This window comes from Dasypus novemcinctus, chromosome 3 (assembly GCF_030445035.2).
Source record: "Dasypus novemcinctus isolate mDasNov1 chromosome 3, mDasNov1.1.hap2, whole genome shotgun sequence".
Classification (NCBI taxonomy): domain Eukaryota; kingdom Metazoa; phylum Chordata; class Mammalia; order Cingulata; family Dasypodidae; genus Dasypus; species Dasypus novemcinctus.
Genome location: NC_080675.1, coordinates 112682068 through 112823427, shown reverse-complemented (window position 1 = coordinate 112823427; position 141360 = coordinate 112682068). Strand labels below are relative to the sequence as shown.

The 141360-nt window shown below is 46.7% G+C and overlaps 5 protein-coding genes across 12 annotated transcripts in view; 2 read left to right on the top strand and 3 right to left on the bottom strand.

Moving 5' to 3' along the window:
• TYRO3 (TYRO3 protein tyrosine kinase) overlaps positions 1-8466 on the bottom strand; it is a 16730-nt gene extending 8264 nt beyond the window's left edge. Inside the window, exons 1-8 of the mRNA XM_004481502.5 lie at positions 8120-8466; positions 6171-6354; positions 5863-5963; positions 4930-5100; positions 3327-3413; positions 2457-2572; positions 711-888; positions 1-17 (exon numbers count right to left, since the gene is read on the bottom strand). The exon at positions 1-17 is cut by the window's left edge and continues 129 nt beyond it. Coding sequence (XP_004481559.2) covers positions 1-17; positions 711-888; positions 2457-2572; positions 3327-3413; positions 4930-5100; positions 5863-5963; positions 6171-6354; positions 8120-8222 — 957 coding nt within the window. The 5' untranslated portion in view covers positions 8223-8466. The remainder of the gene's footprint in view (positions 18-710; positions 889-2456; positions 2573-3326; positions 3414-4929; positions 5101-5862; positions 5964-6170; positions 6355-8119) is intronic.
• Positions 8467-16017: 7551 nt separating this feature from the next.
• Positions 16018-32334, top strand: RPAP1 (RNA polymerase II associated protein 1). Of its 7 annotated transcripts, none has more exons than XR_011648412.1 (25): positions 16018-16107; positions 16963-17216; positions 17873-18021; positions 18301-18390; positions 19396-19525; positions 20110-20337; positions 21159-21335; positions 22364-22479; positions 22762-22860; positions 23842-23943; positions 24168-24335; positions 24577-24759; positions 24876-25010; positions 25113-25283; positions 25714-25871; positions 26308-26445; positions 26596-26797; positions 27243-27352; positions 27726-27921; positions 28074-28226; positions 28461-28603; positions 29143-29899; positions 31331-31491; positions 31659-31718; positions 31826-32334. XR_011648412.1 is itself a non-coding variant. In XM_012520829.4 (25 exons), exons 2-25 carry the CDS (start codon positions 17039-17041, stop codon positions 31973-31975), a joined length of 4170 nt encoding a protein of 1389 aa, XP_012376283.2. In that variant the 5' UTR covers positions 16018-16107; positions 16963-17038; the 3' UTR covers positions 31976-32334. The 7 variants fall into 7 exon arrangements, 5 of the variants coding, with proteins under 5 accessions (XP_012376283.2, XP_071070218.1, XP_004481562.2 ...); XM_012520829.4 differs by having other exon boundaries at positions 31315-31491; XR_009185078.2 differs by having other exon boundaries at positions 16041-17216.
• A 3630-nt stretch (positions 32335-35964) lies between these two features.
• On the top strand, positions 35965-42901 carry LTK (leukocyte receptor tyrosine kinase). Its single transcript, XM_058290062.1, is given in 16 exon segments — positions 35965-35988; positions 36905-37307; positions 38187-38285; positions 39657-39732; positions 40064-40155; positions 40158-40233; positions 40235-40258; positions 40866-40944; positions 41090-41166; positions 41339-41504; positions 41582-41673; positions 41818-41910; positions 42009-42067; positions 42191-42345; positions 42390-42479; positions 42575-42901. Coding segments are annotated over 16 exon segments (1932 nt in total).
• Positions 42902-43285: 384 nt separating this feature from the next.
• Positions 43286-51681, bottom strand: ITPKA (inositol-trisphosphate 3-kinase A). The gene is made up of 7 exons (XM_004481506.4): positions 51135-51681; positions 45251-45347; positions 44946-45162; positions 44645-44849; positions 44340-44441; positions 43988-44059; positions 43286-43879 (listed from the first exon to the last, which is right to left on the bottom strand). The coding sequence occupies exons 1-7, from the start codon at positions 51621-51623 to the stop codon at positions 43676-43678; spliced, it is 1386 nt and encodes a 461-aa protein (XP_004481563.1). The 5' UTR covers positions 51624-51681; the 3' UTR covers positions 43286-43675.
• Positions 51682-58193: 6512 nt separating this feature from the next.
• RTF1 (RTF1 homolog, Paf1/RNA polymerase II complex component) lies at positions 58194-140017 on the bottom strand. Of its 2 annotated transcripts, XM_071214116.1 has the most exons (19): positions 139804-140006; positions 134173-134320; positions 125112-125222; positions 118491-118638; positions 116088-116292; positions 92628-92742; positions 91679-91790; positions 69408-69543; positions 68732-68909; positions 67715-67797; positions 65955-66042; positions 65752-65859; positions 65124-65201; positions 64429-64550; positions 63696-63753; positions 63171-63248; positions 62408-62503; positions 61573-61684; positions 58194-61295 (listed from the first exon to the last, which is right to left on the bottom strand). In XM_071214116.1, the coding sequence occupies exons 2-19, from the start codon at positions 134173-134175 to the stop codon at positions 61189-61191; spliced, it is 1938 nt and encodes a 645-aa protein (XP_071070217.1). In that variant the 5' UTR covers positions 134176-134320; positions 139804-140006; the 3' UTR covers positions 58194-61188. The 2 variants fall into 2 exon arrangements, with proteins under 2 accessions (XP_071070217.1, XP_058149938.1); XM_058293955.2 differs by lacking the exon at positions 134173-134320 and having other exon boundaries at positions 139804-140017.
• Between the last annotated feature and the right edge of the window lie 1343 nt (positions 140018-141360).

Here is a 141360-nt window from a genome sequence, read left to right as displayed (position 1 = left end):
GGGCGCGCTGGCTGGGGCTGCACTCAAAGAGAGAAGGTTGCTGAGACCCCTGCCCTTCCCACCATCACTATCCCAGTCAGGCCTTTGGAACCAACTCCCAAGAACTAAACAGCTCAGAGAACAACGGATGGGGGAAGGCTCACCTCCCAGTCCCCCACTGGCTGGGGGGGGGGCGGTGCGCCAAGGGCAAGAAGGCCGCCTCAGCTCAGCAGAGTTGCTCCTCATCGCCATGGTTACTGCCTCTTCACCTCAGACCTTCCCACCACGCCCACCCATCCCACCGGCTCACAGCAGAGCTCCAGCCACACCACCAGCCAGGCCGGTTAGCAGAGGACTCCAAGCAAGTTCTTGCCATAAGGTCTTGGCACTCACAGTGTCCTCTTCCCACAGTGATATCCCCCACAAAGGTTCCCAGGGCTCCTTCCTCATCTTTCTGACTCTTTGGGAGCTGTCCTTGACCACCCTTCATCACCACATTCTCTGATCTTTTCTGGTTTGTTTGTCCCCTCCACGCACTTGCACTTGCTAGAAACAAGCTGCCTGGGAGGGGGCCTGGATTTATTTAGGTCTTAGATATGCAGCAAGAGCTCAGTAAATGCTCAGTGATGCCTGAACTTCCCTCTCAGCCCCTCTCCCATTCACTCCATCCAGGACTCCACACAAACACCGCCCCCACCCCTCACCTCTGACCTGCCCTGTAAGTCCCTTACCTAGACCCTTTGTTTGAAAGGGCACCCAGTCAGCATAGGGAGAGGGCCCCAAGGCATTGGCACAGCGCACCCTGAGGCTGTAGTTGGTGGCAGGTGCCAGATCCCGGAGCAGGCAGGTAAAGGGTGGCACAGGGACCACGACAGCCAGGACCTCCCATCCTCCTGGGGCCTGCGTCACCTACAGAAAAGTAGAAAAGTGATGATGTAGGACAGGCGGCAGATGGGATGTCTGGGAATGGCGTGGGGAGGGCCCCTGAATTAATGCTTCCTCTAAGCCTATCAGCAAACACTTGCTCTCTCCCTTCCCTGACAATCACAGCGCAGGTCCCAGACCACCTGCCTTTGCAAATGCCTTCCCCTTTGCTTGAAGGGACCTGCTCTTCCTAGCAAGGCCCTGCTCATCCTGTAAGACTCATTTCAAATATCTCTTTCTCTGTGAAGGTCTTTCTCAGCTCCCTCAGAACCCTGCCCCTCTGTACTTGGAGCATATCTCGGCCAGAAAACTTACCTCTTATTGTAACTACTTCCATGCCAGCCCAGAACTTCTCAAGGGCAGAGAAACTTACTCATCTTCACATCCTGATTCCCAGAACCAGGCCCCTCCCTTATATTTTGGGGGCCCAAGGCAAAAGTACTATTGAGACCCATGTACCAGATGGCTAAATACTTAAACTTTATAAATCAGCGGCCAAACTGTTAAATAAAATATTTTCTACCCAAACACCTTAACAAAGAAACCTTCAAAACAACTGGAAGGCTAGGCTTGCATATATAACTGCTCGGAGGCCCAAGCCAGAATGTAGTGTCACAAGAAGAGCTAGCCCCCAGCTAAGGATCTGCCTCACGCACTCCGGTATGGACAAGGCCACCTGTATACCCAAGCTCAGTTCCCACCCACTCCCTACCCCCCACAACGGCTACCCTTAGGCTCAGAGGGTCCCATACCAGTGTGGTTCATCCTTGGGAGGGTGGACACAGAGAAGCAGCCCACATGGGCCCTGGAAGCAGACTCAAGTCCACAAAGGCAGGAGATGCTGTGTATGTGGAGTGTGGTGAGGCAGTGGGTGACCCGGATCTGGAGGAGCATGTCCCCTGGGCCTGCAAACTCCCAGCCCAGGGGGAAGTGATGCAGCCAAAGGTGTGCAGATTAGAGTGGGGCCTTCTAAACAGTAGAGCCCAGAGCTGGGGCCCCCCTGCCCAGGGTTAATGGCAGAACTGCCTAGAACAGTTCCCAGAGATGCTCATTAAGCACTTTTTGAGTAAAGAGATGAAAAAGAGCAAGCTTGTGTTACCTCTTATTTTTATAGCTTCACCCACCTTTCCACTCTCCAGGGCTTAGGACCCCTCTGGCTCTCATTCTCTTTGCCAAGAGTTGGGCAGGTATGTGTGTGTTTGCGTGTGTGAAAGTGTTGGTGAGAGAGAAATCAAAATCAAAGGTTTGGGTTTTCCTATACCTAAGGAAAACTCTTCCAGGTACCCCAAATCTGCTCTAGCAATCTGCTTTCCAGCCTGAAGAATGCATGGGATTGGACAAGTCTGAAAAGTCACTTGGTTGCCTGAGCACCTTAGGATAGGAGAGTGGCTTGGGCTGTTCCTGCTGGGGAGCAGCAACTCAAGAGAGCGGGGAGCAGCAACTGAAGAGAGCTGGAGGCCAAGCCCCTTGGGCGGGTCTAGGTAAGTGATCCCACTGTCAACAAGGGCAGCCAGAAGGAACATGGTCCAGCCAGAGGAGATATCTCAACTTACCTGGACTGTGCAGGATTGGAGCAGGGCTCGGCCGTCAGCACCCGGGATCCAGGCCACGCTAGCATTGCTGCTGGACAGCTTTGTCACTGTGATGTTGGAGGGGGCTGTGGGCAGTGCTGTGGACAGGGACCTAGAGTCAGGGCCCTGGAGACCTCAGTGCCCAGTAAGGATATAAGAAGAGCAGGAAGCATGGGATCAAGCCTTGAGACCCTCTCTAGAGTCTGGGGCACCCCCCAAACTAAAGGTGGCTACTCAAAGATCCCAGGATCACAGTGATACACAAGTCAAGCAGCCAGGAGGAAGTGGCTGCCCACACCTAGGAGAAAGACTGGACTGGGCAGAGGTTGTCTTTCAAGGGTACTGCCTGACCAAGGAAGAGGATAAGATGGGAGGAAAAGGGAGCAGGGTTCTTAGCCTTTGGAGACAGAGAGAGAGAAGCAGCTGCTCCTGCTGCCACAGCCCAGCTCCTCCACACACTGAGCTCTCTCCCGCCCTCCTGTGTGCACCAGCCCTTTGGTTCTCCTCTATCATCCTGCTGGACCCCATTTCCCCCACCCCCACTCCCTCCACAGGAAGTGGCAGAGGCAGGGCTGGGTATGAGCCTCGACAGCCCCTGCTGGCCTCCTCTCTCCCTCCCTCCCAAGGACTCTGCTTGGTGATGGGAAATCTGCTGTGACGTCAGGTTTCTATTCTCATCTCAGGCATGGCAGGGTCTCAGGTGCTCCCACTAAGAATGGGAGGCATGCCAATGAACCCCTCCTCCCTGAATGCCAGCAGGACAGAGGGAAGCCTGACAACAAGAGATTCTAACACTTCTCCACCCTCTGCTGAGCAGCTGGCTCCCCCAGACACCCCCCCCAATCCCCCTACCTTGCAGCTGAATGATGGCTGGGCGGGAGGAGGCCAGGCCTTTCCGGTTGTGAGCCTCGCAGGAGAACTCAGTACTCTGGGTCACCCCTGGGACCAGAAAACCTCAGTCAGCCCCCCTAAGCAGCTCCTCCCATCCAGGCTGGGTGTGGGGAAGGGGGTTACTCAGGTTCAAGATCTGAATGATCCTAGAAGCCCCTCCAGCCAAAAGAAGGGGCTGGAAAATGGGGCGTGGTGGAAAGAACGGGGACTTTGGAGTGGAATGGACCTGGATGTAAATCCCAGGGCTGGGGCTCTGTTTTCTCATCTCTGAAATGGGAGACGCGTGAGAATCAAATAATATAAGTGAAGTGCATGGCACACAGGCAGCACCTGAGAAATGTTATACCACCCCTCCCACTTCAATCCCATCTCCCTCCAAGGCACACAGCCGCCTCCCTTTTCTGGTCACTCCTTCATCGCACACACCAGAGCCCTCCTCAATTCACTCTGTACCATATCATTATTGCGTTGCAAAGTTTCTGCCCTGCAATAGTTCCCAGCTCCTGCTAGTCTTGTCTCCTTCATTATACTCAATTCCTTGGGGGGAGGGAACGATGGCTTCGATTTCCTTTGTTCCCACTCCCCCGTGGTGCCTAGCACAGTGCGGCTTTCCTTTGTTCCCGCTCCCCCGTGGTGCCTAGCACAGTGTGGCGTGGGGAGCAAGAGTTCAGTGAGTGCTTATTAACAGGCTGCCAGCCTGAGGGTCCCAACCACGCACACCTGGAGGGACCGGAACTGAGCCCAATCTCCTCCAACCTCCTCTCGCCTGAACAGGACCCACCCTGGCTTCCAACAGGTCCCATAGTCCCACTCTCCTCAAGCCTCCTACTTGCTGGGAGGCGTAACAAGCCAGAGCCTCTTCTCCCCCTACTTTCCAGCACAGGAGGCCAAGACTGGAGCTCCATCTTTCCTGCCCAGTTCAAGCCTCCACCAGAAAGAGTGAACTGTGTTTCACAGAGAGGCGAAAGAAGTATGTGCCCACGTATCCTGGGGGCTAGGTGGGTGTGCAGGTGTGACTGCTTGGGATCTGTGTAGAGGTATGGACAGATACAGTTGTTTGGGAAAAGCTTTGAAGGTGTCTGGGAAAGGGCCATTAGGGGAGGAGGGCCCTGTATCTTTGCGCTGGCCTCGCCCCCGCGCTCCCCTCTCAGCAGCCTGAGAGTCTTTTCTTCTTGGCGCCTGCCAGACACTCCTCCTAGCTCTGCGTGGGCTGGTTTCTGGCTCCTTCCCTTGGGAGGAGTGGGGGGATGGGTGCCCCTCGTCCCACCAGATTCTGCTCCAGGGCTAGCTGTGCCTGACCTGGACTGCAAATAAGGAAAGGAGGCCCCAGCACCCTCCTTAAAGGCACAGAGCAGGATCACCGCTAATCAGCCCACCCGGCCAGCCTGGCACACCTGACTAATGAGCTCAGTAATGGTGCAGTTCACGTACTCAGGCACCCAGTTTTGCTCTGGACACTCACAATAGCAAACTCAGTGATGTAAGCGGATTCGAACCCTGCCAGCTTTGGTGCCCAAGGACCCAGCTCGTTCTGTGCTCAGAGCCCCATCCTGAGACTGCTCACCTGTTACATTTAAAACAGAAGGAGAAGGAGCTGGTCCCCCAACCTTCGTGCCCCCTCTCCACCAGACAATGGTAACAGGTTCGGGGGGACCCACGGCTTCACAAGACAGTTGGAAAGGGGCATTGGGTGGCACAGCCAGGTCTTTTGGCTCCACGATGAAAAATGGCACACCTAGGGAGAGAAGGCTGCGGGTCAGGGAGTGAGCCCTGCCACCTCTTGGCTTTCTATGGCCCAGATGACAAGTTTGCTTCCTTGGGAAGCCCCCCATGCAGAAGGCCCCTACATGCCCCTTCCAACTGGGTCAACTACAGAATGGCCATGTAGCCACGAGGGGTGGGAGGGGCTTCTTTTATGCCGCCTCCTTTGGCAAGGCAGATTCTGCCAACAGCTCCCACACTCCCTCGCCAGACCTGCTCCGACAGTCCCCGGAGTCAGGGAAGAGGCTGGGGGGCGGGGAGCTGGGGCTGGGGGAGGGGAACACGGAAGGGGGAGTGGGCGGGAGCTTTAGCAGAGTTCTGCTGGCAGGCCCCAGCTCCCGTTCAGGGCCCTTTGTTACTTTCTTAGTCACTTTGTTTTCCTGGGCTGAACAGCTCTGAGCTCCCACAGCTGCAGAGCCTTCCTCCCCTCCCCCACCCCTTCCCCTCCTGGCCCGGCCACTTGGCAGCACAAGGCCCAGCCCCAGATGGGTGCTTGAGGTTTCCTGCTCAGACAACTAGAACAGACTGAATTCCATAGGTTGTGGGACCTAGTTGCCCCCTTGGCTACCAGACACCTGGACTCCGGAGGGATGAGCCTGGAGCCCGGTACAACTGCAGGCCAGCACCAGAGGGCCGCGGACAGCCCAGCTGCCACTGAGCTCTCCTTCCGACGTGTGGTCAAGAGCAGACAGCACCTGCTCCAAGCCAACATGCTCGTGTGGCTCTGCCTCCTCACCTTCTACTGTGAGCCACACTGGCTGGGAGATCTCCGTTTCTCCCCCATCCACCACCTGGCACCAGTACCGGCCTGCATCAGAGCGCTCCGCTGACTTCAAGCTGTGGAAACAGGACACCAGTTTTGCCTCCCTGGGTTAAGGGGCTCTACTGGGCAGTCTGCCCCCACTCCTGGAAGCTTTCACAGGTTGCCAAATTAAAAAACCACAGACCTCTGGGCATCAGCACAGCCCCCCGCTCCCAAGTCCCAGGAAAGAGGACAGCCTGCCCCAGGCTGGCATCCTACACCTTCCCCCCACACCCCTGCACCTGAGGAAGCCGATCCAGTGCTGCTCGCTGACCGGGATGTACACCTGGTCCGCATTCTGGACTAAAGCACCGTCCTTCACCCACTGTATCTCAGGGTCCTCCATCCCCTCCACGCTGCAGTTTAGCTTCACCGGCTGCCCCTGAGACACTGTCAGCTTCACTGGGGCTCCCATGAGCTTTAGGCCTGAGGGGTGCAAAAGAGAATCTATCAGCCTGCTCTGGGGAGACCCTGTCTCTGTAAATATCCTCCGTTCCCTCCCAGAACCTAGCTTCTGTGTGATAGGGCTCATTCCCAGCCAATTGCCAAGGAGACAGAGGCAGGACAGTGAGAGAGAAAAGGCAGCCTGGTCATGGGCTGGGGGAAGGGGCACGACAAGCTCTCCAGGCACTATTTCTGGCATGGCCTGGCTCCCTCCAGATCCGAGGAAGTGGTCCCTTCCCCACCTGCCACCTCTCCCACTGGGCAATCTAAGTTCAGGCCCAACCACCAAAAGGAAGGCAAGCCAGGTTGCAGGAGTCTGGGCTGGTCCAGGTCTTGAAGCCAGGCTGAGACAGCGGGGAGTTCTCACCCAGCTGGGGCAGGCACTGCCCTGGGAGTGACTGCTACATCCAACCAGTACAACAGGCTGCCAGCCTTCTGCCCAAGGTGTTATCCCAGACCCTGCACTGCTGCCAGCACCCCCCACCCCATACCCCACACCACCAAATGAAGAGAGGCTGAGGAAGGGAAGGGGGTGCTCCCCTGAAGTGGAGAACATATGGCTGCAAAACCACGTCAGATCAAACACATGGCAGCCTTCCTGGCAGCCGCCTGCTCTATTAATACCTGAGAGGGTGCAGGGGAGGGTGCTAAAAGGTAGGAGGCAGGAGGGAGGGCTGGAGCCCAGAACCTCCAAGCCACTGTCATACCAGCAGGGGCCATGGAGGTGGCCTGGGGCCCCTCTCTCTAAGCACACACATACATGCACCCACCTTTCCTGGTATCCCAATATATTTTTATGCAGAGAGATAGGTGAAGTGTCAGCACAGCTGGGATCTAATACTGCTTGTTCCTGCCCTTTGCTGTGTTTCTCTAGGCAAATCCCTGGGCTCTCTGAGTCTCAAGACACACACCTCTCAGTTTATAAATATTTGTCACGCTTTTTCTCTTCTCTTCTGGCAGGGAATGCTTGTCTCAAAAGCAAGTGCCAACTCTGGTGGCGGCTGCCCTGGCCTGTGTGTTGTTCCTCTTCCGTTCACTCTCTCAGAATGTCCCAGGACAAAGGGGGGATAGCCTTAGACCCCTTATAGGACCAGCAGTTTGGGGCATGTGTAGTGAGAAGTTGGAGATGCAGGGTGCTGCATGGAGCACTTGAGCAACTGCCAATGCCTCAGTGGCTATGTGGAAGCACAAGGCTAACCTCTACAGAAAACTAGCAGCCTTGTCCCAGCCCACCCTCTCCAACATTCCGGTTTCAGGAAGCTCTGGCTGGGCACAGGGGCTAGAGTATGACCAGATGTTCTTTGTACTGGGCACCCTCACAGCCCTTGTGCCTAAGTGGTGTTGGAGTGAGCAGCCCCAGCCCCTGTGGCTTCAGAGGGTATGGGGAGGGCAGAGACCAGGGAGAGGGGGAGCAAACAGACCCAGGAACAGCTGGGCGGGAAAATCCAGTCCCTAACCCCCCGCCGACCACACAGCCCACACCCCCACTCCCTTCCCTCCACCCCTCCAGAAGAGTCCGGGGCACGAGAAAGTTGGGGGTGGGGGCCCCAGCCCGAGATCTGGCAGAGAACCCACCGCTGCGCTCCTTCCCTCAGCCCCCAAGGCTCGGCCTTCCAGCTTCGATCCCCCCACCCAAATCTCTGGCCCTCCCAGGCCCGGGTCTCGTCCGGCAGCCGTCCCCAGACTCCCACCCCCGGCCGCGCCCCTCCGCAGCCCCCCCCGCTTGCCGCCCCGGGCCGGCCCCTACCTGCGGCCGCCGGCTCCAGGAGCAGCAGAGCGGCCAGACCCGCCAGCAGCAGGAGCGGCGGCGGCGGGAGCCCCGGCCGCCCCATGCTCCGCCTCAGCGCCATCGGCTGCGACGCCGCACCATGCCGGGCCCGGCCCGCGAGCGAGAAGGGAGGAGGGAGGAGGAAAGAGCGCGGGGAGGCGGGGGCCGGCCCGGGGGCGGCGCTGGGGCGGGGGCCGACGAGCCCCGCGCCCGCGCCGAGTCGCGGCCACGGCCGTCAGCAGCGCGGGGTCCCCGGGGCCACTCCTGGGCCACCGCGCTCCTTCCTCAGCCGTCGCCGCCGTCGCTGTCGCCGTCGCCGCTGATTCATGTTCTTCTCGGAGCTGCCGCCTCCTCCTCGGCCCGCCCGCCCGCAGCCCGAGCTCCTACCGCCCCCCGGCGGAGCCCGGGGCGGCTGGTTGCGAGCGCCCACGACCGCCGCGGCCAGCCCGACCTCCGACCCGCCCCCACCTCCAGACTGCCCCAACTACCCCAATCCCGAACCCCGGGACCTGGCTCGGTTCCCCGGATGGGGACCCCGGCCACGCCCCTCCCAACCTAAATACCCGCCAGCATCTTTTCGAACCCAACACTCCAGATCCTTCCCTCAAAACCTCGCTGGAAGCCTCCCATCACCTCCCAACTTTTGTCCAGACTCTTACCCCAGAGCCCAGCACCCTCGTCCCTCTCGGGAGTTAAATCTCCTCAACCCCTTAGGAATGCCCAACCACCAGACACCCTGAAATTGTGGTAACCGACAGCGCCCCCGACAGGTTCTGCTGTCATCCCAGACATGGCCCCTGTGCCTCTTTCCTGAACCTTTCACCCGAATTCCACACTTGGAGGCTCCATTTTCCATCCCTTTGTCTCCAAATATCTTCCTACCCCCAGATGACCAATTTCTGCAGCTTCTTCCTCAGCTTCTTGGGTCTTGGGTCTTGTTTTCCCATATCTTCTTGGTAATCTCCAGGTTTTAGCTGATAACCCCACTGCTACACCACCCAGGCCACAGCCCAATTACCCATATAACTTCAGGGACTGTCCTCATTCTTCTTGGTTGTTTCTCCTACTTCTACCACTCAACCCCTGGGCATGGTGTGAAGTCGGCTGTGTCCTCGCAATGTCAAAAAACTAGATATGTTATTAGCAGATCACTTTTCACATAGTAAGCACTTCATAAATAGGCAGATGTGTTAAATGAATTGCTTCAGAGGTTGGCCAGCCCACAACCAGTAATCACGGGGGTGGCCAAGCCCACCGACATCCTGTCAGGCAGATGCAGAGCTGGTTCCAAAGCCCTCCTACCAAGTATTTCCTTCCCCTTGCCCTTTCCTCTACCTGTTCCCTCAAGCCCACCCCAGTGGACCCTTCCCAGAGGTCCTTCATGGTGAGGAGCGACAAGCCACTCAACCCCCATTGCTCCAGCCTTACTGGATCTTTCCAGGGATTCTCCTGAGCATCAATGGGCTGCTTCTTCCTCCACTTGGCCCCATCAGCGCTTGTTTATTAATTATACTAATGATAACAACAACAGAAGAGCTAGTGGCAGCCTCAGACCCAGATAGGGGCGCCCCCAGGTGGCAGCACGGGGAAAAACTCAGAAAAGTCTGTCAGAGTTGCATAGCAGGAGGCTGAAGTCTCTCTTTAAGCTGAGCAGGCTACACTGTGGGTCCACTCCAGGACACTTTCCTAAGGAAAAGACTTGCTCTTTTCCAGAACGCACAGTTACTGACCTGGGCTGAGTCAGATCAGAGCAGCCTGGGGCTGAAGCCAATTTCACCTGGGCCAGCTACTATCACACTGAAGCTGCTGCAATCCTGCACTTGGGCACTTGTCACTTCTCAAGGCCTTCTCCCCTACCTCTTCTCTCTGGAGGAGATGCCAAGTTTCCAGTGAGGGTGAAGCCCCTCTCTTAGCTCTGGTTGATAATCCAGTCATGCTTTTATTACCTACCACTAGAATGACTTCCTAATAGATGTTGAACTTGGAGCCCAAACCCAACCTTTCACTTCTTTTTCTCCCCTCATTTCCTTCCCATCATTTCTTGCGCTCAGAGAGGAGTCCCAGCCTAAAACCTACCTTTGCCACCCGTCAAAATAGGTTTCTAGGACATGTTATGGATACCATTGCATTCTCCTCTCACAGTCTTGACAAGCTTCTCATGTCAGTTGCAAACTCAAGACACACTGTTACTCCCAGACAGCACACCCTCCAAGTGGAGTAGAGAGTTCTGAGTTCCTATTTTCTCTTGCTTCTGAATCCCTCTCCATTCTTAGGGCCCTGATCTTCACTGTAGAGCCCTGGTCTTCCTGCTTTCCAGCTCCTAAAGGGAGTGTTTGCCCTACTGACCTTTACAACTCACTCTTCTTGCCTACTCCCCCCATTATTCTCAATCTCCGGGCACAATATAAGGATGTGCTTCTTAAGGATATGTGTGCAGGTGCAATTTTGTGGAAGAGGTGTGTGGGCAGATGAGAGGGTGTGCATTGTGATGATGAGGGACAGTGTGCATTGGTACTAACTCTAAATGTGACTGAAGCTTTGTGGGTGGATGGGGACAAAGTGTGTGTGTGCACGACTGGGGGGTGTTGGCTGCCTGTGCAAATACATGCCTGCAAAATCTCTCTCCTTTCATAAATGCATTGCTTGGAAGGCAACTAATCAAATCAACAGGAAATATATTTGGCCAAATGCAGGAGCAACTATCCCATGACTTCCTGTCCTCAGGACAGAACCAGAGCCAACTCTGCTCTATTCCAGGGGCAAGAAGGGGCCACAGGGGTGGAGGAGAACAGGGTGAAAGCAAGGTCCAGCGGCAATCCTGTATTATGGATGAGGCTAGGTTGAGCCTTGGCATCTCCCTAAACATAAAATAGGTATCTTCCCACTCTCTGTCTTTTATGACCAAGAACTGCCCAAGGAGGCTGAGGATCCAGAGAAAACAAAGATGAACTTAGAAATAAAAACCACTTGCCAGCAGTAGCAGGACACGGTATTGCCAACTTCCAGCAGTCTCAGGAAGTAGCAGCTTCAGTTTTTGCAGAGTTAGGGTCTCCTGTACCCCTCTCAAAGACCAAAAGACAGAGAAGCAAGAGGCCTATTAGGAGGGTGAGCCGTGGGTTCATAGCAGTCTTACTGGCCCAGTGACCAATGATCTGTTCTTTCTCATCTCCTGGCTTAAGGTGTTTTGGAGCTGTAGGTACCCCAGAAAAACATGTTCTTTAATTTATTCTTGTGTAAGTAGGACATTTTGATGAGACTACTTCAGCGAAGGTGTGACCCACCTCAATCAGGACAGGCCTTAATCCTAGTACTGAAGTCCTTTAGAAACAAAATAAATACAGACAGAAAAAGCCACGGAAGCAAGAAGCTGAGAGCAACAGAACCAGAAAGAGAACCAGCAGATACTGCCATGTGCCTTGCCATTTGACTGAGGAGTCCAAGATAACCCACAGCCGGTCTTCAGGAAGAAAGCATTGCCTTAATGATGCCTTGATTTGGACATTGCCTTAAACTATAAGGTAATAAATTTCCATTGTTTAAGCCAACCTCTTTCATGGTATCTGCTTTGAGAAGCCTAGGAAACTAAAACATGGCTTAAAAGGTAAGAGCTAGCAAATTCTACTTAAGAAATGGGACAGGCTACAGACTCTTACCCTCCTCACCTTACAGAAGAGAGAGAATCTCTGCCTTGGGGGCTTGTGGGGACACTGGCTATAAGTACGATTCTGGGGACATTGAGGACTATTGCTGTACATGTCAAATACCCGCTGCCTGATTTTCCTAAGCCAGAAAGAATCCCATTCCTTATCCAGTTGTAGATGAAGCAGAATAATAAATTCTAGGAGAGATCACACTTTGATTTATGATCACAGGAGGACTTCTAAATGATCATGTTTTCCCCCAAAAGCAGATGTAGCAAGAGAGAAAGGAAGCTAAAGACTGAAAGGGCAGATGTATACAAATACATGAAAGAAAAACATTGGCCCGTTCAAAATTTCCCTGAGAGGAAGAGAGAGTTAATGCCCTATATGTGTGTTTCTCTATTTGGCCTTCTTTAATTGCAACCTGGTAGGTGAGGCTCTTCTGGCTCTAGTTATTCTTTAACTTTTTATTATGGAATATTTCACACATACAAACAAGTAGAGAGAATAGGATAATGAATGCCCAGTGTATCCATCACACTGCTTCCGTAATTACCTTAGGCATAGTGTCCCACTGTCCCCATTTTTGTTTCTATTGTTTTACTGGAATTTCTAAATACAAATGCTAGTCATGTCATTTTACATATCATTTCAGCTTTAGATAATACAATATATATCTGAAACAGAGAGACTTTAAAAAGAACTCATCCACATATACATACAGATGGCTAAATATAGAAATAGCTATAAATATGTGTGTACACTCAAATTAGTGTACACACATATATCTCCTTGCTTTGCCAGCGAGAGGACCTAGAAACAAGATATTCCAGTAACAATGAGCACACCTAGCACCCAGATCTTGGTCTAAATATTATTCTCCAATAAAAGGAACCAGAGGTACTTGGAGAAATAGCTGACTCTAGGACTGGGGCAGGAAATGTACAGGATGATCCTGGAGCATATTGTAATTTATGCCAGAAAGTAAAGAATTGATAAAATAAAAAATAAAAAATAAACCAGAATGATAAGGTTTGTTAAAGGGACATAGGAGCCAACTGAAAGTTTCCAATGGCCAAAGTTGGACCAATTTGAGCAACAAAATAAATTAGTATTGGATTATAACCCAAAGTATAAAAGCCTATACTGATACCTATCTATTTCTCCATACTCCACTAATCTACTTTCTGTCTCTATAGATTTCCCTATTTTGGACTTTCATATAAATGGAATCATATAATAGGGACTTTTGTGACTGGTTTCTTTCACTTAGCACAATTTTTTTAAAAATGTACATCCATCTGGTAGCATGTATCAGCACTGCATTCCTTTTTATGGCTGGTAGCATGTATCGGTACTTCATTTCTATTCATAAATAATGGATACCACATTTTGTTTGTCCATTCATTTGTTGATGGACATTTGGGTTGCTTCCACCTGTTTAGTTTGCCAAAGGGGTGGCAATGCGAAGTACCAGAAATCTGTTGGCTTTTATAATGGGGATTTATTTTGGGACAAAAGCTTACAGTTCCAAGGCCACGAAATGTCCAAATTGAGGCATCTGCAGAGATGCTTTCTCACCAAAGTCAGCTACTGTTGATTCTGGCGTGTTGCCACATGGTGAAGCAACATGGCCGGTGATCTCTGTGAGGCTTCAGCCTTCCCTCTAGGCTCACCATCTCCTCTTGAGTTGCTCCGTGAGCCCAGTCTTTTGGAAGCTTCATGCTTCAGCGATCCTGTTGTCCTCTCTCTCCTGGCATAGGGGTTGTCTCTTAGGGCTTCTGTCCTTGCAGCTCAGCTGTGGGCAAAACTGGAGTCTTTTCTCTCACATGGCAGTTCCCTTTTTCCTCTTCTGTCTGTCTGAGTGAGTCTGTTTATATCAGACCCAGCAAGGTGGGTGGGAACTCAACCTGAGTCATGCCTCACTGACATAGTCCAATAAAAAGCCCTACAGCAATCTTAACAGGTAATCTAATTAAGGGCCCCACAACTATATTTAATGCAATCAAAGGGTATCACACCAAGAGGAAGAGATCAGCTTACAAACATATTTCTCTTTTGGGAATTCACAAAGTCATCTCAAACTGCCACACTACCCTTTGGCTATTTTTGAATAATGCTACTATAAACATTTGTGTACATATTTTTATGGTTATTTCCATTCAAAAATGTCTTTTTATAGGTTCGTTTAAATCAGAATCCAAAGACCACATATTATATTTAATTGATACTCTCTTATGAATTTTTACCTATAATAGGTCCCCATTCTATGTTGGCCATGCAATTTAGAGAAGAAACTGGGTCATGTGTACAATTTCCCACACTCCGGATTAGTTAATTTTATGTTTGTGCTACCATTTAACATGTTTGTCTGTCACTCATATTTCCTGTTGTTAGATCTGGAGGCTTGATTAGGTTAGATTCAGGTTCAACATTTTTGGCAAGAAGACTTCTTAGCTGGTATTTTGTACTTCCAGTTATATCACATCAGGAAGCACATTATGTTGGATGTTCTACTTTTAGTAATGTTAAGATTCATCAAGAGCTTCATATATTGGCAACCAACTCTATCTACATAAAGATCTTCATTGACATTTTACCTAATAATTTTAGCAGTCATTGATGATCATTGTCTGGAGCCATTATCTCGTTAGTGTTTGCAAATGATGATTTTCTTCTACCGTTCTTCCGGCATCAGTTCTTCTTCTTTCAACATCCATAACTTCTCTCTTTAATTCAAACTGGGTCCATTAGAATTCTGGAATTCTAGGTTGGCTAAATTCTAATAGTTGAAATTTACTGGTGAGGTTGAGGCCAAGAGAACTTCAGAAAGGTAGCATAGATCTACCATAGCCCTGGTAGATACCAGCAGTATCACCAGGAAACTTGCAAATTCTTGGGACCCACTACAGAACCACTAAATCAGAAACTCTGTTGGTGGGGACAAGCAAGCTCTCCAGATGATTATTCTGATGCCTACTACAGTTTGAGGGGAAGCAGATGTGGCTCAAGCGATTGGGCTCCCATCTACCATATGGGAGGTCGAAGTGGATTTCTGGAGACTCCTGGTGAAGATAAGCTGGCCTGCACAGCAAGCTGCCCAGAGTGGAGTGCTGTTCCATGCAGGAGTGCTGGCCTGTGCAGGAACGCTGGCCTGAGGGGAGAACTGGTGCAGCAAGATAACACAACAAAAGAGACATAGAGGAGAGACAAGAAGAGACACAGCAGACCAGGGAGCTGAGGTGGCATGAGAGATTGAGCACCTCTCTCCCACTCTGGAAGGTCCCAGGATTGGTTCCCTGTGCCGCCTAAAGAGAAGACAAGCAGACACAGAAGAACACACAGCGAATAGACACAGAGAGGAGACAATGGTGGTGGTGGTGGTGGTGGGATAAGTAAATAAATCTTAAAAAAATAAAGTTTGAGAACCACTGTATTAACCTTGGCTGTCCTGAAGGCAGACAGGCCTTCAAGCAAGCGGTGATTTACAAAGGTCCTACTATATTTAAGGAAATATGCTGAGGTTTTTGGATGCAAAGAAGGCCCAGTGTAAACATCATGCTTGTGATGGTAGGCAGTGCATTCCAAATATGCCACACGTGCTGCAGGTGGTAAGAGTCCAGGCAAGGAAAGTTCTGTGGGCAAGCCCGTTGACAAAGGTTTGAGAGTTGGCTCCAGCTAGGCCTTGGCTTAAAGGAAGAGAAAGACTTTGGGGGTGGGGGTAGCACGGGAAAAGAGGAGGATTTCCAAGAAAGGAGACTGCATGAACAGGATGCTTGGGAAAGGGTAGTAACCGTGCTGGCAGCACCGCTGCCTTCTCTCTCCTCACCTCCGCTATTCCTGAAGCGCTCGCTGTAGTGTCCCTTTTCTTAGGCCTCGCCTCACCGTTTTTCTGGTTATCTTCTTGCACGTCCGTAAATATATTGGAGTGCTCACATCGTTGTGCGTGCACACCGGCTGCCAGTGGACGTGGGTACTGGGGTGCAGAAAGTAATTAACAGGAGGGTGGGTGCAGAGGGGCGTCTGAGGAACCCTTTGCCTCTGCCACGGCGGTAGTACGTGTCAAGGGGCCTGTGCTTCTGTACAAGAGAAGGATGTACGTTCTGGGTGTCGGTATGGAACCTACGCGGTGAGGACAGACCCAGCAAAGCACCGCCGGGGCTCAGCGTCGCGCGCAAGGTTGCGCGCCGCCAAGCACAAACCCCACAGAGGGCGGGGCCATCCTCGGAGAGGCGGGGCCAGGCTGCGGGGCGGAAGCTAAAATCTGGCGGCGGAAACACGATTCCTGCGGGGCAAGATGGCGGCGCCCAGACGAACCTAGAGCAGGTAGGTAGTGGGGCCGAACGGATGGGCTTCAGAGGACCCGGACGGAGGGCCCAGGTTTAAGTTGTTTGATTCCATTGTCGGAGCCTGTCCTAGGGTTTTTGGCCTGCCCAGAAATGGCCGCGATCTCTTTGGTACGGAGATCCTGGGCACCGCTGTCCATCCGAGAGCCGCATAGACTTAAACTCGGTAAATTCACTTTGGGTCTGGGGGATAACTAACATTTCGACTGCAGAACCCAAGAGGCAATCGCCGAACCCGATTCTGGGCGCCTCCCGGCGCTGAAGGATAGATAGGCTGTAACGTAAGAAAGAACTAGTGACTCCTCAGAGGCGATCCGAGAAAATCCAGTTGTCCGTTGTTAGTGCTACTCTGCTTACTTTTGCTTTGCTAGAGTTACTGTCTAGGCAGAAGACCCGCCTTATTGAAGCTCAAGATATTATCACTTCTCTCACGGATTGATTCTGGACAAATCAGCCCTGGAGTTTGTGGGAAAATACATTGGTGGCTTTACTTGTGACTAAAATAATTGCTATCTTTTACTGAGGCTTTATGTGAGTACAAGGCACTGTGGTAGGTGCTTTGCGTACATTGCAATTTTTTTCTTTTTCTCTTTTCTTTATTCTTTCTGCATTAACTTTTATCTCCCTCATATTGTAAACAACCTAAGTTGGAAGTAAATGTTGTTGCTAGCCTGATGACACCAGGGAAATGTGAATAGGGAGGGAGTGACACTAAGGTATGAATGAGGAGGAATGAGTTGATATGGACCCAAGGAAAAAGAAGGTAACTGATGCACAATAATGAGACTCGGAATTCAGTTGCAGAGGGTCTATCCATGATCTTTATTATTCTTAGGGTGAATGAGAAGGAATCCCCACACCAAAGCAGTGGCAAGAAACAGTGTCAGTAGGGAGACAACTGCAGTAACAAGATGCTGTCCAGACCAAAGCCAGGGGAGTCCGAGGTGGACCTGCTACGCTTCCAGAATCAGTTTCTTGCAGCTGGTACAGCCCCAGCAGTACGGTTGGTGAAGAGAGGAAGTAGAAGTGGTGATGTTAACCTGGACCAGCATTTGCTGCAGGACCACCGGGATGTGGTGACGCTGGACAGTGAGTACCTGTAGATGGAAGCTGAGAGGGAGAGAGGGTGCAGCCCCAAGGGCCTTTCCCACCCCTTTCTGGTATGGCTAGGTTCTGCCCATCAGTGACTGATTTCAGACACGCAGAACCTCTCTTGAGGCTCAGAAATTAAATATCTTGCCTAAGGTTAGGCACCTTGAGCCAGGGTCCTACGGCAGCTGCTGTTTCTTTCTTGCTTACTTTCTTTTTTTTTTCATTAGAGAAGTTGTAGGTTTACAGAAAAATCATGCATAAAATGTAGAGTTCTCATATACCACCCTATTGTCAACACCTTGCATTAGCGTGATGGATTTGTTAAAATTCATGACAGAATATTTTTACAATTGTACTGTTAACTATAGTCCATGGTTTACATTAGGGTTTGCTGTTTATGTTGTCTACTCCTGTTGTTGTTTTTAAATTTTTATTCTAGTACATAATGCAACCTAAAATTTCCCCTTTTAACCACATTCAAATATATAATTCAGTGCTGTTAATTACTCACAATACCTTTTCTTTCTTTGGCTCTCCTCTACTCCCCACTCTTACCCACTCCCACCCCACCCCACTCATACCCCCAAGTCTCTTCTTGGTAAGAGTGAGTATCCTTTTGTCTGTTTTGTTTTTGTTTTTGTTTTTTCCCCTAGATCTCCCAGATTTGCCTCCAGCTCTGGTCCCAGCTCCCCCAAAGAGAGCCAGGCCCAGCCCCAGCCACCCCCTGTCTGAGAATGAGGACCCTGAGGAGGGGCTGGACAGGCATGATCAGCACATCACTGCTGTCTTGACTAAGATTATTGTATGTCTCACCCTGGCTGAGTGGGACAGGGTGTCCTAGGGCATCAAGGCTATTGGATGGGAGTGGTGAGCTTCAGGAGTAGAGGGTGCTGTGGGAAAGTGGGACTCTCCCCCACTGCAGTCAGGTTGGTGGCTGGGTTAGAATTACCGTGCCCTGAGAAGTGAAGTTGATTCATGATCTGCCAGAGTGAGGTTCTAGCCATGTAGGACTGGGGCTTGGTGGGGCAGGGTCAACCTGGGATTCTCTCCATCTTTACTCCTTTGTGCTTTGTTGCCACAGGAACGGGATACAAGTTCAGTAGTGGTGAATCTGCCTGTGCCCAGTGGCTTTGCTTTCCCTCCTGTATTCCATCGCTCACAGGAGAGACAGGTAGGCAGGAGGGTCCCTAGGTGGTACTTAGTAGACAGGCAGGTGAGTGTCATGGTGCCTCTTCCCCCAGTAGACAGAAGGAACACCTAGCATTTTTTTTTTAAAGAGATACTTAGATTATACAAATGTCACATAAAAAATATTGGGGGTTCCCATATGCTCCACTCCCCACATCTCCCACATTTTCCCACGTCATCAACATCCTTCATTAATGAGGCACATTCATTGCAATTATGAACACATTTTGGAGCATTGCCACTGAGCATGAATTATAGTTTACATTGTAGTTTACACTCTCTCCCACACAATTCTGTAGGTTATGGCAAGATATATAATGGCCTGTATCTGTCATTGCAAGTCATTCAGGACAATTTCCAAGTCCTGAAAATGCTCCCACATTATGTCTGTTTTTCCCTCTTCCTGCCCTCAGAACCTCCAGTGGCCACTGCCTTGACATCAATGATATAAGTTTTTCCATTGCTAGAGTCACAGTAAGTCTATAGGAGAATACCAGTAAGTCTACTTTAGTCCATAGTTAATTCCCTAGTCCTGAGGATTCTGGGATGGTGATGCCCACTCCACCTCTAATTGAGAGGGGGCTATCTTCCCATAGGGTCTATAGATGGGACTTGCTTCCAGTTGTACCACCTGAGTCCTTTAAACACATTACCTCATTTAATCCTCCTAACAACCTTGTAAGGTAGGTATCATTATCCCCATCTTTCAGATGAGGAAACTGAGAGTCCTAAAGAGGGAAATAACTTCTTCAATACTACACATCTAATAGATCGACAATCCAGAAATTGAACCCAAGTCTCCCATACTTCAAGACCTCTACTCCCATTAAAACCCTGCTTTTTCTAAGGATTAGAGTTGTGACTCTTGGAAATCAGACAAAGCTTTTTGTTGTTGTTTCATTTTGTTCCAGAGACCTTGGCATAAAGAGGTTAAGAGGAGAGGTGGGTAATGAGCATCAGTAACCCGAGTTTTCCTTTTGCCCCATAGAGGAAGCCTGCAACATCTGGTAAGAGAAGCATCTTTGCCCAGGAGATTGCAGCAAGGAGGGAGTCTGAAGCCAGCAAGGAGGGTGTCCCACTAGTTGAGGAAGTTGTCCCTGCCCTGGATCCACCTAAGGGTGAGCTGGGGTTGAAGAGGCTTGGATTTGGCCATTTTAGAAGACATGACCATAAAATTGTTTTTAGATATATGCCTTCCCTGTCTCAAATGGGAAGTGCGTTTGAGCCATCTCAAGAGAAAATCATTTCATATCCTCACTTAGAATGCTGAGTATGAGAGGCTTGGGTCCATCTCTGAGTCTTACGTGCAGGGAGGGGGCAAGCCATTATGTGACCTTAAGAGACAGGAAAGCCGAGTGTCTGGCAGAGACTATAAAAGATACAGGCCAAGGGTCCTTTAATATTGCAAATTACTAGCTAAAGCGCTGGAAGACATCTAAGAGTCAGAAACTAGGATTTTTCTGAGGGAAACCTTCTCACATAAAGAATGTAAGGGGAAGAATGAGCGGAGATGTCACCCCCACTCCCACCCCACCCCAGAGAGCCTGGAGTCTGTGCTAATCCCTGAGGGTCTCCACTCTGCCCAGGACAGCTGTGAGGCCTACATCTGTCTCCAGATGTAATGGAATAGAGAAGAGGGCCCAAGGGCCCGGTTGTAGCCATGGAGGGCAGGGCAATGAGACTGACCATACACTTTTTCCAGGTGCTGTGACACGAAAGGCACCTGCTCCTGTGGACCAGGGCCAGGGCTACCAGCTTCCAGGGAGTAGCCACAGCTTCCAGGGACCCCATCTGGTCACAGGGAAGGGGCTCAGGGGCCAGGAGGCTGAGCAGGAAGCCCAGACCATACATGAGGAGAACATAGCGAGACTACAGGCCATGGCTCCTGAGGAGATCCTGCAGGAACAGCAGCGGTTGCTGGCTCAGCTTGGTATGGGCCCTGCGCGTTTCTGCTTATGCTGGGCTAGGAAGGGACTCTGCTTACTGAAGGAGGCTCACTGTGTGCCAGGCACTGTGCATAGTACTTTATGTGCATTATTTCATTCCGTCCTCAAACTAGTCCTGTGAGTTAGGTAGTATTAGCCTTTTACTTATGGAAAGAAAACAAAAAAAAAAAAACCTGAGATTCAAAACTTTAAGAAACTCTCCCCCCAGGTCATATAGCTGGTGAGGAACAAGGATGGAATTTAAACCCAGGTCTGTCTGGTCTCACAGGCCCTACTCGGACCACTACACTATATATACTGTACTACTGTAGCATACACTGTATTACATTCTACCTCCCTCCTAGTTTCTGCTCACCAAAAATGTGGGCACCAAGTCCATCTTGTTTCTCATGGTATATATAGCACCTATAGAGAACCTGGCACATAGTAGGTGTTTAGTAAATATTTGTGAAGAAATAAATCAGCTGAGAGAAAGGGAGATTGCTCCCCTAGATGCCTTCCTTTGGGCCCTAGTCAACATGCCTTCATTTATTCCATAGCTGCTGGCTTTAGATCTCTGATCTGGAGCCAAGTGCAGGGATGGGCCTTGGAGCCTGGGCCAAGGGATTACGAGGGATGGAGGGAAGGGTGGGCAAGCAGGCCCCCGTGACCCACAGGTGTGAGAAGGGCCGCAGGAGGGCGCATGAGGCTCAGGCCCGGGCTGGGGAGCAGCTTGTGCTGCCCTGGGCACCCATGGGTGAGCAATATTCAGCAGGTTTGGAGAGAATTTTCCCTCACTTACTCTCCCCTCCACCCTCACCTCTAGATCCCAGTTTGGTTGCCTTCTTGAGATCTCGCTGCTGCTCCCATGAGCAAGCAGGAGCGAAAGCCAGTGAGGAACAGAGACCAGGAAGGCCCTCTGCTGAGGTTAAAGAGGAGCCGATGGCATCAACTTCTGCCAGCGAGCCCAGGAATGAAGATGAGCTGGAGCCAGGAGCCCCAGGTTTGGGGGAGAGGGGAACATCTTTGGGGGAATGAAAATAGAGGAAAGTGTCCCTTTTCCTTTGCCTGGCAAGTGGCAGGAAAGAGAAGCTTCTGTGTCCTTGGACATCTAACATCGATCCTCATTACTGGCGTCTACTCGGTCTTCATTTGCTGCTGCATGTCTGCATGCACACACTTCCTGTCTGCCTGTCCTGTTAGTGCCCCTTCTCCCCTTCCTGGTAAAGGCATCAGGGTGTGATGGCTGCATTCCCGGCAGACCATCTCCGTGCCTTGTTGTAGCTGCCCTGGCTCTCTCCATCCCGGTCTTTTCTGCCTCTGCTCCCAGTGCGGGGGAAGATGGCAGGACCAGGGGGTGGCAGACGAAGAGCCTGATGTGGGCCTATACAAACATGCCAGACCAGAAGCAGAGAATCCAGTGCAGGCGCTCATTTCCCCAGAACTGGATTATTTTGTTAGTTAGTGATTAACAAAAGAAGAAATTGGATTACGAGAGCCAGGAACCTCCTGCCCCAGAGGAGTTCCAGGCTAGCTGAGCAGGCTGGGTGGGGGTGGGGGTGAGGGTGGGGAAGGAGGAGGATGTTATGGGTGTTTCTGTATCCTGCCTCCCTGGAGCAGTCTAGCTGACCCCTCCTCATCCCCACTCCTCTGCCCCTGCGCCAGGGCTTTAGGAGGCTGGTACTAGAGAGTGCAGAGCTGTGTTGTCCCAGACATGTGTAGGCCTCCCTTCCTCCTCTTTTCCTTCTCTTTTCTCTTCCTTTCTACCTCCTCTTCACCTTCACCTTCCCCCTCACACGTCCTTAGGGACAGAAAGTGGATAGAGTGAAGGCCAAATGTGTTCTGCCATAACTGACATCCACCCAGTTCCCAGGAGTTCTGGCCCCTGGGCCTTGCCATTTAGCCATAGCCGAGGGCAGAGGCTGCTAGCCTTGGGGGAGAGGTGGGCGTGGTGGCTGCTGAGTGATGACTGGGTTCCCTGTAAACCAGTGAGCAGGCCCTCGGAATACTACCATGTTCCTACCTTCCCAGCCCCGGCACTGCCTGTGACCCCCCACAAAGAATGGCTGCACATGGATACTGTTGAGCTGGAGAAGCTCCACTGGACCCAGGATCTGCCCCCACTGCGACGACAGCAAACGCAGGAAGTGAGGAGGGCCAGCTGGCATCAAAGGGGTGGGGTTGGGGGGTGAGGCTGCTGCTCCTGCACCCAGAACCCAGGCCCTTCTCCTCCCCTGAGCCTGAGAAACGCCTCTCCTTTGTGCTCACCCTCCTCCCCATCACTCTGCCCAACCCCCAAGGTCAGCCCAATTTCCATTCAGAAGTGGAGTCAGGACTTGAGCCCTGAGAAGCCTGGGATTCAAGGTGAAGAGCGGGTATGGGCAACTGCTGCTGCTCCCAGCCCATCGTCCTCTTTCTCTTCCTCTTAGAGGATGCAGGCCCGATTCAGTCTTCAGGGAGAGCTGCTGGCCCCCACTGTGGACCTACCCACCCACCTGGGCCTGCACCACCATGGCGAGGAGGCGGAGGTGAGGCCTGGGGCCCGGGGAGAGCTGGGCAGCTCTTGGCAAGTGCTTTCAGCAACGATGTGGATGGAAAAGGACAAATGATCAGTTGCCTTGAACTTCCTTTGTACCCTGTTCCAGTTCATGGCCTGCTGTCAATCCCATTTCTTTTTTTTTTTTTTTTTTTTTATTGACTTTGTAATAATATTACATTAAAAATATATATGTGAGGTCCCATTCAACCCCACCCCCCCCACCCCCCCTCTCCCCCCCCCCAACAACACTCGTTCCCATCATCCTGACACATCCATTGGTGTCAATCCCATTTCTTAGGCTCAAACTCTTTCTCCTATTCCCCTGACATTCCAGTCAGTTGCCAGAATTTGCCGCTTCTACATGTCACCTCCCCATGGTGCTTCCTGAGTAAGCGCCTTGGTCCTTCCTGCCTGCGCAATCACCATGTCTCTACTCTCTTCTCTGTGCTCTTCTCTCTGCTGTGGGCCTGCCATTGCTGATTTTCTGTGTCCCAGCTCAGGCCACACCTTGCCTCAGAAAAGTTCGTGGCTCCCCTCTGCTCACAGAATAAGGTCCCAGCTCAGCCTAACAAGAAAGTCCTTCCACAGTCTGTTCCTGTTCACCCTGCAGTGCTGCCTCCCTCCTGCTCCGCCATCCTCCCCAATGCACCCTGTGCTCAGGGACCTCCAGGGCTCAGGTCCTGGAGTCCCCTCCAGGGAATGCCTCTACCTTGTGTTCCCTGCCAGGCCACCTTAAACATCAGTGACTACGTTCCTCCTGATGTGCCTTATACCACAGTCACTGGTGTGTCAGTCCTCTCCTCTTCACCCTCTTGTGACTGCAGGAGAACGGGGGCAGGGGCCATCACTCACCTATCTCAGTCTCTCCCCTGCCACGGAACTCAGTGCTTGGCATGCAGAGATTGCTGGGTTTCATTGGGGGGTGCTGCCCTGTGTCCTGGCTCCTTCTGACTTCTTGTCCCTGCCACAGAGAGCAGGGTACTCTCTACAGGAGCTCTTCCACCTGACGCGCAGCCAGGTTTCCCAGCAGAGAGCATTAGCCCTGCAAGTGTTGGCCCAGGTCATCGGCAGGGTGAGTGGACCACTGGTCCCTGGTCTTGCCCCCCCTTCACCCCTTCACCCTAGCTCCGCACCTCCTGCCCTCTTCGCTCTGGCACACTAGCCCACACGCCAGCTCTCTACGGGTCAGCTGGGGATCGAGGCAAACCCGGGTCACAGGTGGTCAAGTGCGGGATTAGGCCAAAGACTCCATAACTTCCACACCTTCAGCAAGGTTTTATCCTTCCTGCCTCCCAGGCCCGGGCTGGGGAGTTTGGAGACCAGCTGGTGGGCAGTGTCTTGCCCCTCCTTTTGGACGCCGGTTTCCTCTTCCTGCTTCGCTTCTCGCTGGATGACAGAGTGGATGGGGTCATTGCAGCCGCTGTCCGGGCTCTTCGGGCTCTGCTGGTGGCCCCTGGAGATGAGGTACCACAAGGACAGGAGGGGGTTTGGGGACGCCGGGGTCCTCACCCCTCAGGCTGGGCATGCCCTCGTTCCTAAGGCTTTGGCAGGTCGAGTGGAGAGTGGAATGGCAGGCATCACCCTCTTCGAGAGGCTCCAAGGCCCAGAAGCCTTGCCTTTCTCCTTTCTCTGGGTGGCTTCCTGGACCCATTCCCCGGCCTCGCCCCTTCTTCCTCTTGCCACCTCCACTCCTTTCCTCGGGCAGGAGCTCCTTGACAGCACCTTCTCCTGGTACCACGGAGCTTCCGTGTTCCCTCTGATGCCCAGCCAGGGGGACAAGGAGGACGAGGACGAGGATGGAGAGGCCCCAGCAGAAAGGGCAAAGGGGCGGAGCCCGGAGGAAGGAAGCCAGCCCCCACCTGACCTGGCCCGACACGATGTCATCAAGGTGAAGGTGCTGGGAGAGCCAAGCGTTATTCCCGGAGGGCAAGTCCATGTGAGAAGGGGCCAGTGAGGCCCTGAAGTCGGCTGCATTTGGCAGTGGGTTACCTCTCTGATCCCCAGGGGCTCCTGGCCACCCGCCTGCTGCCTCGGCTGCGCTACGTGCTGGAGGTGACCTGCCCAGGACCTGCTGTGGTCCTGGACATCCTGGCTGTGCTCATCCGCCTGGCCCGGCATTCTCTGGAGTCGGCCACAAGGGTGAGAAAGAGGAGGAGGCAGGAAGTGGGGAGAGGCCCTGGCTGGGCCAGGTCTGAAGCCTCTGCCTCCCTGCCTTCCCCCGATCCCCTCTGTCCTCCTCAGGTCCTGGAGTGCCCTCGGCTGCTAGAGACCGTGGTTCGGGAGTTCCTGCCCACCAGCTGGGTCCCCACGGGGGTGGGGCCTACCCCCAGTCTACACAGAGTACCCTGTGCCGCTGCCATGAAACTGCTGCGTGTGCTGGCCTCGGCCGGCAGGAATATCGCTGCCAGGCTGGTGAGCAGGACGCAGGGCTGAGCTGGGGGCTGAGCCTGGCCCCTGGACTCAGGGTGGCCACCTTTACCTTCCTCTTCCTCCCGGGTCTGCTTGCTTAGAAATGCAGCAGAAGCCCCGGGCAGGAACCTCGGCTCCTGGAGGCTGATGCATTCTTTAGGCCTCCCTGCTCTCATTAGGTGAGGAGGAGGCCCCCAGAAGAGCCACGTGCAGGTGGGCATCCTTACCCATAGCCACGTGGCCCTAGAAAAGGTGCCCAGAGAATGCTTTCTAGAGAGGGAGGGTTGAGGTAGCCTCACCCCCCCAGAGCTATGACCCTGTGGCACCTGAGGGCCCTGGCACAGCAACGGCTGGGTTGAGCCAGAGGCTAGAGCGGCTAGATGGACTCATCACTCCTGGCTGGCCCTGATCCCCAGCCTCTGCCCACCTCCAGTTGAGCAACTTTGATCTTCGGAGCCGCCTGCGCCGCTTCATTGCTGAGGCTCCCCAGGAACTGGCCTTGCCGCCAGAGGAAGCCGAAGCGCTGAGCACGGAGGCCTACCGCCTGTGGGCCGTGGCTGCCTCCTATGGCCAAGGGGGTGATCTTTACAGGTGAGGAGAGGAGCGGCTAGGGTCCTTCACAGACCCCTCCAGTTCTGCACTTCTCGCCCACCCTTGCTTAAGGTCCCAAGCTTGGAGGGGTGCTGAGAATGGGGACGTGGGGATTCTGGGAGGAATGAAGAAAGCTTGGGTGTCTGCACCAGCCAGGGGAGGGCAGAAGGAGCCTAGGTCAACTACATTCTGTGCACGAAACAGAAGCATCGGGATCTTGGTGAAATCAGGTCTAAATTCCCTGGTAAGGGGCAGCTTTGAAGGGCTACGTTCTTTCCATTCCTCAAGGCCCAGCTTCCTTCCCTCCCTCTCAAAACCTTGGAAAAGTGCTCTAACCCTCAGGGCCTTCTCCTTCCTGATCCTCCCTAACTGGACTGCAAATCCTAGGGTCGTATCTCTGTTCAGACAGTGAAATTCAGTCATGGTCCTCCCCTAGGGAACTATATCCAGTGCTGGTGCAGGCCCTGCGGGCTGTGCCGCAGGAGCTCAGCACCCACCCGCCCCAGCCCCTGTCCAGGCAGCGGATAGCCTCGTTGCTCACTCTCCTCACCCAGCTGACCCTGGCAGCCACCAGGTAGGTGTGTGGCCCTGAGCTTGCCGGCAGGGAAGTCCTACTGGAGACCCGGGGCCGGCGGGAGTGTTCCTCCAGAGCGAGGGTGGCTGGAGCTTAGAGGCCAGTGAGGCAGCCATGCCCTCACGCTGGCTGCTTCTGGCTCTCCTGCAGTGATTCCGCGGAGGCCAGCCTGTCGGCCACCCCCTCCTTGGTCACTTGGGCCCAGGTGTCTGGGCTCCGACCTCTGGTGGAGCCATGTCTAAGGCAGACCTTGAAGTTGCTGCCCAGACCTGAGACGTGGGGTGCCCTAGGCCTGGTGCCCACTGCCTGCCTGCTGTTCCTGGCTGCCCATTATCAGGCCTGGAGCCAGCAAGTGAGTGTCCCTGCCCCCTCCACCATGCCCCATGTGCCCTGCCTCCACCTTCACACTCCCACCCTCTTGTTCCCTCTCTGTCTGCACTTTTCCAATCCTACCCCACACACACACATCCCTGACTTACCCTGCCTCCCACCCCCTTGCTCTTACCTTTCCTCCTCTCCACCTCTGTATCCCAGTGGAGCTTCAGGGAGTCATGTTAGCAGAGACCAGGGAAACTCAAGCAGCAGCTCGCTTCCCTATAGCCTTCTTGCTGTGCCAGGCCCCTAGACATGAGGTGCCAGAGCAACCCTGTGCCTTCTCTCCCTCCAGAAGGGTCAGAAGGCAGAAGCCTCCAAACTGACTCTGCTGGGCTCTCAGAATCCTGGGGTTGGCTTGGGCACACGGCCTAGGAGAATGGGTGCCCTGGGCCATCATCTCAGTGAACACCTCTGTCCTCCAGCCACACTCGTGCCCCGGGGATTGGCTTCAGGACATGGAGCACTTGTCGGAGGAGCTGCTGCTTCCCCTGCTGCGTCAGTCCACTCTGGGCAGCCTGTGGGATTCCCTTAGGTATGTACTGTGTGTGTGTAATGGGTGGCAGAGATGGGGGTTGTAGTTTCTCTTGTGTGATTCCTGGGTCCGGCTCCCTGATCCATGCCAGGGTGGAACCTTCCAGCCTGAGGGAAACCTGTATCTCTGGCAGGCAGCGGTCATGTGAGGCCCTGAGGGCAAGTGACGGCACAGAGCATCATCCACACGAGGGCCTGCTCCTCTTCAGAGCTCTGGGGTCCAGGAGTCCAAGCGCTGGACCCTAGGGCACAGCCCAATCCCCACCGGCCTTGGTCTCAGACTACGTGACTCTTTTTTAGCCTGGTACACATCAGGCCAAGCCTTCTGTGGGAATATTCTCCAGAATCCTCTCAGTTTCTCCATTTGCCTACAGGCTCTGCTCCCCTCTCTGCAACCCGCTGTCCTGTGCTCCGGTCCCCGAAGCTCTCCCCAGCCTCGTGTCACTGGGCTGCGTAGGAGGCTGCCCCCCGTTCAGCCTGGCTGGCTCAGCCTCACCCTTCCCATTCCTCACTGCGCTCCTCTCTCTCTTCAATACCCTGGCCCGGATCCACAAGGGACTTTGTGGCCAGGTGAGCCCTGGGTGCCCAGTTAGGGGTCAGAAAGGAAGAGGGGAAGGTGCCCCGTGGGGAATGGAGGCTTCTGCCAGTACCTGTTTCCCTGGTTTTGGCTGGGAGGGAATCAAAGTCAATTTCTAGAACTGAACAAGCTTGCTTCTCCTCAGCTGGCTGTTGTGTTGGCTGCCCCAGGACTTCAGAAGTATTTCCTCCAGTGTGTGGCTCCTACGGCTACCCCACACCTCACGCCCTTCTCTGCGTGGGCCTTGCGCCATGAGCACCACCTACAGTACCTGGCACTCACCCTGGCCCAGAGAGTGGTGGGTTTCCTGGTCCTCTCCTTATTCCCCGCCCCCAATTATCCTCTTCTTCCTGCTTCTCTGGAACCTGTGCTGCTGCCAGGCCGTGCAGCTCCGGCTTTCCTCCAGACTTGCCTCGGATCTGTGCCCTTTAGCCTAGCTTACATCCTCATCCATGCGTCTCTCTGCTTCATCGCCTCACACCTCCTCTGCCCTCTACTGCCACTGAACAACTCCCCACTTTTCGGTCCACAGGCAACACTCCAGCCAGTGGGGGCCACCAGTGCTCCCCTTCATCATGGCCTGGCCTTGGCCCTGCTGAGCCGACTGCTCCCTGGCAGTGAGCACCTCGCCCACGAGCTGCTGCTGAGCTGTGTGTTTCGGCCAGAGTTCCTCCCGTAAGTCCAGCGTTGGTGGCATCAGTTCAGCCTCCTGGAAGCCGCTGAAGTTGTTGACAGAACAGTCCTGAATGTGAAGCCCGGAGTCTTGGGCCTTTCTTCCATGGATTGTGCTTAACCCCTCTCTGAGCTTTAGTTTCCTCGTTAGTAAAGTAGGAATGAGGATAACCACATTGGAAATTATTGTGAGAATTCAATGTGACTCTGTGCCTGTATACATATAATAACAGCTAACAGTTCCTGAGTCCTTGCTCTGTGTCCGGCACTCCCTTGAGTATTTAACTGTACTTTAAGTACCTTACTTGGATGAAGAGCTATCCCCATTTTACTGTAAGGAAACTGAGACTCAGAGAAGTTACGGAACCTTGTGCCTAGGCAGCTGGCTCCAGTGTCTGTCCTCTTAACTGCAGTGCAACATCGCATGGGAACAGGGAAGACCAGCACTGGGCCCGGAGCCTCCAGGAAGCCTGGAGAGCTGACGAGGCCTTCTGGGTGCTGGGGTTCCAGTCCTTATTTTTGGTTTTTGGGTTCTGTTACAGGGAAAGAGCATCAGGAGGTCCAGAGGCAGCCGACTTTTCTGACAGGCTGTGCCTAGGGAGCAGCAGGGACCCGGGGTGTGGGCGAGGTGCTCTCCTAGCTCAGGCCTGCCAGGACCTTCCCAGCATCCGCAGCTGCTACCTGAGCCACTGCTCACCAGTCCAGGCCAGACTTCTGGCCTCCCAGGCCTTATACCGAGGGGAGCTACAGCAAATCCCTGCCCTTTTGCTTCCTGTGCCCAAGGAGCCACTGCTGCCCACGGACTGGCCCTTCCTGCCATTGATCCACCTCTACCACCAGGCCTCAGACACTCGATCTGGGCACTCTCCTGCTGACACTGCGGGCGCAGCTGTGCGGGCCCTGCAGTGGGTGCTAGTTCTGGAGAACTGGCGCCCTCAGGCCCTCTGGGCTGTACCCCCTGCCGCTCGCCTGGCACGGCTCATGTGTGTGTTCCTGGTGGACAGTGAGCTGTTCCGGGAGACCCCAATACAGCGGCTGGTGGCAGCCCTCCTAGCCCATCTCTGCCAGCCTCAGATCCTGCCAAACCTCAACCTGGACTGCCCACTTCCTGGCGTGACATCTTTCTCTGACCTCTATGCCAGCTTCCTGGAGCATTTTGAAGCTGTCTCTTTTGGGGACCACCTCTTTGGGGCCCTGGTCCTCCTGCCCCTCCAGCGTCGGTTCAGCATCACCTTGCGCCTCGCACTTTTTGGGGAGCATGTGGGAGCCTTGAGAGCTCTGGGCCTGCCTCTGACTCAGGTACTTTCTCAGCTCAGCAGTGCCTGCCACGGGCACCCTTGCAATAGGCCCTGGGGGTGGTCCTGGGTGTTGGGGGGTTTGAGGGGATTAAGAAAGAAAACCCATGAAAAGAGTTTAACATGGTATCTGGCATATAATAGGTGTTCCTTGCTCATAAGGTGCTACAGCCTTGGTAAGAACAGATGTGCTAAAACCCAACAAAGTCCTGAATTGTTCAGATTCTAAGTGTTAAGTAAAAATTCGAAGACGGGAAAGATCAAAATAGGCTTCTGATAAAGAAAAGGCTTTGTGGAAGAAGTGAGCATCGACCTGGGCGCTGAAGATTCGGTAGAATTTGGACTGTTGAGGAGAAGTAAGGGCAGACTGTTCTAGTGGACTAGCATAAGCAAAAGCTCAAAGGCAGAGCTTTTGCTTATGCTTTTATGACAGAGGATGGGGGCGTGAGGAGAGATGAGAACAGAGATTTCTGTTTGGAAACTTGCTGGAAACAAAGTCTGAGAGGTCCTCACATATCAGGCTAAGGAATTAAAATTTGTAAGCTGCAAAGTTAATTTTTTTAAAATTTGGTTTTAATTTTCATTGTAACTTATTCTGATGGACTTAAATGTAGGTATTCTTACTATTTTGAAATAGTTGTAGTTAGTATATATATATTTAAAACATAAATATTTTATATAAAATGAATTAAAAAGACCATTAGGTCATCTGTAATCTCACTGCCTAGTAATCATTGTTTACATTTTGATTTATCTTTTTCTAGTCTTTTCATATGCGTACATATTTTTTTAAAGTTGTGATCACTCTGCATGATGTCCTTTTTTTTTCATTTAACATATCATCAGCATTTCTCGCATCATTCAATATGCTCAGAAATAGCATCTTTTATTATTATGAAATAATCCATTGTGTAGATGTGTCCCAATGTATTTATCAGAACCCCTTGGTGAACATGTAGACTGTTTACAATTTTTGCTATTTTAAATAGCAAAAATAGCATTAGACTGATAAACAGCATTAGACATAAACTTCATCTAGATTACTCTTGTAATCATTTCCTGAGTGGAATTAAGACTAATTTTTTAGAAAGAGAATTACTAGTCCAAAGAACATGAGCTTTTGAAAGGTTTGATAATATACTTGAGCAGTTGAACATGACATTTTGAAAGTTTAAATTTTAAGTAGATTAAACAAGTAGTGGTATGTGATATAAATTAACAACTGCTTCTCTCATCACCCAGTTCCCAGTTTCCCTTACTTTCTGGCTCTTTAGTCTTTAACTGTGACCCTTGTGACAGAGAGGGGTGGATCTCTGCCCTCATGATTTGGTTTCATGTGACCGTCAGCCAGCCACCCCGCTGTGCAGCGAGACCCACTTCTACCCTCACCCTCAGCATCTCTCACTTGCCCTGTCACAGTTGCCTGTGTCTCTAGAGTGCTATACGGAGCCTCCTGAAGACAGCCTGGCCCTCCTTCAGCTCTACTTCCGGGCCCTGGTGACTGGTGCACTCCGTCCACACTGGTGTCCTGTGCTCTATGCTGTGGCTGTGGCTCATGTCAACAGCTTCATCTTCTCCCAGGACCCAAACAGCTCAGTAAGTTGTATCCCCATCTCCCAGAGGGAGACTGACCGGGATTAAGCTGGCCCAGAGGCAGTGATCGGGCTGCCTCTGGATTAGCTGGGAAAAAGATGAAGGCTGAGCAAGGCCAGTGAAGGGTCTCAACCTTCACCCAGTGCCACCTCTCCCTGTTCTGCCTCCAGGATGAGATGAAGGCTGCCCGCAAGAGCATGCTGCAGAAAACTTGGCTGCTGGCAGACGAGGTAGGGTTGGGCATGTACTAGAGGGTGGCAGGTTAGAGGGTCTTGGGGGACAGAGACCTCAACAAGATCTCAGTACTCACTTCATAAAGTCTATTCCGTCTCTGCAGGGTCTCCGACAGCACCTCCTCTATTATAAACTTCCCAATTTGGACCTCCCAGAAGGCTTTGAGCTGTATCCCCAGCTGCCCCCTCTGCGTCAGCAGAACCTCCAGAGACTGACCTCAAGGGGGCTCCAAAAAGGTGTGTCAGAAACCTAGTATGGCTGCTAAAGATGGAAAAATGGGTACATTTTCCTGGGGTTCACCAAGAGGCCTGCCTGCCCAGACAGAACTTCATGTCCTAAGGACAAGCAGGAGATGAGGGAGCAGAAGGCTTGCCTTCCTGGAAGGAGGTTGCGCGTCTTTGCCTCAGAATGAGCCCTGACATTCTATCCTGATGTCTGGAGCGTAGGACTGGGGCTTCTGAGCGTCCATGCTGGGAGTAAAGGGTGACTTAGCTATTTACTCCCTCCTTGGGGACGGGGCAAATTAAGAACACCTCCCTTCCCATTTCATCCAGTCCATGATAGGACTGCTATATCTGTACATTGAAATAAACTTTTCTTTTTTTTTTTAAATCTGGGCATCTGAGTTGGACTGATTTCAGGCATGTGGTTTTGGGATTTGTATGGAGGGGTGGCTTATCCCAGAGGAGGACTAGGACTCTGTAAGAGATGGGGGAGGAATCACAAGCATGCATTGAAAATGGGGTCCACATCTGGGGAGAGCAAGAACTTGGTTCCCAGTTCTGGAGTAAAGCCAGGCCAGGGGATTGTTCCTGGGGAAAGGGGGTACTTCCAAAAAGACTCTGTCAGCAAACTACTTGGAGTATAGGTGTCCTTTAATAAGGTCAGCATCTAGTCTCCTTATGGCCCCTATTTCCATCAGTTGCTACCCAGAGACGCAAGGAAGCCGAAAGTCACACAGGCACAGTAGCTGTCCTGCAGCACCACTTCCACTGTGGACTTTATTGGCAGTAGGTTAGGGTTGGGAAGGAGTGGATCGAAGTATAAATTTTGGCTCATGTGTTTCTATTGGTAGTTTCTCAGTTTTTCTTTTGTCTGAATTCAGCACTTAAGCTTTTTTTTTTTTAAGATTATTTTATTTACTTATTCCTCCCTTCCCTCACATTGTTTGCACTCCCTGTCTGTTTGTGGAGACACCAGGAACCAAACCCAGGGCCTTCGGTTTGGGAGGGAGGTGCCTAATTGCTTGAGGCACCTCTGGTCCCTGCTTTGTTTTGTCTCTCATGTTTTCCTCCTTGTGTCTTTTGTTGTGTCATCTTGTTGCATCAGCTCACTGTGCCAGCCTGTCACATCGGCTTGCTGTCTTGCTTGTCTTCTTTAAGAGGCACCAGGGGGAAGTGGATGTGGCTCAAGTGATTAGGCTCCCATCTACCATGTAGGAGGTCCAGGGTTCAATTCCCAGGGTCTCCTAGTGAAGGCAAGCTGGCCCACATGGAGTGCTGGCACAACAAGATGATGTAACAAAAGAAACACAAAAATGAGACAATAAGAGACACAGCAGACCAGGGAGTTGAAGTGATGCAAGAGATTGAGCACCTCTCTCCTACTCTGGAAGGTCCCAGGATCAGTGCCATGTGCCGCCTAAAGAGAAGACAAGCAGACACAGAAGAACACACAGCGAATGGTTATAGAGAGCAGATAGCAGGCACAAAACAACGGGGGTGGGAGGAGAAATTTTTTTTTTAAAAAGGCATCAGGAACTGAACCCAGGACCTCCCATGTGGTAGGCAGGAGCTCAATTGCTTGAGCCACATCTGCTTCCTTAAGCTTTCTTACACTGTTGTTTGCTGCAGGTCACCAGAGTGAGTTCAGTGCCAGACCTGACCCTGTCAATAGGTCGAGAGAACTCACTCCCTCTAAATGGGGCTGCTAAACATAGACAATTTTTTTGCCTCTTTTTTTTTTTCTGAACATAGAATTATCCTGTAGGGTTTATAAAACAGCTACTGTATCTGTACACAGCTGTAAGTTATCAAATTTTACCATGTGACCAAAATCACTCTTGGAGGGTATATAGAAACAGATCCACCAGAGTATCAGATTAAGTAGGTTTGGGGTGGAACCCAGGAATATGCACTTCTAACAAGTTTCCAGGTGATGCTGCTGCTACTATGCAGGGACCAACCCCACTTTGAGAACCACTGACTTAGATGGACCTTGCAAAGGAAATTCTGTGGCTTCATGATGGGCTATCTACAAAGTTAACTACCTGGGAAGCGGATTTGGCCCAACAGATAGGGCGTCCGCCAACCACATGGGAGGTACAAGGTTCAAACCCAGGGCCTCCTGATCTAAGTAGTGAGCTGGCCCACACGCAGTGCTGATGCGCACAAGGAATGTCATGCCATGCAGGGCTGTCCCCCGCATAGGAGAGCCCACGCGCAAGGAGTGTGCCCCGTAAGGAGAGCCACCCAATGCAAAAAAAGTGCAGCCTGCCTAGGAGTGGCGCCACACACGGAGAGCTGACACAGCAAGATGATGCAACAAAAAGAGACAGATTCTGGGTGCCACTGACAAGAATACAAGCAGACACAGGAGAACATACAGTAAATGGTCACAAAGAGCAGACAACTGGAGCGGAGGGGAAGAGAAGGGGAGAGAAATAAATAAAAAATCTTAAAAAAAAAAAAAGTTAACTACCCGAGCACCAGGGTTTTTACAGAATCATGTTGTGTCTTCACTTAGTGTGTACACTCAGAGACTTTACCAAATAGCTGCTAGAGCTTCTTGATTGTGAGTGGCCATGTTTCTGAGGGTGTCAGGAAGGTTCAGCCTTGCAGTCACAAAATCCGGGGCACGTGGCAAGTAATGGTGCCTTGCCTGGGGAAGTTTGTCCATTTGAAGAGTGCTCCCCATGTGTTATCACGTTCTGTCTGCCCAGGACCACCACCAATGAAATGCACACCCCACTGTGCTTGCAAAGCAGAGCCTGGGCTGTAGCTTGCTGCTCTCTCATGATATCTCTGCAAAAGGGGCGGCACCTCCTCCTCTAGCTATACCTGCTACCCACCCTAGCCCCTTTGGCAGCCAGCAGCCGACCCAATGGCTAGAGCCTGAAGGTCTGAGATGCCCCCATCTCCCAAGGCCACTCACTGCCCACACTCCCAGGTTTCCTCCTTCCATATCCCGGACTGGAAATGGACCTAGGAAGACTGTCTTTAGGACATGGTGGAGACTCCCTCTGGGGTGAATGGATGTTCCTGCAAAGGGTGGTTGGGAAGTACTGAGTCTGCCACCCCAGCTGGGGCAGACCATACAGGCCATGGGTCTCCAGGGCTGGGTGCTGCTGTGGCTCAGAGTGACTGGTAACCCTCCAGCCAGAGGCAATCTTCCTGGGTTTGGGGATGGTGGTTGCAACAGATCTGCTCCAGGTGGTTTGTCCAGAAACCTGGAATCCTCATGGACAAAGCTCCCTGGTATGTGCTCCTGGAATCAATGCTAAGAAGCTCAGTGCACATCTGAATCCAGGGATCCCAATCACCCAGCTTAGAGGGAAGGAGGAACAAGCTCTGGGGTCTCAGGACTGCATGGGACAGCACCACCAAGCTATGTCGAGGACAGGATGGGGGCCTGTCCCGCAACCTGGAATCCGCCCCCACCTCCAGTCATTCACCAGAAAGGGCTTTTAATGGGAGAAACTGGCCAAGGTATCAGAGGGCATCCCGCAGGGCTTCAGGCTGTGGGCTGCTTCAGGGTGCGGCATGCACTGTTGGGTGGGGTTAGGCACCTGGCCAGGAGCAGCGTGGGCTGGGTTGTGGGGGTGTGCTGGGGATAGATATCTCTTTAGCTCCCTTTAGCTCCCATCCCCATTAACATCCTGCTCCTCTCCCAACCCCGCTGTCTCCCTGTCACCCTTCAGGTGTCATTCTCTGCTCCAGCTTGGGGTCCCAGGCACCCTTTCTGTGGTCTTTGCCCCCACAGCAGCCAGCTAGCAACCCCTGAGGCACAGAAGTCAATTCACCACCTAGAGACTTGGAGGTAGCCTGTTTCCTCCACCTCCCAGGTGTCCTTCGGACTCTTCCCTCTCCTCAGGTCACCATACCTAGCCTGCCAGGGCAGGGCAGGCGCAGCTGCAGTCCAGAGCCCTTCCTCCTCCCTGTTTCCAGGCACTGAGATGCCCTGGCTGATCTCCACCTGCGGGGCCAGCGTCCTGAGCAGGCCCAAACAGTGCAACGGGCGGACATGGGCAGCAGCGCGTTGGTGACAGTGGGTGCCGTGGGACCTTGAGAAGCGTGTACTTGTGGGGGGCACCGGGTCTCCGCCGGTACCTGTGAGTGCGGGGAGTGGGGGGAACCGGTGACCCGTGAGTATGCAGTTCTACTCCCAGGGGAACAGCAGGCAGCCGGAGGGACCACATTTGGCCGCAGGGTATTCAGCGGGACATCCGCCCTGATCTAACCGGACCCGCCAAGTTAGCCGTACTCAGGAGCCCGTCCCTGCCAAGCAGAGGGCTCTCAACCAGCGCCAGTGCCCAGGGGGGCTTGAGCCACCCTCCCCAGTTTCCCCCATCTAATATTTTGGTGTGCAAATCTAGTGTTCCCACCTCCTCAAAGTCGACTGCGGCCTTTAGGCCCTCAGATAAGAAATTCTGGTGGCGTTTCTGTCGCCCTTGGCCCGGAGACTCAGCTCCCGCGTCCCTCAGGTTCTCAGCCTGCGTCGCTGCGGAGACAAAGGCGCCAAGAGCCACGTGCGGCGAGCGTGGCCTCTTGGTCTCGTCCGTCTTCTCCCTGGGCTGCGGGGAGCCTCTTTCAACCTCGGGGGGCAGCAGGGCAGGACTCCGGTCGCGGAGTAGGTGGAGCCCGCGGGCAGCCTGGCGATGCCTGGGTGTTTGGACCCCGACGCCGCCAGGGGAGGGCCCGGGGCCTGCGGGGGCCCGGCCAGCCAACCCGTCAGCCTCGGAGCCTCGGGCCGCTGAGGAGCCCGCAGCGACGGAGGCGACCAGGGGAGGCCCGGGGGCCCGGCGCTGGGCGGGGGCGGCGGGGCGCCACCTGCGTGTTCCAGGGGTGTGCTGCCCTGCGCCCCGACGCCAGCGTGCGGAGTCCGGGCAGCGCACGCGCTCCTCGAACGGCCCTTGGGGTCCCGCTCTCCCTGGGGTTCACTGGGAGCCCCTGCTCCTCCCCAGGTGCCGAGCTGGAGGTGCCCAGGGCCTTCCTCGACGGCTGGAGAGGGCGCCCCTGGGCGCGCCGGTGGCCCCACAGCTGCCAGCTGGAGCCGCTGCGGGGGCAGCCGGGGGCGGCGGCGGGACCGAGGCCGCGCTCCGGCCGCTCGGCGGCAACTGGAGAAGCGCTCGGCGGCGCCCGGAGCAGCGCGAGGAGCGGGGCGGCGGGGGGCGCAGGGCAGAGGGGAGAGGCGGGCGCGCTCCGCGTCCCGGCCGCCGCCGTCCTGCTGTCACCCGCGGGCGGAGGGGCGCCTGGACGCCGCGGGCTCCCTCACCGGCCCGGGCCTCCGCGGCGGGAGGCGGCGCCTGCACTTGGCGGCTGCCCGGTACGTGCTTCCTTGGGGAGGACCGCTGGACAGCCCGGCGGGTGACGTGGGGTTAGAGCCTTAGAACAGGTCCAAGTTCCTAAGAAGGACAGGTGGGAAAGGTGGTGAGCCCCTCAAGCAGGTAGAATAATAGTTTTTAGAAAAGGAGGAGCAGTTGCAAATAACATATGCAGACAGGACTCCCTACATTTTAAGTCCAGGATCCTTTCCATCCCAATAAGGCTCTGCCCTCCTAGTTCCATAGCAGTCCCAGGAACTTAGAGCTGGCTAAATTACTAAGCTGAGGGGGTGGCAGGAAAGGTAGGGATGGTTTAAGTCAGTAGTTGTCAAAGCAAAGTCACCCAGTTATTACAAGAGCAATTTATCAGGCCCCTCCCCAACCTACTGAATCAGAAACTCTAGGGGAGGGTACCAGGGATCTGTGTTTTAACCAGCCCTCTAGATGATTCTAATGTGCACCAGTGTCTGAAAACCACTGGGGTAAAGAAACAGAGCCTTTGCATCTGTCTGGGCTATCCTGTTCATAAATACTTCACACACATCATCTCAGTTCTCACAGCAAAGGAATGTGTGGGCTGGGCCTCTCCTGTTTTATAGCTGAGGACGCTGGGACCAGAGGAGTTCAGACAGACAGGAGATGGTCTGGTCTGCCTGAGCCAGACCTTCAGGCTCCAGATGTTTACTCTCTCTGCCAGCCACCTCTGTGGCCCTCAGCTCCCACATTGTGGGTGCCTTGTGAGATAACAGCACTTTCATAGTAATGCTAGCATGGAGAAGGGCCCCATAGGGATGTCCACGGCGTGACTCCAGCTTCCCCACTACTCAGAAGCCAGCATCTCAGCTAGGAAGCGGCTGTGTGCTCCTCTCCTCCCTGTACCCCTCATTTGGTAGCCAAACCCTGAATTCCTCTTAATTTCCAGGAGGTGATGCCTTAGAAATTGACATCCTCTGGGCTGATGGGGAAGATGGGGTCTCCTTCATATACCCCAGCAGCAAGCTCTCCCTGCAGGCCCTGGCAGGTATCAGTCTCCACCCCCACCTCTCAACCTGGCCTTGCTCTTTTCCTCAGTCCCTGAGCCCACACCCATGTGAGTCACCAACTCTGCCCTGTGGAGTATCTGATTCTTGCATAGCACAGGAACCCTTGGGAACTGGGCTGTCAGTTGTGATGCCAGTATGGGGCACTCTAAGGTGCTGGTCAAATACCACTTTGCTATGACTTCTAAAATTCTTCCCAGAAGAGGGAGTATGCAGGCCTGACAGAAGTCCCCCACCACCTTTATTTATTTATATTTTTTAAAGATTTATTTATTTTTCTCCCCTTCCCCTTCCCCCCATTGTCTGTTCTCTGTGACTATCTGCTGCATGGTTTTTCTTTGTCTGCTTCTGTTGTTGTCAGTCCGCTTCTATCCTTATCAGTGGCATGGGAATCTGTGTTTCCTTTTGATGCGTCATATTGTTGTGTCAGCTCTCCGTGTGTGCGGCACCATTCCTGGGCAGGCTGCACTTTCTTTCGTGCTGGGCAGCTCTCCTTATGGGGCACACTCCCTGCGTGGGGGGCTCCCCCATGCGGGGGACACCCCTGTGTGGCAGGGCACTCCTTGCACACATCAGCACTGTGCATGGGCCAGCTCCACACGGGTCAAGGAGGCCCGGGGTTTGAACCGCAGACCTCCCATATGGTAGACGGACGCCCTAACCGCTGGGCCAAGTCTGCTTCCCTCCCACCACCTTTAAACACCTAGCACTGCTCCTCCTTGCTCTGAAGTCCTGGGTTGGAATTAACCATGTGGCTGGGAAAGGTATGTGTGCCCTCCGACCCCACATTTCAGCTCTTTTTCCCACAGTCATAGGGAGCCATGGAGAGTCATTGCCCTTTGCAAGACTGCCAATGGCAGGCAGAGCTCCAGTTGCCCTCGTGCATGTGCCCAGAGGGCATGGAGCTAGCAGCAGATACAGTCACCTGCACAGGTATGTCCTGCCTTTGCCCAGGGTCTGGATTCCTGGGGCCACAGTCTGGGAGGGGCAATAGGGCCCTGAGAAAGATAGTATAGAAACCTTCCATATTATCCAATCCACTGGGCCCGGTGGATGCTCTGCCTTCAAGGAACGTGCCATCCAGTGTGGGAGGTGAGATGGATACATATGTATAGGGCTCAAGTGACAGTTGCTATGGGTGGTGAGAAGTGTTTTAGATTCTCAGGAGGGAGAGTTCTTGGTCTAGAGTAATTGGGGAAAGCATCATGAAAAAGTTAACATTTGAGCTGAAAATTAAAGAATGGTTAAAGGAACAAAATAAATAAATAAATAAATAATAAATAAAGGAACAGAGAGGAGCTTCCCCCATGGTAGTGTCTCTCTTCCTCCCTAGACCTGCCCACTCCCCCCAGTCCCTCTCGTTCCAATGGCATTTGGGGTGGCAAGGTCAAAACTGAGCTTCCTTATGGTGTGCAGGAGCCTGATTCTGGGAATGGAGCCTCCAGCAGACATGGCTGATTCAAGGCTGCGCCCGCCTCCACTGAGCTGCAACGGGCTCCTATGGGGTCCCAGTGGCAGACAAGACTCTGCCCACAGCAGAGACTCCTGGAGTGCTAGGGGCTGCCATGGCTGACTCAAGGACATCTTTTCCTAGCTGAGCTATGATGGACTCCTTTGGGGTCCTAAGGGTAGAAGCAACCGGAGAGGTCTGGGGAAAATATTTGCCTTAATGGATACCTTGAGAGGTATGGTGGGTAGGGGAGGGCAGGGTGTGCCTGATGGCCAGGTAGAGGGTAGGCCACTGCATCCCCCAGCCCCCAGTGAGCCAGAAGAAGGGGCAGAGCCTGTGGGGGATGAGGCTGCCAGGCCCTGAGCTGGAGCTGAGCAATCTTTGTACCTTGGCTGTCGGGACAGCCCCAACCCCTACTACTGCCAGGCGGGACTCAGCCCCGCCCAGAGCTGGCCCCTGCCCCTGGGGGCTCCAAGGTTACCCAGCCAACGTTAGCATGCTCAGGTGAGTCCTCCACCACCTTCTGAGAACTTATGCACTGGGAATCTCCACCTCCCACCCCACTCCCTGCTGTGGTAAATCATGGATTTTGGAGAACATCTGGGCTGAATCCCATGTGTGGAGGATATAGAGGCCCACAGAAGCCCAAAGAGGGGAAGTAACCTGTCCAAAGTCACATCACAAGTCGAAGCAAAGTCAAAGGCTGTTCTTGAATAATTGTTCGTTACCCTAGCTAACCCCCTTCTCCCCTCAGAGGCTTGGCTGCTCAGCTTGCAGTTCCAGTTCTGGTATTGTAGGGACCCTAGGATATATATCCTTTGGAGCGTAAGCATTGCTTCCAGCCCAGGGTCTCTGCAGGGACAAAAGGGAAGGTCCTACCACAGACTCCCAGTCCTACATCTGCCTTCTCTTTTGTACTGGCTCTGTGCCAGTCAACATCATCCCTCTAGGGCTTGCATTTGAGGTCACGATATGATGCAGAGAAAGCTCCGTGCTCTCAGATAGGACCAGCTGGACGTTTGGGGGCAGGGGAAATAAAGGAGTTACCAGACCTTCTGGGATACTTCCCCAGGCCCAGCCACCCACTCCCTTCTGACCTGTCTCCTTGTAGAGCCCTGGGCCACAATGCCTTTGGGGAGGTATATGAAGGACTGGTAATTGGCCTTCCTGGGGACCCCAGCCCCTGCAGGTGGCTATCCAGGCAAAAGGGACAGGACTTCTGGCTGGGAGAAGGGGAGCCACCATGGAGGGAAGAACTGGATTGTTATAGCTAGGGTTACCTGCCCTCCTCAAGTATCCAGAGGGGCTCGGGAATTCTTTGCCTTGCCTTCCTGCCTTCTCTCCCAAACCCTGCCAGAACTCTGCTCTCATCAGGAAAAGCTGAATTTTCTCACGGAGGTACCCGTCATTAGGTGCATGTGAGGTTAGGGGGCAGGGGTGGAAGGTGGGAGGAAAACACTCAGAATTGCCTACAGGAACAGCCTCTCTTCATCCTGAGGCTGAGAGACTGCAAGTCTAGGGACACAGGGGTCCTCTGCAGTTTATCTCCTTGTTGGTGATGGGGTACGTGTATCATCCACCCAGCAAGTTCAGCCATCAGAACATCGTGAGATGTGTGGGGCTCAGCCTCCGGGCTGCCCCTCACCTCATCCTGCGGGCTGCCCCTCACCTCATCCTGCGGGAGCCGACGTCTGGTGGGGATATGAAGAGTTTCCTGAGGCATAGGCAACCACGTCTCCCAGCCCTCCAGGTCCCCCCTAAAAACCCTGCCCATGTATCAAGAGACCTGCATGGACTGATGCCCCCCTCAGTCTGACTCAGGACCAGCCATCACCTCTGGCCATGCAGGACCTGCTTCAGCTGGCCCAGGACATCTCCCAGGGTTGCCACTACCTGGAGGAAAACCACTTCATCCACAGGTGGGAAGCGACCCAGGCTTGGGGAAACCGAAGCCAAAACACCCCTCCCCCAAAGGAATAACCCTCCCACACGACTTTCAAGGAAATAGAGTAGAGAAAGTCAGAGCTTCAGAATTCTGGGAGTGGTTTTTGCCCACTCTCTAGGGACATTGCCACCCAGAACTGCCTGCTGAGCTGCAGTGGGCCCAGCTGAGTGGCCAGGATCGGGGACTTCGGGATGGCAAGAGATATCTACCGGTGCGGGGCCGGGGAGATGGGAAGGCTATTCCAAATGGGTTTGTCGGCACTTGGTAGGATCTGAACAAGTCATCACTCCTTCCTGTAGGGTCGGTCAGTTATTACTTCAAGGGGGCTGGGCCTTGCTGCCTCCTGGAGGGCATCTTCACACCCAAGAGGACTCCTGAGAATAGCACGTCCTCCCCTCCCCACCTTGGGGCGAACCTGATCCTCTCCGGGCTACCTCATGTGAGGGAAGGGGAGGCTGCACCTGATGGGTCTCACTCAGATCTCCCCACTTGTGATGCAGGTCTTTGGGGTGTTGCTCTGGGGAGCTTCTCCCTGGGCTGCGTTCCCTACCCTGGCCACACCAACCAGGGGGTGCTGGACTTCGTTGTTGGAGGGAGCAAGACAGACCCTCCCGGAGGCTGTCCAGGTCCTGTATGAGGGAGGGGAGTCCTTCATGACCCTGGTGGGCAGGAACCCCTGCCTCTCCCCAGGTGCCATGTCACGGCTCAGTGTGGCAGCACCAGCCTGAACTTCGCCCTGGTTTTGCCAGCATCTTGGAACGTCTTCAATACTGCACTCAGGTGTGCCCCTGACCAGCCCTGATCAGGTCTGCAGGGTCAGGAGGAAGCCATGAAACAACTCTCCAGCCCCCTGCTCCCCTACTCTCCCATTCCAGGATACTGATGTGCTGAATTCACCCCTGTGAATGAAGCTGGGGCCCACCCAGGAGGAAGGAGGGGCTCCCAGGTTAGGGAGCAGGTCTTTGGAGGGCCTAAGATCCCCACAGTCTCAGGAACTGAGTCTGGAGAACTTGAAGAGTTGGGGAGGGAACCCCCGTAGACCCTGGCTGCCCTCTGGCCTCAAGTCCCCCAAATCCAAGGGCCTCCAACCTCAGAACCTTTGGAATCCCACCTATGGTTCCTGGGCCCCAGGGAGCCCTGAGGGTGGGGACTCAGTGAGTGACAGTAGCAACGGCTTCCTGCACTCTGCCCCAGGCCTCTAGGTGCCTCCTTGTTATTCCAGCAGCCTCTGCCCCCTGCAGTCTTTGCTGCCTGTCTGGGCCTGTCTCGGACTGGCCTGACCTTGGTGGACTCTGCATCCTGGAAACCAGCCCCAGGCTCCCGGGGAAGGCCTTCGCCATTTGCAGCCTTTGATCTTTGGGGCCAGAACCCCAACCCCATGTGTCTATGGGAAGTTATAATTGCTTCCTGCAGGAAGCCATCTCCGGATTGCCTGCCCCCCCGGTGATCATCTTTCATTTGGGATCCCCACAGACGCCTCTGCTAAAGAGCTGCTCTCCTCACATCCTCTAGTGATCTGAGTGGACCGTGAGTGATACAGAACTGAGGAAGAGGGGAGCAGTGGAGGGAGGGGATGAGGCCTGAGCTGCAGAAGCTGGGGTCTTTGAGTTTTATTGGAAGGGGAGTCCATTGTAGTGTGGGAGGCTGGACCAATAGGTCAGTGCCTGCAAAGTAAAATTCACTCTCTGGTCCCCTGGAGAACTGGGCAGCTCCCTCTGAAGAGCAGAGCTCGGGAAGAAGCCCACCTCAGCCCATCCCCCACCCCACCCCTGCAAATTACGTCATCAGGCTGTGGGAAAGCTGGAGCAGCTGGGTATCTGCAGAGCGCCCCCTCGCGCTTGGCGCCGGGCCCTGCAGAACCCTGTGCAGCGCCCCGCACCGCGGGGTTTCAGTCTCTCCGCGGCGTTCACAGCCCGGACGCAGCCACAGGTCCATCGGTCAGACCCGCCGACCCGCGCGGGGACAAGGGCACAGCCTCATCTCTCGGCCAGGCTGGCCAGGATGCCAATGAGATTGTCCAGCCCCAGCAAATAGCCGTCCTCGCGGTTCCCCTCCTCCCACGGCCGCCGGTGGTCCAGGGTCTCGCCGTCGGGGAGGGGCGTAGTCTTGCCGAAGTCGATGAGCCACACGCCGGCGCGATGACAGTGATCGTGCACGAAGAGGAGGGAGCTGCCGATCACCTGCCGGGCTCCACACAGTCAGACCGCAGCCCTTTCCCGGAGAGGCCCCCACCCTATTCCGCTGTAGGCCTCGGAGACCACGGACCCCTGAGCCTACCGGCCTCTTACCTCGTGCCTCCTAAAGAACTCAGAGACCTCCAGGGTGTCCCGGATCTGTTGCAGCCGGTTCAGATACCTCCTCTGGAGAGGGCAGGGCAGGAGAGGTCATATTAAATAAACGCTAAATTGAGCCCCTGCAAACGCGACAGAATGCATTCTTGGCTTGGCAAATAAATACCGCGGTGAGGAAGATTCAGGCCTCCAGACAGCGTGCAGGAAGAGGAGGGACGTAGAGCAATTACAACACGGTGCAATAACCACGATGGGAGGCACAGAGGCAAGAGCACGGCACCGGATAACCTGGGGGCACCCTCGGTGTCAGGATTCCCGACACGACAGGGTTCTGGGATCCAGCGCTCACCAGCACTTCCGCATCCCCTTGCACAAACTCCTGGAAGACGTGAATCACCTGCTCCCTGCTTCGTGTAGTCTTGAAGTCGGTGCTGCAGGAGCCGTCAGCTTTCTGAAGGAGGTGCGACAGAAGTGTCAGGGAGCCCGGACCCACCCCCAGGGAGAGGATCAGGCAAGGCAGCGCTACCTGCTGGCTGGCTGCCGGGGACAGCGAGATGACTGCCTGGGGGCACCTCTTCGGGGTGGCTCGGATGGGGGCGCGCAGTACGGAGGGGGAGGGGCGGAGGAAGGGCAAAGAGAAGTGGGCCTGGCCACCTTGATGCCCTCGATGCGGAAGCCGAGCGTGGTGCTGGAGCTGATGCCCTCTCGCCACTGCATGTAGCGCGGCTTGGTGACCGCGCGCTGGGCATGCTCCTCCTCGGTGGGCGCCGTGGGGTCTACCGCCAGCATCTTCTTGTACATGTCCTTCCGTAGTTTGGGTCGCTCGCGGGCTTTGGTCAATTCCTCCTCCAGGTAAGTCCTGCAGGGGCGCAGGCGGCGGCCGGGCGTGAGGAGGCGCCCACGGGGACCCCACCGAGCGCTCGCCGGGGCTCGCGGCCCGGCCACACACGCGTACCTGACGCCCATCTTGCAGTCGAGCACGCAGGGGCCGTCGAAGCCGTCGAGCAGGTCCTGCAACTGCAGGTAGCTTTCGCCGTCGCGCTCCACCACGCCGTGGAAGGCAGGCACGCAGCCACGCAGAGCGTCGGCCATCAGCCGCGCCAGGCAGGAGCGCTCCGGCTCCGAGCTGCGCTTCAGGATCAGCCCGTTGGTGCCCGCCGCCTTGAAACTCCCTGCGGACGCGCACCCGTTAGCGCCGCCCAGCCCGGTCCTGCCCCTGCGGGGCGGGTATCCCCCGACCCCACCCGCCTCAGTGCTCACCCGTGTGCCCCGCCAGCTGCACCCAGGCATAGCGCTTCTTGAAAGGGCTCATGACGGGCAGACTAACCATGGTCCGGATCTTCTGCCAGTGACTTTTCTGAAAGCAACACGGGCCCGGTCTGCAGGTCGGCGTCTCAGTCACGAATTAGCCCTCCCAGCTCTAGACCGGTCTCGCCCCGCCCCTGGCCCACCGGAAGCAGCTAGGGTGGGGTGATTCATTCATTCACTCAAAGAAAGTTTATTGTGCGTCTGTGGGGCTGGCGCTGATTCAGGCACAAGGAAATGACAGATATCCAGCTGTTGGAATGCGCTGAAAACAACCCTGGCCTCAGACCAGAAGATTGAGGTTTGGACCCGGGTTCTGCCACTCAAAAGCTGCACAGGCAGGTTCCTGAATTGCTCAGTCAAGATTTTTGAACTTTTCTGAGCATCAGAACCACCTGATGGCCACCCTTGTTTTGAAAAGGCAGATTCTCAAGTCTATGAAGGGAAACCGATAGAGTAGGTCTGGGATGGGTCCCAAAATTTGCATTGCTACCAATGCCTGATAAGATTCTGCCACCTGAGGGTCCCAGCTTACACTGAGAAACAAGTCTCTGTGCAGCAGTTTGTTCATTTATGAAATGGGGTAATACCCACCCTCAGCGGGTTGTTGTGTGTAGTAAGTGAGGCTTGAGTGTGATCGGCACTTCCCTGGCCCAGCCTCCTCATTTCTGGGCATGAAGCCGAAGCTGGACAAATCTGGACCACTGATTCATCCATTTGGGACCACAAACCTTTCCAAAAGGCCCGGGCGGGGAGCCCAGCCCAGCAGGACCTGGAGAAAGAATGACCTGGGTGCTCCTGAAGACGCTGTTGTGGTCTCTGTTTGCAAGGAACTCCTTGACAGTTGGCAAGGCCCAGCTCCCCCACGGTCCTGATATGGATCCAGAAACCTGAGCCTTGAAAATGGGCTGCCAAGACCAGGGTCCATCATCTTGGACAAAACTGGGAGGGTTGTATAGATTTGGTGTACCCTTGCCTCTGGCTTCTACCTAATCCTGAGAGCATCTCATACTCTGGATCTTTTTTTGTTCCACCCAAAAACTAAGCAGTCTTGTGCCCATATCTCTGAAGCTCACAGGTTTGCTCACCTAAACTGTGTGTCTGCTGCTTCCTCCCAGAGGTGCTTGCTTTTTAGGGGAGTTACAATGTGTACTCCCGCAGGACTGGAACCCAGAAATCCATCTCCTTAACAAGAGGGAGAAGGAGAACTGGGGAGGTGGCTTAAGTAGGGTAAACTGCTGACCATAAAGCTCCTTCCCATGAGAGGAAGATGGGGGTTGGCGACAGAGCACTGGATGGGGAGTCAGAAGTTGGTTCCAAGCCTGGTTCTGTCACTTTCCAGTTGAGTGAATCCAAGCAAGTAGCATCATGAGTGTGGGCCTGTTTCCTCTGAGAGGACATTGCTGCTACCATAGCACGATCTCCCATTTACTGACTGCCTACTGCATGCCAGCCAGTCTCGCAGACTCTACCAAGCAGCATTGCTCCTGCTTTGCTACTGAAGTCCCTACATGGCACACTAGGGTGTGATCACGTGTCCAATCCCCGGGGATCTGGGGGTGTAGCCAGAAGCAGCCCACCAGAAGCATGACATCTCTTTCAAAACTCCTTTTTAAAATCTTTAAATATATACAAGGTTTGCATTCTGCTGCATAATAACTCCAAGTTTTATTATAAAACTCCCCCACCTCCAAATCCTCAAGTAAAATTCCAGGAAGATGTATGTGCCACGCGTATTCTGCGACACCATCCATCCTCTATCTCCTCCTCCCACACTCGATTTGAGGATCAGAGTGATGATGATGTGTGCGAGCACAGCAAGTGCTAGTGGTGGCATTATTATTCCCATTTTACAGAAGGAAGTCAAGGCTCAGAGAAGTTAAGTAGCCTCTGTCCACTGGCCCCAAAGTCCATGCTATCATCCTGTTTCCTTTCGGGGTCAAGTTGGACACCGTATGAGAAAGAGCATTGTACAAAATGAAGTGATTTGCAGCAGGAAGGCGGTGTGTTTTATCTCTGGTGAAACACTGTGATCTGCCTGGGACCCCTCACTACTGGCTGGACACTTGTCTCATCAAAAGCAATGGTTGTAATGGTGGGGCTTCAGGCAGCATTAAGGGACTATAAGCAGAATTTGGGGGACAGAGGGACCAAATGATCTTATTCAGAGGGAACATCTATTTCTGTAGTCATGCCACTGGAAGAGAGAACCAGACCTGGGAGTGAGAGAAATGGGTTGTCCTTCTTCTGGGATCATGTAGGAGCAGTGAGTAGGGCTGGACGGTAGATGATGGCCCTGGTAGAAGGGGATTTGATGTGATGTCTGAAGACCTGGGTTACTGCCTCTTGCTGGATGTGTGACAACACAACATCAGCTTGCTCCTAAGCTGAGATAAAATGGGGCTATCACTGATGCTCCCCACCCGGGTTTCATTAGGATCCTATGAGCCAGGAGCAGCAGGATCCAGCTGTGCAGGTCACAAAGGGCTTTCGTACCAATTTTCTCACCTGAGCCCTTCCAGCCACCTCCTGAGATTGGTATGACAGGAGTTAGCTTTCCTACCAGTAATGGATATGGTCAAACCTGGAAAAGGAGTTAAGACAAGAGTTGTGGAATTTGCTGCCATCCTCCAGTTTGGGAAGCTACCTCCCTCAGGGAACACAACACATTTCAAAATGCAGGTATCCGGAAAGGCTCTTGGGGAATCATTTTTTGATGGGTGTGGATTTTGGCACATGAACAACAGCAGGGAAGATATTTTTGATCAGGTGAAGCTTTTATTGTCTGAATATCAGAAAGCAGATTTATTATGTTACAGTGTGAAATCTAGTTGCCAAGGGAGTCAAAGCCCTGTCCTCTTGCCCAGCCTAACCTCCACTGAAGTGCCCTCCCTGGGAAACCAACTTGCAGCCAGAGGCCACCTGGACATCTTGGGGCAAAAGCCAGAGGAGCTGATTGTGTCTTTGATGAAATGATAGGAGGACCCTCTGATAATTCTTTGCTCCTAGGGCAGGATTTGACTAGACTCTAGTCTCAGACCCTGCCTTATGTAAGCTCTATTTTGAAGCCCTCAAGACTTCTGCTCCTGAAATCTTGCCAGGTATTCTTATCTACTGCCAGGATAGATGCTTTACTCTGTCTTTGGTACTCCCAAATTTCCTGACCTCTACTCCCTGCCTCCAGCAACCCCATCTCTGGCTGAAGCTGTTTACCAGCGCAACCCCGCTCCCCATGTTCCAAAGTGAGCATTCCTTGTGGTGATGGTGGTGGTGGAGGAGAGGGGGGGGGAGAAGGAGGAGGAAAGCAATCAGTTTAAATTTATAAAATGATTTGCACTAAGGTATAAGTGACCCACGACTTCACCTTCCCAGGAGCATTTGCTTTTTAAAAAGGAAGTCTGTTAACCTAAATTCTGCTCTATAATTAGTGGAAAGTGATGTGTGGGAGTTCTGAGGCCAGGACAGGATGGCATCCAGGTCTCCTTACCTATCCTGGAACACTGAAGAAAGAGGACCAGAAGAAAGGGAGCCAAATGCTTCCTTCTCCTGTTTAGAGAAATACCCCCAAATTGTTTTAGGAAGCAGGCAAGGCCTAAAAATACAGTCATGGCATTGGGGTAACCTCTTCTCCTGGCCTTCCTGGTTCTTCCTTCTCTTTACTTTTCCCTTTACCCGAGGGAAGGCCCTGAAGGGCAGCTGCCAGTCCCAACTCTTCTTTGGGGAAGCCCAGTTCTAGGCTCTGGGCAAGCTGAACTGAGCTCCTAGAAGAAGGGGAAGGATGCATGCTGGGCTAAGGCTGGCAGGGCCTTCCTGGGCCTCAGTCTGCTCAGTGTTTTTTCTGTTTTGCAGCCCAGAGGCCCACAAGTTGGGAGCTGGGCAAGCACTTCGGCCACACACACCCTCCCCTAGGGGCATCCTTCATGGTCAGCCAGCTCTGCTTCCTGCCTGGGGAAGCCCTATGGGCAGCCTGGGCCAGCGTGAGGCAAAGTCCCTGCCCGGCCCTTCCCCGCGGCCACAGGCAGCCTCTGTCAACAGCCCTTGGCTTATCTGCCGCCTCCGTGGCTGTTTGCATTCGGGGAGGCCCCGGCGGTCTGGGGGTTGGGAAGGCCGGGGAGACGCAGCCTTGGAGCTGGAAGGGCCCTCGGCCGCCATCTGCTCCAACTCCTGGACGCTCCGGGAGGAGGCGAGGCCCAGAGCCAGAGGGGCCGGCCGAAGACGTCCAGGGCACGGCTGCGGCCAGTCCCCGGAGTCTTGGCCCCAAGCCGCACTGCCCACACAGTAAGCAGGCTTGGGCCACGGGACCTCCTCCGCACTCGGCCTGGCTGCAGCCCCTCCCCCAGGCTCTTGGCTTCCCGGGAGGGCGCGTTAGAGAGAAGCCGGGGCTGTCCGCGCCCTGGGCGCCCCCACTCGTCACGCCTTTTCTCCTGCCCCCACCTCTCAGCTGTCAGAGATTTGAGCGGCAGGCAGCCGTCCAGAGCTACTGATCAGGGGATTTGGACAAGGTGTTTCGCCCCACATTCCAATGCCTCAGAAACCCCTTGGCGGCACCCGTCCCCTACATCGCGAGGAACGATCCAGGATCAGGAGTACCCCTCACCCGCCGGGGGAGGATAAAGGGACGCGGTAGGCTTGCGACTGAGCCCCCGCACCCTGCACTTTTTGCTTTTTCCTTTTGTGTCATTTACAAATCCCGTCACCCTCTGGGTAATGTAAGTGTCAGGGGGCAACTGAGTCACGAGCCGCTGCAAGTTGTTACAGTAGCTCCCCCGCCTTGTCCAATCCGAGGGTGCGGTGGAGCCCACGTACAGCAGGCCTAGGTAGCGCCGAGCGCCCTCCCCGCAGCGCCCAGGCAACCCCGGCGCGCGTCAGCGGCTCCCAAGGTCCAGTCATCCTAACCGGGCCTTCTGGGGGAGCCGGCCAGGGCGCCCTCGCCTCTCCCTCGGCTCGGAGAATACTTGCGTAACATGAACCTGTAGCAACTCCTTCAAGCTGACCACGGGCAGATATTTAAAGTATTTGGCTTTGGTTAAAACGAGGGGAACAAGTCTACTGTCCCGGGCGCTGCACGCCCCTAAGAGGCCAGCGCTCGGAATAACTTCACCGCACCCCCCGCCCGGGTTATCCCAGGGTCAAACCCGGCCGGGGAACATCCAGGCTACTGGAGGCAGACAGCAGCAGACTCAGTTTACCTTCTCCCGGGCCACGTTTAGAACAACGAGTCCGGGAGACTGGAGCGCACACAGGGTGGGCCAGCGTTCCACTCCCTGCCAGGGCTCCCGGCCCTCTGCGCGCCTCGTTTCCCCGCGTCCACGCCTCGTGCCGGCTCCAGGAGCAGACGGCGGAGGCTAGCGAGCAGAGCCTGGAGCGCCGCTCCACTCCCACTCAGGAGAGGGAAACCGTGGCAACCGCGGGGGTGGGGCCGCGGCGCCCGAGAGGGGGCAGGGAGAGAGAGTCGCTCGCTCGTTCACCCTGCTCTCGCAGAGGGTTCGCGGGGCAAGGCCGAGCCCCTCCGATCCCTCCAGCCGCACCTAGCAGCGAGCAAGGCACCTTTCCCTTCCACCCGCCGGGTCCCCGTGGCGAGGTGCGGACTCGTTCCCACTCTCGTCCTCAGGCGCCCCAGGACCGGGGCAGCGACCCGCCTGCGAAGCCGGGGTGCAAACCGCCCAGGCGAGGGGTCCGTCTGACCCCTCCCTCCCATCCCCACACTCCCCCGGAACAGTGAGACTCAGTCCTCCGCGGAGGGCGCTTGGGGCAGGTGGTCGGTCCTCGGGCGCTCAAATCGGGGTCCTCAGCGCGCAGCCCCCGCTCTCCCCGCTGGCCCCGCCCCCGCGGCCCGTACCTGACCCGCGTCCTCTCCGGCTTCCAGCTGCACGTTGCCGCGGCTCCGGCTCTCGCTGTCGCTCAGCAGATCGTCCTCCGAGTCCTCGGGCACGGACGAAGACCCAGTAGAGGAAAGCGACGAGGTGGAGAGGCGGCGCGGCTGCTGCAGGTGCGACGAGCCCCCGGCCGGCAGCCAGCCGCCCTTCGGTTCGGGGGGCCCGGGACTGGCCGGGGGCACGTCCGGCTCCTCGGCTGTCACAGTTAGCTGCGGGATCACCGGAGCCGGGGAAGCCCGCGGAAGCCCGTTGGGGACCTGACCCCCACGGCGCTTGGCCCCACGGGTCCGGGGCTCCCCTGCGGCGGCGGCGGCCGCGGCCGCGGCACAGCGCGCCTCGAAGAGCAGGCGCAGCTCCCCGACACTCCGGCGCGGGGCCCGCTCCAGCCCCGGACTGCAGGGCCCTGTGCCCCCCGGCCGCGCCATGCCCGTCGGGCCCCCGGGCAGGGTCATTTCCCGGGACAGGCGCCGCGGCCGAGCCCACCTGCCCGCGGCGCGGCGGGGACTGGAGACGCTGGGCGCCTGGGGCTGGCGACTGCCCCGGGGCGGAGCCTGCGCCACCGCCCGCCTCAGCCCCGCCTCGGCCGCGCCCCCCGCCCACTCCTTTCACTTTCAGAGAAAGCGCGGGCTTCCGAGGGCCCTAGTCCCTCAGGGAAGTCTGCAGGCTGCTCCTCGGAGTGGCCGGAAAGCCCAGCCCTCGTGGGCACAAAACCAAGCCGGCCCCCGCGGCCTTGCTCACTCCGCCCTCGAGGAGGCGGGAGTGCGCTTCGCTCCCGGGCCTTACTGCCTTTCTTGGCTTCGGGGCCGGGAAGGATTCTTCCAGATGGGTCCACGGGCCCTGACCCTGCAGGATTGGATTTGGTCCTGCTCTTGCTTCCTCACTCTGTTCCTCGGGCTACTTTCCGCGTTCCACCCATCCCGGGCCAAGGTTTCCAAGTGTCCCGGACTTTTCTCCAGCCGGGGCGCCTCCCGCACAGACTTCAAGGCCGTCGGCCTCCCCAAGACGCCCCACCCTAGGGAGTGCTTAGAAGTGGGGACTCCGGGACGGAGCAGAGGCACCTCCCCCATAGGAAGCTCCCGCTTCTGGGAAGGCCGAGAACAAGGTCAGGGGGCGGGACGTGGGTCTCACCACGTGTGCGGGAGAAGTCCTCAACAGCAGCGTCGCCCTCTTTCCTCCCTCTCTCTATTCAGAGCTGGGGCTTGGAGTCTGCTGTGTGGCTTTAAGCAAGTCATTTCACCTCTCTAACTGCTGTTTCTCCTTCACAAAACTGCTGCCCTCTCCACCCCCCACAGGATTGCTCTGAGAATAAAACAAAATGAAAGATGTAACCTCTCCTTAAAACGTTAGGATGGTTTTTAATACCAGTGGTAGAAAGAGCCAGCCTCAGGTCCACCGCGCTCTAGAGTGGTTTTAGGCAGTTCCTTCAGCCCTCTGAGGCCATTTCCTTACTTGTAAATTTAGGAAGACCCCATTTTCCCACCTGATCCACAGAGCCGTGGCTGGAATGAGAGCACCTATGTTTTTGAAAGCATTTGAGACACTGCAAAGTACTCATTGGCATCATCGCTGTGGTGGATCTTCGGCCACTTTGCATGTTAGTGGCCAGCTGGACTGCCAGGCTGCTTTGAGCAGAGGCCAGAATTTCACAGCACTTCTTGTCTTCCCAAAGTGCCGGGCACTGTTGCAAGCCCTGAGAGGAAAGTGCTCCCAGAAAGGTGGCCTCAGAAGCTGACACAGGCCTCAAGGAGGAAATGTTCCTGCCCTTATCTCCCTTCAAGATTCAAGGATGCCCAGCTGGAGAGAAAGAGAAAGTACAGAGGGACAGTGGGAACCTTCAGCAAAGAGGAAAGGAACATTGACAAAATGAGAGTAGAAGAAATGGGCGGGGGATAAATGAGGGAATGAAGGAGTGAATTAGAGAAAGAAGGAAATACAGGAGCTCCAGGGAGAATTGAAAATCACATAGGTACTGTCTCTGGGCACAGCGGTCTTCTGTGGAAGAGTTTGGGTGTTTGTGTGAGGTGTCTTCTGTGGTGCGGGAAGGTCCAAGAACACCTGTGTCTCCTGCTCTCTCTTCCCTCCTCCCTCCAGAGCCAAGGGGCCCGGGGTGGGGCCTGGTAGTGCGGGAGGCAAACCCAGGGTGGGGAAAGCAAGCAGGGACTGCCAGAACTGGAAACACAGGAAAGAAAGGGAGGAAAATGAGAGAGAGCATGTGCTACACACCCGTGTGCCAGGCGGTATAAGGTGATGTTGGAAACACAAGTAGGCTGGATGCTGGGCTATGTCCTAGCTGCCAAGAGATTATCCAGGGACAAGTACTTTTCTTCTTTTATCAGACACTTGCCCAGTTACGACTTGGCTCCACTTGGGTCCTCCAAATCAGCAACCAAAAAAGAGTTCTTTGCCATTCCTGACCAAGCCTCCCTCAATAGAAAGGTAAGGGCAAATCTAGGAATGTGTATGGCAAGGAGAGCTAATCCCATAGGTGTTCAGAGCAGGAAGGGGCCTTAGATACATTCAGTCCTCCTCATTCACATTACAGTAGTAACAAAGAAGTTAATTGACTCAGCCAGGGAGGTTAGGGCACTTGCACAAGGCCACACAGCTAGATGGTAGAAAAGCCGGGTTGTCTCAAGGTCCCCTGACTTCTATTCCTGTGCTACGTTCAATTTCTTTTATTACCATCTTGTAGTTCAGTCCCTACTTTCAATGAAGGCAAAGTCTGCCTTTGGCTACCATGGGCAAAAAACATAAGGCTAAACGTATTAGGGCAGGGCCTGGAGGCCCCACTGTAAATATGGGACAAGGGCAAGGGGCTGTTGTGTCCTATAAAATGAGCCAGCAATGGCCTTTGAAACTCTGAAACATCTACTCTTTTGTGCCTGTTTCCAGTCCTTGAAACTGAGTAGAAGGGATGTGGAGAAAATCAGACTGACCAGTATGTAGGTAGAAGCTATGGCCTCTTGTATGCTGCAAAAAATGGGGAAACTGGGGCATAGAAGAAATGTTGCTTGGGGGGTATATGAGGACCTCATATTTTTTTAATGTAATATTAAAAAAATGAATAAAGACAAAAAAAAAAAAAAAGAAGAAATGTTGCTGAGTTTTGATGGTCATTCAGTGGCTGTTCTGAGTTTAGGCTGTGAGAGTCCCTTGTGCACCAGGCTAGCTACATGTCTGAGGGGAGAACCTGTCTTCTTTTTGTGGCACCTCATTTCAATGATCCTCTTTGCTAGAGACCCTCTCCTTAAGGGCTAGAGAGCCCTTACCCCTCTCTCCATGGCCTTGAGGTTTTATCATGTTTGAGGGCCTAATCTCTCCTGGGGAGCAGCAATCCTGGGTACAAGAGTTGGGAAAGGAAAGGGTCTGGGAAATGGGATGTGCCAGGTGAGGGCTTTTTGGAGGCCTGCTTTCATCTCCTAGCCTGCCTCATTTAGCTCTGCCCCTCCTCTACCCTACCCCAGGGCAGGGCCGAGGTCAGGGGCGGGAGAAAGGTCACTGCTCACCATCCTCTGCCAGGCACAGTCCCAGCTTCTCCTTCCCAAGGCCCACAAGCAGGGCCTTGCACTTGGTGGAGGAAAAGAGGGGTATAGCTTTAACCATTGCTCCTGAATGGGGCACCTGTTGCTTTGAAGGGACTCAAAGGCTTCTCCAGTGAGAGTAGAGCCTCTGTGTAGTCTGTGCAGTGAGTGTTATTTTTGGGAGTGGGGTAGGACTAGTGGTACAGGATCTCATTCTAGTCAGCAACTCCCAGACATGCTCTGTGGAATTTGACATCCTCCAAGGGACTTTCCAATCCCAAGATTCCAATATTCTATGACAATACCTGTGATTCATTCATTCATTCAATCATTCACAAAGCTAATTTCCCTGGAGCAGCTGCTATGAATTAGGCATTGGGCTAGGTGTTAGGGATACAGGACTGAGTGGCTCCCATGATGATCCACCTCCCCTTACTGGGAGGAGTGGTGTGCCATTTTGCATTCTTTTGGAGGAATGAATTCATCCAGCCCAAGGAATCAACCAGAAAAAGACCCTGAGGATGCTAAATGCCTATGTTTACTCTGTGTCCAAGGGACCATCAGCAAGGCCTTGGGAACCTTAGTCTTGCAGCGGCTTCAGTCATCGAAAGTACTCCTCAATCCTTCTCAGCATGATGCCCACCTCTGCCCACAACATACTAGAAAGTGTGCCAGAGCCAGGGCCCCTTGGAAACTTTTGAGGATGGGAAAGAACTGGGAGCCTCCTTTGTCCTGGGATGAGGACTGAGTGGCTCTCAGCCCCAACCTCAGACCCTTTCCCTTGCCTCTGGGTTTCTCCATCTCCCTGCTGCTTTCCTCCATATTAGATTGAGTGGGAATATGCTGGGGTGGGTGCCAGGATCGTTTACAGGGGTCAGGATCTAGGAGCAGCTGGTGACCCTCCACCATCTGAGTCACTCTGGTCTAAAACGAACAAAATGTGTCACCACGCCTGTGTGTGCGGAATAAGAACATTTTCTCTCCTGACATACTTCAGAAACAAGGTTTCTCATGCCCCTCAGGAGCCTGTTTCTGTGGTTCTCCCTCCCCCTCTCTTCAGGAACTCAGAACCCCGCAGAATCTGTGGATAAAGCCTCTCCCAGTGGTGCTGTGGAGGCGGAGGGGACGCGAAGGGTCTGAAGTCAGGGACGCCGAGGCCCATTAGAGGCGACAACCTTAAGAACGGCTGGGGTTCGGTCGCTGCCCGCGCCTCTCCCTCCGAACCTCCTGGCACCTTGCACAGTGGTGGGAGCAGCTCTGAATTCGTGATCTCAGTGCCTGCCAGCGTGACCCCCACCCTCTGGGGCGGCAACTGAGCCACAAAGCATCCGGTGGCGGAGCAGAACCGGGAGTCACCGGGAAGCCGCCCGCAGGCTCCGGCCTGGGAAGCTAGTGACAGCTCCGCCTCCGCACCGGGCGGGGACCTCAGGCTACGAGCCTGCAGCACGCCCGAAAGCCGAGGCCCTACTTCCAACTCCCGCAAGACGCCGGGAGACGGAGCGCGCACGTGCAGGCGGCTGGGCCCACCTCCGGGGCCGGCGCTGCGCACGTGCTCGGGCGCTCTGACCCGCGGCTCCAAGGCCTGCGAGGCAGGCGTGGGCGCGCGGAGGCCGAGGCCCCCAACTTTGGGCCGCCCTGCTCTGCCACATCATCTCTCGAGGCCTTAGGTCGATCCCACAGCGTGTTGAGCCTCCGCCGTTAGCGGTGTCCGCGCCGTCAGGTCTCTTTGCCGGGTGCACTGCGGCATCTGGGGACAGGAAGGCAGGGGAGAGGCGGGGGGCGCAGCCTCCAGGACGCAGCGGCCCGGCGGGACGTCCGCTTGTCTCCCTTCCCTCCCACCCTCGCTCCCGCCCCTCTTCTTCACCGTATTTATTGGGCGTTAACTACATTTCAGGTGGGGTTTAGGTGCTGGAGATATTGGGGAATTATGGCGACACCTTAAGTGGCTTCCAAGCTTGGGGAAGCCGGCGGGAGATTCACAAATAATACAGCGTTGTGAGTGCAGCTCAAGGGAAAGCCGGCGGGAGAGGCGCCCAAACCAGCCAGGGAGGAAGGGATTAGGGAAGGCTCCCCGGAGGAGGTTACCCCTTGGCTAAGCTCGGAATGGTGAGTTTTGCCCGGGGAATTGGATGGAGAGCGTCACAACCCCTGAGGGATGGGGGACGGGGCCACCCTGCCCCAACAGCCTCTCCTCTGGAGCCCAGTACCCTGCCCTAACATTTGTTGAGCCAACAGGGATAGGAACACTTAATCTTTAACATGACCCTGACAGGTTAACCTATTTTAAAGATGGGGAATTTGTTGCTCAGAAGAATTAACTAGCTCAGCCCTAGGTGGTAAGTGGCAGAGCTGGGATATGAACCCTGCACTGAACCTCGGTCCCTTGTGGCTCCTGGTTTTCCCTTGGGTCTGGAATGGTTGTCTGGGCTTGGTTGGGAAGCCCTAGATGTGCCTGTATTCCAGTGTGGCTGAGCCCAGATCCCAGACCAAGAATCCCAGCCTCCAGTTTCGCTCTATGGACACTGGGGCTGGCCTAGGTATCTGTCCAGAGATGTCCAGTTACCATTAGGCCCACCCTTAGCGCTGCCATTCCCTCCAGCCTGAGTACCCCACCCCCCTGCACCTCAGTGTTCTATGGACTCTTTAGTCCACAAAACCATGCAAAGTCCAAGTTGGGGTATGGACGGCTTCCCTGCCCAGATCACCCACTGCCCAGTGTCACCCAAAGAATGGCCTCCCTTCTAGGAGGATGAAATCCATCAGTTTGCCATCAAACGTCTTTCCCTTGCACCCCTCCAGCCTGCGGTAGTCAGCAGCACATGGCTGCCCCACAGCTCCTGGGGTCAGAGAGAAGTGGGGCTTAGCTGTCCTGTTGAGGGTCCCAGCTCTCTAAGGTCAGCAGAGCCCACTGCTCCTAACAGCCAGATAGTGGGAATGACATGGTGTTGGAGAAAACCTCATTGGACCCACCAAGACCAGAGGTAGACTTAGGACCTGGTTCCTACCACTAATTTTAAGAAGTCACCTACCTCCCACCTTCCCATCTCTAAAGTGGTGGATCCAGGACCTTCTTGTTTTCTAGGTAAAATATGGTCCAGAAGGAGGCTTGAGACAGCCCAGGCACTGGTGCGAGGGGAGGAGGAAAGGAAGAAGGGGAATCTTTACAGATCTTCCTTGTTAGGGAAGGATGTGAATACTTTCCCCACAGCCTGAGTCTCCAGATCACACCTGCATGGGGAAAAAAAGCAGGGCAAAGGAGACTGCACCTAGGACAGCTGAAAACTGGAAGGACCAGACGCATTTGGGTTAGGCTACTTAGTTCTGAGAGTGGCTTCTGGGGAACCAGGCTGCTGAACAGTTGAAATCAGCTAATTAGGGGAGGTATAGAGCGAAGACTTAGGGGAAGGAAAGAAAGGAACAAGAGAGAAGCTCTCTTGGACTTGAAAACACGGCTTTAAGAGTTGCCACTCAGGATGCAATTCTTGAACTAAATCTGATCCCTTTGTTAAAACAGGACATAAAGTTTATTTACAAATATCTGTACAGTTGGAGTGACAGGACTTCACAGAAAAGGAAACAAAAGACTTCTTTCTGAAGGGAAGTTGTAGGCAGCAGACTTTCCCTGCACCTGTCAGAAGCAAGACAGACAAACAGACCTATACATCATGAGCTAGGCATACGGACTTGGCCTTTTCACTTCTTGGAAGGAACTGAACAATGTGTAAAATGACCGTAGGTGCCGCATCCTGCAATGCTGAAACCTTGGGGGAGTTTTGGGGAGTTGCTGCAGCAATTCCAAGCACAAGGAATACTATGATCAGCCAAGAAGCCCCAGCTGGTGGGACAAAGCCAATGTCTTATGCCCGGTCAAGATCTTGGTTCAGGGAAACGGACTTGGGCCCAGTGGTTAGGGCGTCCGTCTACTACATGGGAGGCCCGCAGTTCAAGCCCCGGGCCTCCTTGACCCGTGTGGAGCTGGCCCATGCGCAGTGCTGATGCGCGCAAGGAGTGCCGTGCCACACAGGGGTGTCCCCCGCGTAGGAGAGCCCCACGCGCAAGGAGTGCACCCATAAGGAGAGCCGCCCAGCCCGAAGGAGGGAGCAGCCTGCCGAGGAATGGCGCCGCCCACACTTCCCATGCCGCTGACGACAACAGAAGCGGACGAAGAAACAAGACACAGCAAAAAGACACAGAAAACAGACAACCGGGGGAGGGGAGGGGAATTAAATAAAATAAAAACAAATCTTAAAAAAAAAAAAAAAAAGATCTTGGTTCAGAGGCCCTGCCTAAGCAGAGCCTGGAGACAAGTTCTCAGTCTTGATCCCAATAACCAAATACGCTACTCAGGTGATAAGAAGTTAACTTTTGGTCTTCTTTGGTTGGCTTTTCTCCCTGCTCTGTGCTTTGGCGTTTCAGAATGAAGGTTTCAGCAACTGCATGTGGGGAGATAGTGGCAAAGTGGCTACAGTGTGATGCAGTTTTAATAAAAATTTTATTACACAGCCATAATGTAATCGACACTTCTCCAAAGCCAAATGATACTAAATACAGATCTACATGGTGGATCAGAATGACTCCAGCAAATTATATGGATTCTATTATTTCAGGTCTTTTAAAACCAGAAAGAAAAAAGAAAAAAGTCCAAGTTCATCGTGATAGGAGAGGTCCCAGCAGCCTCCAGGACCATGCTGGAGTCCAGGTAATGTTTAACAGTCTGTGATTCCACATTTACACAATAGAATAGTCTATAAAGAGTTTCGGTCAATGGACTATTCAAGTAAATATGATTTTAGTAAGTCCATAACCACTCCTTTGCCCAACTGAACTGTGTCACAGCTATCATTTAGCTGTGTTACAGTCATATTAGTCAATTTTACACAGTCACAATTTTCTTTAAAACCATCCATTGCTGTTTTAAAAAATAAAAAAATGTAAACTAAGTTAAAGCAACACTGAGGCTCTACTAAATCCAGAAGAGTTACCAAGTTCATTTTTATGTTTAAATACAACTTAACTCCATGATTACCCATCATCCCCCTTCTTTACACAAAAGTAGGATGAAGTCTAAAGCAGAACTTCTAGATTCCTCTCCCTCTTGTGTGAATCAGCAGCTCTCAGCTGTTTCTTTAGCTTAGTTCTTGGTATATATAGTCAGCTGTACTTTGTTCTGAAAAGATTTGTTAAATGCCACTTTTATTTACACTTGGAGCTTTACACCTGAGAATGATTATCAAGCAGTCAGCTTATCTCTTTTCAAACATTTCATAAAGACATACACACCTCTTTGCTGGCTTCACCCTAGCTGCACAATATATATGCTTACCATATATATATGTATACACACACAAAACTGCACATGCTTGTTAACATCTGCAACCTAAATCTCTTTGTGTTCGTTCTCTCCACATTCATGTTGAATACTTTCTTTTAAAAACAAAACAAAGTATTATTCCTGTGAAAGGAGCAAAACAGAATCACTAGGAATAGACAGGTCCACTGGGTGGGAAAAAACCACACACTACGTCCAGCCAAGAAGCTGATGGATGTGCCCATGGAGGAGCAACACGCCATCACTGCCCTCCCTGGTGCCTAGCCTTGGGCTTCTCTCCCACTTGCCAGGACACAACCTACAAGGCAGGGGGGTAAACTGGGGAATTTTCTCCAAAGCAGGGAAGTAAAAGGGAAGAGGGGGTTGGGGAGGGGAAGTTACACAGCTACAGCAGTCAGGCCTGTTTAGTAAGAAGAATCACATTTAATAAGTTTCTTTCTTGCAGTTTCAGATGCTCAAATACAGCTGAAAAAAATCTGAAACAGCTATAGACCAAGACAGACTGATAAAAAGAGTACTGCATTTTTAAAAAATGATAAAAAAATCCACACACTTACACACACACTTACACACACACGCTCGCTCTCTCAAGTAGACATCCCTCCCCCCCCAAATGTACACTTTTGGAAACTAAATCAGTTTTGAAAACTTCTCTTCTACAGAGATGGGAAGAAGAGAAAGATAAAGAGGCAAGAGGAAGGAGGACCGAAGGTGCCCAGTTCCCACTCCCGCCACAAGGGTCAGGTGCCAAATGTTCAATGGTTGGATCCAAGGCAGTAAGACTGCCCAGTGTTGCTGCTATTGCCACCAGGGGCTCCAGCAAGAATCCCAGCTCCACAGTAATACTGAACATGTGTAGAGTGGCCAATGAACTGTGATGGATGGAAAAAAAAAAGGCAAACACAAATCTAAAGGACATGGATAAAACCCAAGAGAGCCCAGATCCACACTGGGTGGGGCCCGGTGGGGAGGGGGGGGTTGGTGGGAGATGGTGCAGACAAGGGAGGTCTATACAGCAAATGGTTTATATTACAGATGACTGGCAGTTTAAGAGTCTCTTCCCAGTTCTACTGCTGCTCCAGCCCAAAGAGGGCAAATCAAGGAAAAGAGGAAAGGTGGGACACTGTGATAGGGCATGCAGGGTCAGAAGCAGCAGGCTGGGTGTGCTCAAATAAGCCCTCGTCGTTTTTTGTAGTCTTCCAAGTTCAGAGATCTCCTTGGAGCCCCATCCTTGGCTGGTGGAGCCTTGGAGGTGATAGCCAAAGTCTTTGACTCTATGGGAAAGAAGAGCAAATTGGCATCTGAGGTACCTACAATGTCTTTTCGTCTTGGGCTTTACTCCCTCAGGTAGCCTTATTGAATGTCTCTGATCTCTCTTCAAAGTATACCTGCATCCTGTCTTATCTTGGCTTCTAAACAATGTTCTTCTAACAAGAACAATGTCTGTTCTTATCAACAGACACCCTCATCTCTTCCCTAATATCAGGCCTCCTAGCTTGTCTAGAGAGCCATCTAGGCCTTGACCACCCCTATTCACCCATCCTCACCTACCTGAGCTGGGAACTTGTAAATCAATCTTCACATCAAAATCATGTACTTTGAACAGATCTTCTGAGAGGTCACTGGCTGTCTTAGAATTCAAATCTTTATCCTTTCCCTGACCCTGCAATGTGAAGGAAAATAATTGTAAGAGCATACATGCAAGTGGACTTCAAGACAGAGCAGTTACTAATGGTAAAAGCTCTGGTTCAAGTTCATTAAATCTTCCTTCTAAGGCTGTTTCCTGATTCTTTCTCCCAGGGGGAGGACAGGAAAGGCCATGGACAAAGGTTTCTTTGCAAAAAGGAAAGGGAAGGTTCATGTCTGTGGGATGAGGGTAGAAAGGGTAAGTTTTTGAAAACAATCCACCTTCTGATGCAAGATCTCAGAATTCCTGGGATAGTCTGAACTCTACAGGAAAAGTCCTAACTTAGGCAGAAAATTGCTTCTAATTGGGCAGTTTTTCTCTAACATTTTAGTTTCAAAGAGCTTTCACTTTCACAACCATTTGATTCTCAAATGTCAACTGTTCCTCCTAACTACCCTGTGAGGTTGGTAAGCATAGAGTATTGTCCTCAATACACAGATGAAACTGGATGATAGGAGGGAATGAAGTCACCTAATGCCACAGTCAAGGCCATGTCAGAGGTATCAGATTTAGAATTTAGGTCACCTGACCAAAATACAGAAGCTGCTTATTAGATGAGTAAATAATTGGGATGGAGGAAAGACTGCAGGACCATGTTCTTCCAGGTGAGAAAATCAAGCTCGAATTAGGCAAGACGCTTGCTCTGGTGCCCTGGTCTGCAGCCTAGCTCAGCAGGCCCCTGGGTGATACTGCACTTGCCTTGCTCATCTCCTTTGGGGCATCTGGTAATACTCCAGAACCATATTTTGCATTCAGCTGGGCCAGGATGGCAGCTTGAACAGCTGGGTCTCTAGACTGAGAGAGAAAATAAGTTATTTTAGAGACTGTTCAGCACTCACACAGTCCTACTGTCAGATTCTTTCTTGCCTATCACCATTATCACAAGCACTGCAGTGGACTGGACTAATCAGCTCAGTGGGATTTTCCCAAAGGCAGCAAAAAGGGCAATTAAAAGCTTTAAAGCCAAGCCTCACCAGGCCCTAGCTAGGTGATACAGGCTACACATTACTAATGTCTGCTACACTGGTGTAGAGGGTTTAGCCAACAGGCTTTTACAAATCCGGGCCAGGTTTTCACCGACCACATACCCAATAGTAAAAAAAAAAAAGTATCCAGACGCAAGAGCTTGAGGCAAGCAAATTCCAGCTAAGATAACATTATTATTATTTTTGAGGTACTGGACCTGGAAATTGAACCCAACACCTCTTATGGGAAGCCAGTGCTCAACCACTGAGCCACATGGGCTTCCCTGAGTCAGTTGTTTCGTTTTGCTTGTTGTCTGTTTTTAGGAGGCATCGAAGACCAAACCCAGGACCTCCCACTGTGGAAAGCAGGAGCGCAACTGCTTGAGCCATGTCCACTCCTGACATTATTTTTAACTTCTTTATTAATCTCCTAATGGAACTCATTTTATGTCCCAGAATATGACTCCTGACTAAAAACATCCTCTTTAGGCACTCACGTTAGAAACGATGGTAGGTTTACACTGCCGCCTGGTAAAGGGATCCATCTGTTGATTTTTCATGTTGTGACTTTCAGCCTGAACAGAAAGCATGCAATATAGAATGGTATCTCATTTCCCCCTCATGTCATTCACCAAAAGCGTATATCTAAATAACAGTCCTTACAAGGCACTGGAAAAAATTAAATGTTGTCTATTATCCTTTTCCCTTTAAAAACTCAAGCAGATATGGGAGAAACAATCAAAAGAATGGAAAACAGAAATTGATAAAAATGAATACCTGTGGAGCAGAATCTAAAGTTGGGGGTGGGGAGTAGGTGGAGAAGACCAGGCAGAAGACTGCTGCTTCTCATTACAAATTAATAAATTATATGGGTATATGTATGCATACAGAAAGAGCATATGCAGGCTAAGTGTACATTTTACTTTAATAATTAAAAAAATGAACTTGAAAAGGATGTATAAAAAAATATCATATTTTATTAATTAAAAATTTTTCCAGTGATCCAGTTGAAGTTGTCTTACCACAAGGGCCTTCTCAGACTCCACAATGTTCCACTCCCGGTTCCGCTGATTGATATAACTGTGGTGTTATAAGAGGGATGAGTCAGTGGGCTGTGAAAGGAGGAAGGGAACCACTGCCCCTTGACCCCACAGAAATGTGGAGTCACTCCAGCACCCTGTGCGCAAGGCCACACAGGCTCACTTGATAATTTTGGCCAAGATTTGTGAGCCAAGGAAAGGGGCCAATCAAGACAGGCTCAGGGAAGTGGACTTGGCCCAGTGGTTAGGGCGTCCGCCTACCACATGGGAGGTCTGCCGTTCAAACCCCGGGCCCCCTTGACCATGTGGAGCTGGCCCAGGCACAGTGCTGATGCGCGCAGGGAGTGCCCTGCCATGCAGGGGTGTCCCCGCGTAGGGGAGCCCCACGCACGAGGAGTGCGCCCCATAAGGAGAGCCGCCAAGCATGAAAGAAAGTGCAGCCTGCCCAAGAATGGCGCTGCACACATGGAGAGCTGACACAACAAGATGATGCAACAAAAAGAAACCCAGATTCCCGGTGCCGCTGATAAGGATAGAAGCAGTCACAGAAGAACACACAGCGAATGGACACAAAGAGCAGATAATGGGGGGGGAGGGGGAAGGGGAGAGAAAAAAGAAATCTTAAAAAAAAAAAAGCAACAACTATAAAAAATTTCTAGAAGGAAATATAGGAAAACATAAAAAAAAAAAAAAAAAGACAGGTTCAGTGACACACCTGATGGCAGATATGTTCTTTGTCCGTTGGCGGTCGAGGGCCTCTGCCCGCTCCTCCAGCTCGTTCAGCTGGTCCTGGATTTGTTTGGCCTTGTCCTGATCCCCCAGGTCTTCAGCCATAGCCTGCACACAGAGAGATGTGTGAGTTCTTACCTATGACTGGTTCTACATTAAGTATGCCCTTCTCTCCAGCATAGGTAAGATATTTCATGTGAGAAGCAAATGACAGGAGATGTGAAAGAGTACTGAAATAGCACTTTACAAATACAAGATACAATTTTTATTGCAGTAGTAACACCTTCCCTGGTTCTTGGTTCCTAATGGCTGTGATAAGTAATATTAACCTTAGAACCCAGACCCCACACAGCTAAGCCATCATAACAATCCTGATGCAAAGAACAGAAAATCACCCACATCTGGGCTTGGCAACATCGTTTATCTGTTCAGACCCAATGCTGAATCCTACCCCAAGGGTCTATCTTATTACACATAAACTAAAGTGACTAGAAAGTAAGGAGAATGGAACAAAGGAAGATCAGTTTCAATTTACAGAAAGGGAAATGACCAAGGAAGGCTGTGCAGGTGCCAAGGAAGCATTTCTTCCTCTTTCTTTGCCTAGTTTGGCAGAGGATGAACAAGTTTGCTTTCCACATCCCCTTATGGGATATGGAAATAGGTTTGAGTGCAATTCCTTACCTTTTCCTTTAGCAACTGAGTCTTCTTCATAGCATAGTTGGGTGGAGCTTTTCTGAATCTTTCTTTCTCTTTTACAATCTGTACAGAGAGGAGATACCAGCTGTGAGGTATTTCTAAACTACTTTTATAGACAGGCTAAGCAGCTAGTTAAAAGGGAGCTGTTCTTCTATAGCAGTGTCATGTCCCAGAAAGAGAGCAAGTTCATTCCAAGGGATACTATGGTGCTTCCTGGGTCATGGAGATTTTTCTGGGATAGTCTGAAGGAACATGTAGCAATATAAAGCAGCAGCCTAAGGGCCTGGTACTGAAACGCTAGCCACTGTCCAAGAGAATTTTACCAAAATGTTTTGGAGAAAGAAAATTCTTAAAGGACCAAGCCTAGCAGAATATTCATAAATATAGATCCCTAAACCCTGGATATCCTTTAGTCTATGACTTGAAATGAGAATGAATGGAGAAAAGCTTAATGAACTATAAATAACAATGGACACTATTAGTATTCCCTCATCATGCAATAATAGCAAAACCAAAAATGCCATGATATAGGAAAATCAAATCAAATCATGATCTTCTCTAAACACTGGTTCTTGATGAACTTCCAGGCTCTGGGGTACCAGGATTTTCTTACCTCTTCAATGTCCTGATCATTGAATTTATAATTTAGAGCTTCTTTAATAGATAATTCCTTCTTATTGATTTCATCTAGGGTGGGCAACTGCATGCCAGCAGAGAACATCTGACAAAAACATGACAAAGAGCTATTAATAAGGAATTTTGGGAAGAGACTCAGTGTTTTCACAAATACCTGCTAGCTTATCTCTATCCACTCACCGCTTCTTTCCACTTCATGAATTCACTTTCTGTGAATTCTTGGTTTGAGACAAACTCTAGGCGGAACACTCGTTGGTCATTGCCATGCCTACAGAAAAAAGAGAGTATCTCTAGGAATGTGCAAACTGAACGAAGTACTGGCAAAGCAACCCTACCTGACTGTACTATCTGTCTCTGTGGTTCTCAATCCTAGTTACTCCTTTAGAATCACCTGGAAAGATTTATAAAAATTCCAATACCAAAGCACCACCCTAGTCAAATGAGTTAGAATGTATGGAAGTAGGAACCAAACACTGAAAAGTTTTTTAGCTTCCCTCCCCCACCATCTCCCAGTGTATGCTAAATGGGCAGCCAAGACTGAGAACCACCAAGCTAGTTTTAGAAACCAAAACAAAATGGAAAAGGCACTTTAGTCAGTGCTTCAAAAGCCAATGTACAATAAAATCCATCACAGTCAACTGGTATCAAGATTTTGCAATATTATGTTGTTATCTGAATGACAAAGAAACTGTTCTCTACAGAGGCAGAGCATTGCCTCTCTACTCACCACAGGGTGCTGGCAAAGTGACTCAGTGCCATTCTCCTGGGGATAGTCACTCTCTCCCTGCCATGGCCACTCTCCACCCCAACTAGCTCTTTTTTTTTTAAAGATTTTATTTATTTCTCTATTCTACCTGCCCCCCCCCATTGTCTGCTCTCTGTGTCCATTCGCTCTGTGTTCTTCTGTATCCACTTGCATTCTTGTCAGCAGCACCAGGAATCTGTGTCTCTTTTTGTTGCATCATCTTGCTGTGTCAGCTCTATGTGTGTGTGGTGCCAATCCTGGGGCAGGCTGAACTTTTTTTTTTTTTTGCACGGGGTGGCTCTCCTTACAGGTGCACTCCTTGAGTGTGGGACTCCGCGTAGGGCGGGGGACACCCCTGCGTGGCATGGCACTCTTTACACACATCAGCACTGTGCGTGGGTCAGCTCACCACATGGATCACGAGACTCTGGGTTTGAACCTTGGACCTCCCACGTGGTAGGTGGACGCTCTATCCATTGAGCCAAATCCGCTTCCCCCAACTAGCTCTTTTTAAACAGGGGACAGGAAAGGGGAATGGAGAGAGCAAGGAGACCAAATTAGGCCATGGTAGAGCTGTGTCTCTCATCTGCTATTCACTGTAATGTGGCAAGTAACTATTCTGTTTCTTCCTATAGAATTTTCAGATTCCAAAAGTACAGAGATTTGTGTGTCTGTTTTTGTTTTCTCCTCTATCCTGATGTCTAGCACAATGCCTGGCACACAGTAGACATTCCATAAATGCTTATTGACTGAATGACACTTTCATTTTACTGAAAAGTAAACTAAGTTCAGAAAAGTGACCTGATTAGTCAAAGATCAGATTAGTTAGTGACAGAACAAAAGCACAAGAAAGCTTCCTGACCCTGTTCACCAAGGAAACGCCTGCAAGGCTCTAGGAGCAGGATTTCCCACAAAGCTATTTTTTTCCTCTTATAAGTTCTATCACTTAATATCCTTGTGCTTCCCCTATGGGAGAAAAATATTCTAATTTTCCTCTCAGCAAAGGCAAGTCCCCCTCCTACCTACCTCTCCTTCCTTGTGACAGAGTATATCTGCATAAATAAGTACTGCCTGTGCTAGTGAACTGTGTTAGAATCATTAATGAGAAACATCACATTGGGAAAGAATAACAATCTAAACAGACAGTGCCTGTTTGAAGTGGGAGCAGAGGCTGCCACATAGGCATCTCTCTTACCGTAGTTGTAGCCCTTTATTTGTTCTGGTACCACCCAGCTGGTAAACTTTGGCAGTTTCCACAACACCTGTGATCTCAGCAACCTAAGTGAAAGGACAGAGACACCAGTCAAAACACTGTCAGAGCTTTCACACCACTCTGCCTTTGGATCTGTCTACTCAAATGCAGATGAGCGACCCCCAGGTAAGAGGAACCCACAGCTGCCAGGTATCCTGGGCACCTCTCTCAGGGTTGGAACTCAGACAGCCAAGCAGACAGCCCAGTGCCCAGGGCATGCAAGCTGTAGGAGAGGGTGCAGCTAGCCCAGTAGAGCCCACTGAGGTTTCTCCTCCACCTTAACGCTACATCATTAGGGCATGTACTGGGGATTTCAGAGGTTGGCTTTCTATCCTATGCAAAGACGAATACGGTCAGTTTCTGTGGCCAGGCCTTCCGGGACACGGCATGGCTGTAGGTCCTCACAGAAGAGAGTAAACACATTAAAGCCAGACAACCCAGAAAAAACAAACAAAAACAAAAAAATTAAAAAACTATGTTCCAGCCACCCAGGCCAGAGCATCCGTGCTAGATTCCATATAATAACCTTTATTAGAATGAATGGAGACTTTTTTTATTTTTAAACTCAACACAAGTCCTTGTTCCAGAAATGACTTGGTATATAACATGGAAAATTTTCATTTATTTATTTTTCAAAAGAATAAATCTCTCAGATTATGCAGCTCCCAATGAATACCTTGTAAATCTCCTCTCACGTTTATACTGAAGAGGGACAGAAAATATTATTCTAGATCTAAACCCACCAGTCCCATGGGCTCCAAGTACTCTCTTCCTGCCAGAAGGTCATGCACATTCCCTCATCATCTCAGATTGTCACTATTCTACAGACATCTCAATTGGAGTCTGTTTTCCAGGTATATGATGTCCAGGAGAGCAAATGACTTGCTCAGAAGCCCCTAACCCAGTTGAGAATCATTATATTTAAAACATGGACAATTGCCTAAGGAAAGAAATACCAACCCGATAAACTGGTTTGCTGTTGTGATTTCCAATGCCAATTCTTACAAAACATCCTGTGACAGTTTTAGCAAAGAAGGGCATATGACACCAACGTTCCAGCTTATGCCGTGATAACCGGACCCTATTCAATTCCTCAGGTAAGGAGACTGGTTGTGATTTTGGAGGGATCTCTTCTTTCCTGTGAGGAACAAAGGGACATTGGAGAAAGTGTTCATAAAAACAATCAAGATAAATAATACCAACTTTTCAAAAACCTAGTCAGAATATATTTGATAAACTCAGTATGAGAAATAAGCACTGGAAAAGAGATATAAAAAGTTCCTCTCCCAACCAGCTGAACTGTCTTGAATGAGGTTGTAGCAAGGTTAAGAATAGGCTGCTACCACATGTAACCTATCAGAGTTAAAAAACTCATGAAAGTTCCTGGCAAATCTCAAGAGTGACACAAGGTGAGTTCCTGCCTGCTAAGACCAGATGAACTGTCCAGAGATATAAGTTGAGAGCCAGAGGGCAGGAGAAATGAATAGGCTGATGTGCTAGGGAGCTTAGATCAGCAATTCAGGGTATTGAACCAAACCAAAGTTCAGAGCCCAAACAAGGAGATTTGGGAAATTACCCTGAAATTCTCAAAGAACCCACTTATCCTGACTACTAGATCAAAATGTATACAGCTTACTCCTCTTCTTCATCAGACGACGATGTTCGGGATGAACGGTCTGACTTTTCACTGGACTTGTCATCCTCTTCCTCCTCTTCATCATCAGAGTACACCTCACTGGTTTTTAATGGCTGTTTTTTGGCAAGGAGCTCAGCTAATAACAAGAAGGGGGGAAACTGTTACCTAGGTTCTCTCAGTAAGAAAATGAAACATTTTTCATTCCTGAAAATGAACTGGAATATGGAGAAGGACTCAAAAAGACAGCTCCATGGGCTATATATAGCAGCAGGGTTACCAGAGAGTTAAAATCATTCAGGTGCTAAACATCAAGCCCTAAAACACAACAAAAGGGGCTGAAAGAGTGCTACTTGCTGGGCAGATAGGGTCACCAACATTACTGAGAGTTGTCTTTAACTCCTTCCACTCAAGACACTGGAAGATGGTCAGGAGAGAGGGAAAAACAAAAGATGTCTTCAGAAAGTAATTGTGAAAAGCTTTATTTTGAGTTTGTAACACTATCTGTAAGAACAGAAGACTGGAAACAACCTAAATGTCCACAAATAGGAGAATGGTTGAATCACTTTGATACCGTCATTCAGAAGAGTACTATGTAGCTATAAAAAAGAAATGAAGCATAGCACTCTGTCAGGAGTTGGAAAATATTTTTTCAGGGTCAGACAGTAAATATTTTAGGTTAGTGAGTCACATGGCTATTGTTGTATACAACTGGTAAAGATCTCCAGGATATACTGTTAAGTGAAAAAAGCAAGATGGAGAAAAATCTGTACAGTATAACACTATTAATCTAAGATGGGAGTGGGTGGGTGGTAAGCCTGTGTCCGTATATTTATTTTGTTTTTTTAAAGGAAGGATACAAAAAAATATATAAGTGGCTACATAGTATGGAAGGAAAGAAAGGGATAAATAGAAAAGTACAGAAGCTAAATTTCTTTGAATATCCCTTGTTCAATAGATTTAACTTTGGAGCCATGTAAATATTTTATATAATCATAGAAAAAATAATAAAAGGTCATCTTTAAACACCCAAAGCAAAATAAAATAAAGGAACTAGCTGTGTATTCATTTGATGACATATTTACACAGAAAAAAACTATAACAAGTGACTTTAAAACAGAGTCATTTGGATGTATACTCCTAATGGGATATATACTAGAACAAAAGAAACTATTTTTGTTTCTATCAACCATATTATTGATAATAATGTTGGAACTTTTATTCTGATACTGATAAAGTATGTCTTGTGAGATTATGATGATAAATAATTACGCTGGTATAATTGAGAAACAGAATTTTGGTATGGGAGAAAGGAAGTATAGATGTAAGATGAGATAAATGATAGACCACAGGTTAGGTTACAAAAGAAGTTTCAATAAATTCAATATTGAATAATGAATATTCAATAAATTTCAATAAATTATACAAACCATCTTCTCTAACCAAAATGGAATAAAGCTAGAAATCAATAACTGACAGAACTGAAAAAGTCACAAATATATGGAAATTAAAAAAAATAAACAAGCTCTTAACAGCCAATGGGTCAAAGAAGTAATCACAAACGAAATTAAGAAATATCTTGAGATGAATGGAAATGATGAATGAAAACATTAAAACATGGGATGCAACAAATCAAGTGCTCAGAGGGAAATTTATAGCTCTAAATGTTTATATTAAAAAAGCTCTTATATGAGAGATCTAACTACACACCTGAAGGAACTAGGAAAAAACAAACAAAACAATAACCCAGCAAACTAAATTCAAAGCAAGCAGAAGAAAGGAAATAACATGAGAGTAGAAATAAATGAAATAGAGAATAAGAAAACAATATAATTAACAAAACCAAAAGTTGGTTCTTTGAAAAGATCACTAAAATCAACAAACCTTTAGCTAGACTGACAAAGAAAAAAAGAGAGGACACGAATAATTAAAATCAGAAATTATAGTGGGGCACATTACTACTGGATAAGAGAATACTATGAAACCTGTATGCCAATAAATTTGAAAACCTGTGAAATGAACTGTGCCTAGAAACATACACACAACCTACAGGGCCCTTGGAAGAAACAGAAGATCTCAGCAGACCAATAACAAGTTGTAGCTGAGCGAGAGGGTTTCGTCCTCGCTCAGGCCCAAGAGTCGGGGGGGGCTTGCTCCTGCCGAACCACCGGCGGGGGGTGCCCCAAGAGGGAGCACCGGTTCTCCAGGCGTGGGGGACGCGCGGTTGGGGAAAAACCATGGAGACCGCTTGAGCGCAAGAACAGGTCTGCTTTATTACGGAAGTACACTTAGCTATATAGGGTTGGGTAGAGGGAGGGGCGTGATGAAGGGAGGGTTGGCTAAGGGGCGGCTGTGGACAGGCTGAAGCTGATGGATAGACCTGAGGTAAGCAGTTACTGGGGAAGAGGGCAGATTGTGGGTTGGCAATATGGGCGGGACTGGCGGGAAGGACGGCGGGGGCTGGAAGGGGAGGAGGGGTGGAGAAAGGCGGCAACAATTGCTCCTTTTGTTTTTAAAAGGAAATAGAGGCAACAAGTTTTGGTGCGCACTGTGGGTGTGAATAACTCGGTGTGCGCAGCAACAAAAGACAAGGATTATGAGGAGGAGGAGGAAAAGGAGGTTATAAGGATGGGTACTGGAATAGGACGAGGGGTAGGGGGAGACCACGAGGACCGGCTGGCCGTGAGCGGACGACATAGCATCTGGCCAGGACACATGTGCCCGCCATTAGGGTCGGCGCACGCCGGCGCCTGGCGCGCGCCAAGCCTTGCCAGCGAAACGGGCTCGTGATGTCCCCGGACCCCCCGCCTGAGGGGGAGGAACAGTTGGGGAGAAGTGAGGGGAGGAAGACAAGAAGCTATAGGCGTGCGGTCTGGAGTAGGTGGTGCAGGCGGAAGGGGCGAGGTGGACGGCTGGGGGGGGACTCAGCGGTGGCGAGGCGTTGGTAGTGGACTTGTACAAAGGAGCTGAACACTGCATTGGCTTGATCTTTGGCAAGGCGGACTATTCTCCTGATGGCCCAGGGGCCCACAGTGAGGGCTAAGAGGATAATGATAAGGGGGCCTAGGAATGGGAGCAGGTACGGGAGGAGAGAGATAGGTAATATCTTGATCGACCGCCTGCCGGAGGGCAAGGGCGGCGATCCCAGTGCCTGCTCCAGCGAGACCTAAAAGGGTGGCGACGGGAGGGGGCTGGGGTACAGAGTAGGGGGTAAGCGAGGCTTGGGGTTGTGGGAGCTGAGGGAGGCAGTGGCGAGGGGGGTGCCGGGCGAAGGAGCGGGCGAGGTGGAGCGGGGCAGAGAAGGGGGCTGTGCCTTTGGAGGATTGAAAATCTGATTTGGGCCCACTGGGGTGGAACGTGTGGGAATTGCCTCCTTTTTTATAGTGATAATGGCGCCGTAATCGTAGCCTACTGCATACAGGCGGGCTCCCCACATGCGGCCTCGTAACCAGAGGTCGGAGTTGGGGTCTTTGTGAGTGTGATGGTGTTCCATCGAGTAGCATTACGCTGGAGAGTGAGGTATGGGTCTTTGTTAGGGGCGCTGGACTATCCGTGGGCGATGGTTTCGCACCCCCAGGAAGGACAGTAATAGTGCGTTGGGTCATGGCATCCTCTGGCGGAGGATGGGCACATGTAGAAACCTGTGGCAGCCGGGTTGTGTCCCCCCCACTCATTAGACGGAAGGTTCGTGCGTCCAGTGAGGTTGGCGACATCAGTAGTGAAAGAGGGGGCGGAGGCGGTTACGTTCGAGGCGAGGAGCCTTTTTTGTTGCCAGAGGGAGAGGGTCCAATTGAAGGGCTGGTGACTCGGGTTGGCAGCGGCTGGGAGAGCGAGGGAAGCCAGGACGAAGAGAACGGCTGCGAGGCTGTGTAGAGGCATCATCTGACGGTGCGGCATCTTGATGATGGCTGGTGCTGGATCCGGGTGAACGGGGCGACCTCTGGGCCGTATCCACTGTCAATGTTATCTCTCACCGAAGGCATAGGGTGCTGATCATTCGGTGGAACTAATGGGTCAGTGGCGGGCCGAATGCAACGCCCAGGAACCCAGAGCGGCTGCGGCTCAGAATCTGGAAAGACGCAAGCAAAGCCCCTCCCCTGTGCTAGGAGGGGAGCTGGATCTTGCCAACGATTTGTGGCAGGGTCTTTCCAATGGACGAGGGGAACTTGCGAGGGCTGCCACATGGGTCCCCAGTGTTTATGGGTGGGGGAGAGTCCATGGTCATCGAAGGTTAGGAGATTGTGATGAATGAGGCAGGCAGTCACGACGTCGGCGGGGGCCTTGTGGGGAGAGGAGGCCCTTTCTTTTTGAATGAGTAGCTTGAGCTGTTGGTGAGTGCGCTCGACGATTCCTTGCCCCTGTGGATTGTATGGAATGCCAAAATGATGCGTGATGTGATACATCTGCACGAAGCTGGCGAAGGCGGCACTGTGATATGCTAGTCCGTTGTCTGTCTTGAGATCCCATGGAATTCCCATGAACAAAATAGCTTGGCGAAGCGCCTGGACGCAGTGTTTAGCACTTTCCCCCATAAGAGGGACTGCATAGCACAGATGTGAAAAGGTGTCAATTGCCACATGAAGATATTTGAGGCGGCCAAATGCACTGACATGAGTGACATCTAATTGCCACCTTGAGTTTGGGCGGAGGCCGCGGGGGTTAACACCCTGAGGCTGCAAAGGCCCAAGTGGCAACAATGGCGCGCAAGTCCAGCACGCGCGCACAAGGTGTTTGCAAGTTTCAATGGGAAGGTCTGGGAAGAGCTTCCGGATGGACCGCGCGGAGAAGTGGAATTGGGAATGCAGGAGCTTGGCTTGATTAACAAAGTCTCCAAGCTGCGGCCCGTCGGCAGGGTTTTCATGTAGGAGGACCGGGTTTACCTGGCAGCTTGACACAGAAGCATCAGCGAAGTCATTCCCTTGAGCCAGCGGTCCTGGTAGGCCAGAGTGGCTTCTGATATGAGCAATGAACCAAGGCTGCTGCCTCGCCTCAAGCAGTCGCTGTACGAAAACGAGCGCTCGATCAATGTTTGAGTCACCCGGTAAGAAAGTGGCAAGCGGGAGGCTGCGGCACACTTGAAGAGTGTATAGGCTGTCAGTGAAGATGTTGAGAGACTGGTTTGGGTGGAGGTTAAGGACTGCAGCGACGGCTAGAAGCTCACCTACTTGAACAGAGAAGTCATTTGCAAACAGCAGTTGCCGTGGCTCAGGATTCTCAGGAGTGTATATGATGGCAGCAAACGCCGTTTTTGAGGCATCTGTGAAGGCAGTGATAGCTGAAGGGATCGGGTTCCGTGCGGGCAATGGACGGAACGCGTTGGAAAACGCCAATTGAGACATTCCCTGCAGCAATCGGTGATGAGGATAGTGGTTGTCAAAGGAGCCGCGAAAGAGCTCTACCAGGCTCTGCATTTGGGCATTGTTCATGATGAGGGAGGTAACTTCCTTGGCATCTAAAGGCCAAACAATGGTGTGTGGCGGGATGCCATACGTTTGTATGGAAAGAAGTACTAAGTCAGTGGCCAGCGCGATCCAGGCCCTTGTAAAAGGGCAGATTTTCGGGAGTTTGCTCTTTGACGTATGCAGAAAAAGGAGAGGGCCATCTTGCCACCAGAGACCTGTGGGAGTGATTGGCGTTGGCAGAACTAAAGCCAAAATTGGAAGGTTAGGGGAGAACCGCTCCAGGCGGCACTGCTGCAGAGCGGCGCTAACTTGCTGGACGACTTCTCGAGCAGCAGGAGTGATGGTGATGCTGCGGGTGGCTGCAGTTGGTGGGCTGTCTTTGGTCTGCAAGAGCTCGAAGAGGGGTTGCATCTGCGCTGTTGTGATGGGCAGCGCCGAGCGAAGCCAATTGATTTGTCCGCAAAGTTGTTGGAGTTCAGTCAGCGTCATCTTGTGAGAGACATGAATTTGTGGGCTTGTGGGCTGAATGAAGTGATGAAAATGAAAGCCCAAAAATGGAAAAGGAGGTTGGAGGTTTATTTTGTCTGATTGCACGGTAAGTCCGAGGCTTGAAAGGTCTGTCATCACTGCAGAGAGCAGGTCATTGAGGAGCGCGCTGGAGCTCGCTGCTAAGAGAAGGTCATCCATGTAGTGGAGAATGTATGTTTGCTCTGGATGAAACTTTGAGCGCAGCGGCTCAATGGCATGGTTGACATAGAGCTGACATATGGTTGGGCTGTTCCGCACACCTTGCAATAGCACTCGCCATTGGAATCGAAGCGCTGCGCCCTGGTTGTTGGTGCGTGGGACTGTAAACGCAAATCGCGGACAGTCTCGCCGGTGAAGAGGAATAGAGAAAAAGCAGTCCTTGATGTCAATGGTTGCTGCATGAAAATGTTGGGGGACTGCAGTGGGGTGCGGGCATCCTGGCTGAGGTGACCCCATTGGTTTGATATGCTTGTTGATCTCACGGAGATCGTGGAGAAGGCGGTATTTGCCAGTGCTCTTTTTGCTGATGACAAAGACTGGTGAATTGTAAGGACTAGTGGATGACTCTATATGCCCTGCTTGTAGCTGCTCTTTGACGAGGGCAGAGAGAGCCTGCAATTTGTGAGCTGGCAAGGGCCACTGCTCGACCCAGATGGGCTCCTCTGTGTCCCATTCCAGAGGGATAGGGTCAGGTTTTGAGATGGGAGCAGTGGCCCCTAGAAGGGGGGGGGGCAGCGCAGCTGAGAAGGCTTCTGTGGTGATTCGGGCCTTTAGCTGGCTGAGGACATCTCTCCCCCATAAGATGGTCTGGACTGACGAGAGGACGAGTGGACGAATTTGGCCTTCGTGGCCTTCTCGGTCGCTCCAATGCAGAGGCTGGGATGTTTTCCAGGAGGCAGCGGCTCCTGTGGCGCCGATGACTTGAGGGCCGGTTTCGAGGGGCCAGTGATTGAATGCGGCGATTTCGAAGGGAACACAGGAAACTTCAGCGCCAGAATCCAGAAGCCCATCAAGCCATTGCCCATTAATCTTAAGCTCTAATGAGGGTTTCTGGCAGCGTGTGATGGGCATTGTCCACATTATGGCTTGGGAATTTTTCTGGGGGCCTCTTGGGGGTGGGGCTGAGGCCTGCCCCGCTGGAAGTTTAAAGGCTGCTGGGAACCTTGGGCGGAACGGCAGTCGCGGGCCCAGTGATAACCTTTCCCACAACACGGACACGGCGTAGAAGGGCCCCTTGGCCGTCGCATTGGCGGGTCTGAGCGAGGCGCTGGGCCTGGCTGGGAGCACTCGCGGACGAAGTGGCCGGGTTGGCCGCACCGAAAGCAGACGGAAGTGGGGCTGGATGAAACAGCCATGGCAGAGGCAAAGGCAGCGGTGAGTGTTTTGACTTGTGGGTCAATGTCACGGCAAGCAAGGACCCATTCGTGCAGAGCTTTGTCGCGTATGGGAAGGATTACGGCCCGGAACGGCGCAAGGCACCCGTCAATGACTAACTCTTTGGCTAACGCAAATTGGGCATCCTCGCTGGAAATTTTCCGCTGACAAGCTTCCAGGATGCGGGCGACAAATGCTGGGAAGGTCTCATTGGAGTCCTGAAGCAGCTGCGCGAGCTTGGTGGGCTGCTTGGTGGAAACTAGAGAGAATGACCGCTGGACGAGGACCTTTACCCGGTGCCAAAACCCTGGGTCAATTTCGAGATAAGAACGAGGGTTTGCATAATTGTTGGTGCCCGTGTATGCATCGGAGGGATTGAGGATGCCAGCCTGGGCATTCTCCACGATTTGCCGGTCAACAGCCGCTTGGTAATGGGCGCGCCATTCGATAAATTGACCGGGCGTCAGGATGGCACGGGCTAATGCAATCCAGTCATATGGGAGAACGAGTTGGGTCCCCAACTCCTCAAGTAGTTGCTGAGCATAAGGGCTGCCAATTCCGTCTTCCTTTACAGCTTTGCGGAGGGTCCTGACCTCTTCCGCTGTAAAGGGTAGCCAAGTTTGGGGTCGCTGCGGCGTGGGCTGCGGATTCAGCGGATACAGCTGAGGGGTTTGAGGAGGCGTGGCACCGGGGACCGATGGAGCAGCCAGGGCAGGCGAAGGGCTATTGCCATACGGCGGCGGCAAGGGATAAGCGGAACACGGGTGAGAAAATGGCGGCTTAGCGGCTTCCGGGCGACAACAAAATGGCGGCAGGACCCTTCCAGGCCCCGGCCAAGATGGCAGAGCAGCGACATCCGGCAGCGGACAAGATGGCACGAGGGGCGTTTCCGGTTTAGCGGAAGATGGCGACCATGCAGTTTCCGGCCCAAACCGGATGCTGACTGGGCAGGAAGAGGCGGGTAGAGGCGGGAGGAGGACACCGGCGAAGAAGAAGCCGGATGCGTGCCATCTTGGGCAGAAGTGGGGGAAGAAGGCGGAAGTCCGCCATATTGGGGAGCAGCAGGAGTGGTTTCTGTCTGCTGCGGGGAGCTCGGGCGGGGAGGTTCACGCTCGAGAGCAGCAGCAAGTTGGTTAGACAGAAAGTCAGTGTCGGCGGACTCATCGGGATCACAGTCTAGAGGCCATTTGGGAGAAGCTTCATAAACAGCTTCGGTCGGAGCGCCAAGGAGACAAGCGCGAATGGCCACGAGAATGGGTAAGAGGCCTGCTGGGAAGGTGCGTTTCTCGTGCTCCATGGTGGAGGTGACTCGATCTATGAGTCGCGAGTATGTGTCCAGGCTCCAGAGTTGGCAGGTGGCGAGCCACGGATTAAAAGGGAGCAAGAGATCCCAGTACTTTTGGAGCTGCCGCAAGGAGACGCTGACTCCATTGGCATCGAGCAGGGCAGCGAGGGCCCTGACTTGAGGCGCCTGACGCAATGACAAAGAGGCGCCCATGACGAGATAGGAGCGGGACGACGGCGAGGGGTCCCGGGGCGGGACGACGGCGAGGGGTCCCTACCTGGAGAGGAGGATGATCGCCGATTACAGCAGCAGCAGCAGCAGAGAGGGGCCGGGGGAGGAGCCGCCACGTTGGGCGCCAGTTGTAGCTGAGCGAGAGGGTTTCGTCCTCGCTCAGGCCCAAGAGTCGGGGGGGCTTGCTCCTGCCGAACCACCGGCGGGGGGTGCCCCAAGAGGGAGCACCGGTTCTCCAGGCGTGGGGGACGCGCGGTTGGGGAAAAACCACGGAGACCGCTTGAGCGCAAGAACAGGTCTGCTTTATTACGGAAGTACACTTAGCTATATAGGGTTGGGTAGAGGGAGGGGCGTGATGAAGGGAGGGTTGGCTAAGGGGCGGCTGTGGACAGGCTGAAGCTGATGGATAGACCTGAGGTAAGCAGTTACTGGGGAAGAGGGCAGATTGTGGGTTGGCAATATGGGCGGGACTGGCGGGAAGGACGGCGGGGGCTGGAAGGGGAGGAGGGGTGGAGAAAGGCGGCAACAACAAGTAACATGATTGAATCAGTAATTAAAAACCTCCTAACAAAGAAAAGCCCAAGAACAGATGGCTTCACAGGTAATTTTACCAAACATTCCAAGAAGAATTAATGCAAATACTGTTAAAACTCTTCCAAAAAATTGAAGAGGAGGGAACACTCTTTAACCCATTCTATGAGACCAACATTACCTTCATACCAAAGTCAGATAAAGATATCACAAGAATATTACGGACCAATACTCCTTATGAATACAGATGCAAAAAGCTTCAACGAAACTAGCAAAACGAATTTAACAGCACATTAAAAGAATAATACCCCACAATTAAATGGGATTTATTCCAAGTAAGGTGTTCCAACATGAGAAAATCAATTAATGTAATACACATTAAGAGAATGAAGGGGAAAATAAAGACACAATCATCACAATTGACACAGAAAAGGCAATGGATAAAATCTAGCACCCCTTCTTGAAAGGTATCCAAATTGGAAAGAAAGATGTAAAACTTTCCCCATTTACAGATGATATGATCCCATATGTAGAAAATCCCGTACCTGGAATTAAGTGTTAGAGTGGTATGATGGAGAAGCAGATGTGGTTCAAGTGACTGGGCTCCTGTCTACCACATGGGAAGTCCCGGGTTTGGTTCCCGGTGCCTCCTAAAGAAGACAAGCAAGACAGCAAGCTGATACGATGGGTAGGTGCAGTGAGCTGATGCAAGAAGATGATACAAGAAAAGACACAAGGAGTAAAACATAACGAGATATACAACAAAGCAGGAAGTAGAGGTGGCTCAAATGATTAGGTGGCTCCCTCCCATGTGGAAGGTCCCCAGTTCAGTTCCTGGTGCCTCCTAAAAGGAAGACAAGCACACAATGAACAGATACAGTGGGTGGGGAGAAATAAATAAAATAAATCTTAAAAAAAAAAAAAAAGGAGCATGATGTAGCAACCTACTCTCAAAGTTGATAAATCTGGGTATCTATCTGGGTGAGGGGTATTTTGGACTTCTATGTATTGCTTTTGTATTACTTTTGCAACTTTCCTGTAAGTCTCAAGTTATTTCAAAATAAAAACAAAAAATAAATGGGATTTCTGGGAAGATGTAGGATTAGAGAGGCATAGGACTCACTTCTCTCCTAGAAAAATAGCTAGAGGACATGCAGAAACCATCCAGCAAACTGTTCTAGGGCATAGGACACCAGAAGAAGGCTGGATACCATTCAGAATACAGAGGGGCGAAGAAAAGGAGATTTGGCGGGTAAAATCTGTGTATAAAGTTGTAGCCACAGCTGCTGGTGCCCATCCCCCATCCTTGGAGCAGACAACAGTGGGTCCTCCAGCTCCTAGCCAGTGGCTATGGGCTAAGGGGATCTATGGACTTAGGGTGTTACAGAGGCCCAGGAATGGGGAGAGAGATGGACCCAAGCCTAAGGCTAATCTGGCTTTTGACCAGTGAACTTGGTCTGTCATGTCCCATGGTTTGCCCCTTACAGGCTGGGTAGGGATGCAACATAGTTTTCCCTGGGAGCCAGCAGAGAACTAAAGAGAACCTGCCTTTTGAGCACCCTCCCTACTGTTCTGGACTGGTTGCTGAGTAGAGATTTAATTCCTCCCTAGGAAAAGGGAAGGTGCAGCCAGCCAAGAAAGGGGAGCAGCATCTGAGCAAGTTTGATTTGGGATGCTTGGCTCTGAATAGCCACCCTGAGGGGAATTCTCCAGGACAGTGATTCTATACTGCCTGCCCAGGCAGGGTTCCAGTGAACACATTCCCTATAGGGTTTGAGCAGGGAGATCTGCCAAAAAGCACCATCTGCAGGCAGACCAGGAAAGTGCACACAAAGAAAGCAAATAAATAAAAGCTTTTGGAACCTTTAACGTCCCTCTCCCCAAGGCCCCTGAAACTGGTCTGCACTCAATTACTGGGTCCATGGCCCTGGTCTACACAGTTAAACAGGGGCAATCCTAAAGACCTAGAACAAGTTGAACCAAGAATCTAAGAACGGCAGTAATACAGAGCCACACAAACCTAAATCACTAGGCAAAGGAGAGAAACTGACCATCAGAGTAAACTCCTCATCATAATCAGATAACTAGATATCAGGAAAAAATTACAAGCCATACTAAGAATAAGGACAATACGGCTCAGGCAAAGGAACAAATCCTGTGTTCCTTGATTTGAAACAGGATTTGAAACAATTGATCAATGATCTTCATACAAGTCTCCTAAATCACATAAAGGAGTTGAAGGGTAACATGGCTAAAGAAATTAAGATGATACTGGGCAAACAAAGAGAAGAATTTGAAAGCTTGAAAAGAAAAATAACAGAGCGTATGGGAATGAAAGGCACAATAGGTGAGATTAAAAATACACTAGAGGCACACAACAGCAGATTTGAAATCAAAGAAGAAAAAGAATCAGTAATATAAAAGACAGAAGAGTTGAAACTGAAAAGAGAAGAACACAGAGAGCAAAGGATGGAAAAAATTGAGGAGGGGCTCAGGGAGTTGAATGATAGCACAAAGCCCAACAACATATGTCTCATGAGAATTCCAGAGGGAGATAAGAAGGGAAAAGAGGCAGAAATAGTATTTGAGAAAATAATGGCCAAAAATTTCCCAACTCTAATGAAAAACATGAATATACATGTACAAGAAGCATAGCAGACTCCAGTAAGAATCCAAATAGACCTACTCCAAGACACATACTATTCAGGATGTCAAAGATGTCAGATAAAGAGAAAATTCTGAAAGCAGCAAGGGAGAAGTGAAACATCACATACAAGGGATGCCCAATAAGATTAAGTGTGGATTTCTCATCAGAAACCATGGAGGCAAGAAGACAGTGGTACGATATAAATAAGATACTGAAAGGGAAAAACTGCTAGCCAAGAATTCTTTATCCAGTAAAACTGTCCTTCATATATGAAGGTGAGTTTAAAATATTCACAAACAGAAACTAAGAGTTTGTAAATAAGAATCTGGCCTGACACGAAACACCAAAGGGAGTTCTACAGCCTGAAAGGAAAAGACAGGAGAGACAGGCTTAGAAAAGACTGTAGAAGTGAAGAAAGGGTAACCAAAAGGGTAAACAGACAGACAAAAACAAGATACGACATATGTAAGCTAAAGGATAAAATGATGGAAGTAGGGAGCGGAGGTGGCTCAAACCACTGGGTGCCTCTCTCCCACCATGGGAGGTCCCAGGTTCGGTTCCTGGTGACTCCTAAAAAGAAAAACAAAACTGAGACGAGCATACAGCCAACAGACACAGAGAGCAAGTGAAAATAAAGGGGGGAGGATCAATAAAATTAAAATAAATCTTAAAAAAAAACCCACACAAATAAATGGTTGAAGTAAGCAATTCCTTTACAGTAATAACACTGAATGTTAATGGGTTAAACTCCCCAGTCAAAAGATATGGGTTGACAGAATAGATTAAAAAACATGAACCATCATATGCTGTTTGAAAGAGATTCATCTTAGACTCAAGGATACAAACCAGCTGAAAGTGAAAGGTTGGGAAAAGATACTCCACACAAACAGTAACCAAAAAAGAGTAGGGGAGGGTAGCAGGTATAGCTCAATGGTTGAGTGCCTTTTTCCCATATACAAGGTCCTGGGTTCAATCCCTGGTACCTCCTTAAAAAAACGAGAGAAAAAGAGCAGGGGTAGCTACATTAATATTGGACAAAAGAGACTTTAAATGCACAAAGTTATAAGAGACAGAGAAGGCTATTATATATTAATAGAAGAGACAATCCATCAGGAGGAGTAACAGTCATAAATATCTATGGACCTTGCCATGATGTCACAAAATACATGAGGGGAAACTGGCAAAACTGAAGGAAGAAATAGACAAATCTACAATAATAGAGACTTCAACATGCCACTCATGTCAATAGATTAAATAACTAGACAGAAGAACAACAAGGTCACAGAGAACTTGAACAATAAGATAAATGAGCTAGCCCTAACAGACATAAACAGAACACTACACCCTAAATCGGCAGGTTATAGCTTTTCTCAAGTGCTCATGGATCTTTTCCCAAGATAAACCACATGCTGGGTCACAAAATAGATAGATATTATACAATGCACCTTCTCAGATCATAATGTAATGAAACTGGAAATCTGTAATAGGCAGGAAAGGGGAAAACCTGCAACTATATGGAGGCTAAATAATCAACTCCTAAACAATCAGTGGGTCAAAGAAAAAAATAGAAAAGAAAAGAATGAAAATGAGAACACAACTTATCAAAACTTATGGGATACACCAAAAGCAGTGTGGAGAGGGAAATTTATAGCCCTAAGAACCTATATTAAAAAACAAGAAACAGCTAGAATCAAAGACCTAACTGAACAGCTGGAAGAACTAGAAAAAGAACAGCAAACCAATCCCAAAGCAAACAAAAAGAAAGAAATAAAGATTAGAACAAAAATAAATGAAATTAAGAACCAAAAAAACAACAGAGAAAATCAACAAAACCAAAAGACTATAAAAAAAAAAGCAACAGAAAACTACAGGTGTTGTAGAAGATATGGAGAGACAGGAACACTTAATCACTGTTGGTGGGAATATAATATAGTATAGCCACTATGGAAGTCTGTTTGGTGTTTCCTAAGGAATTTAGATATAGATCTGCCATGTGACTTGGGAATACCAATACTAGGTATATACTCAGAAGAACTGAGAGCAGGCACATGAATAGATATCTGCACACCATTATTCACAACTGCCAAAAGATGGAAACAACTTGGATGTCCATCAACTGATGAATGGATAAACAAATTGTGGTATATACACACGGCGGAATACTATTCAGCTGCAAGAAATGAAGTCATAAAGCATAAGATAACATGGATGGGGCGGCGGACTTGGCCCAGTGGTTAGGGCGTCCGTCTACCACATGAGAGGTCTGCGGTTCAAACGCCGGGCCTCCGTGACCCGTGTACAGCTGGCCCATGCGCAGTGCTGATGCGCGCAAGGAGTGCCCTGCCATGCAGGGGTGTCCCCCGAGTAGGGGAGCCCCACGTGCAAGGAGTGCGCCCCGTAAGGAGAGCCGCCCAGCATGAAAGAGTGCAGCCTGCCCAAGAATGGTGCTGCACACACAGAGAGCTGACACAAGATGATGCAAGGAAAAGAAACACAGATTCCCGTGCCGCTGACGACAACAGAAGCAGACAAAGAAGATGTGCAAAGAGAGAACAGACAACTGGGGTGGGGGGGGGGGGGAGAGAAATAAATAAATAAATAAACAAATCTTAAAAAAAAAAAAAAAAAAGACAACATGGATGGACCTGGAGGACATTATGTTGAGTAAAGCAAGCCAGACACAAAAGGATTCTGTATGATTCCCCTATTATGAACTGAAAATAATGAGCGAACTCATGGAGATAAAAACTAGACTATTCCAGAAAATAGAGTGAGGTTAGAGAATGGAAAGCTGAAGTTTAATCTGTAGAGAAGTGATAAAAAGGTGGTTTGTAAATATTTGGAAGTGAATTGGTGAAAGCACATAATAGTGTTTGTAATTAGCAGTGCTAATATATGGGTATGATAGTGTTTGACAGAGAAAGTCTAAGGTCGTGTATATCACCAGAAGGAAAGCTAAAAAATGAAATATGGAGCTGTTTAGCATAGTGAACCCTCTTGTGAAAAATGAGTTTGGTTACTAGTAATATTTGGGCAAAAATACAAACAAAGCAAACTGTGGACAGTGGTATAAAGTAATATATTAATAAACTTCCATAAATGTTAAAAAAAGGGCTGAAATTCTAAGCAAAAGAAAACAGACAGAAAGTATTACATATTGTTAGACTCTGTCTATACAAAATATTGACTACAAATAAATTATAGAGACAAATAGATTAGCAGGTATGTATGGAAGGAAAAGAATAGAGAGATTGAGAGGTGACTACCAAAGGATAGAGATTTCTGTTTTTTTTTTCTTTTGGAGGAAGGAAAATACTAAAATATTGATTGATGTGATGATGCACAACTCTGTGATTATACCAAATGCCACTGACTGTATACTTTAGATGGATTGTATGGTTTATGACTACATTTCAATAAAATTGATAAAACAATAAATAAATGATGCTGGGACAACTGGATATTCACATACAAAAAAATGAGGGGAAGCAGATGTGGCTCAACTGATAAGAGCGTCCGCCTACCACATGGAGGGTCCAGGGTTCTATACCCAGTGCTTCCTGACCTGTGTGGTGAGTTGGCCCATGTGCAGTGCTTCTGCACACAAGGAGTGCTGTGCCATGCAGGGGTGTCCCCCATGTAAGGGAGTCTCACATGCAAGGAGTGCACCCCGCAAGGAGAGCCACCCCGTGTGAAAAAAGTGCAGCCCGCCCACAAGTGGCACCGCACACACAGAGAGCTGATGCAGTAAGATGATGCAACAAAAAAGAGACGCAGTTTCCCAGTGCCGCTGAGAATGCAAGCGGACACAGAAGAATACATAGCAAATGGACAGAGAGAGCAGCCAACATGGGGGAAGGGGAGAAAAATAAATAAATCTTAAAGCAACAAAAAAATGAGGATGGACTCCTTCCTCACACCATACACAAAAATTAACTCAAAATGAATTACAGGCCTAAATGTAAAAGGAAAAAACGATAAAATCCTTTGAGAAAATAAAGGAATAAATCTTCATGACCTTGGGTTAGGCAAAGATTTCTTGCTCAAGCATCAAAAGAAAAAATAGATAACCTGAACTTCATCAAAATTCAAAACTTTTAAACTTCTGTGTTTCAAAGAACACTACCAAAAAGAAGTGTTCAGCCACCATGTTCCTGACTGTTCCTGGCCCTACTCTCCAGGGTCCTTCAAGATCCATGAAATGCCCTGCCCCAGAAGCTGGCTCCCAGCATGACCTCACTCAATTCCCTGGCCTCCTCCTGCTTTGACCTGACAGATATCAGCCTCAATATTGAATATGCATCTCTCTACTTAATCTTTCTCAAGTCACTTGCATGAAAACAATACCTCTCTGAATGGAAAAGTAGATTTGAACCCCCTTCCCCAAAAAAAGAAAGGAGAGGAGGGAAAGAGAGGAGAGGGAAAGAGAGGAGAGAGGGAGAGAGAAGAGAGAGAATGAGAGAGGTGAGAGGGAAAGAGAGGGAAAGAGGAGAAAGACAGAGAGAGGAAGAAAGAAAGGTAAAGATAGGAAAAGAGAAGAGAAGAGAAGAGAAGAGAAGAGAAGAGAAGAGAAGAGAAGAGAAGAGAAGAGAAGAGAAGAGTAGAGAGGAAAGGAAAGGAAAGGAAAGGAAAGGAAAGGAAAGGAAAGGAAAGGAAAGGAAAGGAAAGGAAAGGAAAGGAAAAGAAAAGCTTTACCTGGAAAACTGCCATCCCTCCCACACCTTGCCTTAGTTTTTGGACTATAAATTCCCTTTACTCCCCAACCACTTTGGAACCCCTGCTTTAACTTGTTGTTTCCCAATCTGAATCGTTATACTGTTAATAAAGCTGTCTTTCAATTTGAAAAAACAAAGAGCACAACCAAGAAAGTTAAATGATAACCCACAAAATGGGAGAAAATATTTACAAATCATATATATGGTAAGGAATTTGTATCTAAAATATATAAAGAACTCAATGATAAAAAGACAACACAATCAAAAACTGGGAAAGGATCTGAATAGATATTTCTCCAAAGGAGATTTACAAGTATTCAGAGAACATATGAAAAGATGCTCAACATCACTGACCATAAGGGAAATGCAAATCAAAACCACAATGCAATAGAAAAATAGAAAGATAAGACAGACTGATGAATGGATGGATGGATAAGTGAATAGACTGACAGAAAGATACGGCAACTACGGCAAAATGTTAAAAGTTGGTGAAACTGGGTATCTGAATGGGAGGGTGTGTTGGAGTTCTCTATGAGTTTTGTATTAGGTTTTGCAACTTTTCTGTAAGTTTGAAATTATTCAAAATAGTTTAATTAAAAATAAAACCCCCACAATTTATACAACTTCACACCATTAAGATGGCTATAATAAAAAAGACAAGTATTGGCAAGGATGTGGAGAAAGTGGAACCCTCCTATATCGCTGGTGAGAATGCAAAATGGTGAAGCCATTTTGGAAAAGTAAGGCAGTTCCCTAAAAGATCAAACACAGAGTTAACAAATAATATGACTCAGCAGGCAATTCCACTCCTAGCTATTTACCCAAGACAAATGAAAACATAGGTCTATACAAAACTTGTATATAAATGTTCACAGCTGCATTATTCATAATAGCTGCAAACTGAAAACAACCTGGATGTCCATCAACAGATGACTAGATAAATGAAAAGATAAAATGTGGTATGGTATACCTACACAATAGAACATTATTAGGCCATAAAAAAGAATGAGGTGCTGAGATACATGGTACAGTACATGGATGGATGAACCTCAAAGATGTTATGCTAAGTGAAAGAAGTCAGTCACAAAAGATCACATATTGAGTGATTCCATTTATCTGAAATGTCCAGAAACAGACAAATCTATAGAGAGAGAACAGCAGATTAGTAGTTGCTGAGAGCTGGGTATTGGGGATTTGGAGGGGCTGATGGCTAAGGGGTAGAGTTTCTTTTCTTTTTTTCCAAGGTTTCTTTTTGAAGTGACAGAAATGCTCTATAAGTGACTATGGTAATAGTTGCCCAACTGTGAATATACTAAAACCCAGTACATTTTCAATGGGTAAATTATAAAGTATATGAATTTTACCTCAATAAAGCTGTTATAAATAACATAACAAAGCAAAAAACCATGGGGTCCTGAAATCAAATGGAAGCATCAGTATGAGGCTCATGATGTATTTTAACCTTTCAAAAAACAAATTCCTAGCTTTATACACTGAAAAGGTTTAGAAAATAATGGCCAACCATGTAGCATGAGCACTTCTTGTGTCCAGACTATGGTCTCTCTTGGGGGAAAAAAAAAAAAAGCACACAAGTCTTTAGAGAAATGGCTGATTCCGAATCCAGAAAGCAGGAAAGTTATCAAAAACACTCCCAGAGTCTTATGTCAAAAGGATTCAGATAACAACTGGTTGAAGATGGGGAAAAAAATATGAATAAGAATAATAACAGCAATGTGACTAAAACACGAAAAGTTGTTAAAACACATGAGTTCATTAGGATATTGAAAATAAACCTCCTTGAAAGGGACTAAAAATTCTTTTGAAAGGGAAATAAAAAATCAAGCATTATCCTGTCTTAAGTATACAAACTATTCCTTGGAGTAATTACATAGCTAAGTTTCTCTTTACAGAAATAGACCTACTTATAAAGGAAGAAAGAATGATAGTATAATTAATAGTACAATTATAAAAATGTGTTATCAATTTCAACAAATTTTCCACACCAATACAAGATGTTAATAATAGGGTGGTGTATGGGAATCCTATACTTTTTGCATGATTGTTCTGTAAACCCACTTCTCTAATAAAGAAAAAAAAATACAATTAAATTTTTTAAAAAAGGACAATTAAAATATCACCATTTGCAACTCCTAATGAATTAGGCAATCTAGGTACATTTTAAATGGGTAAATTATCTGTGTTGTTGGGGTAGAATGTATTACTACTTCCAGTTCTTCATCCTGCACAGTACCCATGCCCTTTACCATGTGACTGGAGTTCCTCTTAGTCTCACTGATGTTGGGCTTGCTTATGTGACTTGGTAGTAGAATGTACACAGAAATGATACTGTGCCAACTCTGAGACCGGGCCTTAAGAGATATTGTGTGCTTCTGCTGGTTCCTTTTATAGTTCTGCCATCATCACAAGAAATGTGCCCTGGGTATGCTGGCCCAAGGAATAAAGAAATGGGTCAAGCAGACCTGGTCCCAATCTGGTCCTAATGATTGTTTACCTAAGTTTAGGGGTAGTATGTCACTTCTCATTATTGTGGTAAAAGTGGACCGATAGGGAAACGGACTTTGGCCCAGTGGTTAGGGCGTCCGTCTACCATATGGGAGGTCCGCGGTTCAAACCCCGGGCCTCCTTGACCCGTGTGGAGCTGGCCATGCGCAGTGCTGATGCGCGTAAGGAGTGCCGTGCCACGCAAGGGTGTCCCCCGCGTGGGGGAGCCCCACGCGCAAGGAGTGCGCCCGTGAGGAAAGCCGCCCAGCGTGAAAAGAAAGTGCAGCCTGCCCAGGAATGGCGCCGCCCACACTTCCCGTGCCGCTGATGACAACAGAAGCGGACAAAGAAACAAGACGCAGCAAATAGACACCAAGAACAGACAACCAAGGGAGGGGGGGAATTAAATAAATAAATAAATCTTTAAAAAAAAAAAAAAAAAGTGGACGGATAGAGCCGGTAACATCACAAAATGAGAGGCAATCAGATATTATGCGCCTCCTGATGGGAGTACACACCCCTAACCTAAGTTATCCTTGCCAAAAACAAAACAAAACAAAAACAGAAAATAAAAACCACACCTGAATCTGACCAAGCCTCTAAATCTATCAATCTATAGAAAATTCAAGAGATTAGAGGAGTATATTCAACACCACCAATTGGATGCAGTCAGCATCTGTTGGAAATTACAAGACAAATGACCTGGTTTTTTTTTTTTTTCCAATAAACTGCAAGTGAAAAAAGAAAAAGAGAAATGGAGAGGAAAACCTATAGATTAAGTATCTTAAGGAACATGTTAAAAAAATTAGTGTATGGACCTTATTTAAGATCTTGATTCAAACAGTAAACTTTTTTTTCCCCTTAAATTATAAAACAAATAGGAGGGGAGAGGATGCAGCTCAGTGGTTTGAGTGCCTGATTCCCATATACAATGTCCTGGGTTCAATCCCCAGTACCTCTTAAAAAAACAACAAAAACAAAAAACTAGTGAAATCTGACTACACACGTCTCAGCAGGATCCCAGAGACAGCCAAAGTAGATACAACCCCAGGTACTGTTGCTCCTGAGGGCTACGGAGACACACAGATTCTACGGTCATGATAGATGGCTCTGGGGTTCATTGTCTTACCAGGGAGCCCTACTTGGGAATTTGTGCTCCTGACTGTGCTGGAGTTGGACTTAGATATGACCTCTCTATACATGCCTCTTCTGTCACTTTTACTGAACCTATGATTGGTGCTGGGGTTTGTACATGCTCAGGAGACTTGAATCTAGGCCCTGAGCTTGAGCAGAGTTGCAACACCTACTCTCTGGTTCACTGAACTTACCCAGGTCAAGCTGACAGGGAGGTGAGAATGGTCAACCATCACACCAGGGAACCAAGAGTGCCTACAACTGCAAGCAGGAGAATCCTATCTATCAGCCATGTGGGATCTAAGCCCCCTCTAGATTTAGAGGTGGAGTGGACACCACCATCCCAGGCTCCAAAGGATGGAGGAATTTAATATGGATTGAAGTGTGCTTGCTGGTATTCTACTATAGAACTGTTGTGCTCTAGCAATGGAAGAAATTGTATCATTGATGTGGAGATGGTGGCCAAGGGAGTTGTTGAGAGCAGGGAGAGGAAGAGGTGTGATACAGGGCATTTTTGGGACTTGGAATTTTCCTGAATGATAAGGCAGGGACAAATGCAGGACACTGTATATCGTCATAACCCACTGGATGGACTGGGGGAGAGTGTGAACTACAATGTAAACTATGGTCCAAGCAGTGTGGCAGTGCTCCAGGGTGTAGTCACCAAACGCAATGAATGTGCCTTACTGATGAAAGGGGATGTTGATGAAGGAAAAGTGGAGGGGTGTGGAGAGTGGGGTATGTGGGAACCTCTTATGTTTTTTAATGTAACATTTTATGTGATTTATCATTTAAAAAATGAAAGATAATAAAGAAAATTAAAAAAAAAAAAAACCTAGGGAAATCTGAACAATATATTTGATGATATAAAGGAATTCAGTGATATTTTTAGGTGTGATTAGAGTACTGTAAGACAAAGGAGTCCTTATCTTTTAGACACACGTATTGAAATATCTAAGGTTGAAAAGTTATGATCCTGGGATTTACTTCAAAATAATATGGGGTAATTAGAATATAGATCACCAGAAAATAGGAGGGTAGAGAATGGAACACTGAGGATTAATTTGTGCAGAATTGGTAAAAAGGTTGTTTGTAAATCTTTGGAAATGAATAGAAATCATGAAAGCATATCATGGTGTTTCTAGCAGAGCTATTTTATGTGTATGACTGGTTAAAAGGGAAAATTACAAGGTCATGTATATTACTAGAAAGAAAGCTAAAAACTGTAACATGGAACTGTATAAGATAGTAAAACCACATAAAACACAAATATGGGTGATACTGAATATATATGGCTGTTTTTACAAGATATTAATACAAATATAACAGAGAAGGAAAAAGAACAGCAGCTATGTACAGCAGGGGAAGTATAGAGAGACTGAGAGGTGATGAGTTTAGTTTTTTTATTATTATTGGAATAATGAACATGTTCTTAGAATGAGTGAAGTGATGAATGCACAAATATGTGATTACACTGAATATCATGATTTTACATTTTGGTTGGATTTATGCTTTATTAATATGAATCAATACAACTGATTTGATAATAAAAAAAACTAGGGAAATTTGAATGAGACATTTGATGATATTTTTAGATGTGCTAAGAGTACTATTCTATAATTATATTTAAGACAAGAGTCTTTATCTTTTAGAGACACGTACTGAAATATCTAAGGTTGAAATATTATGATCCTGGGATTTACTCAAAATAATATGGGGCAAAGGGAATATAGTTTTACCAAAATTGGCCATGAGCTGATGATAGGTTCATGGGGTTTCATTATACTATTTGCTCTATTTTTGTATATGTTTGGATTTTCCATAATTGAGTCAAAAAAAAAAAAGAGACAAGTAAAAAATGGGCCCCAGGAAGTCAAATCATATGATGAAAGTCACAAAGCAATTATTACTTTTCCCTCATTTACCTGTTCTGTTCTTCCGTTTTTCTCGCTCTGCTTTCAGTTCTTCCATGGCTTGAGATTTCTTATCTAGTTTTTCATCCCGTTTGGAACGCCGTTCCTTGTTATGGGATGTTACCTGGGAAAGGGAGGACATGTAAGATAGGCCTTTATAAGATTCTCTATTCTCAGCAATTAATCATATTCATTCCTCCAATGTCAATCTGTACCAGTTGCAGAAGCTTAAGATCCATGTAAGGTGAGAGAGCATCCTCTTGTGGACAAAGATGATAGAGGAGTAAAGTCAGCCTGTCTTACCCGCCTTATGAATAATAAGTTTAAGAATTGCTGAAATTTTTTCTGGAAGGATACACTAGATCATAGCAATTATTTGTTGATAACACTAAGAAAGCTTTTCATGGTGAATGCAGAGATGACTAGTTTTCTCAGCTATTATTTATTACCTAGTCCAGGATGACATATGCTTGGGTGGATATAACCAATCTGGCTACCTGGAACAGGATATTTTCCAACTTTCCCTTAAGGGAAAGAAGTGGGCTGCTTTTTAAATGCAGGCCTGGGTGACAGAGTCCTAAGAAATTAAACAGTACAGCTAAGTGTGGAATGGTAAAATATGTCCAGAGATTAATGAAACCTACAGGGTGTAGACAAAATATAATAGTTTTGCAATAATTGACATGGGCCGATTAAAATAAATTCATCTTTTATATAAACACACGCACACACAACACTCTCAAAACAGATGTGACTAAAGCAGTTGAGCGCCCACCTCGGGTGTCCCAGGTTCAGTTCCCCAGCACCTCCCAAAGATGACAAATGAGAAAAAAAAAAAAAACAACAACACAACGAGCAGACAATGAGCAAAAACAATGAGCAAACAAACAAGGGAGCCATCTCAGGGAAAAAAACAACAGAGATCTTACTCTTTGGATAATGAGACCATTCAATTTCTTACCTGAGATTCCTGAATCTGGGTCAGCTTTTTCTTTTCCTGCTCTTCTTCTTGCTTTTTCTTTTTTTCTTTCTTTTCTTTTTTTTTGGCTGTTTTTAGTTTTTTCTTAATTTCAAATCTGGTTAAAAGATATTAACCATTTTTAAGTAGCAATGAAATATTTGTCAAGACTGACTTCTCCCAGATTAGAAAAATGAAGTGGGGGAAGGAGTTTATAAACATTCTAGCTTCATGCAAATAATTCCAATGTACCTTATAGGAACATTAAGAATACTGAGGATGAATAAACCAAAAATACTTGAAAATATCAAGATAGAATAGACTTAAAATGGGAGAAAATATTCAGGATTTGCTGTAATCATTTAGACCTCTGGTTAACACAGAGCTCTCCCTTAATCTTCACACAAGAGTAGAAAATAGTTTATTCTGCAACCAATTTAGGTACCAAAGTTAAACTTCAATGGTGTTGCATTAGGAATAGAATGATGTCAGAGAGAGCCAATGTCATATTTTTAAGGTGGTTAGGATAAAAACTATTACATATATGTGGGTGTGTATATATATATATTTTTTTATTAGAGAAATTATGAACTTACAATCAATCATGCAAATGTGCAGAATTCCCATATAACACCTCTCCACCAACACATTACATTGTTGTGGAACATTTGTTACAGATGAGAAAAAATCATCAGACTATTACCACTAATTATTTTCTATACTATATATTTGGTATATTTTTTCCATACCTCCTTATTATTAACACAGTACTTCTTTGACATTTATGCAAGAATATTACAATATTGCTGTTAATATAATCCATATGTTAATTAATTTACATTAATTGTATTTCCCCCATGCATCTCTACAGTCTTACCACGTTTTAATAGTGATGCATATTTGTTCTAGTTCATAGAAGCAAGTATTTGTATTTGTACCATTAACCACAATTCTCATCTACCTCTGGGTTCATCATGTTATTCACTCCCCAGATTATTCTCTAGCTTTCTTTCAATTGACATTTACATCCCCTGATTACCCATTTCAGGCACAGTCCCATTTATAAATCAGCTGTGTTAGTTATACTCTATCCATTTTCACACTGTTACAGTTAAGCTAATTAAAACTTCCATATACATTAAGCATCAGTACCCCTTCTCAGCCCTCATGCTATCTCTTAGTAATCTATACTGTTTTTTTTTTAAAGATTTATAATATTTATATCTCCCCACCCCTCATTGTTTGCATTTGCTGTATCTGTTCATTGTGTGCTTATCTTTCTTTTTTTCTTTTAGGAGGCACCAGGACCCAGGACCTCCTGTGTAGGAGGGGAGGAGCCTATTCACTTGAGCCACCTCCACTCCCTGCTTTGTTCTATCTCGCTCATTATGTTTTCCTCCGTGAGTCTCTTGTTGTGTGAGCTTGCCATGCCAGCCACCACACCAGCCCATTGTGTCAGCTCACTGTCTTGCTCGTCTTCTTTAGGAGGCACTGGGAACCAAACCCGGGACCTCGCATGTGGTAGGTGGGAACTCAATTGCTTGAGCCACATCCACTTCCCTATACTCTAGGTCTTAGCACCATGAGTTTATTCTTTGTATTTAGTTCATATTAATGACACTATAAAATATTTGCCTTTTTGTGCCTGGCTTATTACACTCAGCATAACATACTCAAGGATCACCAGTGTTATTATATGTGTCCCAATTTCACTTCTTACAGGAGCACAGTATTCCATCATATATGTATGTACCATGTTTTGTTTATCCATCCATCAGCTGATGAACACTTGGGTTGTTTCCATCTTTTGGCAATTGTGAATAATGCCGTTATGAACTTTGGTGTGGAAATGTCTGTTTGTGTCACAGTTTTCAGTTCTTCTGGATATGTTCTGAGAATAGGGATTGACAGATCATATGGCAGTTCTATATTTACTTCCTGAGGAACCACCAAAATGTCTTAGGTTGTACCACTCTACATTCCCACCAGGGGTGTTCCTATTTCTCCACATCCTCTCCAGCACTTATTTTCTGCTTTTTAAATCATGGCCATTCTATGAGGTGTGAGGTGATATCTCATTGTAGTTTTTTAAAAAAATAATGTATGTTTATTAAATACTAGGCATTTTACTCATAAATTTATTCTCCTTTGATACACTACTGAAAAAATTAATTTGTGGGACCTTTGTCTTTCTCTAACACAAGACGGCAACTTGTATTATTTCATGAACAAAATTAAATGTATTCTTTCACTATGAAATTAAAAACATTATACAATCGATGTTAAAATAATTTGGAGAAAAGTAGCTCTAGAGCAATGTTCAACATATGTACTTCTATTTATTAATGAGTTCTATTCCCATATTATACTAATATTTTTTTAACAAATCAGTTTTACTGATGCATATTAATAAAGCATACAATTTTCCCAAAGTGTACAATCAATGGTAATCGGTACAATCACCTAGCTGTGAGTTCATCACCTTAGTCATCATTAGAGCCTTTTCATTATTTCAGTAACAATAATAATTAACAAAAAACAAACAAGAAATTTCCTTACCTCTCAATTTCTTTGTTTCCCCTGCTGTACATAGCTGCCGTTCTCATTGTAGTTTTGATTTGCATTTCCCTAATAGCTAGTGTTAGTGAACATTTTTTCATGTGCTTTTTTTGCCATTTGCATTTCCTCTGTGGAGAAATGTCTATTTAAGTCTTTTACCCATTTTTAAATTAGATTGCTTGCTCTTCTATTGTGGAATTGTATAATATCTTTATATAGCATGGAAATCAATCCCCTATAGGATATGTGGTTTCCAAATATTTTGTCCCATTGAGTGGGCTGCCTTTCACCTTTTTGACAAAGTTCTTTGAATCACAAAAGTATTTATATTTAAGGAGGTCTCATTTATCCATGTTTTCTTTAGTTGCTTGTGCTTCCAGTATAAAATTTAAGAATCGAACACCTACCACCAGGTCTTGAGGATGTTTCCCTATATTTTCTTCTAGGAGCTTTATGGTTACAGATTTTATATTTAGGTCTTTGATCTATTTCGAGTTAATTTTTGTATAAGGTGAGATAGGGGTCATCTTTTTTTCTTTTGGATATGGATATCTAGTTCTTTGAGCACCATTTGTTGAATAAACTGTTTTGCCCCTGCTGGGTGGGCTTGAGAGCCTTATTAAAAAATCACTTGACCATAGATGTGAAGGTCTGTTTCTGAATCATCAATTTGGTTTTAGTGGTTTATATGTCTGTCTTTATGCCACTACCATGCTGTTTTTACCACTGTCGCTAGATAATATGATTTACAGTCCAGAAGTAACAGTCCTCCAACTTCATTCTCCCTCTTTAAGATGTTCTGGCTATTTGGGGCCCCATACCCTTCCAAATAAATTTGATAATTGTGTTTTCCATTTTATAAAAAAGGTAGGTGGAATTTTTAATGGGATTGCATTGAATCTGTATACCAATTTGGGTAGAATTGACATCTTAATGATATTTAGTCTTCCAATCCATGAACACGGAATGTTCTTTGGTTTCTTTTGCAATGCATTGTAGTTTTCTAAATACAAATGCTTTATGTCCTTAGTTTATTCCTAAATATTCTATTTTTAGTCACTATTGTAAATGGAATTTTCCTCACTTCCTCCTCAGACAGTGCATTACTAGTGTATAGAAACACTATTTATTTTTGCATATATTAATCTTGTACCCTGCCAGTATGCTGAACTCATTTATTAGCTCTAGTAGCTTTGTTGTAGGTTTTTTGGAACTTTTTTAGGTATAGGATCATATCATCTGCAAACAGCAGAAAGTTTTACTTCTTCCTTTCCAAACTGGATGTCTTTTATTTCTTTTTCTTGCCTGATTGCTCTAGCTAAAACCTCTAGCACTACACTGAACAGCAGTGGTGATCCTTGTTGTTCCTGATCTCAACAGGAAAGCTTTCAGTCTTTCACCATTGTCTACAATGTCAGCTGTGGTTTTTTTCATAAATGCCCTTTCTCACGTTGATAGTTTCCTTTAATTCCTATCTTTTGTAGTTTTTTTAAAAATAAAAAAGGAAGGCGGCGGACTTGGCCCAGTGGTTAGGGCATCCACCTACCACACGGGAGGTCCGTGGTTCAAACCCCAGGCCTCCTTGACCCGTGTGGAGCTGGCCCATGTGCAATGCTGATGCACGCAAGGAGTGCCCTGCCACGCAGGGGTGTCCCCCGCGTAAGGGAGCCCCACATGCAAGGAGCGCGCCCCGTAAGGAGAGCCGCCCAGTGTGAAAGTGCAGCCTGCCCAGGAATGGTGCCACACACATGGAGAGCTGACACAACAAGATGACGCAACAAAAAGAAACACAGATTGCCGCTGACAACAATAGAAGCGGACAAGAAGACACAGCAAACAGACACAGAGAACAGACAACCGGGGTAGGGAGGGGGAGAGAAATAAATAAATAAATCTTTAAAATAAAAAAGGAAGCTATATTTTGTCAAATGCCTTTTCTTTTATTTTTTTAAGATTTTATTTATTTCTCTCCCCTTGCCCCCTCCCCCCGTTATCTGCTCTCTGGGTCCATTCACCGTGTGTTCTTTTGCATCTACTTGCATTATCCGGTGGCACTGGGAAACTGCATCACTTTTTTGCTGCGTCATCTTGCTGCATCAGCTCTCTGTCTGAGTGGCACCACTCCTGGGTGGGCTGCACTTTTTACACACAGGGCGGCTCTCATTACAGGCAGCACTCCTTGTGTGCAGTAGCACTGCAAGTGGACCAGTTTACCACACGGGTCAGGAGGCCCTGGGGATCAAACCCTGGACCCTCCATATGGTAGGTGGGCGCTCTATCAGTTGAGCCATGTCTGCTCCCCTCAAATGCCTTTTCTGCGTCAAGTGAGATAATGTGATTTTTCTTTTTTGATTTATTAATGCGATATGTTATGCTGATTGATTTTCTTGTGTTGAACCACCCTGGAATGCCTCCTATAAAACCCACTTGATTATGATGAATAACATATATATATATATATATATGTATGTATGTATGTATGTTTGTATTTTAAGGTACTGGAGTTGGGGAACGAACCCAGGACCTTGTATGTAGGAAGTTGGCACTCAACCACTGAGTCATATCAGTTCTATGAGTTGGTTGTATTGTTTGTTTGCTTGTTGTTATTGTTTTTAATAAGGCACCAGGGACCAAACCTGGGACCTCCTGTGTGGGAACCAGGCATGCAACTGCTTGAGCCACATCCACTCCCTGAACAATTTTTACATCCATATTCATTAGGGAAATGGGCCTGTAATTTTCTTTTTTTGTAATATCTTTATCTGGCTTTGGTATTAGGGTGATATTGGCTTCATAGAATGAGTTTTATAGCATTCTTTCCTGTTAAATTTTTTTGGAAGAGTTTAAGATTGGTATTAAATCTTCTTTGAATGTTTGGTAGAATTCACCCATGAAACCACATGACCCTGGGCCTTTCATTTTAGGGAGTTGTTTGATGACTGTTTTAATTTCTTTACTTGTGATTGGTTTGTTGAGGTCTTCTATTTCTTCCAGGTTGTTCATAGTTCCTAGGAATTTTTCCATTTCATCTACATTATCTAGTTTGTTGGAGTTTAGTTGTTCATGGTATCCTCTTATGATCTCTTTTTTTTCTGTGGAGTCAATAGTAATGGCCCCAATTTTTATTTCTGATTTTATTTGCATCTTCTCTTTTTTTTGTCAGTCTAGCTAATGGTTTGTTGATTTTGTTAATCTTCTTGAAGAACTGATGTTTGATTTTGTTAATTCTATTAATTTTTTTTTCAATTTCATTTACTTCTGCAGTTATCTTTGTTATTTCATTTCTTCTGCTTGCTTTGGGAATAATTTGCTATTCAATTTTTTTTGGTATATCCAGTTGTTTGTGTAGTTAGGTCACTGATTTTAGCTCTTTCTTATTTTTAATGTAAGCACTGAGGGCTACAAATTTCCCTCTCAGCACTGCTTTTGCTATACCCCATAAGCTCCTGTTTTGGTGTCTTGGGATATTTATTCATTTTTCTAATGATTTCTTATTTGAACCACCAAATGTGTTAAGAGTGTGCTGTTTAATCTCCATATATTTGTGAATTTTCCATTTTACTGGATATTGTTGATATCCAACTTTATTTCACTATGATCAAAGAAAGTGCTTTGCATAGTTTCGATCTTGTTAAATTTGAGATCTGCTTTGTAACCCAACATATGGTCTATCCTTGGGAAAGAAATATGAGCACTTGAGAAGAATGTCTATCTTGCTGTTCTTGGGTGCAATCTTCTGAATATGTCTATTAGGTTTAGTCCATTTATCATATTATTCAAGCTGTTTCTTTAATGATCTTCTGCCCAGACATTCTATCCAATGAGACAATGGTATATTGAAGTCTCCAACTATTATTGTAGAGATATCTATATCTCCCTTCAGTTTTGCCAGTGTTTGCCTCATGTATTTTGGGGCATCCTGGTTAGGTGTACATACATTTATGATTGTTATTTCTTCCTGGTGAATTGTTCCTTTCATTAACATATAATATCTTTCCTTGTCTCTAACAACAGTTTTGCTTTTAAAATCTATTTCATCTGATATTAGTATAGCTACTCCAGCTTGTTTTTTATTACCGCATGCATGGAATATCTTCCAGCTTTTCATTTTCAATCTATTTGTATCCTTGGGTCTAAGGTGAGTCTCTTACAGATAGCATATAGATGGCTCAAATTTCTTATCCATTCCACCAGTCGATGTCTTCTGATTGGAGAATTTAATCCAGTAACATTCAATATTATTATTGTAAAGGTAGATCTTATTTCACCACTGTTTTTACTTTTACTGATAGAACTCTCATTTCTGGACTCTCTTCCAAAACTCTCTCCCCTGTCTTTTCTTTTCAGGATGTAGCTCCCTTTAGTATTTCCTGCATAGCTGGTCTCTTGATTCTTTATCTGTGAATATTCTAAACTTGCCATTATTTCTGAAAGACAATCTTGCCAGATATAAGATTCTTAGCTGGCAATTTTTCTTGTGCAGTATAAAATATACCATGGTCCTCTTGCCTCCATGATTTCTGATGAGAAATCAGCATTTAAACTTATTGGGTATCCCTTGTATGTGTGCCAGAATAAAAGAATCTAATAAACATTAAACATTACTCATGATACCCTGAAATAATAATGACTGTCAATTTTGTTTGTTTTTCAGTTATTTACTTTTTACATAACACAGTACTATTTTTCTTATTTTTTTTATAATGCCCTTTTCACTCATTATTAAGGTTGTTAATGTAGTTTTATAATGTAAGATATAGGAATACTGTTATAAATTTATTCCTTTTTAAGAAGTTCATAATTAAACAACATACTCCTAAATGGGTCAAAGAAAAAATCACAAGGGAAATGAGAAAATACTTGAAGATGAAATGAAATGAATATACAACATACTAAACTTATGGGATGCACCTAAAGCAGTTCTACAGAGTACTTATCTGTAAATGCCTATATTAAAAAAATAACTGAAAATTATAACCTAAATTTTTACCTTAAGACACTGGAAAATGAAGAGCAAATTAAAAATAAAGCAAGCAGAAGAAAAGGAATAATAAAGATAAACAGAAATTAATGAAATAGAGACTAGAAAACAATAGAGATAATTAATCAAACCGTAAGTTGGTATAGGAGTTTGATATTATTGATGAATTCAAAAAGAAATATTGGATGTTTGTAATCTGATCTGTACCTGGGCACGACTGAGTTATGATTAGGGCATTGAGTCCCCACCCCTTGGTGGGTGGGGATTCAATGTTGGGAGTTTTGATGTTGGAATTTGATGCTGAACTGGAGCTCCAGAGAGAGAAACAGAGCTGTTCCCCTGATAATCTACAGCTGACCTTGTGGAGAGAGGCAAAGCCTAGAGAGCCTCATAGTCTACAGTTAACCTTCTGGAGTAAACAGAGGAGCTGAACCCAGAGCAACCCAGAAAGCCTGAAACCCGATGTCAGCAGCCATCTTGTTCCAACATGGAAAAACAGACTTTGGTGAGGGAAGTAACTTATGCTTTATGGCCCAGTATCTGTAAGCTCCTACCCCAAATAAATATCCTTTATAAAAACCAACCCATTTCTGGTATTTTGCATCAGCACCCCTTTGGCTGACTAATACAGTTGGTTTATTGAAAAGATCAACAAAATTGACAAATCACTAAATCCAGAAAAGAAAGAGGGGCCATCACTATTGACCTTACAGAAATTTAAAAAAAAGATGCTAAGGGAACACTATGAACAACTGTATGGCAACAAAGTAGATAATTTAGATGGAATGTAAAAACTGCTGGAATGTTACAAACTCCCAAAACAATGGAATCAGAAGAAATAGAGGGAGTAGGCATAGTTCAGTGGTTTGAGCACCTGCTTCCCGTGTACAAGGTCCTGGGTTCAATTCCTAGTCCCTCCTTAAAAAAAAAAAAAAAAGAAAAAAGAGTGGGTTAATGTATAGGAATCCTGTATAGTATGCACAATTGCTTTGTAAACTCACGACTTCTCTAATTAAAAAAAAAAAAAAAGGAAAAAGAAATAGAAAATGTGAATAGATCTATAACAAAGAGATTGAATTATCAACTCTAAAACTTTAACAGAGAGGGGAGTGGATGTAGCTCAAGCAATTGCATGCCTGCTTCCCACATGGGAGGTCCTGGGTTTGGTTACCGGTGTCTCCTATAAACAAAACAAACAAATAAACAAACAACAAGCAAAACAAACAAGAAGGTCAGCTCAGGATTGCTGATGTGGCTCAGTGGTTGAGCTCAGCACTGGCTTCCTCCTTACAAGGTTCTGGGTTCAATCCCCAGCCCTGGCAATTAAAAAAAAAAAACAACTTCTACAGAGAAAAGCCCAAGCCCAGGGAGATTCACTGGATAACTTTACTAAACACTTTAAAAGGAGAGAACACTACTCAACATATTCTATGAGGCCAGTATCACCCTTACACCAAAACCAGACAAAGAAATCACAAGAGGAGAAAACTACAGACCAATATTCCTTATAAATACAGTTGCGAACATTCTCAATAAAATAGTAGCAAACTGAATCTAGCAACAAATAAAAAGGGTTACAAATCATGATCAAGTGGGATTTACCCCAGGTATGCAAGGGTGTTTTAACATGAAAATCAATCAATGTACTGACACCATAGTAATAGAATAATAGAGAAAAACTCCATGATCACCTCAACAGATGCTGAAAAAGCATTAGCTAAAATGCCCAAGACAACCAGCAAGATGGCAGCAGACTAAGGAGCTCCTAGAGTCAGCTCGTGCTACAGGGCAGTTAGTAATCACCCAGAGCTAACTAAAGCACCTGTTTGGGGCCTCCAGAAGACCAGAAGAACATCCTGCAACATCCTTGAAAGAATGGAAGAAGACTGCTCATCTGCAGAGAAGATCTGTAACTAGAGCAATCCACACTGGGAAGCCTGTGACCATCCTCCACTGGTGGCACAAGGTGCCTCGGGAGCTGTTCCAAGACTGGAATTAGATGCTCCACTTCCCAAAAACAGGGGAGGAAAAGACGGTTGGGCACTAACTTCAGCTACTGATTAGTAAATTCAGCTGGCTAAAGTATAACCCTAAGAACAGTTAGAACCTGTCCAAGTCCAAAAGAGGCTGGTAGCTGCCATTTTGACTCCACCCCTGGCATGAGGGGAAGCTGGGCTGACTGAAAATCACAGGGATTAAAGGGACCAGTTTCTTTCACCCAGATCAGCCTGCAGCCCTAGCCTAGGTTTCAGCCCTACCTCTAGTAGAGAGGAAGCTGATGAGCCCTGCACCAGCTTCTCTGGGTAACTGCAGGTACATTTGGCTGGCACAGACTGAATAGCTGGAAGTCAAGTGGGGGAACTGCAGTCATTTTGGACCTGTACAGCATAGACTGATGCCCACACCTGCAGCTCCATCAGTCTCTCTGGGCAACTACAGTCCAGGCCTGCACAACTTGGATTATTACACATGGCTGTGGCTCTGTCCCTATCCCTGGCAAAGGAGAAAGTTGGGAGAAGCTTCATCAGTCCGTGGGGCAATAAGGGCAGCTTGAACCTCTACAGCTTGCAGCATCAACTATATCCTTGGCTCCTACTACACAACCAACAAGGGAGAAAAGGGAAAGAAAGCCCTAACTTAAAGAAAGAAAGAAACTGTACCCAGAATAAATACATCTAATAAGCCAGATGCCAAGACCCAACAAAAACTTATAGGAAACAGGAAGATATGACCCAGTTAAAGATAAAAGATAAGCCTTCAGATGACATAAAGGAGTTGAGACAACTAATCACAGATGTTCCAACAAATCTCAATAAATTCAATGAGATGGTGTAGCTAGTTTGATATTATTGATGAATTCCAAAAAGAAATATTGGATTATGTTTGTAAACTGGTCTTTTCCTCTGGGCATATTAGATTATATTGGATTTACAGGTTTACTTGTTTAAGTAATTGTGCCAGTAGGATGTTTAGTGCCTACCCTTTGATGGGTGGGGAAGTGGGGAATCACAGATAAAAGACATGGCAAAGGACTTGGGGGCTTTTTAATGTTGGAGTTTTGATGTTGGAGTTTGATGCTAAGGTCTTAAGCTGGAGCCCCAGGAAGTAAGCACACAGAGGAAAGAGAAGCAAGCCCTGGGAAGAGAAGAAACCAGGAAGCCTGAACCCTGGCAGATGCTGGCAGCCATCTTGCTCCAAAACATGGAAATATACTTTTAAGGGAAGTAACTTATGCTTTATGGCCTGGTAACTGTAAGCTCCTATCCCAGATAAATACCCTTTATAAAAACCAACCAATTTCTGGTAAATTACATCAGTACCCCTTTGACGGACTAATATAGATGGCTAGAGATTAAGGATATTAAGAAGACAATGGGGAGAAGCAGTTGTGGCTCAACTGATAGAGCATCCGCCTACCATATAGAGGGTTCAGGGTTCAATACCCAGGGCCTCCTGACCTGTGTGGTAAGCTGGCCCACGCGTAGTGCTGCCATGCACAAGGAGTGCCATGCAACACAGGGATGTCCCCTGTGTAGGGGTGTCCCACGCACAAGGAGTGCACCCCTCAAGGAGAGCTGCCCCACTGAAAAAAGCAAAGCCCACCCTGGAGTGGTACTGCACACACAGAGAGCTAATGAAGCAAGATGATGCAACAAAAAAGCAACGTTTCCCAGTGCTGCATGACAAGAATGCAAGCGGATACAGAAGAACACACAGTGAATGGACAGAGAGAGCAGACAATGGGGCGGGGGGGGGGAAGGGGAGAGAAATAAATTAAAAAAAAAAAAAAAGACATTGGGGGAAGCAGATGTGGTTCAAATGATAGAGATTCCACCTACCATATGGGAGGACATGGGTTCGATTCCTGGGGCCTCCTGGTGAAAAAGAAGAGAAAGCGTGCTCGCACGGCAAGCCAGCACCCACGTGGGGAGCCAGTGCCCCGCACAAATGAGTCACGCACCAAGATGATGACACATCAAAAGAAAGACAAGGGGAGAGTTAAGGTGAAGCACAGCAGAAACCAGGAACTGAGGTGGTTCAACTGACACAGGGAACCTCTCTCCCCATCAGAGGTCTCCAGGATTGAATCCCAATGAATCTTAGAGGAAAGAAAATGAGAAGAGAAGAAAACACAGACAGCAATAACAGCAGGGTGGGAGGAGGGGAAGGGGGGATAATAAATAAATAAATCTTAAAAAAAAAAAAAGGAAGACATTGTATGAATACAAAGAAGAATTTGAAAGCACACAGAAAAATAGCAGATCTTACAGGGATGAAAGGTGCAATAAATGAAATTAAAAACATTGGAATCATGTAATAGCAGATTTGAGAAGGCAGAAGAAAGGATTGGTGAGCTTGAAGAAATAGCTTCTGAAAGTGAACATATAAAAGAACAGATGAAGAATGGAAACATTGAACAAGTTCTTAGGGAACTAAATGACAGCAAAAGATATGCAAACATATGTGTCATGGGTGTCTCAGAAGGAGGAGAAAAAGGTAAAGAGGCAGAAGGAATATCTGAAGAAATAATGGTAGAAAATTCCTCAACCCTATTGAAGGACACAGATATCCATGTGCAAAAAAGCACAACGTACCGCCATCCAAAAAAATCCAAAGAGACCAACTCTGAGACACATACTTATCACAATGTCAAATGCCAAAGGAAAAGAGATAATTCTGAGAGCAGGGAGAGAAAAGCAATGCATAACATATAAGGGATACCCAAAATAAGATTAAGTGCCAATTTCTCATCAAAAACCATGGAGGCAAGAAGACAGATATATTTAAGATACTGCAAGAGAAAAGCTTCCAGCCAAGAATCTTATATCTGGTAAGATTGTCTTTAAAAAAATGAGGGCAAGTTTAGAATATTCACAGATACCTTCAGGGTAAGTTACAGTCTGAAAAGAAAAGACAGAAGAGTGAGGCTTAAAAGAGAGTCTAGAAATGAAGATTATATGAGTAAAAGTAAAAGTGTCAAAAGAAAAGTGAAAATAAAATGACAGATAAAACCCAAATATTTAGGAATAAACTTAACCAACAATGTAAAGCACTTGTATTCAGAAAACTATAACTCACTATTAAAAGAAATTAAAAAATACCTAAATAATTGAAGAACATTCCATACTCATGGATTGGAAGACTAAATATCATTAAGATGTCAATTCTACTCAAATTAATATGCAGATTAATACAATACTGATAAAAATAATACCAGCATTTTAAAAATAAATGGTAAACATGATTATCAAATTTATTTGGAAGGGTAAGGGGTCCTAAATAGCCAGAAACATCTTAAAAGGAAAATCAAAGTTGAAGGACTCTCACTTCTAGACTTTAAATCATATTACCTAGCTACAGTGGTAAAAACAGCATATTACTGGGATAAAGGTAGACACACAGACCAATGGAACCATATTGATGGTTCAGAAACAGACCCTCACATTTATAGTCAAGTGATTTTTGACTAGCCTGTCAAACCCACACATCTCAGGCAGAACAGTCCATTCAACAAATGGTGCTGAGAGAACTGAATTTACATAGCCAAAAGAAAAAAAAGGACCCCTACATCACACCTTATACAAAAATTATCTCAAAATGTATCAAAAACCTAAATATAAAAGTAAGAACCATAAAGCTTCTAGAAGAAAATGTAGGAAAAGATCTTCAAGACCTGGTGGTAGGTGGTGGATTCTTAAAGGAAATAAGAGGAGGACTGAGATGGACTACTGATGTTTAATGTATGTAGATGCTTTAATTAGCTTTATTGTAAAAGTGTGGAAATGTAGAGTGGATGGTAACACATTATATTAACAATTGGTTTATAAATGTGGATGTGGCTGAAAAGGGCAGTCAAATGCCAACTGAAAGAAAGCTAGACAGTAATCTAGGGTCTGACTAACAGTAAACCCAAAGGTGGATGACAATTGCAATTGATGGTACAGATGCAAGAGTGCCTTTTGTGAGCTAGAGGAGATGTATATCACTATTGCAGGTGTGAATGTACAGAAGCTTGGGAAAAATATAACTGGAGTGATCTATGGACTATGGCTAATAGTAAAAATGTAATATTCATGCATCTATGCCAAAGATGTACTGTGTTGATAATGGGGGAGTATAGAAAAAGTGTGCCAAATGTATGCTATAGACCTGGTAATGGTCTGATGATATTATTTCGTCATCTGTAACAAATGTTCTAACACAGTGTGGTATGTTGATAGAGGGGTGTTATATGGGAATTCTGCACATGTACATGATTATTTTGAAGTTTACAACTTCAGTCATAGAAATATATTTTAAAAATAATAATAAGGTAGATTTGGGGAAAAGTATACCAAATGTAAGACAAGGACTATAGTTGGTAGTAAGATTTTGCCAACATTCTTTCAAAATGTCTCACATTATATCTCACAACAATGCAAGGTATTGGTCGTGGGTTGATGTATGGATCCCTGTATGATGTTATGCATGTTTGCTTAATAAGTTCATAACTTTCACTATATACTTATTGTTTATGTATGTTCATGTATAAATGACATAGTAGTAACAATAATAATGGTAATAATAGGTTGGATTAGGGAAAAAATAAACCAATTGTAAGATACTTTGGTTAGTAGTAATATTTTGAGGATGCTCTTTAATCATTAGTTAAAAATGTTTCACAACAATGCAAGGTATCAGTGGTAGGGTGATGTATGAAAGCCCAGTAAGATGTTATGTATGTTTGTTTGGTAAATTCAAAACTATTACTATACACTTATTGTTTATGTATGTTTATGTATGAGTGATATATCCAATATATTAAAAACAAAACAAACAAAAAAATCCAACACCCTTCTTGATAAGACACATTTAACATACTCAAAAGGGAATTTCCTTAACCTGATAAAGGATGTACACAAAAATGCCACATCATACTTAATGGTAAATGATTGAATGCTTTCCCCCCTAAAATCAGGACAAGACAAGGATGTTCATTCCTGCCACTTCTATTCAACATGGTATTGGAGGTTCTAGTTAGGGCATATAGGCAAGAAAATGAATTAAAAGCTATCAAGTTTGGAAAGGAAGAAATAAAACCACCTCTATTCCTGGCTGACATGATTCTGAACACAGAAAATCCTAAGGAATCCAATAAAAATTATTAGAATAAATGAGTTTAGCAAGGTTGCAGAATACAAGATCAATACACAAAAATCAATTGTATTTCTATATTATAGCAATGAATATTCCAAGAATGAAATTATGAAAACAAATGTATTACAATAGTATTAAAAAATACTTGAGAATAAACTTAGAAAGCGGATTTGGCTCAACTGATAGAGCATCCACCTACCATGTGGGAGGTCCAGGGTTCAAACCCATGGGCCTCTTGATGTGTAGTGAGCTGGCCCACTCTCAATGCTGATGTGTGTAAGGAGTGCCTTGCCACATAGGTGTCCTCCGTGTAGGGGAGCCCCTCACATAAGGATGCGCCCTATAAGGAGAGCCACCCCACGTGAAAAAAGTGCAGCCTGCCCAGGAGTGACACCATACACACACACAGCTGAAGCAAGACGATGCAACAAAAAAAGAGAAGCAGTTTCCCAGTGCCGCTGAGAAGAATACAAGTGGACACAGAAGAAAACACAGCTAATGGACACAGAGAGCAGACAACTGGGGGGGAAGGGGTGGAGAAATAAAAAATAAAAATAAATCTTAAAAAAAAAAAAAGAATGAATTTAATAAAATTTAGTAAAATTTATGAGAGATCCTGGATTCAGGTCCCATGCCTCCTAAAGAAAACAAACGAGCAGACAATGAGCAAAAACAACAAGCAAAAACAAACAAAAAATCAAATGAACAAAAAAACCCAAATGAGCAGGAAACAAGCAAAACAATGAGCAAAAACAATGAGCAAACAGACAAGGGAGCCAACTCAGGGAAAAAAACCCACAAGAGCAAGACTTGTATAGAGAAAACTAGAAATCACAAAACATTAATGAAAGAAATTAAAGACCAAATAAGAAAGACATCCCACGTTCATGGATCGGAAGACCTAATATAATTTAGATGACGATACTCCCCAAAATATTATACAGATGCAACTCAATCCCTATTAAAATTCCGGCTGGCTTCTTTGTAGAAACTGACAAGCTCATTCTAAAATTCAAGGAATCATTAGCCAAAATAATCTTGAAAAAAAGAACAAATCTGGAGGACTTACACTTCCCAATTTCAACACAAAGCAAGAATAATTAAGACAGTATGGTACTGGCAAAAGGCTAGATATAAATAGATCAATGGAATAGAATTGAGAGTCCAGAAACAAAATCATGAATCTGTCTATGGCCAAGTGATTTTTGAGAAGGGTGCCAAGACCATTCCATTCAATTGAGGAAGAACAGTCTTTTCAACAAATGGTGCTAGGACAACTGGTTATTTGCATATAAAAGAAGAGGCTGGTCCCCTTCCTTAAACCATACACAAAAATTAACTCAAAATGAATTCAGGCCTAAATGTAAGAGCCAAAATTATAAAATTCTTTAAAGAAGATAAAGGAGTAGAAATTCATAACCTTGGGTTAGGAAGCGATTTCTCAGATATGTCACCAAAAAAACCACAATCAACAAAAAATAAACTGGGCTTCATCAAAATAAAAAACCTCTTGTGCTTCAAAGGACACCATCAAGAAAATCAAAAGTAACTCACAAAATGGAAAATACTTGTAAAATCAAATTTATGATAAGGGATTTATATCTAGAATACATAAAGAACTCTTACAACTCAATGATAAAAAGACAAATAACCCAATTTTACAAAACTGGGAAAGGATTTGAATAGACATTTTACCATTGATCTATGAATGTCCAGAAAGCACATGTAAAGATGCTCAATATCATTAAGTTATTAGGAAAATGCAAATCAAAACCACAATTTAATTCCACTTCATACCCATTAGGATAGCTATAATCAAAAATACAAATAAGGGGGAAGGAGGTTTGGCTCAACTGATAGGGTGTTCGCCTAAAACATGGGAAGTCCAGGGTTCAAACCCAGGGCCTCCTGATCTGAGTGGTGAGCTGGCCCACACGCAGTGCTGATGCATGCAAGGAGTGCTGTGCCACGCAGGGGTGTCCCCCGCATAGGGGAGCCCCATGCTCAAGGAGTGCACCCTGTAAGGAGGGCAGCCCCGTGCGAAAAACTTGCAGCCTGCCCAGGAGTGGTGCCACATACACGGAGAGCTGAAGTAGCAAGATGATGCAACAGAAAGAGACACAGATTCCTGGTGCCACTAACAAGAATAAAAGCGGACACAGAAGAGCATACAGCGAAAGGACACAGAGAGCAGACAACTGTGGGGGGAGGGGGAAGGGAGAAATAAATTAAGAAAGAAAAAGACAAATAAGGGAAGCAGCTGTGGCTCAAGCAATTGAGCTCCTGTTTACTCTATGGAAGAGCCAGGTTCGATCCCCATGACCTCATGTTACAAAAAAAAAAAAAAAAAAAAGAAAAAAGGCATCCCAGACCTGTGCAGTGCAGTGCAGGCAAAAAAGACAATGATGCAACCAGACAGAAAGAGAGAAAAAGAAAAATAACAAGTATTGGTGAGGATGTAGAAAAAGTGGAACCAGCGGCGGACTTGGCCCAGTGGTTAGGGCATCCGTCTACCACATGGGAGGTCCGTGGTTCAAACCCCGGGCCTCCTTGACCTATGTGGAGCTGGCCCATGCGCAGTGCTGATGCACGCAAGGAGTGTCCTGTCACGCAGGGGTGTCCCCTGCATAGGGGAGCCCCATGCGCAGGGAGTACACCCCGTTCGGAAAGCCGCCCAGCATGAAAGCAAGTGCAGCCTGCCCAGGAATGGTGTCACCCACACGGAGAGCTGACATAAGAAGATAATGCAACAAAAAAACACCACAGATTCCCATGCCGCTGACAACAACAGAAGCAGACAAAGAAGACGCAGCAGATGGACACAGAGAACAGACAACTGGGGTGGGGGCGGAAAGGGGAGAGAAATAAATAAATAAATAAATCTTTAAAAAAATAAAAAGAAAAAAAGAAAAAGTGGAACCTTCACACATTCCTGCTACGAATGCAAAATGGTGAAGCTGTTTTGGAAAACAGTCTGCTCTGGCCATTCCTCAAAAGGTCAAACATAGGATGTCTTCTAAAGGCCCAAGATACTAAGAAAACCAGAGCAATCAAGACAATTATTGAAGAGGTGGCACCTGATGGTAGAGTCCTTTCATCCATGGTTGAATCAGAAACCAAGAAATAGTATGCTTGGGAAGCAGATGTGGCTCAAGCTACTAAGCTCCCACCTACCTCATGGGAGATGCCAGGTTTGGTTCTTGGTGTCTCCCAGAGAAGACAAGCAAGATGACAAGACGGCACAGTGAGACAGTGAGACGGGTTGGTGCGGCAAGCTGATGCAACAAAATGACGCAGCAAGGAGACACAAAGAGGAAACACAATAAGAGACACAACAAAGCAGGGAGCAGAGGTGGCTCAAGCAAATGAGCGCCTCTCCCCCACATGTGAGTCCCGGGTTCAGTTCCCAGTGCCTTCTAGAGAGAAAACCAGCAGACACAGAGCACACAGGGAATAGACACAGAGAGCAGACAGCAAGTGCAAAAAAGGGGAGGGGGTGGAATAAATTTTTTAAAAATCTTTAAAAAAAAGTTATAATCTAAGTATCTTTTAAAAATAAATAAAAATTATAGTTTTTAAAAAAAGAAACACTACTCTTAAGCCACATCTAGAGGAAAGAGGCCTTCACAAAGGCGACTATATGCAGATGCACAGAAAAAAAATCAAGAAAACACTTTAGTTTTAATTGTCTATGGAATCAGGTTTACTTCTTGAAAACAGGGTGTCTCAAAGATGTTTTGTGAATTCTAACTTCTTCTCACTTAACCAGAAAGTGTTCTTTAATGGAAAAAAAGAAAAACTTTCTGTTCTCATATACTGATGAATTTCAATAATTCCTCTCCTAGCTACATATACAAGACAAATGAAAACATATGCCCATATGAAAACTGGCACACAAATGTTCATAGCAGCATTATTCTTAACAGTGAAAAAGTGTAAACAACCTAAATATCCATCAGTAGGTGACTGGAAAAATATGGTATAGTATATAATAATAATATAATGGCTGCCATAAAAAGGAATGAAGTACTGACATGTAACACTATAGAAGAACCTTGAAAATGTTAATGCTGTTACAATGTTATAATTCAGCTGTGAAAAGGAAATGAAGTTTGATACATCTGACAACATGAATGAACCTTGAAGACATCATGTTGCGTGAAAGAAGCCAGACACAAAAGGACAAATATATGGGAAGCTGATGTGGCTCAATTGATAGAGCATCTGCCTACCATATAGGAGGTCCAGGGTTCAAACTCTGGCCTGTGTGGTGAGCTGGCCCATGCAAAGTGCTGCCGTGTGCAAGGAGTGCCATGTCATGCAGTGATGGCCCCTGCATAGGGATGCCCCATGCACAAGGAGTGCTCCTGGCAGTGAGAGCCACCCTGTGTGAAAAGCGCAGCCCGCCCAGAAGTGGCGCCACACACATGGAGAGGTGACATAGCAAGATGATGCAACAAAAAAAGAGACACAGATTCCCAGTGTCACCCAGAATGCAAGCAGACACAAGAACACACAGTGAATAGACACAAGAGAGCAGACAATGGGGGGAGGGGAGGTGCAAAGAGGACAAATATATGATTTCACTGATACAAAATAATTAGAATAAGTAAATTCACAGAATCAGGAATTAGAATACAGATTACCAGGGGCCAGGAAGGAGGGGAAGTAGAGAGGTAGGGAAGAGGGAGTTAATACTTAAATTATACAGAATTTCTATTTGAGGTGATGGAAGAGTTTTGGTAATCAATGGTAGTGACGGTAGCACAATTGTGAATGTAATTGAATTATATATTTGAATGTCACTAAGGTTTTATATACTTTACTAGAATAAAAAAAATATATAACCCATAGGACAGTATAACACATTGAACCATAATATAAACCAGACTAAAGTTAATAGTATAATTATAATAATATTCTCTCATCAATTCCAACAAATGTACCACGCAACTGCAAAGTGTTAATAATGTTGCGGGGAACTCATTTTTTTCTGTATGGTTTTTCCATAAATCTACAACTTGTCTTAAAAAAAAAAAAGTTATGTTAAGTGAAAAAAGCCAGAGACAAAAGATCCCATATTACATGTTTCCTTTTATCTCTGAAATGTCTAGAATAGGCAAATCTATAGAGCGGTATATAACAGATTAGTGGTTGCTTAGCGCTGGTGGGCTTTGGGAAAATCGGGAGTGATTGCTTATGGTTACAGGATTTCTTTTTAGGATGATGAAGATGTTCTAAAATTGATTGTGGCGGTGGCTTTCATGAGTATATTAAAATCCACTGTACTGTAGACTTTAATGGGGTGATATGTGAAATATAGTCAATAAAGTTATTTTGAAAAGTACAAGTAGCTTTTTATGTATCATCTCACCTGAGGTTTATAAAAATCCCTGGGGAACAAGAAGAGTTAGGAAGAGGGTGAGTGACTCATTCAGTTCATCTGGACAGTGAATCTGACTTGAGCCTAGACCTTCTTATGACTGCTAATGACAGGACTCTTTCCATACCATGTAACTCTGTATGCTGCCTGCCTCCATCTTAAAAAAAAAAAAAAAAAGGCACCATCTCTAGAACACATGAAGAATCTAGCAATTGAAAAGTAGATTCCGGGAAACGGACTTGGTCCAGTGGTTAGGGCGTCCATCTACCACATGGGAGGTCTGCGGTTCAAACCCCGGGCCTCCTTGACCCGTGTGCAGCTGGCCCACGTGCGGTGCTGATGCGCGCAAGGAGTGCCCTGCCACGCAGGGGTGTCCCCTGCGTAGGGGAGCCCCACGCGCAAGGAGTGCGCCCCATAAGGAGAGCTGCCCAGCGTGAAAGAAAGTGCAGCCTGCCCCGGAATGGCGCCGCCCACACTTCCCGTGCCGCTGATGACAACAGAAGCGGACAAAGAAACAAGACGCAGCAAAAAGACACAGAAAACAGACAATCGGGGCTGGGGCGGGGGGGATTAAATAAATAAATAAATCTTAAAAAAAGAAAAAAGAAAAAAGAAAAGTAGATTCCATTACTGGTGCTGCTAACTACAAGAGGGGATGCTGCTAACTACAAGAGGGGATGCTAATGGTGCTTAATAAAATTGGTCCAGTGGTTAGGGCGTCCTTCTACCACATGGGAGGTCCGTGGTTCAAACCCCAGGCCTCCTTGACTTGTGTGGAGCTGGCCCATGCGCGGTGCTGATGCGCGCAAGGAGTGCCGCACCACGCAGGGGTGTTCCCCGTGTAGGGGAGCCCCACACGCAAGGAGTGCGCCCGTAAGGAGAGCCGCCCAGCGCCAAAGAAAGTGCAGCCTGCCCAGGAATGGCGCCGCCCACACTTCCTGTGCAGCTGACCGACAGAAGCGGACAAAGAAACAAGACGCAGCAAATAGACACAGAGAACAGACAACGGGGGGGGGGGGGGGGGGGGGGATTAAATAAATCTTTAAAAAAAAAAGACGTTAATGAAGATTAAATGAGATACATTTAAAAGATCTTTATTAAGTATGAGAAGGAGTTTTCTGAGTTGCTCTATTGTACTGCTTTGTAGCTCAACAAATGAGCTACAAAAATCTCAATTGTTTGTATAAAGCTCTGAACTTTAGTCTTCATTGTCATCACCCTAAACATTCTTCCAGTAACTAAAAAAAAATTCACTGAATCCATCAACTGTCTCAGTCACATAAGTTGAAAAATAATAAAAACCAAGTTTGAGGAGCCAATGTGGCTCAGTGGTTGAGTGCCAGCTTCCCACAATACAAGGTCCCAGAGTCAATCCCCAGCCCTGGTACCTCAAAAACAAAACAAAACAAAACAAAAAAACACGTTTGAGACAAGCCATTCATTACTGTTGAACTAAGCTGATTAGATTATAGTGCTTTATTGGCCCTATATGAAAATGTCTTGTTATACTCTTCATGGTCCAGAAATAAAAATTTCAAAAGTTACTTCTAACCATCTGGCAGCTCCCACACAGTTTAAGGGTAAGTCCTGTTCACTCCAATATAGGCAACCGTGGAAGCATTCACACTGAAAACAAATGTCTATGGGTTGTTGCTGACAAAAAGCCAAACATTCTTGACTAGGATAACTCACCATATTTAATATGGTTTATAGAAGGGACAAACATTTTCCCAGATGAAACAGAACCAACTGCTGCCAAAAAAAAGTTTCTATTTTCCTTTCATGATATTAGAAATCAACTAGGTAGGGAAGGATCCTAGTGCTAAGGGCTATTTTATTTCCCTAGATAAAAGCCAAATTTATTTTTGCCCTTGAATTCCGTTAGGAGATAAGAACTTTGGCCATTTGAGAATTACAAAAGCAATTCTGAAAACTGAGCAAGCTTCTGAATATCAAATAGCAACTTAACATTTAAGTTTTAAAAAATACATAAGCCGGGAAATGGACTTTGGCCCAGTGGTTAGGGCGTCCGTCTACCACATGGGAGGTCCGCGGTTCAAACCCCGGGCCTCCTTGACCCGTGTGGAGCTGGCCATGCGCAGCGCTCATGCGCGCAAGGAGTGCCGTGCCACGCAAGGGTGTCCCCCGCGTGAGGGAGCCCCACGCGCAAGGAGTGTGCCCGTGAGGAGAGCCGCCCAGCGTGAAAAGAAAGAGCAGCCTGCCCAGGAATGGCACCGCCCACACTTCCCGTGCCGCTGACGACAACGGAAGCGGACAAAGAAACAAGACACAGCAAATAGACACCAAGAACAGACAACCAGGGGAGGGGGGGAAATTAAATAAACAAATAAATCTTAAAAAAAAAAAAAAATACATAAGCCATGCTAGGAAAGTCAGATATCTTAATAGGTAAATAATGAGGAGAAAAATTCGAAGTTGTTAATCCCATTAAGATAAGGCTCCAGATGTTAACTTTGGAAAATTATTTCCATCTGAAAGCTTGAAATATTTAAATTTGTAAAATATAAAGTTAAAAACACTGTTTACTTAGTTTTTACATATTAGTCAATGTTTTTACACATTATTTTCAGAAATTACTGGGTTACTATTATAAAATCACGGCAGTTTCATGATTTTTTCTTTACTTTTTACTCAATAGCAGTCAAATCATGTACCAATCTTTATCTGAAGAAAAACAAAGAATTTCTTTACGACCCTTTAAATACTACATGCAGTGCCTGTGCTACATAATAGGTAAAATAATAGGAAACATGAGGCAGGACAGGATGTTACCACAATGTATATTATGGAATCAGATGGTTCTAGGTTTGAAATCCAGTTCTACCAGTTACCAGCTAAATGATCTTGGACAAGTTTCTTCTTTGATTCATTCAACAAATTCATTGTATATCCTTGTGCAAGGCATTGTCCCTGGCACCAGGAATAATACTAAGTATCTGCTCTCATGGAGCTTACCCATTTAATGTTAATTATTATCTTTAAGCCTAAATTTCTTCCTCTGTAACATAGTATAACCAATTTCATAGGGCTGTTGTGAAGATTAAATAAGATAACCCACATGAATTATATCTTATGACTATCTTGTCAATAATACACATTAGCAAGGCTGATGGCACTGAGTAAAAAAATACATGTGATGATGTGAACATCATTTACTTCTCATTATTTAACAATCACATTTCCAAATGCTAATCTCTACTTGAAGGTCAGATATGAGGGAGAGGGGAATTGAAGGAGCAAAGAAGTAAAAAGAATAGCTGTGGGAATGGATACGGCTCAAACAGTTGAGCAGCTGACTCTTATGTAAGAGGTCCCAGGTTTGGTCCCCGTACCTTAAAAAAAAAAAAAAAAAAAGAATAGCTGTAAGGTAGCCACACCATACCTTCTTTTTAACACCTCTCTTTTCTCTATGCGGTTGAATAGTTCCTGCTCTCTCTCCTTCTCTGTCATCTGCTCCAGACGGGCCCTATCTTCCTCATCTCCCATGAGATCCTCTCCATAGCCATCATGGAACTCTTCATCTTCTGAGGAAGAGTCTGAATCTGAGCTGGAGGATGAGCTGTTGCTGTCAGAATCTGACACTTCCCCTGCAACCAAGGCCCAAACACAAGATTAAGCCACATTATAGATGACTAAGGTCACAGGTGCCTCTCCCATGTAAAGTGATATGTGTCCTCTCAATTTCCTTGGGACCAGTCCTTGGTTTGCTTTTGGTACATACAAACACAGGTTAGCAAAGTTTAGGCTATAACAAAAAACCAGCTTGTTCTCTTTAATTCTTTTATTTATTTATTTGTGTTCTTTGGTTTTTCAACATTTTATTTTTTAAAAATTCAGATCTGCAGAAAAGTGTTTCAATATTTTGACTCCTATGCACACTTTACTTAGATTCGCCACTTGTTAACATTGAAAATTCACATTCTCCATCTACATATATAAAATAATATTCTTTTTTTTTTGGTAAGTACTGGGAATTGAACCCAGGACCTCATATTTGGGGAGCAGGTGCTCAACCACTAAGCTACATCCACTCTCCAACAGCAATTGGTTTTCTTGTTTGTTTTGTTTTTAGGAGGTACTGGGGACCGAACCCGGGACCTCATACATAGAAAGCAGGCACTCAACCACTTGAGCTACATCCACTCCCCTAAAACATTTTTATTTATATTTCTGAACCAATTGAGAATAAGTTGGGGAGATCATAATTCTTCACCCCTAAATACTTTCCTATATAACTAATTATATAATGATCAAATTCAGGAAATAAAACATTGATGTTAATATCATGGTCTAATATACAGTCCATATGCAAAGTTCACCAATTGTTCTAATACTGTCTTTTATACCCCTTCCCCCCTATTCAAGATCCAATGTAGGATCAAACCATTGCATTTAGTTGGCATGTCTCTCAAGTATGCTTTAATCTAGAAAAGCCTTTTTGTCTTTCATGCCACTGAATTTTTGAGCAGTATAGACCCGCTGTTTTATAGAACAGCTTTGTTTAATGCAATTTTCTGTGGTGACAATGAAAACATTCTCTATCTGTACTGTCCAATACAGTAGCCAGCTCTTGAAATGTGGCCTAAAACACCTGAGGAACTGAATTCTTATTTTTTATTAATTTAAATAGCCATTATGAGTGGGTTGGTTGGTTTTATCATGAAACAATTCAGGTTATGCATTTTTGACAAGAGCACTACATATGTGATTGTGTAATTTTCAGTGTATCAGGTACATAAGGAAGTACCTGAAAAATGTTTGTCCCAAAATTGGTGACATTAATTTGGATCATTTGGTTAAGGTGGTGTCCTTCAGATTTCTCTTTTGTAAAAGTACCTTTTCTCCTATGTAGCTAGTAAATAACTATGGGGAGATGTTTTGAGACTATAAGCGTTCTGTTTCCCAATAATAAACTCTCACCCAATCGTTTTAACACTTATTGGTGAGTCTCAAGTAAATCAATTATTACTATGATGGCTGAAAATGGTGACTTTCTATCATTTCGTCTACATTTATTAGTTGGCATTATAAACTGTTGGAAGCTCAAGTAGTTGAGCACCTGTTGTTTCTCACATACAAGGTCCTGGGTTCAATCCCAGGTACCTCCTAAAACAACAAGCAGTGTTTTAATTAGCCATTAAACTGATCAATGCATTCCTAATGACACTGGATGTTGACAGGACAAAGGATGGTATGGAAAAAGACAATGTATATTATTAATAAGTATTAAGTTAAATCAGCAATTTAAGAACAACTGTCCTTGACTCAAGCTGACATTCACTGAGGCATGTGCTTAAAACCAGGTTAGACCAATTCTGCACGAGCCATTTGTATATGTGTTATTTTTAAATAAAATTTAAAGTTCATCATTCTAGTTCTGGAATAAATTAATGTTCAAACTACTTTTAATAAAAAATTCTGGAATTGGTTTCAAAAAATATTTTCTATTGAGTTTTATATCTCGCCCAAGGATTTCTTTCCTCAGTCAGACCAAGTAAATAAAAAGAGAAGAGAAGATATTCAGCTGACAGACTGGTCAGGTAAAGTGAGTTGAAACTTTAATGCAGGGATTCCTCATCAATTCTATAGCTCGGTTTCAGGGGTCTTACCCACACTTTGGAACTGCATGTATTTTTCTTGTTTTATGCAAATTCTCAAAAGATCCAAGTGCATTAAAAAGGTTAAAGACCACTGCTCAAAAAGCAGAGGTCATTTTGTAATGCAGGCACCTCCCCATTTCTGCCTTTGCATCTTCAACTTGACAAGGTTAGGCTGCTTGGCTCACCTTCCTCAGGGGCTGAGCTTTCAGCTGAACTGTCTTTGTCCGAACTACCTGAGGAGGCAGTTTTGTTAGTCTGTTTCTTCATGGTTCCTTTCTTCTCTATTTTTCTGGCTTTTCCTTTCTTCTTATTTTTATTGCTCCCAAATGTCCACTGAAAAAAGAGAGAAAGGAAAACTGAAATAGGACTAGGGACTTCATTGGTGAAACCTAGAAAATTCAAGAGTTCAATGCCTGTAGTTCATCAAAATGGTCACACAAGTCCCTATTTCCTTTTTTTTCCCTTTGTCTGTGAAGATTTTTTTTTATTGTCTTTTTTTCAAAAGACAAATAGATCACACAAAAAGTCCCTATTTCTTTAAGCCCAAAAGAAGTACACTTTATATAGAAAATGAAATGGATCTTGAGACTTTGGTTAAAATTCCATAATGTCTGGTTTCCTATTCTGTAGTTTCTTAGAAATAGTAGTTTATATAATAAACATATTTAATCAATGTAATTTGATTGCAACAGAAAAACAAATATATTAACTTTACAGCAAGTCAACTGAGTTAAACTAAAATTCAGCTGTTAGAGAGAATAGCTTTCTGTTTCTACAGCAGATCAGTAAGTGCTAAAGGTTGGTATGTATGGGTCTCAGTACATGGAGGATGGTTTAATTCTGGAGTGAGTCTCAGGAAGTCAGGGTATTTGCATGAATTGTATGCTTTATTGATTTGCATCAATAAAATTGATTTGTTTAAAAAAAAAAAAAAGGAAATCAGGGTATAAAGCTTGTACCCAGGCGAAAAATGCAGAAAGTGCAGGAGGGGATGAGGGTCACTCTGTGGCATGCATGGTGGCACTGGTATCAACCTCAAGGAAGCAGAAATTAAAACTAGGGACCACTAAGTACATTTAAAGATTTGTTTTGTGTTAAGGTGACTTGGGCCCAAGTGAATGGGGGTGGTGATCTTAATCCAGAATTGGATTATAAAGAAGACCCAGAGGTCACAGAAGCCAGAATGGAGGACGTTGCCCTGTGACACAAGGCAGGGATTCAAGCCATGGAACCCTAAGGATAGCCAGCATCCAGCACTAGAACACACAGACTCCAGAAGTCATCTTGACATCTTGATTTTGGACTTCTTTTACTCTCATAACCATGAGACAATAAATTCCTGATGTTAAAGTCAAAACGAGTTTGTGGTGTTCGTTTGTGACAGATGCTCAGGCAAACTAAGACAGAAGGTGCTATTTTATGATGAGAAAAGGAAATCAAAACCTCTGTGGGACTCTCTTTTCTTATATGTGAAATAAGGAAGTCCAGATGTTCTTTAAAACTCCTTGGAGGGGAAGCAGATGTGGCTCAAGTGATAGAGCTTCCGCTACCATATGGGAGAACCTGGGTTTGATCCCTGGGGCCTCCTGGTAAAAAAGAAGAAGAGAAATTGTGCCCACGTGGCAAGCCAGTGCCCACATGAATGCCCACGTGGTGAGCCAGTGCCTGCGTGAGTGCCTGCATGGTGAGCCAGTGCCTGTGCAAGTGAGTCACGCAGCAAGATGATGACGCAACAAGAGAGAGACAAGGGGAGAGTCAAGGTGAAATGCAGCAGACACCAGGAACTGAGATGGTGCAATTGACAGGAGTCTCCAGGGATCGAATCCCAGTGAATCCTACAGGAGAGAAAATGAGAAGAGAAGACAATGCAGACAGCGAAAACAGCAAGGTAGGAGGAGGGGAAGGGAGAAAAATAATAAAATAAATCTTAAAAAAAACAAAACAAAAACAAATTGGAGTTTTCAAGTTACATGCTGTACGGAGTCAAATAAATTGTCAGAAAGATTTGTAGATTCACTATTCTAGTTCCTGACAGTGTCCAGCAAAGGGATGTGTTCCTGGGGAGGGCATGGTTCCTGATACAGGTGTTCTTTTCTGAAGGTAAAAAAAGGTCAGAAGAGTTGAAGAGTGAGTGCAATTTAATTGTATCCTAAAGAACATGACGAATAGCTTTGCTTTCTTTCCTTCTACTATTGTGTAACTAACCAAAATATAAAGACACTACTGATATTATAATCAAGCAACCACATATACTTAATTGAAAAGCAAAGAGAGTTTCCATACTCAATCACAGAAATTTATAGTCTGATTATGGAGACAAAAGCGCAAGTGAAAGAAGTGATATAACCAAGTACAAAACATAATTAATACTACATTGTACTGTTTGGTAAGAAGTGTCAGAATTTGTTGTAAATAAGTTTGAGTAAGTGGTCCTTGAAAATGGCTTTATTATTCTAAATTCTTTGATGAGATTTTAATAGTATCTAGATAACTAAGACGTTACTGTATAGTTATCTACATAACCAAGAACCAAGGAGTATGTAAAAATAAGGCTTGTAAGCAAATCAAATAGCCATCACTAAGTTCAAGTGCTAAAGCTTGGTACTCTAACTTAAACTCTACCAGATTCCCTGCTTTCCTGGTTTTCTGCCCCCAGAACAGATCAGAATCAGGAAGTAAGAAGTAGAAGCACATTACCTAAGAGAGAAGCACACTGGCCACTTCTCACCTACAGTGACAAAGGAGGAAGAAAAACTGTAAAAAGCAGTAAGACAGAGCCATACAGCTTGATATTTTGGAAGGCATTTTTTCACAGTACAAGAACTGTCATTCATATTGTGACTTTAAATCAGCAAGAAAAGCTGCTGTGTATGTAAATTTTAAAACTATGTGTGATTTTATATTTTAGACCTTGAGTTGTTTTTTTTAAAAAGATTTATTTTATTTATTTCTCTCCCTTTCCCTGTCCCATTGTCTGCTCTCTGTGTCCATCTGCTGTGTATTCTTCTGTGTCCATTTATATTCTTGTCAGGCAGCACTGGGAATCTGTCTCTTTTTGTTGCGTCATCTTGCTGCGTCACCTCTCTGTGTACGCAACGCCACTCCTGGGCAGGGGGCATTTTTCACGTGGGGTGGCTCTCCTTGAGCGTGGGGCACCCCTACACAGGGGGCACCCCTGCATGGTAATGGCACTCCTTGCATGCGGCAGGACCGCACGTGGGCCAGCTCACCACACAGGCCAGGAGGCCCTGGGTACCGAGCCCTGGACTTCCTATATGGTAGGCGGACGCTCTATCAGTTGAGCCACATCTGCTTCCCCCTGAGTTTAGTTTTAATTCTAGGATAATTCATCTATGCAGAATGCATTGCTCCAGAGTTGTCTGGTACATGAAAACTTTACTAAATAAATATATGTACAGGAAAAGATCATAGTTTAACAGTGAGGCCTTTATTGGAAGCATGTATTATATATTATCTGTATGGTAAAGCAATTACAAAATTCTCTTGGAGATCTAGGCTGACTTCCCTGGAAAAATGTTATTAAATGAATTTGTAAGTTAAAATTGCATCATTTTCAAAATGTTCTACTAATCTTTTTCTTTTTTTAAAGATTTAATTTATTTATTGCCCCCCCCCACCATTGTTTTCGTGCTTGCTGTCTGCTTTCAGTGTCCATTTGCTGTGTGTCCTCTGTCTGCTTCTCTTCTCTTCAGCAGCAACGGAAACAGATTCTGGGACCTTCCGGAGTGGGAGAGAGGTACTCAGTTTCTGCCACCTCAGCTCCCTAGTCTGCTGCATCTCTTATTGTTTCTCCTTTGTGTCTCTTTTTGTTGTATCATCTTGCTGCACCAAGTCTCCACACGGGCTAGCACTCCTGTGTGGGCAAGCATTCCACTTGGGCCAGCGTGCCACCCAGGCCAGCTTGCCTTTATCAGGAGGCCCTGAGAATTGAACCCTGGACCTCCTATATGGTAGATGGAAGCCTAATCACTTGAGCCACAGCCACTTCCCTAATCTTCTTCTATTAATAAAAATATTGGCGTCAACATAATACTGAGTATGTATAGTATTGTAACTATATCAAAGTGGGAGAGCCCAAAAGATCAGATGAAATAAGAGAAAGAAGCAGCTTCAAAAAGAAAGAAAGTAGAAATAAATGGAATGGAAGAAATGCAAGATGAGATCAGAGTCTTTGAAAAGGCAAGTGGGGACATAAATGCAATGGGGGAAGGCTTAGACAAAAGTTCTAAGGAAGAAGAAACAGGTGTGACAATTGCTGAACTACAGGGCTTGGCCAAATGATTCTATTTCTCAAAAAGGCTGAAAACAAGACTAGACAAGAAGCTTTTAAAAATAGTAATTCTCACTTAGGCAGAGGGCATTAAACATACTTCAGCTATGTCCTCACTTTGCCTAATATAGTTACATTCAATTTTCAACAGCAACAAAAAGTATTTTCTTGGTATCCAACATGATTTTACTGGTAACAAAATGAAAATCTGGCTTCCTTCTCATATAGTTGGCAACTATACCAAGTTTCTAAAAAGGACTCTGAACTACCTGATTCAGGACCTTGTTCCTCCTAAAAATACAGACCTTTTCATTTTGGTCATTTTTACCTGAAATCACGAGCACTCCTTCTAACCTAGCTATTTTTCTCCCTATCACCCTGGTTTGCACCCTTTGTGCTTCCTCTTCTATCAAATGCTTTCAGAGACAGGAAGTGACAGCACTGAAGTGCCATACAAGGGCATTATGACCTTATACTACTGAGGTGTGCTTCCAGTTTCCCAGGCTTGGTCATTATAAACCTTACTTATCTTGCTTCTTATTTTCATAATATTGATATTTCCCTGAAAATATCAATGAGAAAGAACTCAAAATAATATACAGATATATTTTCTTAAACCCTTTTTCCCCTGAAAAGATTCTACACATGAAATATCTACTTATACCCTCCCCAGTTGGACTTTATTAATGTCCAGTGCGCCCACTTTTTCTAGATAGCAATTCTCATAACTTCTCTCCATTTCCATCAATTAGCTAGATACCTTTTTGCTCCAAAATCAGGCATGCCTGTTTCTCCATATAAAAACCTTTTAACTCAGTTAACTAATTTTCTGTCCTAGCAAATCTGAGGACTAAATATACTTTTTTTTAAAAAGAGGTAAACTTGTTTCCTTTTTTTTTTTAAAGACTTATTTATTCTCCCCCACCTGCCACTTGTGCTTGCTGTCTGCTCTCTGTGTCCATTCACTACCCATTCTTCTGTGTCTGCTTGTCTTGTCTGCTTGTCTTCTCTTTTCATCTTCTCTTTAGGAAGCACTGGGAACTGATCCCAGGACCTTCCAACGTGGGAGAGAGGCACTCAATTGCCTAGCCACCTCAGTTCCCTGGTTTGTTGTGTCTCTCACTGTCCCTCCTCTGTGTCTCTTTTCATTGTGTCATCTTGTTGCGCCAGCTCTCCGTGCCAGGTGGACCAGCCAACTCTCTGTGCCACGAACCTGGGACCCTCTGTATGGCAAATGGGAGCCCAATCGCTTGAGCCACATCTGCTTCCCTTAAATATACTTCTTTCTACCTGTACTGATGGCTCACTAATGACAATAAATTTCAAAGGAGGTAGGGGGTGCGGAGGAAAGGGTTGGGAGGCATATTTGGAAAAACTCAAGAGTTGTTTCTGATACAGGTAGGCTCCATCTGACTGAGAATCATCCTTAAACAACCAAAATACCTTTTTTTTTTTTCCAGAAGGTTCCCAAACTGAAGCATTAAGAGATTAAACATAAAAATGCTATCCAGCTGGTCTCCAGAAATCACTAAAGGAAAAAAATTTTTTGAATCAAGTGAGGAGCATGCAGGAGTATTTTTAAATACCTTTTCCCTCATCCACCTTTCCAGTTAAGATTCCTAATCTTTCAGGGCCTTGCTTTCTTGGTGGGTCCTTTAGGAAAGTCACCCTTAGGTCAGACAACGAACAGTCAGATTTTCCCCTTGAAAGTTAACACCATAACTCTGAGAAAGGAAAAATCAGTCTTCCCACAGAAAGCTTCTTGTTTGACCGAAATATGGCATTTGGGTAGGATTTCTTTTCTAACATCATAGTGAGGTTTAAAAGAAAATGATTTAGAATAAGTTAGAGAAATGATGACTAATGAGCAGTGCCTCTTCTTCTGCAATCGGACTAAAAACAAGAGACTAAAAAATGTCTACAAATGTCCTGCAGAGGCACCCACGAGGTCAGGAGTTCTTAACCAGGAGTCCATGGACTCCCAAGAGATTAGTGGAAAGATTTCAGGGGTCCATGAGCATGAATTGAACAATATCAGCTTATTATCTTTATTTTCTCTGACCTCTAACTGAAATCTAGCATTTCCTTCACTTATGAATGTATGCAATAAATTACAGTAGTAGTCATTTCATACTGTATTACAGTTGCTGTGTATCTTGAAAAATCACTTATGCTTACCCGTACTTGGAAATTACAGTAATTGTTAGACCTGACGCTAGTTGAGTGTCATAAAATTGTCTGCCACTCCATCCTAGAAGGAGTCCGTGGTTTCTACCTCACTGGCAAAGGGGTCCGTGGAACAAAAAAGGTTAAGAACCCCTGCACTAGGTAATGAATGGAACAATGCAAAATGAACATGACAATTTAAGAGCTTTCCCTGTACATTTTTTTCCCCTAACAAGTTCTCATAAACCTTAGCTGTAGGTCTCCATTTAAGGCAAAGACAGCTTAGGAGTCACCACTTCAGAAACTCTCTGATACCCATCTGTCCCACAGGCATAGCCCCTACACCCACCTCATCATCACTGTCGGACGTCTCAGAGTCAGAGGAGGCTGCCGGCTGACTCACAGGCGGTTCCTTCTCCTCAGAGTCACTGCGCTTCCGTTTTGCCAGGGACAAGAGCTCCTAAAAGGCAGAAACAGTCATATAAATCATATAAATTTTGTTCAACAGAGAAAGAATATCCAAGAATAATTAAACACCTGCCCTACCTAGATCTATTCTATATCTATGTGCTCTCAACTATATGACGTCATTATGGGAACTTTTATCATGTGAACAGGCTGACTTCCAGTATTCCTAACTGCTAAAAAAATGTTTTCAAAATCTTTCCTCTCCCTCTTAATGGGAAATATAGATCTGAAATGGAAAAGTGACTGGAAAATGGAGGTTGGACTACCCTCAACCTGTCACCATTTCCTTCTTTAAATCAATCTAAATATTGATTCTCAAGGGCTGATTAGAATCACTGTTCTAGGTAGTATAGCTAATACTACAACCATCCCTTTTGGTATCTCATGGCAAAACTGGCATTTACAGGGCTAGTTTGAATAAGCTGACTTCACTGACAAACTATGTGTTTCTGGATCACTAATTCTGAATGCTTAAACTAGAGGAAAAAAAAACAAAAAAACGTATTTCCAGTGTTTAATCCTAGATCTGACAACAAGGAATAGGTGTGCTGGTCACTACAGTGGAATCCTAATTTGACAACTCCAATGCTCCTAATCACCACTACTGCCTTGTCCTGGTGATTTAGGTGAAATTGGAGGGGCAAGGGCCATTAGGTAAAGAACCTTGGTTTTCAACCAGGATTTGCTCTGTAACATTTCCCCAACTTAGCCCAGTCATTTAAAAGGCAACAAAAGGGGAGGCGGACTTTGCTCAACAGTTAAGAGCGTCTGCCTACCACATGGGAGGTCCACGGTTCAAACCCAGGGCCTCCTGACCCATGTGATAAGCTGGCCCACGAGCAGTACTGATGCATGCAAGGAGTGCCGTGCCACGCAGGGGTGTCCCCCGAGTAGGGGAGCCCCATGCTCAAGGAGTGCGCCCTGTAAGGAGAGTCGCCCAGCGCAAAAGAAAAGTGCAGCCTGCCCAGGAGTGGCGCTGCACACACAGATTGCTGACACAGCAAGATGACGCAACAAAAAAAGAGACACAGATTCCCAGTGCCACTGATAAGACTAGAAGCAGACACAGAAGAACACACAGCGAATAGACACAGAGAGCAGACAACTGGGGTAGGGGGTGGGGGGCGGGGAAGGGGAGAGAAATGAATAAAAATAAATCTTAAAAAAAAAAAAAGGCAATAAAAGGATACGTGCTCTGGTTCTTGCTCTCTACTAACGCCAATACCAGTGCACAATTATACTGTACTTACTAGATGCCTAGATACTTTTCTGAGCATCTGACATTTAATCTTCATAAGAACTTTAAAAAGGCTGATACTGTTATCTTTATTTAAAGATAAAGAAACTGTGGCACAGGCTGGTTAAGTAAATTATCTAAGGTAACACAACTATATGTGGTAGAGGCAAGGATTCCAACCTGGACAGTTAGAATACTGGCTCCTAATTGATTCATGGTTGAACAGTTTAAAACATTTTGCCCTTTTGCCAAAAAAAAAAAAGAAAAATACAATTAAAATACTAGTAGTAGTATTCCTTGATGATGATAGTGCTAGACAATTACAGATCAAGTGCCAAGACAGAGTTTAAAATACCAAATTGCTACAAAGTATCTGTTTTCTTCCTCTAGTCTCTTTCTATTTTAGGAATATAACCTCCTTGGCCAGAATGAGAAAATGACCTTCTCAGATTAACAGCTGACACTCTCCTTCTTCATAAGCAGTCATGAAATGTCACTCTTCTCATTTCATTAGAGAGAACTAACACACCAACTTCCTGGAAAGGCTGAAAACCAGAACAACAAAATTGTAACTACTACAAAACCAAATGCAAATTATAGCAACATTGTGTATTTGTGGCCTTTTAAAAAACTGTGGCATAATTTACATAGTCAATTTTATCCTTTTTAATGAGTATGACAAACATAGTTGTTTAACAACCACTACAATCAATAAATATATAGAACAGTTCCATCATCACCCCTAAATTCCCTAGTGCTCCTCACACCCCTCCTCTCACCATCTGTTTTCTTTTTTTTTTTTAATATTTATTTCTCTCCCCTTTCCCCCCATTGTCTGCTCTCTGTGTCCATTCACTGTGTGTTCTTCTATGTCCGCTTGTATTATCAGGCAGCACTGGGAAACTGCATCTCTTTTTTTTGTTGTTGAATCATCTTGCTCTATCAGCTCTCCATATGTGTGGCACAACTCCTGGGCAGGCTGTGGTTTTTTCACATGGGGCAGCTCTCCTTGCGGGGTGCACTCCTTGCATGTGGGACTCCCATACACGGGAACGCCTGTGTGGCACAGCACTCCTTGCACATGGCAGCTCTGCGCATGGGCCAGCTTACCAGATGGGTCAGGAGGCCCAGGGGATTGAACCCTGGACCCTCCATATGGTAGGCGGATGCTCGATCAGTTGAGCTACATCCGCTTTCCACCATCTGTTTTCTGTCCCTGTAGTTTTGCCTATTGTTGTCTGTCATATAAATGGAATTATAAAGTATACAGCCTTTTGAGTCTGGTTTCTTTTACTTAGTATAATGCATTTGCAATCCATCTATGTTGTAGCATGCATCAGTAGTTCATTCCTTTCTATTGCTAAATAATATTCCATTACATGGATATATCTTTTACTAATTGAAAGACATTTGGGCTATCTCCAATTCTGGGGCATTTTTATGTTCATACACAGGTTTCTGTATAAACATAAGTTGTTTTGTTTTTTTGTTTGTTGTGGTACCAGGGCTAGGGATTGAACCCAGGACCTCACATGTGGGAAGCCAGCGCTCAACCACTGAGCCACACCAGCTCCCCTGATTTGGTTTTATCATTTGTTTTGCTTTTTGTTTTTGTTTTTTTCATGAAGCACCAGGAACCGAACCCGGGACCTTCCATATGGGAGGCAGGGACTCAATTGCTTGAGCTACATCCACTCCCAAAACATAAGTTTTTATTTCACTTGGTAAATATTTAGGACTAGGAGTGCTGGTTTGTATCGTAATTTGTTTATGGTTTTTTATTTCTTTACTATTACCTTTTCCCCTCCATTACCTTAATGCAAATTTATTAAAAATTTAAAAAGACTCCTGGTACGCAATCTCATCCCTGACCCCTTGAGGTTCATAAATGTACTAGAACTTGTTTTAATACTAATGCATTGAAACAGGGATTCAGATCAATCAAATCAATTTCCCTGAGACATTAACTGTAACATGTAAAAAATGTCTATTAAAAGTAAATGTCTATAATAAGACCAATGGAATCAATTTGAGAGCTCAAAAATCAACAGATTAACAGATTTGAGAAGACTCACAAACCTTAAGATTTCATTACCTCTACTCCATCATTCAGTTTTTTAAAAAATATCTTAAGATTTATTTATTCTGCCCCCACCATCTCTATGTGTCTATTTATTCTGCTTCCCCCCCTCCCCCATCTCTATGTGTCTATTCGCTGTGCATTCTTCTAAGTCTACTTGTCTTCTCTTTAGGCAGCACCGGGAACCAATCCTGGGACCTTCCCGAGTCAGAGAGAGGTGCTCATTCCCGAGTCAGAGAGAGGTGCTCAATCTCTTGTACCTCAGCTCCCTGGCCTGCTGAGTCTCTTATCATCTCTCCTCTGTGTCTCTTTTTCTTGCATCATCTTGCTGGGCCAGCTTGCCACATGGGCCAGCACTACGTGTGGGTCAGCTTGCTGCATAGGGCAGCTTGCCTTCACCAGCAGGCCCCAGGAATCAAACCCTGGATCTCCCATATGGTAGATAGGAGCCCAATTGCTTGAGCTATATCCACTTCCCTCAGTGTATTTTTATGTTACATTAAGATCAACTTGCAATAAGGCAACTTAGGTTCCTATTATTTAAAGGAAATTCAATCTCATCTCTTTAATCAAACTTCCCATGATCACTTAAAAGTGAGATACAGGTTCTATGCCCAAGAAAATGAGAATAAAAGTCTATATGGATAAATGTCAGAGGTTTTATGGCTAATTAGGATGCTTATTTGTTCTAAGAGATAACTAATGTAAGTAATTACTGCCAATTAGGGCTACCAACCATCCTGTTTTGCACATGATTGTCCTCGTTTAAGCCCTGAAAGTCCTGATTATGGGAGAACCCTCAGTCTCAGGAAGGTTGCAACAGTTGGTCACTTTACCACCAGGGCCTATTATGCACCAAGCAGTCACTAGTGAAGGAAAGATACATGGTCCTTGACCTCATGGAATTTAGAATCAAGAGAGGATACAGACAATAAAAAGGGGGGGCGGGGCGGAGAGAAATAATAACACCTAATGATATATGCTAAGAAGGAAGTAAATCAAGCAAATGGGGACCTAACTGTGATAGAGAGGCTTCTCTGAGTTGAAAACATTTAGGCTAAGACTAGAAACTCTGTGGAAGAAGAGGGGAGGGTCCAGTTTTCTGGACAGAGGCCACCAGATGGAATAGCTAAGGCCCTAAAGCTGGCAAACCTTGGCTAAGTCAAAGAACTCAAAGAAGGCCAGTGGGACAGAAGTTTAGCAGGCAAGAAGGAAAAAGAATACAGTAGGGTTAGAGGTACTAAGAAAGTTTATTATGTATGACACACTTGCTGTTATTTCTCTTCAATTCTCAATTTCATTTTGATTTTTAATTGTGGTTATGATCCATAAACTGACTTCTCCATCCTCAAAAGGTCAAAACAGAGCCTACCTAAGCAGCTTTATTCATTCCACTCTCTCTCCAAATTTATTATTTTCCAGTCACTCTGAGCTTCTTTCAGTTTCATGGGAGTGCTGGGTCCTTCCTGCCTCAGTGCTGCTTGTAAATGTTGGTCCCTCAACCATGAACACGCAACACTCCTTACTCTTCAGTCTCTTATTCCCCTCCTTCCCCAATATTCAAGGTCTCAGTTTAAATGTGGCTCCCATCAGGCTGGGCTAGGGCTCCTGGTCATAACTCTCACAGTACCCTCCTTGCTCTTTCTACTCTAGAGTGAAACTGTAGGGAAATGACTAAGCAATGCCTCTTTCTCTTTTGTGAGATTCTAAGTTCCCTGAAGGTAAAGACGCTTCTATTTTGTTTCCTCTATAACCCTAGTGTCTAGCACTGTCTAACACATTTGTTGAAAAATAAAAAACAATCTTTGCCCTTGGAGTACTTGTAGTGTAGGAAGGGAGCAATAAGTACACTAACAGTACCCATGTCTTAAAATGAGTTTTGTACTTTTCCTGAAAGCCTCTCTGCAAAAGCTTTCAGCTTTGGGGACTCAATATCTCTAGCGCTATCTCTAAAGAAAAGCCAAGTGAAATTAGCAAACAAGTCACAATAAGTTAGATGCAACATTAAGACACAAATTTAAAACTTCATAATATTGACAACCGTCAAAAGTTTCTCCTAGAAAATTTGCCTCTGAATAATGTGAAGGAGACCATATTAACAAGAAGACAACTCTTAATCTCCTGACCTTCATGGTAAGGTTTAAATACTTTACAGGGGTCCTTAATCTTTTTTGTTCCATGGACTCCTTTGCTAGTCAGGTAAAAATCCTGGACCCTTTCCTAAGTCAACACTATACTGTGTATTATTTAATAAATATATCACACCTGCTCCAACATGTCCCCACAAAAAAAAAAAATTTTTTTTTTCTAATTTCAATTCAAGCTCATGGACCCTTCATTAAGAACCCCTGCTTTATAACAATATTTTCCCCAAAGAAAATGAATTATATTGAAAAATATAGCTGGGAATTGGCTGTGGCTCAATCAGCTGGGCTCCTATCTACCACATGGGAGGCCCTGGGTTTGCATCCTGGGGCCTCCTTGCAAAGGCAGGCTCGCCCACAAGCACTGCCAAGTGCCACCCAGCCCGCAAGTGCTGTGGAGAGCTGACTCGGGAAGGTGCTGCAACAAAAAGGGAGACAAGTAAAAAAAAAAAAACACAGAAGAGCGCTCAGCGAATGGACACAGAGCTGACAACAAGTAAAAGTCACAAGGAGGGGGGGAAGAATAAATTAAAAAATAAATACAGACACAAAGAAGAATGCACAGCAAATGGACACAGACAGCAGACAGCAAGCAAGCCACAAGGGAGGGGGATAAAAATTAAAACAAAACAAAACAAAAAAACACACTGACAACCAAATTTAAAAAAAAGAAAAGAAAAATACAGCTATCAAGTATTTTTTTAAAAACAAAACAAAACTGTGCTTTATTTAGGGCTCAGCTGGAGAACTTGATGTCCAATACTTATAAAAGGTTACAAGGAGTTTTCGGGAGTTGAGTATGAAAAAAGCAGCTGTGTTAATAATACCTGGACATCCTAAAATGAGGAGTCAAGAGAAAAAACAAATAGAGAAAATTTTTTAAAAATAATTATAAACAAACAAAATAGAAGGAAGAAAGTAAAGGCAGGAGGCCTGAGAAAAACCAAAAATTTGTTCCTCTAAAGAAAAAAGGAAAATAAAAGGCCTCAGAGAGCCTCTGACCTCCAGATGAACGAGACAGCAATGGGAGTGCATCAATGCAGAATTCCAAAGTAGCTTACCACAGGTGCAAATAAATTATTATAAACGTTATACTTTAAAATGTGTTCTTAAAGAATTCAGTGTATTTTCCTGATTCTAAGGCTTTTTAAGCAATGTCTTTTAATTGTTTTAAAGTCATTTACCAAAGATAAATATCTTCCTTTCATTAGTGTTTCCTTTTTTTCCCCTATATTCCAATTAAACGTCTTACAAAATACATGAACTTATTTACAGAAAAGCAAAGCCAGCATCACTTAAACATCCCTGTTTTTCAAAATTTCCTTGTAAACAGTTTCAGAAATTCTTCACAGATTAATATTTTCTTTCTCTCTCTTTTTTTTAGGTGGTACTGGGGACTGAACCACAGACCTTGTACTTGCCTGCGTACGTGCCAAGCAAGTGCTCAACCACTGAACTATACTCACTCTTTTCTCTCTATCTCTAAGGTCATTGTGTGTGTATATTGTTTTAGGATGGAAGTTCTCAGTTCTCCCTTACCTGGAAAGTCTCTGGAGCAAGTATGGAAATAGAGCGAAGGAGAAGGTGGGGGTGGCGGCTGCAGCCCTTCCCACTCATGGCTTGGCCTCCACCAACAATGGGTGGCCAGGAGCCCACAGGTCTGGGAGAGTCAGCCTGGCCCTCAGGGACAAGACTGACAGCATTTGCAGGGAGAAGGGATTGATACTCAGTCTAAACCCACAAAATTACAGTCCTACAAATCTTGGATTTTAGCAGTAATGCTAATTTGCATAGGTTTTTATTTTCCTTTTTAATTGTTTTGCTTTCCTCTAGTTTTTCTATTATATAGGTTTTTTAAAATTTTGTACAACTATCATGATTTTGGGGGGGGGGGGGGGAGACTTTTTACAACAATTACCCTGCCTTGTAAGTCACTTTTTTCCCCTTGTTTTATCACTTCACAGCTAATGAGTTTTATATTTTTGTTGCTTTCCCCAAATATTCACCATTTTGTACATCCTAACAGCTCTATCCAGGCATATAATACAGAAAACCATAAGAAAGTATCATAGACTTGAATGAGTATAATTAAAGCGCCTCTTAGAATTTCAAAGAACAATTACTATCTTGCTGTTTTAAAAGCACTGAAACATTATTTTTCCTTTTTTGTGCATGTTTGTGTTTTTTTTGTTTTAAATTTTTTATTACATTTTTCATAGACTTGCTGTAAGATGCTTCAAGAACAGTCATGAAGCAGTGAAGGAAGTTCTCCTCTCTATTGGACATAGAGCTACACATCTGCAATAAAGTTTGGTCCCTTGGTCACTGAATAGCTGAAAGAATTGACAGAGATGCTCAGTTGCATAGTGGAGACCAGGTCCCACCATACCACTTATTCCAGTCTGCCTCCACGTGCCCAAAGGCTGGAGAAGCCTCCCCAGCTGGTCTCATGTTGTTTTTCAAGTTGCCTTTTTCCCGCAGTTTTCTTCATCTCTTTATCTTTACACCATATATATATACACACACACACACACACATATATATATATTATCCCAAACACATGCCCACCAAACTCCATAGTCTTCTGCTTGACTGATATTGACTGACATGTCAAAGGTGTCATCCTATAATTTTCACTTATAAATATACAAAGGGAAGGTTTGTTTTTCAGTGTTCCATATCCTGCCCTATGCAAGTCCTAATCTCCCTCAGATGTGCTACCACCAGCACTCAGTACAGGTGATTGGTTTCTCTGGGCTGCTTCAGCTACACCTTGAGCCCCTCTTCATGCCCATCTTGAAGCCATTTGTGGCTTGGATGGCAAGTCTGCACACTGGCCAGGTTGTCGAAGCTTACCAAGCCTGGTGAAACACAAGGGACGATGGCCTGGGTTTCCACAGGGTCACCTGGGGCCACTCTCAGTGAGGGGGAAGGGGAGAGGAGGGAGGAGGCTGGGAGAGCCCCTCACTGGGCTCCCTCTGTGCCTGCAGGGGACGGGGGAAGAGTTTATCAAGTTTTTTTTTAAGTAAATTTGAGACAACATAGTAATATGTGCTTCTAGAATAACATTAAATAACAAGATCTAGCAGCAGACCAAAAAAGTAGAAATTTCTAAGTAATGATGAGTATAAACAATATATCAAGACATCTGCAACAAATGTAATATGGTATGGAAATAGCCATGATTTTTATTGGTGACAAAGTCATAGGTACAGCTAAAATTAGGAAATAATAAATTATAGTTAAAGGTTAGTGAAAAGAACAAAAGTATATTTATTTCCCTTTAAATTCACAGGCCCACTGAATTCTACTCATGAAGCCCAGGTTAAGAACTTCTATTCTCCTGTTTAGAGCTTCATTTTTATTTTTTTATGAACCTTGGAGACTTTATTAGTAATGTGTCCCCTCCCCCAGAACTATAGCTAGCCCAGTGCTATGTAACAAGGCGGTGTAATACGAACATTGATCATTAAGCACCTACCATTTGCCCATGTACACAAGAAACAATTCATGGTAAGGTTCCAACAGCTCAACAATTGTCTTGAGCCCTCCTATGTTCCAGGCCCTCGGATAGGCCTTCCATCTGTAACTTGAATCCTTCTCTTTTCTTGATCTCTTCCACTAGGTACCTAGATAAAGCAAGAGCACAATTAACTCTTTCTTCAAGGCCCAATGTGCCCAGGGCCTTCAAGGTCATTCAAAACTTGAATGCATCTGGTCTCCCGCTACATTGGATAGACTTGTCTCCTGTGTCGTAGCTGACATTGTAGAATTTATTCTGCTGCAAGAGATAAGATGCCTTGGCAGAGTAGCATTTCTTAAGAAGGTCAGATTTGTCTTTACAAGAAGAGTACAGCATTGGATTTCAGCCATCAGCAGCTTGTATGGGTTCCAGGCCAGAGTCAACCTTGTGTATGCCATGCAGAAGCTTGCGGTGCTTCCTTGACATCAAAGCTGAGCCACCCCAAGAAGCATTCATGTGAATCTAGAGACTGTGCCTCTCACAGATGTCAGTCATTTCATCCAGAGGATCGAAGGCTCCCAATACAGTTGTACCAGAGGTAGCAGAGACAAGAAATGAGATTGCCCCTTCTTCCTTGCTTGCTGACTTGTTTCTCCAGTTCCTTGGGTATTGTTTTACTTCTTCCATCTGTTTCTACAGAGCAAACATTCTCTGTATCAATCCCCAAAAAAGAGGCTGCCTTCTTCATGGAGTAATAATGTTTTGCAGACAATCCCTATTTCTTAATATCAGGATAATATCTGCATCTAGCTAAGGTCATTGCACACATATTGGACATAAAATCCCCTGGGTTAAATATCCCATCCCTTTCTTTTCAGCTAATAAATAATTTTCTTCAGAACCACTTCTTGCACTAACAGAAACACTGGAGACATATACATATAAACACCTGGTGTAATGCCTCTGTCATAAACTGAGTCACCATCACCACAGAGGAGGAGTAATCAAGCCCAGCAGACAAATGGTTGAAAAATCATGGGTGATTAATTTTGACACTGTAGTATACAATATCCTGGCAGAATCCCAACCGCCTGTAATATGGCTCTCCTGTGTCTCTCACCTCCAAATCAAGAAGTTATTTCTGTTGTTCAGGAAATCTGCCATTCACAAACCTTCTTGTTGCCATTGACAGCCTTCAAAACTACCTCTTCCATTATTAGCCTCTTCACAAATTTTTTTCCTGCTTTTGCATCTGTTGTGAGACCACTCAGTATGACCTCTCCACTAGAACAGAACTCTTCTTACTTTTTTTTTTCTTTCTTACTTTCTTACTTAGAACCACTTCTTGATCATTATTTCAGTTTTGAGGCTAGGAGAAATCCAAAATCAAGGCATCAGCAAGGTGATGCTTTCTCCCCAAAGTCTTGTGCTGGCTGCTGGTGGCCGCTGGGGTTCCTCAGCTTGTATACCTGCCTTGTGTCACATGGTGATGTCCTCAGTGATACTGTTTTACATGTAATGTCTAAAGGTAATTCCTGGAAAATATTTAGAGGTTCTATTCTCTCAAAGACAAATTTAATTATTCTACTTCAAGTTGGAAGAGCACAGAAAAAGAGGACAATGCAACATAAGCACTATTTTAATAAGGAAAATCATGAAATCAAAGTATTCCAGTGCGCAAGTAGTTCTATTTTTTAGAAAGGCAGGATAAAATTTTTATAAATAAATACTGATTTATACTAATCTGAAAAGGGAATTCTGATTTCTTTATCATCTTTTCATTTTATAGGACCCAATGGATATCTATTATTCTGTAAGACTGACACATAATGATCTAAATGCAGTTACATGAAGGGGTAAAGGGCATAGAGTTTTGCTTTAAACTCTATTATTTTTTCTAATAGAAACCAATGACAGAGAGAAGTGGGTTGGTGGCCATGGCTTCTGGGCTGGGATGAACTGCACTCCTGATGGAGGCTGGGGAGCTGAGCGGGAGCCATGGCCAGTACAGTGGTAGGAGTTGAACTGACCATTGCTGCTACAGGATTCCCAGGTCTTCAGTGGTGGCTATTACAGAGGTGGGTGTGAGCCCAAAATAACAAAATGGGAAGCAGCATTAATACTAGGTATAAGCCCTACTGCCAATAAAGAAAAAATAAGATATGCACATTGATGAATTATGTTCTTAAATTACCCAGACAAGGGAGGAGCTCCTTATTTAGCAGTGAAAGTCAAGGAAGCTAAAGATTTACCAGAAGGTCAAGCAAAAAAATGAAGTAAATGTATGATGAATATTAAGTTCATATAAATTTATATTTTACCAGCTTTTTATAATGAAATGCCTAAAGTTGTAATTTTAAGGAAAAAGAAAAAAAACCAAACCAGTGCCAGGTGTCTTCATAATTTGCTATTAAAAAAATATTGAAAAAAGGGTGTGGTTAACCAAAGAATAGGGCCACTATCAGGTCAGATGTTAAAATTCTTCAAGCTCTCAAACTAAGGTCTAAGTTTTAAAAATCTCTGAAAGGTAAACCAAATTTCAAATTTCTATGCTTTAGTTACCACATATTTTTTCCCATCAAGAAGAAAGGAAAATAAATAAGCCTTAATAAAAAGCATCCCAACAGCTGAAATACCTTCAGAGATTTAGAAGAACCAGCAGCTCTGCAACCTTAAACACCTCTGTCAAGTTCTTCTGGTTATGTCCTGGGAACACTATGGTAGGGAAAGGAAGCTATTTCTTTCCCAAACTTCTTCTAGTGTTCTTACTAAAAAGACTAACTTGAATATGGACAGTGATTGTGGTCTCAATCATTAACATAAATCATTATTACCTGGGCTATACCTGATAAAAATCGAGTCCAGGGCTCTATCTCCAGAATTCTAATTAGTAGGCCTGGGATGAGAGCTCCAGGAACCTACATTTTAAATAAGCAACCCAGGTAGCTTCTGACACAGGTGGTCCTCAGCCAACCACGAGTAAGCTCATCTTCAGTAAAGACCAAGTAATATTTCTGACATAATGGTTTAGATTTCCATGGGAAATCTAGGAATAAAGGACCTCCTTACATTGTGCTCCACTCTCACACTAAACACTCAGATTTGGCATGCTTTTTCTTTTTCACACACAAGACAACAAATCTGATGTTATACCTCTAATGAAGACCCAGAACTAGATGAAGCAGTCCAAGGCAAAGCCCAGAATGCATTAGTTTTGTTCTGAGGATTCCTAAAGATTCCTAAACTTGGCTGACCATGAACTTCTGCTGAAGGCCTTGGTAAAAACTTCCAGAAGACAGAGATCTTTATCTTTAATTCTTCAAAGAGTCTGGAACAATGCTGAACAGACAGAGATAGAAGGCACTCTTGCCTCTGTCAGGATGTGCAGAGAAAAGGAATTTTGATCTTGTTCCCATTTGATAAGACAGTCACTGAGTGGTTGAAGAGGAGGAAGCTGAAACTGCTGCTAAACTGTATTAGGTATGATTATATATTACAAATTTCATGCTAGTTTCTTTCTATAATAGTTATTTAGAGCTGGGATTTAAAGTTGCAATCCCCTCCAGTTTTCTCACTTTGGAAAAGTTCTTTGTGGATCAGGTATACTCTATCATAAAAGGAAGCTTTCAGCTTATTACAGTCATTGAAATTCTGTGGAAAACCACTAAGGACAGAATAATTCAGAGCTTTGTTTATGCACCATTAGAACACATGTCTTGAGTGTTCTCTACAAAGTCCCCCAAATAATCTTTTAAATTGATGTACCAATTTCCTCTAAACTAGTGAGTGGACTTTGCAAACATGATTTCTAGCAATCTGGAAAATTACCATGAAACATTATCCTCATTTTGCAATAAGAAAAATTAAAAGAGCAGCAGATTAAGGTGATATAGCAGAAATAATAGAAGCCTTGTAGTCATGCAGACTGGGTTCAAATACTAATTCTATCACTTACTAGTTGTGTGGATCTGAGAGTTACTTAACTTTTTCAAATCCCATGTGCCTCATAAGGAAAACAGGGAAAATGATACCAAAGTCCCAATAATTTGAGAACTTGAAAATATAAATAAAGCACTTAATTAAGGTATCTAGTTCATCCCAAGCACTACGTAAATGGCAGCTAATGTTATTATCATTCTAGATGAGAAAAATAAAAATAAAAAAGATTCTAATCCTCTTAAATGCCAGTCTAAAAGTATCTATCAACTCAACTTTTACAGTCAGGAATAAATTTTTGGTATTTGTTTAAATTTTAGGAGCCTTTCCACGGGAACTTTCAATTTACCCTTTCATCTACTATCCCAAACCAAAGTTTCTACATCTTTGATAATTAATTCTTCTAGGACCCACTACTTCCCCACCTCCCCACCACTACTTCCAAGACAACCATCTTCAGCACCTCTCCAGTTCTTCCTCCTTAAAGTCCTCTCCTTTCACTCCCTAACATTTTAGTTCTGAGACCTCTGCCTAATGCAAAGGACCCTCAAGAAGCCATTTACACAGAACCTTTATAGTTTGCAAATGCTTATACCTATATCGATTCTTAGAAACACTTGTTCCTTACAATAGCCCAGTTAGATAGACAAGGCTGATGTTATATCTCTATTTTACAGTTAAGACCAAAAATACAAAGCTAGAAAGCAGCATAACCCAGTCAAGAACTCAAATTTTCAGATTTCAAGTTCGGTACTACCCTACTCAACTTACAAAGCTACTACCTTTTGCTTATTCTTCCTTTATATCATTTGCTCATAAACTGTGCCAAGAAAACCTTCTTTGTATCTCTGGTATCTCTAGAGCACTGCTACAGACGACAATTTCCTCCCTACAACATTTTCTAGTGAATATAAAAAGTCCAAGCAACCCCAGGACACTGAGGCCAAAACTTACTTTCAATGCTTTCTGCACAATCGTCAAATAAGAAAGAATTCTGGGTTGCTGCATGAAAAGGGCCAAGATGCCTCGGCCAGTCCCTCCACACCACACTACATAGTTCAATTCTGTCAGTATCTGCCCTCTTTCCTACCTTCGAGAAAGTTTTCTTCAGTCTGACATACCAACAGGGACCCTTCGCAACCACGAACGACGCTAGTCACCAGACTCGTGGCCACAGCTAAGTCTTCCTTTCCAGGCATGGCAGAGGTTCCCCGGAACATTTACGAGTGTCCCTCCTCTCTGTCCACTCCTTCCTCGAAAAACTTCACCTTCCAGAGTCTGCACCTTCTCAGCCCCCTGCCCCCACCCACCGCTCACCCTTGCACCTCCTCCAAAACCCCCCGGCCTCCGGGGTTGACGGGCGGTACTTTCTCTCTCTCCCGGCCGGGCTCTCCTGGCCCAGTCGGCCGCCCGGGTTTGGCAGATCACTGTCCCCTTTGGTCCCCGGAGCCCGAGGCCCATCAGCCCGGTCCCTGCCCCGCCTCCCCGCCCAAGGCGCCAAGTCCTCCGGGCTCGGTCTTCAGGCCCGGGCCGGACACCGAGGGCCCAGGGCGTTGCGGAGAGGACAGGAAGGGACGACAGCGGCAGTCAGGGCACGGGGCGGGCCGGGCGCTCGGGTCAGGAGGCCCGAGGGCCCGGCTGGCTCTGGGCTCCGGTGGCCCCGACTCAGCCCTCCCGCCCCGCTAGACCCGCGCCTCCGCGGCCTGCCCTCACCTGATCCAGGTTCTCGTCGCTGCCGCTGTCCTCCGTGTCCGAGTCGATCACGACGCGGCCTTTCCGCTTCTTTACCATGGTGGTCCCCCGGCTCCCACGCCGGACGCCGCCCGGACTCGCCTCTTGCCCGCCTGCCAGTGGGACCGCCACTGCCGCCGCCGCCGCCGCCGCCGCTCGACCCACACAAAGGCGACCGCGCATGCGCGCTCCGCTCCGCCCCTGGCCCCGCCCCCTGCTCGTCGCACGCCGTTCGCCGGCGCCCGGTGCCCCGCCCTTCCCCACCCCCGACGCAGCGTAAGAGGCGGGGCTATCCGACGGGTTGGGTTCTGGGCAGAGGGCGGGAGTATCAGGTGGGTTCCTGGCCTCTGGAAGTGCTGTGTCTCTGCGCGGAAGCTCGGTGAGCCCCCTAGTTAGCTAAGATTGGAGCCCGCAGGGATCTGTGATCTCTCTGAGATGGCCCACGTGTCTCCAGCTTTTTAAGTGTCTAACACTGATGGAGTGTCAAAGGTGACGTCTGAGATCGCCGTCTTTTGAAGACACCAATCGCCTGGAGCGCGCCATGAGGAATGAACCTTGCCTAACTGGGCTGTGCAAGTGACAGCTGACCCAGAGGCTACATCTGAGTAGCCAAAAGAAAAGTGGAATGAAGGGTGTTCCAGGCAGAGGGAACAGCATGGGCAAAGGCCCAGAGATAATAGAGAAATGTTGGATTCAGGGAACTGAAAGTTCATTATAGCTGGAACAGAGGCCATGGTGCGTGGGGACAAGGAAGACGAGCCTGGGGAGTGCCATAATTCAGGCTATGTAAGCGACATTAAGATTAAGGAGTTTAAACTTTAATAGTGAAAGATTTTAAACTAAAGTAAGACATAATTAGATTTGTCTTTTAAAAAGGCTACTTAGGGAAAGGCAATATAGCTCAGGGGTTGAGTGTCTGCTTCCAGTGTACGAGATCCCGGGTTCAATTCCCCGGTACTTCCTAAAAAGGTTACTCTGGCAGCAGTGTGGAGAATGGATTAGAAAGGAATGGCAAGGGCAAGGAGACCGCTTGGGCTGTTGGTGTTAGATTGCCAAGAGATTATGGTGTTCTAAATTAGGAAAGATGTAGTGGGAATGAAGATAAATGGATGAATTCTAGGTAATTTGGAAGGTAGTCTACACAGGACTCAGGGATTAGTTGGAGGAGGGTAAAGGAAGGAGAGTCCCAGACACTGATGATGCTCAGATCCTGGCTTAGGAACTGGTGGTTTGTGGACCCTTTATCCAGATAATGAACACAAGAGGAAAGATAAGACTTGGGGGACTAGTGTGTGTGGGAACTAAGTTCAGTTTTATACATATTGAGTTTGCAATATAACTGATATAAATGGCAGTTCCAGAAGTGATTTCTTTGCAGGATTTGGAATATAGGGTAGGAAACATAAACTTCAATAATAATTTGAAACTGTTCTCAAAACTTCTTTGGTGTCCATTAATTAATTTATTCTGGTAGTGAACTTGGGAGTTAGAGTCCTGACTTTCCTGGGCATAGCTGGGCACAGACAGGCTGATAAGTTC

Excerpts from the sequence above, each read along its gene's own strand:
- RTF1 (XM_058293955.2), bottom strand. The coding sequence starts at position 140,004 with ATGCGCGGTCGCCTTTGTGTGGGTCGAGCGGCGGCGGCGGCGGCGGCG. Across the intron at positions 118,639-125,111 it reads CGTCCGACAGTGATGATGAG|TGGACATTTGGGAGCAATAA; the intron begins GTGGGTGTAGGG and ends CTCTTTTTTCAG. Across the intron at positions 65,860-65,954 it reads TCATGAAGTGGAAAGAAGCG|ATGTTCTCTGCTGGCATGCA; the intron begins GTGAGTGGATAG and ends TGTTTTTGTCAG.
- ITPKA (XM_004481506.4), bottom strand. The coding sequence starts at position 51,623 with ATGACCCTGCCCGGGGGCCCGACGGGCATGGCGCGGCCGGGGGGCACA. Across the intron at positions 44,060-44,339 it reads AAGGGGATGCGGAAGTGCTG|AGGAGGTATCTGAACCGGCT; the intron begins GTGAGCGCTGGA and ends TGCCCTCTCCAG. Across the intron at positions 43,880-43,987 it reads AGTTCTTTAGGAGGCACGAG|GTGATCGGCAGCTCCCTCCT; the intron begins GTAAGAGGCCGG and ends GGAGCCCGGCAG.
- RPAP1 (XM_012520829.4), top strand. The coding sequence starts at position 17,039 with ATGCTGTCCAGACCAAAGCCAGGGGAGTCCGAGGTGGACCTGCTACGC. Across the intron at positions 20,338-21,158 it reads GCGGTTGCTGGCTCAGCTTG|ATCCCAGTTTGGTTGCCTTC; the intron begins GTATGGGCCCTG and ends CCTCACCTCTAG. Across the intron at positions 31,719-31,825 it reads CTTGGCTGCTGGCAGACGAG|GGTCTCCGACAGCACCTCCT; the intron begins GTAGGGTTGGGC and ends CCGTCTCTGCAG.